We start from the raw sequence: 144,179 nt of genomic DNA on the forward strand, positions 1-144,179 counted from the left end.
TCTTTTCAAAAATCAAGTTTATGTTTTAAGACTTATTGGAGCTTCAAAAATAAACTTTTGAGATGTTTAAACTATTATAGAAACACATCTTCTATTACAAACTTTATTCATACGTCCAAAAAAATGTATATAAATGTCTGAACCTCTCCAAAATGATTTTTCTAATGTCTCAATAAAATCCATTAAACATGAGTTTAGGAATATTCTTAACTAAGCTCTGTTTAGAAGTTTGAATAAAGACAATTTTATTTACCATTTTCTAGGTTCCATAATCTTTAAAAATTTACAAAAAATAAGATATTGTTGGTTGTTTGTAACTAATATCTCTGATGAAAATAAAAATCTCTTCCAATTATTTTATGGCAAAACAAAATCAAGCAAAATTGTCTTTTTCAAATTGGATATATAGGTTTTTGTTACATATGTGTCCTTAATTTTATATTTTACCTATTACATTTTAACTTTGATCACTTTCTTATCTTTTTTTATCTCCATCTTACTTATAGTGTGTTTGATTACACATATTTTTTATGAAAAATATGTAATTATTATACATTTTTTATGAAAAACAATCAATCACTCTTAATTTTTTCATGAAAAATATGTATGGTACAATCATTTAAAGATTCTTTTCATAGAATTCATTTTCCAAGGAGGTGAGGTGGTTTTTGTTTTCTAGGCAATATTACATAAAATTAAATTTTAGATAATGCAATCAAACACACATTTAGAGATATTTCTTCCAAATTGTCGTCTTCTCTCTTAATCTTATTTTTGTAAATTTTCAATATTTCATTAATGAAAAAAAGGGTGATTCTAGTTGAGAGTTCACAAATTATATTTCTTCTTTTTATTTTCGCTCTAACAGCTATTTTTTTAAAGTGAGGACTATAAATGAAAGATTTCTATAGAGCATCAAAGTAACAAAAATCTGGAAACTCCTAGAGTACTCAATTGCTCAAGGCAAAGACAGTTTATTGTTGGAGTTGAAGCATTGAGGAAGATTCTTATTTGTACTTTTTTTTGTTTATGTTGTATTTAAAACTCTATAAGTTGTATTAAATTTTCTATTAAAGTGTGTTTGATTGCACACATTTTTCATGAAAAATATGTAATTATTACATATTTTTTATGGAAAACAATCAAACACTCTTAATTTTTTCATGAAAAAATATGTATGGTACAATTATTTAAAACTTATTTTCATGGAATTCATTTTCTAAGGGGGTGAGATGATTTTTGTTTTCTAGGTAATATTACTTAGAATTAAATTCTAGGTAATGCAATCAAACACACCTTTAGTGTAATTACTTAAATGAGAAAACTATTGTCTTAATATAAAATACTTGGTTTTGTCTACAATAAGGTCTTTTTCTTAAGCAAATCATAGGTGGAGGGTTTGTCTCACTACGCAGGACAAGAAATCGAACCAATGGTCTACTGATATGAATCCCAACTTATCATGACTCAACCACTTGATTTGTACCCTGAATGCTACAAGAAGGTCTTTTTGATTTGGCAAAGGTTTGTATTTGTTTTATTTTTTATCTCCATTAAAAGTTAAAATTATACTTAACAGAAATTTCAATGTTTTTCTCAAAAAGATAAGACATAATCTTAAAAGAGTCAAAGCTATATAAATTTCTCTTGTTCTTGACTATATTTGTGTTTATTTTCATATTTTGCAAACATCTCGATTCACCGTCTTCTTAGCTTAACATATAAAAACTATTCAAATTAAATATAAAAACTAAGTTAAAATAAAAAAAATAGTCAATTCACCATCATCTTAGCTTAACATCTAAGCAACAAATGATATCATAGTAGGTTCCTACGTGTTTTTGATCACTTGTTCCAACCCAAATTATTGCCACATTCATTGAAAATGACACAATTGAGAGGTAGGCAACAAACAAACATTTCTTGTTTAGTAGAACAAATTACACGTATTGAAAAGTTAGCATGAGAATACATACATGTTCAAACAAATAATTATGAAGCATGGAAAGTAATAACCAAAGGCATAGATCTTCCTATCAAAACTAAAGATGGTAGTAAGGTAGTTTCCAAGCCAGACAATAATATGATGAAAATGACATGAAAACAACATAGAGTAGTGCAAAAGTTTTGGATCTCTTGTATTGTATTTTGCCTCCTACAAAGTTTAATAGAATATTTGATTTTGGATCTCTTCACAAATCATATCATAACCATGAAATTATGAGAAAAATCTTCAAATGTTTGTCAAATGATTGGAAGCTAAAGGTAGAAGTCATTCAAGAGTCTAAGAACCTTCTTGCCTCAATGAGCTTATGGGGTCTCTCATGACATATGATATGGAACTCCAAGAAGATGAAGAAGACAACAAGAAGAAGAAAAGCAAAGTTTTCAAACCCATCAAAGAAGACACCTAACTAAATAATAGAAGTGGCGATGATAAGATTGAGCTTATTTTAATGGCCAAAGGTACAAGTGAAAAGAAAAAAATTGACAAAAAGAGATTGAGAAAGAAAATGAAAGAATTACAGTGAAAAGTGAAAAGAGCCTTTAATTATTATGAATACAAGAAACTTGGATACATCAAACTTAGGCGTCCAACTATAAAGAAAAATAAGAAAGAAAAGAAGAAAGGCATGGTGGTTACATAGAGCAATAGTGTAATACCCTAAAATTTTAGTAATTTTAGGACATTTAAAAAATTAACTTTTATGAAAATAAAAATTGGGGAAATTATGAGTTCCAAGAAGTTATTTGGAATTTTTGGAAATAATTTTTTTCAATGAAATATATATTTTTGAAAATGAATTAATACTTGTGTTAATATATATGTATGGGAATAAAAATAAAAAATCTAGAAATATCTATGCGTGGAAAAAAAATATAACATATTAAATATAAGGATAAGATTAGAATGATAAAACAAAGTCAGGTACTCATAATGTTCATACCTCACCTAAAGTTGTTTTGGGTATATTCTCATACTTTATCCTTAATTGGTAGTTAATCTTCGAAAATACCTTAAATCCTTATGGTTGATCAAACAACTCCTTAATCCCGGGGAAAAAATACTTTTTCATAACAATAACTCAATTTAGTTGTGATAATCAATACGTATCTGAAGGTTCATATCCTTTTCTTTTTCATGAAAATGACTAATTTTCCCTATATAGACATACTAGGCCTAGTAAAACCCTTTTTTAGCTAAAGCCATCCTATATGGTGGTATTGAAATAAGGCTTGCCCCTAACAAAATTCCAATAAAGATTATTCTACAAAAAAAATTATTGCAACAACACATTTTTACTTTGATTAAATTTCACACACCACTCATAAGGGTTGATTAAATTACATCGACCACTCTTATGTTTTCAATAATGGCATAAACATCCCTTGAAATTTATAAACATGGATCATGTAACTCCATGCCATTAATAAATACCTATTTTTTTTTCTAAATTCTCAAAATTCCCACGTAACTCCATGCTATTAATAAACACTTGTTAATTTTTTTCATAAATTCTCAAAATTCCTCTATCTCCACTATTATTATACCAAAAAAAAGAAAAATATAGGTTGTCAATGATGGCATTGCTGGCAATCATCGTCAACCACTTGCTTCGAACCCTTCAAACCTAAATTCAAACTCAATTTGATTATGGGTTCAAATGAACCTTACTAAACCTAGATTATTTGAAACTTAGAAATCTAGCTTTGACAACCATTTTTGGGTTTATTGAATCTAAATTAACCAAGTCAAAAATCTCCACTAGGAAAGCCTCATTTGAAAATCTTTAATAAACACATCACAAAGACTCAATCACTAGGGATGAAACTCCCCAAATCAAAGAAAGATGATGAAAAATCCCTATCTAGATTGCAATAAAGGTTTATACATAAACCCCTATCTCCATTGATCAAGGTGATCAAGGTTTTTGATTGGATTTTTTTCAAGATATGGATAGATGATCACCAATAACCAACAAAAGAAATGAAGAAGAGAGAGGAATAAAGCTACCAGATGGAGACTATTGTTGGCTTATGAGAAATGAGAGAAAAAAAGAGGCGAGAGCAAAGAGATAAGAGAGAAAAATAGTTTAAATATAGGGGAAATAGTTAATTTACTTGTTTTGTTAATAGGAATGGAAATTGGTGACATTTTCAAAAATATATGATTAGTCGATGTAATTTAGACAAACTTCAATGGTGGTTTGTGAAATTTACCCTAATTTAAATTTTTTCACATTTTACTTACATAATTAACTCATTTATAGCATTTAAAATTTTGAAGTTCGAAAAAAAAAATAATGTCTACACGTGAAATTAAAAAATATTTATAAAAGTATTAAAAAACAAGCAAGTCCGTTTAGCTTTGCTCAACTCATTAAGACTCATAGGTCACAAACCCAACTCAACTCTACTTGTAATCCCACCATCTAGGCCAATTTGGCTTGGCTAGTCTCAGACATGCTCATGAGCCAAGCTAATGTCTTTCTCAACAAGTGAGCTAGTCTTAGGCTAACTTATTTAGTAAATAGGTCGAGCCTAGTTAGGCTTGCACGGTGTGGCAAGCCTAACATGAGCTAAGCTAAGCTAGCTCAAACTAGCTCGTTGGCATCTTTAACTAGATTTCTACAAGAAATGCACACGTGTGTGCATATTCTAAACATGTATACATATGCATAGGCATACATCTACAAATTCATATAAATATTTATGAGCAAAGATGTTTAAAAAATTATGTAAAGCATGTACCTTAGGTCGTGTGTGTAGCTAATTTGGGTGTGTGAGAGTGAAAATGGAGAGACGTTTAAGGCATTCAGATGGCAAAGGTGATGAGAAAGAGAGAAGGATTAGGGTTTAGAAGTAGAAAGTCACTATCAAGCCAAAAAAAATAAGTAGATGGTCACTGCTAATGAGAAAATAATGTCATTCTTTTCAAAATTTACATTATTTCCATTGCAAAGGTATTGATGGGAATTTGGCTACTTGGTTCAACCAAGTCAAGCAATCTAACCGATCCAACTATCATTGTCATTCATTTTAATGAAAAACTATTGCTAATGTGGAATTAATGTTGTTTCTTTTTAATGGATAAGCATTGCATCAATTAGTGTTTTTATCAAATAATTGATGTGTTAAGTTCAAGGGTAAGTAAATATGATTTTGATGATAATAAAAATATTTTTATATAAATGTATTTAGCCTTATGTAATGTAAATTATATACTTTCATGTCTATGTATCTTAAGTCGACTGATGGTCTAGTCTAAGTCAACTGAAGTGAGATAGAATGTTTAAATCTCGTTGTACGCCATTTAAGTAGACTGAAGTTATTCTTTGGTAGACTGAGGTTGGCCAGAATGTTGGCCTCATGTCTTAGGTCCACCTAGCCTTCAACCGAAGTTATGTTTTTGGTTACTGGACAACTTCGGTCAATCAAAATTGTGCCTTCAGTAGACCGAAATTGATTCATCATTGATGATTATCCCAGTTTTCTATATCTTTTGTTGTTGCATGCTAAGGGTATATTTCTTTATATTTGTTTTATCATTGTTCTCAAAGTCATATTCTAATTTTCTCTTGAAATTTTGTTTTTAGAAAATGTTGTTCCCTTAGCATTCATTTTTTTTTACTTTTTATGCAAATAATTCTTTGTTGTGTTTAAGATTTCAACTGATGCTAGCTGGAGTTGGAAAAAAGTGAAGAATTTTTTGAATTTTAAAAAATTATTTATCTCTCTATTTGTAATAGCTAGTTCTCTGAAAGTGTGTATAAATATAAAGTAAGTATGAAAGTTAAAAAAAAAAATAACAAAACAAACTTGAGAAAACATTTAAACAAGAGTGAGATGATTCAAGCGCTGAAAGTATGTTGGATGGTGACATTCTCAACCATTGGTGACTCGTTTGAGATTGTCTCTGGTTGTAAATTTGTTATTTTTACTCACTTATTGTGTTAGGAGATTATATTTACTAGCAATATACTAGTGGTTCTTGCTTAAGTAAGGGATTGTAAATTGGTTATAGCTCCAATTAAAAACTAGTATTGATTCTCCCTAGTGAAATCTCAAACTAAATCTTGAAAGCCTCAAGTTCAGTCTTGAGAGAGAGGATCAGGCTCTTTAAAGAACTGAGCCTCTATAAAAATTCTCTTATTTTCTATGGTTGCTTGATTTTATTGTACTTATTCATATTACAATTACCATATATTAAAATCACAAATTCAAGAGTTTTCAACAAGAGATAAGATTTTTAATTTTCAAAAAACCCAATTCACCCCCCTTGGATATTTATCTGGGTAAAAATTGGTATCAAAATAGGTTTATAATCTAATCTAGTTATCTGTTACTCTTTCTTATGATATTTATCTTTTATATTTCACTATGACAGTCATTATTGGTAATGGTACAGTTGAAGGTCAGTCTACAAATAGACCTTCTTTGTTTAATGGTACAAGCTACACCTATTGGAAAGCTATGATGAAAATTTATATTTGAGTAAATGATTATGATGCATGGAAAGCCATAAATCAAGGTATAAAAATGCCTACCACTGAAGTAGATGGGGAAGTAGTTTTAAAATCTGAGAAAATTTTTGATGAAAAAGATACTGGAAGGCACAAAGCAATGCTAAAGCTATGAATCTTTTATATTGTGCACTTTCACCACTGAATTTAATAAAATCTCAGGATGTGACACAACTAAGGAAATATGGGATATGTTATAGGTAACACTTGAGGGGATTGATCAAGTTAAAGAAACTATGATTGGCATGATTTTCCATAGTTATGAACTTTTTAAGATGAAATTTGATGAGTTTATTTCTAAAATGTTTACTATATTTACTTTTATTATTAATAATCTTAAATATCTTTTCAAAACTTATCCTAACCATAAAATTGTTAGAAAGATTTTAAAGTGTTTACCAAAAAAATGAAAGCCCAAAGTCACTATCTTCCAAAAATAAAAAAATCTCAAGACTCTTGCCCTTGATAAGCTGATGGAATCTCTCATTACCTATGAGATGAAACTCAAAGAAGAAGAGGACAACAATAGTAAGAAGAAAAGAAACCATTGCGTTGAAGTCCATTAAAGAAGAAGATTAAAGGGATGACAGTGACGAGGATGATAAGTTTTCCCTTATAACAGGAAGATACAACATGTTGATGAAAATGAAGCTTCTTAAAAAGAAACCTCAAAACAAGGGCGTATCCAGGAATTTAGGTTGGGGGGGCTGAATTTTTAAAAAGTTAATGTAATAAAATTCTTATATAACCAAAAAGTCAATACAACAAATTTTCATTAAACTTGAGCTCGAAGAGGTTTTGAAACAAAAAATTCATCTACAACTGAATCTACATCTATTGTAAAAGCAATTTTTCTTTCAATGTAGAGTGTCATACAATCAGCAAGGAAGTCGTCATCCATTTTGTTACGAAGTGTTGTCTTCAAAAGTTTCATTGCTGAAAATGCCCGCTCAATAGTTGCAGTAGAAACGGGTAATGTCAATACAAGACGAATCAATCTAGTTATCATAATGTATGTATCTGACATTCCACTGTTGGTTAACTCCTGGCACAATTCAACAAGTGTAGATACTTGAAACCTTTGGTCAGCAATCACATCATGAACATAATACTTCAGCTCATATTCTAAAGCACAAATATCTTGACTGCTAAAATCTTCAGGATAGAACTTCTTTGCAAGTGTACAAATATCATCACTATTGAATGATTCAAATGAATTTCTGGGATCCAATAAAGCTACACTGAGAGAAAGGAGTTCTACTGATTTATCATTAAATCATGTACTTAACTCCATCAATACAAAATCAATTGTTTCATTGAAAACATCAAAATGATAATGGTGCTCAACTGTAGTCTCATCACTACAACGACCAATCATATATGAAGAATCTAGATCCGGTATGTGAATGTTGTGTCTTGAACAAAAATCTTTTACTTCTTGAAGAAACACTTCCCAACATTTTTCTCTCAATTCTTGAAGGATAAGTTTCGCAGTAGAAACAAATCTCATAGCAGCCAAAATTTCTAGTGATTTTTTTTTAAGGGCTTGACAAAGAACATCAGTTATTCTCATAATTTTGTGCATTAAAAGCAAATTAAACACAAATTCAAAGCATGCAAAGTGTCTATAAGCGCCACGGACTTCAGCTCGAGAACTTAGTTTTGAACAATGAACTTTAAGATATTCAAGCACCTTGCAAGTTGCAGAATACATGCCTATCATGCTTTTTACAGAATCATAATAAGAACTCCAACGTGTTGCTCCAGCACATTGCAAATTACCTATTTGATTGGTTCCACTTCCAGAATCACGCTCTCCAATACTCAACATATGCTCAACTTCTTTTCTTTGAGCATTTTGCAACTTATTAATGCGTTGAGAAGAAAAATTAATAATATTGATAACATTATCCAAATGAGAAAAGAATTCCCAAATAACACTGACATCCTTAGTTGCAGAAATCAATGCCAGTTGTAACATGTGTGCAAAGCAATGAACATAATATGCATATGGATAATCTCTAAAAAATAAAGCTTGAAGTCCATTCCAAGTACCACGCATATTATTAGCACCATCATATCCTTGACCTCTCATTTTGCTAAGTTGAAGGTCGTGTCGAGCAAGAATATTAGATATCTCATTTTTTAGGTTTAATGACATGGTGTTACTAACGCTTTGATTGCAAAAAAAAGTTCTGTCAAAATACCACAACTATTCACAAACCTCAAAATAATGGCCAATCACTCTCGGTTAGATTCATCTTTTGCTTCATCCACAAGAATACAAAAGCGTTCATCTCCAACATCCTCACGAATTATTTGTCGTACTCTGTTAGCCATAATATGCAAAATATCCTTCTGAATATTTGGAGCAATGTACTGAGCATTTTTCGGAGCATTATCTAATACAACTTTATCAACTTCCATACTCAATTGTGCAAAAGCCTTAAGCATTTGAATAAAATTCCCACGGTTCAATGAAGATGAAGATTCATCGTGACCTCTAAAGGTACAACGTTGAAGTGCTAGTAACCGAACAGCTATAACTGAAGCCCTTAGGCGCAAGCGATTTTTTTGAGATTCCTCTTTTGTTTGTGAATGAATTACCCTTTAAATATGTTGAGACGGATTCATTAAATCTTTAGCCATTCTCACACAATTCAAGTGGGGTAACGAAGGTGCAGAACCAACATGAGTAAGAAAAGTACATTTATTTCCTTGGTTAACCCTTTTTCAATTGTCAAATCCCACAGTAGCCAATGTTGAAATATTTGATGAATGACCATCATTCGGAAATAGAAAACAGTAGAAACAATATGCCTTGTCTTCTGAAGGTGAATATTCTAACCACCAAAATTGATTGAACCAATTTTTCTGAAAACTCCGACGTTGATTTCCAAAAGTGGTCTTCTTGTAATTCAAAAGTGATGGTTGATATGGCCCAACTAGTAGATATGCCCGTCTAATCTCATCCCGTGCATTAATAGGAAATTCACAAATTTGTTTTCTTTTCCCCGGATCCCGTTCAATACAAGAAGACCATTGACATTCAGGATTTGAAGATGGAGAAGCTTCAATTTCAGGAGATAAACTTGAAGCTTCAATTTCAGGAGATAAACTTGAAAGAATTGGTGTAAATTCACTAGATTGATTTTGCACATTATGAGTTGAAGTACTTTCACTAGTATGATGATCTCTCTTTCTGAAAAAAGATAAAAATGTTTTTCCTTTCTTCGCAGAAGGTTGTTGTTCCATTCTAAATTCTAAGATACACAAACAAAGAATAACACAATTCAATAATCAAACAATTAAAATATTTAACTCAAGATTTGAGGCAAATGCAAAGCCAATATAAGTTATATAACAATTGTATTCCTAATTGAATGCAGCAGTCAAACAGACAGCCAACTCTAAGCAGACACAAAATTAGCAAAAAAATCACTCATAACTTGCTCAAAAAAGACAGCAGTTTCAACCAATCAATCAACAACAAATCAACTAATCAAGCATAAATAAGTAAAAAAAATGACAAAATATAAAAAAAAATTACCTAGATGTCAATCGAATGAAGGCAGAGGCAACGAGGAGCGAGCAAGGGCGAGGCCGAGAGGCGAAGGCCGCAGAGTAGAGGGCGAGAGGCGAGAGCGGAGACCCGAGCCAAGAGGCAGCGTTGCACGACTCTCACACACGCAACAGCTAGAACCAGCGAGAGCGAGAGTGGAGAGGGGTCGAGCAAGAGCAAAGAGAAAATGGCGAGGGCAAGTGAGAGAAAAAGAGGTAGAGAGGGAGGGCGAGGGTGAGCGAGAGCAAGAAGGGTCGAGCGCGAGCAAGAACGAGGCAGAGAAAGAGAGCGAGGCAGAGAGCGAGGGCCAGGGCGAGCGAGATGTAGAGAGCGAGGGACCGAGAGCGAGCGCGAGCAAGAGAGAGGCAAAGAGCCAGGGCTTAGGGCTAGCGGGAACGGATGTTGGCGGATAAGAAAGAGAGAGCAGCGAGGGTGAGAGAGCGAGAGTGAGGTTGAGAGTCAAGAGAGGAAGAAGACTTGGGGAAGATAAGGGTTTCAGCAAGCAAGTGGGGTGGGCTGAGGCAGCGAGGGTGAGAGAGCGAGAGTGAGGTCGAGAGTCGAGAGAGGAAGAAGACTTGGGGAAGAGAAGGGTTTCAGCAGGCAAGTGGGCTGGGTGGGGTGGGGTGGGTCGAATTTGGGGTGGGCTGGGGCAAAAAAATTATAATTTTTAGCCTATTAATTTTTTTTTTCTTGTTCAGCCCAGGGCAGCTCACACTTAAATCTGCCCTTACCTAAAATAAGATAGAGGAATCTCAAAAGAAGAAGCTTGTTATCTATTATGAGTGTAAGAAACCTGGTCACATCAAGCCCAAATGGCCATTACTTAAGAAATCAAAGAATAAGACATTGATGGTGGCATGGCCTGACAATGAAGAAATTGAGTACGATGAAGGACCTCAAGATGAGACTGTAAGTGTAGTTCTCATGACTCTTGAGGATGAGGAAAAACCAAAGTCTTAATGGAGCTGAAAATGATTATTGGATAACGGATACTCAAGGCACATGACCAAAGATCCAAATAACTTCATTGAACTAGAATCAAAGGATGGAGGTTTTGTAACTTTCAGGGATAACGCTAAAGATAAAATAATTGGTATTGAAAAAATAGGTAATGCTCAGTCCACTATTATTGAAAATGTGCAACTTGTTGATGGATTGAAGCATAACTTATTTAGTATAAGTCAACTATGTGATAAGGGATATATTATAATATTTGAGTCATCTAAATGTGTAGTTAAACATAAGTCAAATATCATATTTGTTAGTTAAATTTATGAAAAAATATATATTGTTGACCTAGATGATTTATTAGCAAACAATGTAAAATGTCTATCTGTAACAAATGAAGAATGTTGGATTTGACATAAGAAACTAGGTCATGATAGTATGGACTTACTTTCAAAATTAGTAAAACTTGATCTAGTAAAAGGATTGCCTAATATAAACTTTGAAAAAGAAAAATTATGTGATGCATGTCAACAAGGCAAACAAGCAAATTTTTCATTCAAATCCAAGAATATAGTATCAACAATTAAACTTCTTGAATTACTTCACATGGATTTATTTGGTCAAATTGGAACTCTTAACTTGGGAGGACAAAGATATTGTCTTGTTATTGTTGATGATTTTTCTAAATATACATGAGTCGTGTTCTTAGTTTCAAAAGATGAAACATATGATTACTGTACAAAATTCTATAAAAAAATATAAAACAAAAATAATCTCAAAATAATTAGTATTAGAAGTGATAGAGGCAATGAACTTGATAATCAATATATAGAACTCTTTTGTAACATAAATGACATTGATCATAATTTCTCAACTCCTAAAACCCCCCAACAAAATGGAGTAATGACAAGGAAAAATAAAAGTCTAGAAGATATGGCTAGAATAATGTTATGTGATAATAACCTACTTCAATATTTTTGGGCAAAAGCTATAAATGCTATTTGTTATATTTTAAATAGAGCCCTTATAAAACAAATTTTTAAAAAAATGCCATATAGATTTCATAGGAATAGAAAATCTAAAATATGTCACTTTCATGTATTTGGATGTAAATGTTTTATGTTGAATAATAACAAAGATGCCATAGAAAAAGTTGATCATAAATTTGATGAAGTAATATTTGTAGGATATTTGTGGATTAATAAAATTTATAGAGTTTTTAATAAACGAACTCAAACAATAGAATAATCGGTGCATGTTGTCTTTGATGACTCTTCACCTTCTTTACCTAGAATGTATTTAGATGATAATGATGTTACTCAATATCATAATTCAATTTCACCTTAAAAATTGTCATTTAAATTCAATTATAAATAACTAAATACGTAGTCAATTAAAACTAACCCTATTGTGCAACATCAGTCATTCCGTACACACCACCAACCTTGTAGATCTTTCCACGCAAAGACATGGGTTAAACCAAAGCTCATTGCAATTGTTAATTATCTCAATCAACTTGTGGCATGGACAATTGTTGTTGCCAAAATACAACAATTAGAATTTTTAAGAGTGGGATGCACGTGGATGCCGTCAGCCTCGAGATTTGATCAAAGACTGGATGCAAGATTCAGGTGGGCTTTCGAAGAGCTCTTTCCGAAGGTTTCCTTCCAAAGGGCGCTTCAGAAAGGTTCTTTCGAAGGCTGGCTCGCAAGACTGGCTTCAGGACTAAGGTAGGCTTCCGAATGTCTAACGGTGATGTGACGGAGATGTTTCTTCCGAATGAGCGAGTAAGGCCTTCCTCGAGAACTTTGTCTCAATGGGGTCTTCCGAAAGGTTTTTATCCTTCCGAAAGATATTTGGTTCTTCCGAAGGCTGGCTTGCAAGACTGGCTTCAAGACTAAGGTGGGCTTCCGAAGGGCTAACGGTGATGTGACAGAGATGTTTCTTCCGAAGGAGCGAGCAAGGCCTTCCTAAGGAACTTTGTCTCTGTGGGGTCTTCCGAAGGGTTTTTGTCCTTCCGAAGGATATTTGGTCTTTCCGAAGGAACGTGTGCAGTACTTCCGAATGAACTATAGAGGACAAACAAGGGTTAGAAGGCTCACAGGATTTTCCTCCCGCGAAGACCCTCCGATGCTCAAGTCAGTTACGGAAGGAGAAGAATCATAAGGAAAGAAAAGAAGACTAAATTTCTGAAAGAAAGTGGGAGAGAAATACCGATGTCTGGATCCCCTTTTGAGAGTTGGATTTGGCCTTTTATAGAGATTGAGCAGGGAGTACACGTGGCCTTTCCGAAAAGTTTCTTTCTAAGAAAGCTTCTGAAGGGTCCTTCCCCAGCAGCTTTCAAAGGGGGCTTCCGAAGGAAACTTCCTCAGTAGTTTCCAAAGGGGTCCTTCCTCAGCAGCTTCCGAAGGGTCTTTTCCCAGCAGTTTTCGAAGAGGGCTTCCAAAGGGAGTTTCTGAAGAAAACCTCCCCAGCAGCTTCCAAAGGGTCCTTCTCCAACAGCTTTCGAAGGAAACATCCCCAGCAGCTTCCGAAGGGTTTTTTTGAAGGAAACTTCCCCAGTAGCTTTCGAAGGGGTCCTTCCCCAGCAGCTTCCGAAGGATCCTTCCCCAACAGCTTCCAAAGGGTCCTTCCCCAGCAGCTTTCAAAGGAAACATCCCTAGCAACTTCCGAATGGTCATTCCCCAGCAGTTTCCAAAGGGTCATTCCCCAGCAACTTTCGAAGGGGGCTTCTGAAAGGAGCTTCTAAAGAAAACATCCCCAACAGCTTCCGAATGGAGCTTTCGAGCAGTGCTGGAAGCCCTTTGATTTGAGAAGGTTTTGAGGCATTTTCAAGCGTTTTCTTGGTCTTGCCAAGGGCCGAAGAACCCTTACTCTCAGGGAAATCCAAGATAATCCCCTCGGAGATAGGAGAATAAGTTCCCTCGGAGATAGGAGAATAAGTTATCTCCCAAAGATTTTTAACTGTGAATGAAAGACAATGAAGATCAATACCTGATAGGAATGAGAAAATGAGGGAGAAAGTGAAAGGCTAGTACTTACAAGTCTCGCAATCTAGGCCCGCTTTAGTAAGCGTCGGGTTGGAAAGCCATCCTTCTTCCTAGGTCTGATTGATACCCATGATTCTAACGGCGGCTTCTTTGATATCCTCGATGTTCGGGCGTTTGCATTTGGTGTCCAGAGTCCACCCATTGCACACGAACCAAATCTCTTGCGAGGAACCGGATAGTCTAGGGCGGACGAAAACGAAGTGCTCATTCCAGTCATCTGAGTCTTTCGACCCCCAGATTGCATGAGTGTCGTGGCCTTGATTTCAAGTTCAGGGCACTCATTGGATGCGATGAGGCAGCCCTCCTTCACGATTTGGGGTGAGATAGAAATCCAACCTCTCAGATCGCGATTGGTGGTAAAAAAGTAGTCAAAAAGATCCCTCGAAGGCTTTATCTTACCAAAATGACAGATAATGATAAACCCCATTAGGTACCTCCACCCAAAAGGGGACAGTTGGGCTGGGACGATAGTGAGATGTTGCAGAAGTGACATGACCCTCCCGTGATGGGGTAGCTAAAAACCCCGGTCAAAAACGCACTTGTAGATGCATAGACGACCAATGACGAGGTGGCACGTTCGGAGATTGGTGTTGAACTCAACCTTTCACTCATCGGGAATCGTGTACTTCTCCTAGAACTGTTGGAACTCCATTTCGCTCATCCATTGGCAGGGAATGGAAGCGGTAGGATGGTTTTCCCACTTAACGAGCTCCACATCGGCCGAGGTAAGCCTTCTGAAGCCAGTAATCGCCATCACAGAAAGTCAAGGAAAAGATGAGAAAAGGCAGAGAGAAAGAGAATGCTCGATGGCACAACAATAGACTGAAGCGAAAAAAGAGTCAGAAGAATAAGAAACACTTATTTAAACCGTGGGGGTGGAAAATCAAAAGGCAGATAATGATAAGCATTAACTACCCAAAACTCGCGAGGCTCAAAAGATGAAAAGGTTTGGACAACGCCTTGGGAAGGGATATTGCCATTAGAGCAAATCGATAGTCGCACCCTCCAGACACGCGCAAGAAAATAGGGTACTTTAGCTCTTCGGGCCCCCTCGATATCGACCATCGGGATAAAATGGAGCACGAACCTTCGGAGATTTCAGCACTCCTAGAGCCATTTAAACTAAGAGGCTCGAGGAGTGGGGGGGCAAGTGATAAGAGAAAATACCCTCGGGTTCATAATTACTCTAATGCCGTGAAAATATAGCCATTGGAAGCAATGCCACATCCGCCAAAGAGATACTCCACTAACGTCATTTTGCTCGAGTCTAGAGGGGACACGTGGCACTGGCAGATGCGTATCACCACACTAGCTAGCTTGCTACTTGATGAAGACTCTTCGAATTCCTCGGGATCAATCATCCTGTCGAGAATCATGGAGATAGGAACCACCCCGAACTCCTTGGAAGCGGTTGCGATTATGGAATTCATATTAGTAGGATTTTGAGAAGAACGGGAGGACGATCTCGGTGATTTGAAAAGAATCCTCACCTCAACAAGAGGATAAAAGAGGAAAGGCTAGAATGAGGTAAGGGCGAACTCTTTCTTTCTCAAAAAAAAAAAAAAAAGTTATGAATTACATACCTGAAACTCATTTTTAATCTGGTAATCTGACTTAAGAGTCGGAGAAAAATCAGGAAAGCAAGTCCCGGCCTCCATTGCAGGTACTCTCTTTGAAACAAAAGGAGGTAATCGGCCACCGCATCATCAACATGTACAAATGCATGATTTCAAATTTTCATAAAGAAGATAAGTTAGTTTACTATCTATCTATCTATATATCTACATAGGTGCACACACACAAATCATGCTCACAAAGTTTTTTCTTAACCTATTACCTTTCTAAATTAACCATTAAAAGGTAATCAGGGATGGATCTGGGAGAGGACTGCTCCCAAATCCATCAGTGATTTTAACCCCTTCCCCTTTCAAATAGTCTAAATCCCAAAAAAGATTGGAGAAAGGGCTGAGGCTGGCATGAGCTGCAGCTCGTGCCTGCGCCCCCGAGGATAATTAGTACTGCTTAGTTGTGGTTATAGAATTTTAAACGAGTATTGAATACTTATTTAATATAATTTTAATATGTTTCTTAATAGACACATGTCATGAATTTCTTAAAGGATGTTGACGAGAACACCATCAATACTATAAACAAGAAAATGCAATTTTAGACTTAACATGATCTTGTGAAAAATAACTATAACTTGTCTTATCTTTCATAATCTCATCAAATTCTTAACCATGCTTACACAAGTGATGAATATTCCTCACCGAAATATTTTCATATTATTATCTTTGCTTTATTTCCTCGTTCCGCATAAATTAAATATTTTTTTATTTTTAAACATACAAAACGGTAATAATTATTGAATTATATTTGATGGATTAAAGGAGAAAAAATAATAAAAAGTGGTGCACGTGCACCGCGAGTGAGGGAGCTGAATTAATCTATTCTGGTGGCATGTGGTTATTGGGTTGGCATTAGAATTACTGGGCCTGAGCTGGTTAAAGTCAGCCGAGGGAAAGGATATAGATAGACGACGTCATATCGAGTGGCGAAGGGAGCTGGGTTTTCCTATTTAACTTTGTGGTGGCCGAGACCGGAGAGGGTTTCGAAGGGGGGGAAAAAAGAAAAATAAAAAAATAATAATAATAAAAGGAGAGAAAAAGGCAAACAAATCCAAGGCCAGATGTTGGTACGAAGGAAGGAAATCGAAGCTCCAGATAGAGAGATAGATAGAAAGCTCGGCAGTCTCTGAAGAAAAATTCTTCCTTTTCTGTACTCAGTAAACTCTCTCTCTCTCTTCCTCTTCCTCTCTCTGTGTTGCTGCGGCGCGTTTATCCGTTTCTTTATCTGTCTGTGCTTTTTATCTCCAAAAGCCGATGGATGCAATGGATTTGGTCTCTTCAACCGGGGAGCTTTGCAAAGGTATTGTTATAAGCCGCGTCATGACTTCTTCTTCGTCTTCTTCTTCTTCTTCTTCTTCTTCCTCCTCATCTCATCAATCTCTCACCGCCAGATCAGATCTTCTGCTTCCTTTTGATTTTTCTTCTTCTCTAATTTTCTTACTTTTTTTGCCTTTAATTAATCAATATTCTTCCTAATTGATTATAAATGCTATACCAGTTCGTGCTTGTGTTTCGAACGTGCTTGTTTTGCAGCCTCTCTTCATGCTTCGTGTATCTGATTTTTGCGGTCCGATTCTTTGTTGCTGTTAATTTCGATCTTCTAGTTAGGGTTTTTGTTTGATGTGATCCATTTGAACTTCTTATTGAAGTTTTTTTTTTTTTGTTGGTCTTGTGCAAGTCTTTAATTCTTGTTTGTGCTGTGCCTTAGGTTTTGAAACAGTGTTTTTATGTTTACTAGTTTTGATTTCCTACTCTTCTGCGTCTTCTTTAACTTTTTCTTTTCAGTCTGTTGTTGTTAGTAATGCATAATTGAGCTATTTAATGTGCGTTCTTTCACTTTTAAGCAACTCATTTATGGTCTCGAGGCTTAAGCTCGTTACCCCTCTCCAATTCTGTTGAGGTAAGAGGGAGAATCGAGCGAATGATCTGCGTATTATGTTTATTTAGTAGTTTGTTTTAATCCAGTTGTGCTTGTGGCATACTTTATATGTTTCAGCCGTATTTAGTTATATTTATTTGGGATGGTTTCTAGTTTCTTTTAATTGTTATTGGAGCAGACGTTGAATTCTAAGTTCGATGCCGCCAGTTCTCTCTCTCTCTCTGTCTCTCCTTCCTCCCCTCCAAGTTGACTTTAAGCCACACAATCGATGGTTTTTTGTCATTTTTGAGATGATGGATGTTGAGTCCAGCTGTGGCAAGTACCAGATTATCTACATATGGTGCATCATCAAATGGGAACTTTTCCCGGAATGACTAATTTGTACTCTTAGTATTTTTTTATTTTTCTTGGCAGGATTTGGATAATGCTCAATCCACCGTTGTGTATCTCTTGGTCAATGTAAATTCCTTTTTTCTTACACATTTGTAAACACAAAGGGAAAAAAACTGAAAATAGAAAGAAGAGGAGGAAAAGGAGAAGAGAATGAGCTTGTCCAACAAAGGGGTCCCTACCAATGACAAAAGGCTAAGTCCCACAGGAAAGGCAACAACTTTGAACCCTAATGCTGCTGAGTTCATTCCTTTTGCTCTCAGATCGCCTTCCGGAAGCATTAGTACTGCAGATGGATCAACAGGTTTTGGTGCCTCAGGGTCTGGGACATTAGGAAAGGCTGTTCTAGATTCTTCGGAGTCTTCAATTGTCAATAATTCTGATGAAGAGGCTCACCAGTACTGGCGCCACCAATTGCCTGATGATATCACTCCTGACTTTAAGGTTATGGGGGAAGATCAATCTCATGGAATCAACAACATTGCTTTTTCATCATTATCCTTAAATGATGGGAATGAAACCTCAAGGTTCTCTGCTTCGTCTGGCAGTAATTTTATGTTGAAGGAGATGCGTGAGTTGTCTTCTCATGGACTCAGTGGGAACAGTTTTGCTGAGAAGATGAGATATTCTGTTCCATCCTATGGCGAAGATGCATCATCAACCAACTTCCTTCATTTGTCAACTAGACCTTGGGAGAAGCCAATCCTGAACAACAATCAGCTTCTTTCCAGTGTTACAGAAGAGCCTCATTACAGTGCTAATTCTAGCCACGGTTTGCTAAATGAGCAAGCAATAGCAGAGAATGCAGAGATGAATCCGCTTGAATTTTTGGCTACTCAGTTTCCTGGTTTCGCTGCTGAGAGCCTTGCAGAGGTTTATTTTGCTAATGGAGGTGACTTGAACCTGACAATTGAAATGCTTACACAGCTTGAGGTATGGCCATATCCATTAACTTTTGCCAAGCTCAGCGGGCCTGTACCTTTCTTACGGGCTCAAGATCTAGTTCTGCCCCATATGTTAGCTGATAGTCTTTCTGTATAAGTTGTATAGATTGGTTTGCATTTTGTTGATTACATAGCACTTTGAATCTATAAAGTGTTCACCTAATAATTAAGGTTCACTGCAGGGTTTATGAAGTTCGCAAAACAACTACAGTCTGTTGAATATTCTGTCTGGAACTGCTAATCTTTCATTAACAAGAGAATCTTGAACCTAATAAAGTGGTTTTTCAATCCATGATCCTGAGTTCATAGAATCTAGCTAAAAGGAATATCATTCTTATGGGAAGAAATCTTTTAGAATGAAGTGTTTTTTATAGCATCTGAAAATGGGAAGATGTTAAATGGTCGTAGCAGCTATTAATGCTCTGGAAGATCGTGTGTGTTATCATATGAAGGATGAGAACGTTTAATTTTCTTTTTCTTTTTCCCCTTCCAGGTGGTGGTCTTATTCTCCTATCAGACAGTTCTTTTTCTTCCCCCTTTCACATATTGAGCAAATGTACATAAACATCCTTGTGTTTTTGTTCACATGTGAATGTACTGGAATATTTCAGTATACATAATGGCATATTGCCGTTTTACATCCTATAATTAGCATAAATGTGCTAAAATATTCAGAGACACTGATAATGGCATATTGTTGTTTAACACCCTATAGTTTGCGTCAATGTTCTTAGAGATTTGGTCCGCTACAGAATTTGCATAAATGTGCTAAAGGATTTGGATGCAAGCACTGTTTCTAACTTGAAGACCAATTTCTCTGATGCCTTCTTTTGGCAGGGAACAGTTCTCTCCCATAGAGGATTGTGGTGATTCAGTCCAATTGTAGTTCTTATGTTAGCGTCCAGCTTTTTAGGCAGGTGATCCAGATCAGGATATGTTATGGGAAACTCAAACAATAAAATCTCTTTGTTTAAAATATGAGCTACCTGCATTACTTTGGTGTGGCACAAGGGGGTTAGTGACATACACATTTATTTTCTCCTATATTCAGCATTTTTTGATCAATGTATCTTTCAAGTTTGAGATTTATGTAGTATCACATGGTTCACTAATTTGAAGTGTTATGACTGTTAGTTTTGGAATCTTAAGCTGTTTTTCTTTTGTGTATTACTAGTGCAATTTCCTTGAATGATTCTCAAGTCTTATTAGTTCTAAGCCTTGGACTACGTGAAATTCTTAAAGCCTTTTACAGTGCATTTATTTTTTATTGTAGCTGCAAGTTGATGGTGCTTTGAATCAGAATCTCAACTCAAAGGCTTTGTCAGCTCCAAATCTCAGTGCACTTGATTTTCCTGCACTTTCTGTGCATGATAATCGAAGTGGTATACCAAAATATGGTGAAGATGATATCCAACAAAATGTTAATCCATACCAGTCTTCCAGCAAGGAGAATATGCTTTTGTTTAAGTCTGGCTCTTCGATCCCTACAAGAGGTGCCACAGATTTTGCTGCAGCTGTCAGGAAAATGTCTGCTCAGGATTCTGGTTTGTGGAAATATGAGCGAAATGGTTCCTCTGATGCTATTGTGGGCTCAAGTAGAAGTGCACATGTGTTGGCCACCTCTAATAATGGTGGGCAGGGGAGGGGCATTTATGGTGATAGGTTACAAAGTCGTCGGACAGCTCCTGTATGGCTTGATACTGGAGAATCAGTGGGTAATACTTCTGTGTCAACAAATTAACTTTTTTTTTTTAATTAAAAAAAAAAAAACTTTGATTGCACAACAAATCCCTGGTATAATACTTTTGATATTGTTGAGATGGCAGCGAATATGTACTCTGAAATGCGAGATGAAGCTCGTGACCATGCACGTTTACGTAATGCATACTTTGAACAGGTATGTCCCACAGAACCCGAATCAATCAGTTACCAATCTTTGCAGTTGAGATTCCTCACCCATGCTCAGCAGACAACCACCACATTGAAATCATCATGGCAATGACCTGGTCATGATGTTTCTAATCAGTACATGTCATCCCTTAAGATTTGATTTTTTTTTTATCTAGGATTGACTAATAATGAAATGTTTTATGTAGTTCATTGTGCTCACAACTGCTTTACATGCAAAAGCAGACATTGAACTCTCAACTATGACAAATATCAGTCACACTTGTTGCGGATGGTTTTGATCTTTTTCTTGTAGCAATTCCAAGTGTTTCTCATGCAATGATTATTGGTTTGCTGTATTATCAATTATTGTTATTATTATTATTATTATTATATTTTTTTTTGGGGGGTGGGGTGTTGTTCCTAGTTGATAACTTCTCCAATGCAGTTTCATCCCTTGACTTGAGAGCAAATCTTAAAACGATGTTGCTTGGAAGATTTTTTTTTTTTTTTTTTTAAATTAGTACTTGAAGAGATTAAATTTGCTACAGAAAACTTGTTAGGCTTTTTGTGAATTCGAATGTCATGTTAGGTTATATAACAGTTCCATATATGAATTATTTTATTGCAGTTCTATTTTTTAATATCATTTAATGCCTTTGCTTTTCAATAGTGGATAATATGAAGAGATAAAGATATTCTCTTGTTTGTAATTAAAGAAAAAAGTACTTGCTGGAATTGCAATCACGAGAACACATTAGTTGTTGCTTACAATTTGAAGGCTGGCTGATATGTTGGTGCTGCTACTGAGTGTAATTTCTTGTTTGTAGATGATGGATTAAAATTTTCCATTGATGCTTGCACATACTAGCATATGTTTGTTTTTGAAAAAAACATAGATTTGCTCTGTCATGCATTCATTGCAATCAACTAGCATTTTGAGGCATGTTTTGATTGAAGAAGGGTGATGATCTTTGGATTATATTGGCAGGGATATTTCTTTGAACATGTTTTATGTTATTGAATTTGGTTTTTGTAGTTATTCAATTTGATTGTAGGACCAGGTATGGTTATTATGATGATTTTTCCCTTTTCTTCTCTTTTCCAAGCTGATAACAAGATGAGGCCATTTAGGAACAAATTGTAGTTGAACATTGCTAGCAAATAACTTTTTGATCGAGTGGCATTAGTCAGGCTTTCTTAGCTTCCTTAGAATGCTTTTGGCCATGTGATTAGGATATGCCATGCTCGCTGCTATTACAGTGGAAGCAATTATTTGGCCTTCATTCTGTGAATAATTTTGTTTTAAAAATGGTGGTAACTGGTAAGTGGTGGCCAAGTTAACCATTTGATTCTTCTTAACTAATGCCTTCCTGTTAGCAAAACTGCACTCTTGTTATCTTTAACCACAATTTGTATATCTTAAAAACAGGCAAGGCAGGCTTTTCTAATTGGAAATAAAGCTTTAGCGAAGGAATTGAGTGTGAAAGGACAGCTACACAATATGCACATGAAGGCAGCTCATGGAAAAGCTCAAGAATCCATTTTTCGTCAAAGGTTTGTTGTCCTGTGCCTGCTCTGAAATCATTTATCTGTCTTGAGTGGGATTTGCCAGTGGTTGGATCAAAATCACTTCTTTTTCTGGCATTATGTTAATTCTAATGTAGTTTCATACTGAATTATTGCAAAGAACTGTCAGCATGTAACAAAAAGCATTTTTTTGCTGGCGAAGTTATGGTGGCGGTGGTGCTTCTGCCGGGTGTGATGCTCTCTTAAACTGTGGCAGTTACAATGATAGGGTAGCCGTATTTTCTGTTTTGCATAATGACATACAAAGTCTATGTTGGCTTGGCTTGGCTTGTCCATTTGCAGGAACCCGGGTGGTCCCGAGATGCAGGGCAATGGGAGAGGACAAGATAGGATAATCGACTTGCATGGGCTGCACGTGAGCGAAGCCATTCATGTTCTGAAGCGTGAGCTGGCGCTGTTGAGGAGTGCAGCTAGGTCAGCAGAGCAGCGACTGCAGGTTTATATATGCGTAGGAACAGGTCACCACACGAAGGGTAGTCGCACTCCTTCACGGCTTCCACTTGCGGTGCAGCACTATTTGCTGGAGGAGGAGGGGCTAGAATACTCTGAACCGCAGCCAGGGCTGCTCCGGGTTATGATTTACTGAGGAGGGAGGAGGGAGGAGTCACACAGGGAGGTTTAGGAGGTTTTTGACACACAGCATAACCCAAGAAATCAGTAATCAGAAATTCTTGTATCTCGCTCTCTGTATATGGGGTAGTTCAGTTCAGATCAGATCTGGGAAAGGAAAAAGCTAAAAAAGAGAAGAAAAGAAAATCGCAAAAAAGGAAAACCAAAAGGCAGAAGAAATGTACCATTAAGAATCAGATGATAGTTGAATTTACATTTTGGTAGCAATCATCAGCCCGTCGTCGTCTGTGTTGCGGAAACGTTTTTTGTACCCCCCTTGTATTTTTATTCTTTTCTTTGTTGAGATGGTAACTGATAGAATTAATTTTACATTATAGTTCTCAAATTCTCATGCATTTTTTTTTTTTTTTTTTTTCTGTTTCTTTCGTTCCCTAGGATAGATGATAGGAAAGGATGATATTGGAAGTTGTGACTTGGATTCATGTTTCCAAGATCCTTTATTCATTGATGCTAACTCTACTGCATGCTGGTTGCCCATTGTCAATTTATATTAGATATTATTATTATTACTGTATTGAAATATTTTCTAATATTAAATATATTAGCATGATAATGTTAATTAAAATATTTTCTTTGAAATTGTTTGGCTGATAACAGAAAAAAAACTCTTGTATGAGTCTTCTTAAGGGAGAAACAAAACAAACATAATATATTATTAGTTAATTAAAATTGTACTTGCAAAAGTACAACAATACTACCTGGCTTAGGTTAAAAGTTATTCTTATATTTCTTGAAAAAAAAAAGATATTTTGAATAAAATTTTGTATGAGAAGTACCATCAGTAGTATTATTTTTGTATTCATAAGTTATTTGTAATTGTTATTTTTAAGTAATAATAAATTATATTATATCTTGCATAAGCTTGATAATAGGAATGGATTCCCCCTTTTCTTTTGTCCTGTACGTTAGGTTTGGGACACGGGAAGGGTTGAATGGCTGTTACCGTCGTTGGCGTAGTACACAAACTACATACAGTACTACATTAGTAAGTACTCTCGCTCGGGTAGGTTTGTACTGCAAAATAGGTACTGGGTGGGAGCTTGCTTTTTTTTCTTTTTTTTTCTTTCTTTCTTTCTTTTTTTTTGCTACTTCCACTCCTACAAATTTTGCTTGCTTTTAGTCAATTGCGGCTCCAGGAAGGGAAATTACGAAATTACCACTATTGTTTTCCTGGTGCTTAACTTAGATATTTTCAAGGGTAAATTAAAAAAGAAGAAGAAGATAAGTTTACCAAATTTTTAAAAAATGATAAATGTCTTTTTTATCCTTTTTGTTAGACCAAATTGATGAGAAGAATGAACGAAAAATCTCTTATATTTCTGTATTAACACACTCCAAAGAAAATATCTAAAGCAACTATAATATCCTATTATCTTCATCCAAATTATATTCTGTTATATATATATATATATACCATAAAAGTGATTATGAATAAATTTTTATCTTTATTTTTAAATTTATAAAAGATTTAAACCCACCCTGTACCCACGAGAGAATATAACTGCAATGTATATATATCCAATAAAAAGTTTATCACAATCGCTTAAAGTCTATTCTCTTTACTCTTTTTGGATTATTTTTAATTTTAAATTTTTTAAAATAATAAAAATATGTTTACTTTTATATTTTAAAAAATATTTTTTCAAAAATAATAAAAAATTTAAAACAATAAAAAATTATTTTACCTGTTTTCATCACAAACAAGTTTAAAATTTTTAAAATATAAAAAAATAAAAAGTACACATTTTTAATAATTTTAAAATAGATATTTAAAATATAAAATTAAAAATAAATTAAAAACTAAAACACGATACAGTCAGAGATGAGCTGATGTCAATTGTGTAATTAAGACAATCTATAGGGGCACTTGGTTGCAGTTTATCCAATAGATAAAATAAGAGGCTTTTTTTTTTTTTTTATATAAAATTTAAATTCTTGGAATCCCAATTTTCACCTGAGTCGAGTATGTATGATAGATAGCGGAGCAGGCAAAGCATCAAATGCGATGGTAAGTCAGCCCTTTATCTGAGAGCAACTGCTAATTGCCATTCACGATTCGATCGATCCATCGACTCGAGTTCTGATTCGATAATTCCAATCTGTTTTCGGATTTCTCTCGATCGATCGAGTCGTGTGCGCTGTGCTCGCCATCTCAATTCGAAGGCGAAATTCTACGAAAGTTTTTGAAAGCAGAGAAAGAAGGAAGATGATGCATATGACGTTTTACTGGGGGAGGAAGGTGACGCTGTTGTTCGATTTCTGGAAGACCAGCACATGGATGGAGTACGGCTTAACCCTAGCCGCCTGCCTCCTCTTCTCTGTCTTCTACCAGTACGTGGAAGACCGGAGGCTCCGCTTCAAGAAGTTATCAATCTCCTCCTCTTCCGTCGCCGCCGCTCCCGGTGCTCCGCCATCGTCCGTCGATGATACTCCTCTTCTGGTCTCCAGCAACCGCGACCAGAAGTCCAAGCTGTTCGGCGCCGGATTCGGCGGTCGGTGGACCTCGTTAGCCGGAGCCGTGATGTTCGGGATCAACTCGGCGATCGGTTACATGCTCATGCTGGCGATCATGTCCTTCAACGGCGGCGTTTTTGTGGCTGTCGTCGTCGGCCTCGCCCTTGGCTACCTTTTCTTCCGATCTTCCGACGATGACGTGCTCGTCCTCGACAACCCTTGCGCCTGTGCTTAGAGTCTTCAGTTGATCCGTCTCGTTGGATTTCGCTGTCGTGCCTGCTTGCTTGCTTCTCTTCTTCTGTTCTTTGTCTCGCGTTCCTCACTGTGGTTGTTACTGTAGTAGTAGTAGTAGTAGTTGTTGTTGTTGTTGTTGTTAATTAAATTAATTGAAAATAATCTGATCAAAACTTTGTAAAACTCGATGGTGATCTGATCTGAGGATTCCGCTACCTTCTGGCAGTAATCTGCACAATTCTATTTCTATTTTGTTTTCTCGTCTGGCAGCTTAAGAGAATATCAGTGCAAGGAAATTGTTTTCTTGCATGTTCTGATTGGTAAAACGAATTGAGAAAGAAATCACCCATTGTTATGGCTCTGGAAAATTGAGCTTGAATTCAAGAACCAACTTCTGTAGCTGCTTTTCATGATTCTTAACAATTCTCAGGCCAAATTGATTTGTAATGGCTGCATTTCATTTGCAAACCATGTTAAGAATTGGGCAATTAATTATTGAACTGCAATTGTTTACATGAGAAGAATAATAATTGGATGGGCTGTTAGGTTATAAATTTTCTATTTACAAATGGGTGACTCTGAATTTCAAAAGATGCTACTAACCCATCTTTTCAAATGAAATTGACAGCAATACCTTTTATCAATGATATTAATATTAGTTTTACCCATCCTTAAACTCAATATAACCAACCATGTTGGTGCTGGACAACTATTCAAGCCAAGAGTGCAAAACAAGCTTGCTCCTTGAACCAATGTAATGCCTTTGCTTTTATCTTCCCCCCATCAAGTGGTTGCTGCGATTAGTTGACGTTTGAGCCTTCCTGTTTTCTGAAGTGTGTGTGTGTGTGTGTGTGTGTGTGTGAACATCATCATCATCATCATCATCACAGAAGCACTGATGAAATGCAACAAAGAATCAGACTCAACCAATGATCCTTCACTACTTGGTCCTCGCTGTGTTTATGACCTTTTAGATATAAAAAAACAATTTCCCTGTTACCGCAAAGGCTTGATCCCACCAATTCACTACTTCTATAATCATATATGGCTTCTTTCAAGAAAAATTGACCTAGTGCTTGAAATACACCCATTAGCCTAAGGCTCCATTTAGCATCATTGTGAAATTTTGTTATTTATGTAAAAAAAAAAACCTTTTGAGAATCACTTTTAAGAAAAAACAGATTAACGTTTGGAATGATCATTTGTCAAAACACTTTTATTACTGTTACACATGTTTAGCCAATAATCATAACAAAAAAATGCTTCTTTTTAACCATAAAATTACCAAAAAAAAAATATATTAACAAAAACATTACTTACCCAAAAAGTAAACCAAAGTTATTTATGTAGTTAGTTAGTAGTGCTATTTAATAAGTGCAATGTTTGGAATTTAAGTGTTGATTAGGGCAACTTTTTAGATAACCTAGATTAGCGTAATTTTGTCTAAAAATAAATTCTTTTTTTCTACTCATAAAAAATTATTGCCAGCAAAAGAACATTTGCAATATTGATCAAACACTAGAAAAAGAATTCATATATAATATAAACGCTTTTTTGGCTTTTGTCACCCAGAGAAGCGGCCCTAAGCTGTTATTAGCTCTCAAATTATTCCCACCATTGTTCATACATAAACATAGCCTTCATAACTATTCCGGCACTTTTCATGCATTGCCTTCCTGGGACGCTATCCTAGTCCGCTACCTAACTGTCTCCACACTTCCAACCAAAAATCTTCTTATTAGCATCCAAATCTGCTATCTCAAATTCCTTGCTTAAAAGGGACTTCAACCATACTCTTTGGCAGCAACTTACGATTCAATGCACATAAATTAATATGAGAATCTAGCCCCATGCCAAACTAGTTTTAACGCTTTAGGACTACTCCAGTGGAAATATTCCACACAGTAAGAGACAAACGTACTTCTAAATCAAACCTTCCCACACTAGACATGCGGTGATTCCATGTATGAATCAAGTTCAAGCAGTTTGAAGACTTTCAGATTCAATGGTAACAGAGTTAAAATGGAAATCACAACTTGGATATTAATCCATTAAAGGCTATGAATAGAGTCATGAAAGCATACAGAATCAAGAGAACCGTAGAGCAAATTTAATTCAAAGTGCTAGACGAATAAGAGAAATACCTTCATCGTTCCTCATACAAGAAAATAATTCATTCTCACAGTGCCGTTGTGATCACCCTATCATCCTTCGCCATTTGGAAACCAAAAACCTTGAGAGCTTCTATCTGGAATAGTAGTCAATCATGTGAGATCTGTTGGGGAAGCCTTCCAAAGCAGTCTGGAGCATGGAGCCAGCTGTGTTTACGAAAAGGGAACCATATATGGCCAAACTCCAATGTAATCACGTAAATCATATTAGACTTGTTTCGACAAGGGGATTGGAATCACAATACTGGGCGTGAAATAGTCATAGCTGTACTAGATTTCACGTTGATCCCTCTTGCGATCAGACTTCAACAGATATCAAACATTTTAGGAGTGGATAGATTGCAGGTGGAAGTACACTAACATGTCCTACTTGCTATTGAGGATCTTGAATCTTCAACGACACGAGTTCACTGTCTTGCTGTTGGCTTCTTGACTTCAAGTTTTTCGGGAGATATCTACGAATCCCTTCTGGGAACCTGAATACACATGCATATCCATCTATCTCAGTAAATGTATGCCATTTATCTCAGTAAATGTACTGTGAAATTATAATATACAAATAAAAAAAAAAGTTGAATAAGAAGCAAGCCTGCATGTAAAATGTGTAAAAATTTTGTAGACCAAAAATGACCACTAGGTGAAAAGGATTTCAGAAACTGGGGTTCAAACTGTTGTGTAATGCTGTTAGAAAATGGCTGTTGCCAAAAAAAAAAAAAAAATAAAGGGCGTTGCAAATAATCAAATATGGGCCACTTTAGTGGTCTTAGTTAAAATCACGTGTACCAAAGCTAAAAAGGCCGTGGATCTCCAAAACTGACGTCTACTTTAGTTTCAGAATCTAGTAAAATTATACCAAAAGGTTAAATGATTAAGTTATTACAGAACAGTTGACCAAGTAGGTTCTTATATTAAGATATTGATTGTGGATATCAACAGACAACCCAGTATTCTAATTAAACAGTAACTATAATAACATTCATCACGTATGACTTACAGATCCAATCTTTCATAGATCACCCTCTTCACTGATGAGTTAAGGCCATAAGCTATTGAGTTGAACAGACCCTGAACAGTATTTGAGAATTCAGAAAGTTAGCCTCTAATATTAGCAAAACACATTTATAAGTATCATTCAGGGGATCACTTCAATCAGATGGAGAAAAACAATAAATTTGTTCGATGCCATTATCATCTTCAAGATCATGGTCTTACAGTCATGGACAGTGGATATAATTCAAAACAATCCATAACGATCCAATTTGGATACAACGACAACAATCACAAGACTTAATTCCCCAAGGTGGAAATCACATTGAATATAGTTTAAAATAACCCTTCATGATTCATATTGGATATAGTTCATAATAACTCATCATGATTCATTATTAACAGAAGTTCAGAAGAGAGTTTACAAAAGCGTGCTTTAAGCGCAAAGTGCACCCCAGCATGCTTGGGCCTTTTATTGTGAAAGCAACTTTAGCCGAGTGTGAATAAAAAGCACTTAAGTTGCACTTTTACCTGAGCTCTGAACCACAATAAAGCATGTTTCAGAATTACAGTTTTTTTTTTTTTATCAAACAATATGAACGGTTGTATTTGTTTACATTTTTGCAATAGTGTAGCTGCTTGTATGGAATCCTTACCTAGCAAAAGCTATTATCATATCTTAGAAAGATCTAAATAAAAGCATATATACATTTGCTTAAACAAAAAAAGACTCAGCTATATTTACCAAGAAAAAAATAATGAAAGAAACATGCAATTAGGTGTAAATTAGGGTGGTTAATTTATTCCTAATTGTTGTAAATTAGGAAGTGATGATTAGTTCCAGATTGCCCTAAATTAGGGATTGAAGAATGATTCCTGATTGTTGATTGATTATAAATTAGGAATTGATTGATTGGGAATTGCTATAATTTAGGGATTGATTAACTGAGAATTGTTGTGAATTAGGGATGATTTTTTTTCTTATTCTTCTATCCAGTACTGTATAAATTGTGTTAATGAAATAGAATGGGGTTTTTTGCCAAACTTTTACAAAAAAAAAAAGAAAAAAGAAAGGAGACTCAACAAAATAAAAAAAATAAAGAAAGAAGTCTTAGCATATTTAGATCATTTCAATCAAGAGTTCAGACCAGTTTGTCTTTCAAGTTCCATCAAAACCAGCACCTGACCAGCTGGTTGCATGAGTATGTAAACTGGTATAAAATATTTTTGATGCTCATAAAAGTTTATACTCTTTATTTTATTTATATGTGCTTCACTTTGCTTAAGCGTGCTTTGCGCTTAAACTCTGTAGGCTTTCTACGCTTAAGTGTGCTTAGTGCTTTTCAAAACCAATGGTTTAGAATTATATAATGATCCAGACAAAATCATCTTCCTAGACATGTATCGAGCACTATACTCCAAAACCGTTGCACATGCTCCATGTGTGTAGAAGTAATGAAATGAAGAGTATTTCTCTCAACAAATTCCTTGGCAAGTAACTAACAAGGGTAAGTTTACTACCCAAAACAAAGAGCAGCTGTATCAAACTCACACTAAGAAAAATACTGATCAAAACCTTGATAATAACCAAAACATAGAACACTATCAAAACATAACCACACGTAGAAAAAAACTACTAATGAAAACAATGACATCAAACTTCAAAGAGATATAACAGTTATTCATGATTGAAGAAGTAAAATATAGAACTTATTTGCAAATGGTTGGTAGAGTTTACCATGAGAGCAGCCATCCCAACATCAAGAAATGAAAGCCAAAAGATTTTATGGCCTGGTTCAATAAAATCATGAATTCGATTGATTGTGCCAAAAGTCCATGATCCTATCAAGATGAGAGGATAATAACCCCATCGATTTAATGCCTGTAAAATTTAAGCTCAAAAAGAAAAGTTAGAGGTGCTTCGCTTAGCTTTCTTATAGCGGTGCATTCAAAGACTTAGAGATGCATACCGGTAATAGATAATAGGTAAAGTAAATAAAAATCAAATGTCAAACTGCAAACAAATCCTAGGGCATCTACATACTGTGAGCACCATAATACAGCATTCTTTGCAGAAATACAATTTAACAAGGTTCTCTCATGCAAGGCAGTCAACAATCATCATGCAGGTAGAGAAAACCATACAGGTCTCCTGCATATGCTCTCTCTAATCACAGGAAGGTACTTGAGGCTATACCATATGAAGCCAAATACGAGTATCAGGCCTGATCCTATGGGTATGGTTTCATCATTGGGCCTCTTTCCAAATGTTATGGTGCTGGCATATGTATCCAAGAATTCAGAAACAAGTAGACAGACATGTCAATGTGAAAAAATATTTGGTATATTATTGTATGATTTTTTTTTTTTTTTGGGGGGGGAGATTTCTACCTCGTCCAGATGATAGAAACATTTCTTTCCTATCAAATACGAGTTTCTTTCTTCTAGTTGAAATATCGTTAAAAATTAGAGAATTAAAGTGTCTGGGTATAGGGATTGAACACAGTTTCAGTAGCCTTTGCCTTCTCAAATTCAGTGGATACAGGCACACGGAGGAATAAAAATTACATTGGAGCAATAAGCAAGGTAAAAGAGAAGTGTAAAAAGATTTTCAAAGAATTGATCTTATAATAATGCTGATCTCGTAAAACAGAAAATTCTGTGATCAAAAGCTAGCTTTAGCAGGGAGGGAAAGAAATCCTTGGATCAGAAATAGCAGAAGCACATGACAATTCAGTGACAAATCCAGACTGCTAATGCGCTATTCAGTGAGAAACATAAGTCCAAAAAGTTGAATGATATGGGGATGATGAGACATGCAAAAACAGTTAGTACAAGCTCAATTTTTATGAAGTACTTTTAAGAATAACAGCAGATCAGTAGTTCTAAATTATCAACAAAAACTATTTAACAGCATAGCACACCTTTGTATCTGCTCGTGCATCTTGTTGGTATGCACCATTTGACATGCCTACTGCCATCTGCAATTTCAAATTTTTTTCATTATGGCTTCAACAGATGTAGAAATGCATTTCAACAGCCAGTATAAGGGCAAAAACTAAAAAGGAAAATGAGTAATTGAGCACATACACGCCTTGCATTGTTTAGCATGCGTATCACTTGAAAGTACGTGATGCCATTGAAAGTAATTGCACCCCAGAGTGGCACATAAAATGTTATAAAGTCAACCACCTGTAGGACAAAGAGAATACTTTCACTCCATATGAACAAAGTTATGGCATTTCCTTACATGTTATATATACATCAAAGGATATTGAAATTTGAATATTACTTATTATTTTAATCCAAAATAATTAGGAACATGACATGCTAAGATGCAGCTGCCAAGATTTCGAGTCAGAATTCAATTTTTATTGCTCAAATACTGAGAAGAGCCTTTACAGTTTTTATTTACAAGGTGCTGGAAGGTCCTTCTGAGTATCAAAGGTCCGTCTCTGGGATACTATTAGTCACTAAAATGATGAAAGGCTACCACAGGAGGTAGACAGAGACTAAAGCAACCTAGATATAGTAGAGAGGGAATATTGGCCAAGCAAGGAATTGTTTGTGTGAGTTATTCCTAAGAATCCACAAATATCCTATTTATAGAGGATCATTATCCCATCTGCAGCAGGCACACATGCTCAAATGCTTTCAACCTTTGCAAGAAGGGTCACCTGAGCCCAAAATCTCTCCCTCAGGCTGGTTGGGGATGGAATCTCTCACGTGAAAGAAAGCAATTTCTAGAAGTGGAAACAGAGCAAGGTGGGCTGGTGCTGGGGTTTTGGTTTTTCTCACCTGGTGCCTGACTGCAATCTCCAATTAGGCCCCAAGCCCAGTTGAGGTAAAAAATTCAAATCACACCCCCACACAAAATGTGAACATGGATCTCCAAACCTGTTATTGTGGCCCTAAATTTGATTCAATCAAATATTATAAATAGAAAAATAAATACTTAACAAACAAGGCTCAACCTTTATTAGGGCAAGAATCACAAAGAAGAGAGATCAAATCTGAATGAAGTATACATATAAAGGGTATTATATGTATTACCTAGGGTGGGACAGATCAGGGTGCGTACATACCAACTTCACCTCGTCCCCAACTAGAACAATTCACAGAATGCCCAATCCTTGCCTCAAACACCCCCCCCCCCCCCCCCCCCCCCAAAAAAAAAAAAAAAAAAAAAAGGGAAAGAAAGGAAGGAAAAACGAGAAAGGGTAAAATATCCATCCCCAATTTCCTTGATGAACTATCAGCTTTGACCACCAAGCCACAAGACAGTAAATAGCCAGCCCCATAGGAGAAATCCCTCTGGAATATTCCTCTTGGAAACAAAGCAATGCTTCTTGTAAAAAGGCAAGCGCTCCCTTTATTTTGCAACTTTCAACAACACCTCATCTTCACACCAGCCATGAGGGAGGCGGTGTATGGTGCCTGGAGGATTGCTTTGAGTGTTACCAAGATGTCATGACATAACAGTCTTGTCAAAATTAGTGCAAAAGGAAGTCATTGCAAAGAGGTTCATGAAGAACTGGTGGTTGCTATAGCAACAGATCTTGAGTTGATGTATCATATCAGGTATCATGTCCCCAGGGCTCACCTGGGGCATTTGATCTTCGAATGTAGAGAGTGATCAAGACATTCTCTTCAGTCTTAGCAAAGCGCACTCATTCAACATGCCCCAGTAGCAATTAAGTACCCACGTTTTGTGTTTTGCGCACTTGCATGAGCAAGAGAAAGTGAGTAGTCGAATGTGTAACGTATGTAGAAGTACCTTTGTCTAAGCCAGCCTTCCCTCCAATAAATAAATAAGATAGTACCAAAGAGGCTCTGAATATACACTAGAAGTGATGAATTTTGTGGTATATTTAAATGGGATTAACTTGGATAAAATTTATCAGCTAGACTTTAACAGATTTACAAGTTTTGATAATTGTAACAGCAGGATAGGATATGCTTTTGCCTCCCTTCTCTGTGTAGCAAAGGCAAGAAATTTGAGCAATAAAGTAACTGATAACGTAAACAAGAAGTATATTGGAGTTTACTATATTGAACAGAGATTTTATATACTCAGTCAGTACAACAACAACAATCACAAGCCTTAATCCCACTGGTGGGGTTGGCTAGATGAGTTCTAGACCTCCAGTTTATATATTCAACCAGTTTGAAAAATAAATCGAGATAAGAAATTGAGTCAGAATGTGTAGAAGCAAATTCTATGCCTTACCTACCTTTCCTGTGCGCCCCATTTGTGTCCAACACCACGTACCTAAACCACTTAAATGCCCATGGTCATTACCAAAGGAGCGTATGACTGTCATGACTAGGGAAGTTCCTGTTGAAATAATTAAAATAGCTACAATAAAGCATTTTTGAAAGAAACTGAAGAAACATAAGTACAAGTGAAGCAATAATTAATTTCATAACAATTCTGAAAGAAGACTTTTTTTTTCTCTCTTTGAGGTAAAAGATAATAGCATACCCCAAACATATAAATGAAAAATGGGCTCCATATCTTCAACATCTGTTTTGTGTCTAACAACTGTACGATGAAGAGTAAAGGCAATACTGGTAGTCCACAGGAAAGAAGCCACACAGAAGAAATGGGTGCTATAGCCCTGAGCATAACAAAAGAATCCTTTAGATGGATCCCTGCAAAAAGGGAAAGAACCTATCAGCAACTGCCTCATTCTACTAGATAGATTCTGACAATGACAATAATTTCACTTGAAACTGAGATGCATACCCAACAATGCTAAAGAAGCTGTACAGCATATCCTGCAGGAAATGGAAACAAACAGATTAGTCATAGAATAATTTCTGAGCATCTAACAGAGGAAATGAATAGGGTAGACATACAGCATATCCAATGCTCAGATTTTCAAGATAAAAGGTATAAAGTAGCACGATAAATTTACCATGCATAATACACAAAACAATAGCATAAAGTGATGTTTCAAGCTCACAAGTTTTGTAGAACTGCCTTCTTCTATGTATATTAGATATTATTTTTATGAGGCCGAGAACTTCTTTTCAGTTAGTTATCCAGATTTGTTTAATACTAGCCTTTTTTTTCTGTAAATTTGTTTAATACTAGTTAAAAAAATAAAATTTCTACTCAGCAAAGAAAAAGGTAAAATTTCAGGGTACCATTAAAAAATTTTACATCGCATTTTCAATTATACATTAGATCGGCCCTTATTGATATATTTCCATTATTTCCCTTTTATGAATGAGAGATTCATTAACCAATTTCACATGATTGGATTCAAGGTCTCAAGTAGTCAAATTGCTTAACGACTTTCACAAAACACAACATACTAAAAGAAGGATGAAATGAGTTAAGGACCGACAGACAGTAGTCAATTAAAGTACTCTAGAGCAGAAATAAACTTAAAAACTGTAGTTTACAAAAAAGGTCAAAGCTACATGTTTGTTGTTATTTATATGCCCACTACAGTCATAATTAAAATGTTTCTAGTTCTTTTCTCTTTATGGATCAGAACAGAAGCATTAACCAATACCAAGTCCCAAGTGATTGCTAACCAAGAAGCAAATAGGTTTCTAAAAGGTGCCATGTTCTTTTTAGACACCTAAACAGACATGACACTCGTTTGGCACTTCCAAGTAAGAGTTAAACATGCGTCCAATCATGTACTATATATTTTACTTTTCTTTAGATGGGACAGTTGGGAAATATCTGTATCCATCCCTTGACACATAAAACATATTACAAGTTTCAAGAAAATAACATAAGATCAAATAATAAAATGGAAACAATATGGATTCAGCCTCTAATTCTAAACTCTGTTTGCCTTACAACTTTTTAAATTTAAGAAGATTAGAACATGAGTTATCCAATTTGTTCATGGACATAGCTTTCTATAAAAGATATGGTAACCTTTTGTTCATACTTATTTTCCAATCAGAAAAATATGGAATTTAATTTCCCACTGTTCCGATATAAAAAAAAAGTACAAAAAAAAATATCCTACTAATTGTGTGCTACCATAGTTCGTAATTTTATGGTACGCAATTTTTTTGTGACTATATGATAATTAATAAGTTACTGAAATGACTTTTTTTATTCAATTAGTGTTATTCTCCAATTCTTTACTATCTCTGAATCAAATATCATCAAGATACAAATATTTTTTTAAATCAAATATTAATGTAGGGCATCCCTAGTGCATGGGGCTCCCCACTTTGTGTGGGTTCAGAAGGGTTGCTTTAGTATGTTGTGTTACCCTTTTCTTTGCAAAGAGACTGTTTCCACAACTCAAACCATGGCCTCCTAATCACAAAATAGCAGCCTTACGGTTGCTATCCAAGCAGCAACCATACCCATAAATCAAATATTACAATAGATGAGATTTAAATATTTTGGCTTCCGTTTTCTTGTGTGTCCATATTATCATATCATATCCTAACCCTTCTTAGGTTGGAGAATAGTAGGAATTCTTTCAGAAATACACAACATACTAGAGAAGAAAGTGTAAATGTAAAACAGGAGATTGTTTGTTGTAGTAATATTTGATGACACAAGCCAAGAGCACCAAGTCTACAACAAAAACAACAACAATCACATTGTCACAAGCCTTAATCCCACTAGGTGGGGTTGGCTACATGAATTCCAAGCCAAGACTAATGTGGAAATATCCACAAGAGGAGAAGTAAAATAGGACAAAGCCATAGAAATTCCACTATATCAAAATGTGAAAGGATTACACATCAATGTCACACTCATAGGGTTTACCTAGGGTTGAGAATGGGATTTGGAGGGAACAGAAGTGAGAGAATAGAAAGGGAGGGAGAAATCAAAAGGAGGAGGGAGGATTTCAGAAGAATGGAGGGAGAATTAGAAGAATTAAGAGAGAGACATAATTCAAATTCATTCATAAACTGCATATTCTCTATTCTACAGCCTATTTATAGGTTATTACATTCATGAATCATGCTAGATGTACACCCATTTTATACATCTTGAGCTACATAAGGGGGTATTATGATCAAAATACCCTGCGCCTCACACGCGCCTCTATGTGCTCATGAGGGGTTTTTTTGTCATAATACCCTCTTATGTAGCCCAAAATGTACAAAATGGGTGTACCAATAGCATTTTCCTACATTCATACAGCTATTAACAAACTAAAGTACACACTACACAGCCTAAGGTACAATTAAGGGAAAATACAAGCAAAAGAACAATTACAATTGTGCCTTCTTCGTCATCCAATTCCTGCTGATTCTTCTTCTTCGTTTTCGTTCTCTACTCCTTCCATGTTCATTAATTGTCTTTGACATTAGTGGTCGGGACTAAATTTATCTCCACACTTATAACATAGTCCTAACTTCCTTCCCTTCTCCATAGAAGATGATTTGGTTGCATCAGGGTTTGGATAAACCTTAGAATTCACATTTACTTGATTCCCTTCAAATGGTTGATATAACAAAGGCTGAGTTTCCGTTGAGATCATGTACTTATTAAAAATCGCTTCCAATGTAAGCTCCTGTAGCTTTGCCTTCGTTGTGATCATGTGCTTATTAAAAATCGCTTCCAAAGTAAGCTCCTATAACTTTGCCTTCTCAGCAGCCTGCTTAACAGTACCAGGCTGCCTCATTTTTACAATTGGCCTTAGTTCATCCTTGAGGCCACTAATGAAACTGGAAACAAAGTAGTGCTCTATTAAAACTGGCTGGGAATTCAACATGATAGATCTTAGTTCTTCAAACCAAATCTGATACTCCGTCACAGATTCATCTTGTTGAAGTTTGTTAAATTCTTCAACCAAGTCAGTCATTGTCTTCTCTCCAAACCAGTCACATAGATCCTTCACAAACTCAGTCCAATTGGCCTCATGCCTCCTCATCTCCTTCCAGCCTTGATACCACGAATCAGCAGTATGGTTTAGATAAGCAGCTGCAAGGTTAACCCTCTGTCTTTCTGGTATATTGTAATGCTGAAAAAATCTCTCGCATCTGTGGATCCACCATCTCGGTTTGGATCCTTCAAAAACTAGTATCTTCAACCTTGGCATGGAAGTACTATGTGTGGTTTGAGAAGAACCTCTTACCTAGACTGCCAACTCTTCAATCAGTAATCCCTCAAAAGTAGTTCGAGGAGGAATCTTGTCTCCATGCAAGATTGGATCAAAAGCAGATCTCGGCAGAAATTCCAACCCAAAAACTCAAGGAAGAAGTTTGTCACCAGGCAGGATTGGATCGGAAACCGACCTTGGCGGAAAAACTGCTGCAGAACGCAATTGAGGCAGTAATGTCGACAGAATGTTGAACACGCTGTCTATTCTCTAACCATATTGATCCATCATCTCCTTGTGCCTCTTCAATTCCCTCTGCATACTCTCTCGAGATGCAGTAAGATCCTCTCACACGTTCTCCCGTATGGTCGAGATGTCCTCCCTGCAGCGGGTCACAGCCTCCTAAGTCCGTAACATCCCCATTTCCAGTGCCTCCATCCTCAACTCGAGCTATTTCATCCTTGTGCCTTCCACCGTTTTACTTCCTCCAAAGAATTGTTTCTGAAACTGCTTCCGCTGCGTTAACTCTTCCTCTTAAATTTGATCGACTTTGTTGCAGCTTCTTGAGAGTTGCCTACTATCCGATTTAATAACCTAGATCCAATTGCCACTATTTGCCTACTTTGCCTCAATCGCCATTCAAATTCTGTAAGCCTAATTGGCTGCACAACTTTGATACCTCCTAAACCTAATCAAGTTTCTTCGGCCTTCAAGTTCACCTACTATCAACTTCCAAATTCACTGGAATCCTTTGCCTTAGTTATGATGCAGTAGCTAAGGACCGTTGCCGTCTTAATTTCAACTTCTTGAGAGTTCGATTGGCTCTCGTTGCAACTTCCTGTGAATTGCCGACTCTCAATTTTGCGAAATCGCCTTTATCACTTCCAGCGACCTAGATCCAATCGCTCTGGAACAACAACTGAAATTGCTTGGGTTTGCTTCACCTTCACACACCTTCAAATATGAGCCAAGAATTAGCTAAATTCACAACCGCGAGACTACCTCTTGCTTCGCCTTTGAGATTTGAACCGAGAGTCACTTTACTCTGATTTGCCTTCGAATCTGAATAGGAAGTGCCAAAATTCACAGCCAAGAATCGTCAGAGGTTGCCTAGCTTTGCTTCGTGTCAGAAATCTCAAGGGTCAAGGAATCACCCAATACCACCTGAATTACAACTCTATGTTGCCTTCAACAGTCACCTGAATTCCACTTTGGTAACCACCTTCTTGAATCGTCCAGATCCAAAGTCAGTAGCTGAGGACAGCCTCGCTCTGATACCACAATGTCACACTCCTAGGGTTTACTTAGGGTTGAGAATGGGATTTGGAGGGAACGGAAGTGAGAGAATAGAAAGGGAGGGAGAAATCAAAAGGAGGGAGGATTTCAGAAGAATGGAGGGAGAATTAGAAGAATTAAGAGAGAGACATAATTCAAATTCATTCATAAGCTGCATATTCTCTATTCTACAGCCTATTTATAGGTTGTTACATCCATATAGTTAGTAACAAACTGAAGTACACACTACATAGCCTAAGGTACAATTAAGGGAAAATACAAGCAAAAGAACAATTACTACTAATGCCCTTGGGGTCATGACAATCAAGTAGTTCTGAATTATGTGATCCAACAAATAACCAAACTAATAAATAAAGGCAGATTGCAGAAGACTAATTATCATAATTGCATTTCCCGTAATCCTGTTTTGGATGGCTTGAGATGGCCACAACTGCCATACTAGAGGCAAACTGAAGTGTCCACCTCAAGCTCCATTCTTCATTGCACATCCCAAATGTTCTTCCAACATATTAGATCAGTATGATGAATATTTGAGACCAGGTTGTTGAAATAGATCTCGCCAAATTCACACACACACGATTTCCTCTCACAGCTGAACACAACCCTTCACTACTTAACCCAGAACCGAAACCAGAAAGATACAAGAACACAACATCAAACCACAAGCACTCACACAACAACAAAAGGATTTATCCTGGTTCGGAACTCTTGGAAGAGATCCTACATCCAGACTGTTATGACCTTGCTTTCACTATCTTGAACAAACCGGAATACAAGATTACATATGATGTTCGCACACCCTCAGCCCAATTACCAGACTAAGAACTAACCAGAGATTACAAAGAAATACCCTTTACTCTCACATTTGACAGCACATACTCTTCTCACAAGATAGACCGCAAAACCTTCTACACTAAGAGACACTCAAGCCCTTCTATTTATAGTACATAGAGGGCGAGAATACAAGATAGCAAAAATAACCGCCTACTGCTATTACAAGACTGCCCCTGATTTACATGCTTCTAGAAGTTTTATTGTAACAACTTCTAACTAACACTATACAATTGAGCCCTAGACTAATCCTTAAGCAAATATTTCAACAAATTCTCCACCATTTGCATAGGATTTGATTGCTTCAGGATAGCCACTTGCATGTAAACCATACCTGACTCGATCATCACCTTCACCAGCTTCTTCAGTCATCTGGAGCAACTTCAAACAATGCTTTAGCTTTGCCATAGGAATTGCCTTTGTAAAGATATCTACAGCATTATCAGTACCTGCAACTTTTATCAGAAAAATTTCCTTTTTATCTAATATCTCTCTAATAAAATGATGCTGCACATCTATATGTTTTGTCCTTTCATGATGAGCTTGGTTTTTAGACAAATGTATGGCACTTTGACTATATCACATCAAAGTGGCACACACTATAGATCCTAATAGCTCACTAGTTAAACCTTTCAACCATATTGCTTCTTTAATTGCTTCTGAAACTGCTATGTATTCAGCTTCAGTAGTTGATAAAGCTACTACATGTTGAAGGCTAGATTTCCAGCTGATAGTAGAATTCCACAACTTAAATACATAGCCAGTTGTGGACCTTCTTTTATCTAAATCAGCAGCATAATCAGCATCTGAATACCCTATAATGCTGGCTGATTCTTCTATATTTGCTCCACCATAAGACAATACCATGCTGCTAGACCCTTTAACATATCTAAATACCCACTTAACTGCATTCCAATGTGCCTTGCCTGAATTTGCCATGAATCTGCTTACCACACTCATTGCATGAGCCAAATCAGGCCTAGTGCACACCATGCTATACATTAGACTACCCACAGCACTAGCGAAAGGTATTTTAGACATTTCCTTCCTACTTTCTTCATCTATTGGAGACTGATCAGCAGATAATTTGAAGTGTTGAGCAAAGGGCATATTTACTACCTTTGCTTCTGTCATACCAAACCTTTTAATTATCTTGTCTAAATAGGATTTTTGGGATAGGTACAATTTTCTATACTGTTTATTTCGGGAAATTTCTATCCCTAGGATTTTCTTTGCCTCTCCTAGCTCCTTCATCTCAAACTCAGACTTCAATTTCAGCTTCAGCAGCTGAATTTCTTTCTCAGATTGACTTGCTATAAGCATGTCATCTACATAAAGGAGCAAGAAGATTGAAATACTAGGAGAAATATGTTTAAAATAAACACAGCTATCATAAGAACTTCTTTTATACCCTTGGTTGATCATCACCAAGTCAAATTTCCTATACCATTGCCTTGGTGATTGCTTAAGTCCATAAAGAGACTTCTTAAGCAAACACACCTTCTCAACCTTTCCTTTAGACTCAAAACCTTTTGGTTGATCCATTAATATCCTCTCCTCTAAATCTCCATGAAGAGAAGCTGTGGTAACATCCATTTGCTCTAATTTTAAGTTTAAGTGGGCAGTTATAGCAAGCAGAACTCTAATTGAGGTATGTCTCACAACTGGTGAGAAAACCTCATTAAAATCTATACCTGGGACTTGTGTGAACCCTCTAGCAACTAACCTAGCCTTATACCTAGGTTTTGAATTGCTTCCAGCACCCTCCTTGATTTTATAAAGCCATTTACAACTTACTACCCGCCGTCCTTGAGGCCTATCAACCAGTATCCATGTCTGGTTCTTCCTTAAGGATTCTATTTCAGCTTTCATGGCTCCTATCCATAATTTTGCATCTTTTGATGTCATTGCCTCATCAAATGAGAGAGGTTCTTCACCTGCAGCTTCTGATGCACTCGTCAGAGCATATGCCACAAGGTCTGCAAATCCATATCTACTAGGCGGCCTTCTGTTTCTAGGTTGTCTATCCCTAGCCACACTATACCTAGAGATATCTGGCTGATCACCTATACTGGAATCAGCATCACTCTCTTCCTCACTTTCTTCATATTGGGCAGAATCTTGCTCACAGGAGCCCTCCTAGATATTTTCAGGAGCTGCTTCTTGGACTTCGATGCCTATGGACTTAGGTTCTTCTCTCAAGACTGACTGGACTTTTATTTCTGATACATCCATGGTTGATTCTTCATCAAATGTCACATCTCTAGAGATAATAGTCTTAGGCCCTTCTTCATCAAGGTTCCATAGTTTATAGCCTTTAACTCCAGTGGGATATCCAATGAATAGACATTTCTTAGCCCTAGGATCCAGCTTACCTTGCTTTATATGAGCATAGGCAGGACACCCAAATACTCTTAGGTGGTCTAAGGATGGTTTGTGACCTGACCATCTTTCATAAGGAGTTTTAAACTCAATTGCAGCAGATGGTGATCTGTTTATCACATATGCTGCAGTTGTTACAGTCTCCCCCCAGAAAGATTTAGGTAATTTTGCATGAAATAACATGCATCTCACTCTTTTCAATAGAGTTCTATTCATCCTTTCAGCCAACCCATTTTGTTTTGGGTTTCCTGGGACTGTTAAGTGCCTAACTATTCCACTATCTTTGCACATTTGAGAAAATTCTTTATTGCAAAATTCTAACCCATTATCAGTCCTAATGGTTTTAATAGACTTCCCCATTTGGTGTTCTATCATCTTTTTCCATGCTTTAAAAGCTTCAAAGGTTTGATCCTTAGTCTTTAGGACATATACCCACACCATCCTAGAATAGTCATCAATGATAGATAAGAAATACCTAGAGCCTCCATGAGATTGGACTTGAGATGGCCCCCAAATATCTGAATGTATGTAATCTAATGGAGATTTGGGCGAATGGATTGCTTTCTTGCTAAACTTAACTTTGGCAGCCTTTCCATAAATGCAAGTCTCACATTTTTCGAGTCCTGCAACCTGCCTACTAACCAGAATGCCTTGATTTGCTAGCTCCTTAAGGCATTGTTCACTAATATGTCATGTGACATCCTTAAATACCACAATCTAGCCTGTGACCGGGCACTATTGTTAGCCATAGCGGCTTCCCCACATAGAGTGGTTGCTTGCAGAATGTAAATACCATTCTGAAGAACTGCTTTCATACATATCAGAGAACCCTTGGATATCTTCAAGACTCCACCATAACCCTTAAAACTAAGGCCATTTCTATCCAGTTCTCTGAGAGAAATTAAATTTCTCGAGTTCTGGAACATGTCTTACAGCTGTTAGGGTTCTGAATGATCCATCATTCATTTTAAGTCTTATATCCCCAATCCCTAATACTTTGCATTCATGATTATTTCCTAGCAAGACCTTCCCACCATTAGATTCTTGATAATTTTGAAACCAATATCTTTTAGAAGTCATATGGAATGAGCAACCGGAATCCATGATCCAGTCAGGGTTTTCTATGCTTTCGGAGGCAACCAGTGCATCAGCACTCTCATACCCGAATTCACAAACACTGCCTCCTTCAGCAGATTTTTCTTGATGATCTTTTCTTTTCTTAGGGCAATTTCTTTTAATGTGGCCCTCCTCGTGACAGTGATAACATTTAATAGGCCTTTTTCCAGATTTTGACCTAGACCTTGACCTACCTCTTCCCTTGTTATCTTTCTTATCATTTTTAGACTTGACAGTGAGGGCATCTCCTGGGGATAATTTTCCTTCTACCTTATTCTGCAATTCTTTCAAGTTTAGGGCCCCTATTACATCATCTAGAGATAATGTATCCCTCCCATGTTTTAAAATATCAACAAAAGTCTCATACGTCCTAGGAAGAGAATGAAGTAAGACTAATGCCTTATCTTCTTCTTCATATTTCACGTCTATGTTCTCAAGATCAAGGCAGAGTTTGTTAAACTCATCCATATGATCTTGTAACTTCTTACCATCTTGCATTTTAAAAGTAAAGAACCTGGCTTTAAGGTAGAGGCGACTGGATAATGATTTCGTCATGTATAAGCTCTCCAGCTTGAGCCATATCTCTGCAGCAGACTTCATCTTGGACACTTCTCTTAAAACTTTGTCGCCGAGGCTTAGGATTAAAGTGTTGTATGCCTTCTTGAGAATCTCTTTCTTTTGTTCTACCGAGTAGTTCTTAGGCATCTTGGCTTCACCTTCTAGTGCTTCCTCAAGGCCAAGATTGCCGAGGAGAGCACTCATCTTCATCTTCCAGAGGGCAAAGTCATTTTGCCCATCGAATTTCTCGATGTCGTGTCTGGACGAAGAGGGAATGGATGCCATGACTGCCTCTTTGGGTCGAACTTCCTTTCTTGATCGCTTCTTGGAATCTTGAGTGCGAAAAACAGCGGTGGCTCTGATACCAGGTTGTTGAAATAGATCTCGCCAAATTCACACACATGATTTCCTCTCACAGCTAAACACAACCGTTCACTACTTAACCCAGAACCGAAACCAGAAAGATACAAGAACACAACATCAAACCACAAGCACTCACATAACAACAAAAGGATTTATCCTGGTTCGGAACTCTTGGAAGAGATCCTACATCCAGATTGTTATGACCTTGCTTTCACTATCTTGAACAAACCGGAATACAAGATTACATATGCTGTTCGCACACCCTCAACCCAATTACCAGACTAAGAACTAACCAGAGATTACAAAGAAATACCCTTTACTCTCACCTTTGACAGCACATACTCTTCTCACAAGATAGACCGCAAAACCTTCTACACTAAGAGACACTCACGCCCTTCTATTTATAGAACATAGAGGGCGAGAATACAAGACAGCAAAAATAACTGCCTACTGCTATTACAAGACTGCCCTTGATTTACATGCTTCTAGAAGTTTTATTGTAACAACTTCTAACTAACACTATACAACTGAGCCTTAGACTAATCCTTAAGCAAATATTTCAACACAGGTTCTTCAAACAAACCTCAAATAAATAAATAAAGTGATAGGTTTTAGCTTGGTACGTGTTTTCCACAGGAATGCCTGTTGAGCTTCCTTTCGGTCTTTTTTTGAAAAAGAAAATGCTTCTGTGAGATCTCAAATAAAAGACAAATTTAGCAGCAGGACATGACTTGCACTAGTTCTGGAATGATGTCAATAGCAAATTGAAGTGTATTAACAGTGGTCAATGTATAAATTGCAGCATAGTGATGCAAATGGAAGTAACAGATACATATTATACATAAATAATGTATAGAAAGTTTTAGAGTCTCTTAACTATTGTAAAAACTTCTTTCTTTCTTTCTATTTTTTGATTAAATATGATTGGTAAGGAGCATCTGAGGCAACAAAACTAAGCATACAGGTTAGTAATAAAGAAAAAAAGGGGGGGGGGGGGAACTAAAGAAAGCAATATCACAATAAGGGCACTATTTCCTTAAAAAAATAGTAAGAAATCAAAGTTCCTCCACCTCAAACAAGAGCCCATTCAACACCTAGGACACAACATTGATGTCACGGTCTGCCCGTGATTGGTTTGCTCTCCTAATTCCGATGTGAATTAGGAAGGTGCAGGAACAGAACAAGAACAGAGATAAAGAGAGAAGGGAGAAATGAGAGAGAGTTGAGAGAATTTGGAAGAAAACTCAGAACTCAAATCATCGATAATCCTCCAAGAGAGCCTTGGAGAGAATATACAATCAATTGGGATGGTAGACACTGCCACAGCAGATTCTATTCTCCCCTTTCTGTTGTAACCAACCTTTTTGTCCTATTCCAGCCCTTATACGTGGACACCTATAGGTTTAACTAACTCTTAACGGTAAATGACAGCAGTAAAGAAATAGCAAAAAATTACAGCTGTAAAAGAAATTATAAGTTCTGTAATCTGGGCACTTCTCGTGATAATTTCCCCCGCTTAACAAATTTCTTGTCCTCAAGAAATCCTAAGGAGGCTGGCAGATCTTGGGAACTATTTGAGTAGATTAGGCAGGTACTCCCAGGTGTTGCTTCTTGTTGATCCCTCCTTCCACTTTACTAACACTTGTATGAGTGGGACTCCTTGACTGTAAACCACTCTCCTGTCTAGTATAGCATCTGGCTCTTCCACCCTACCCCCCTCCTTAGGAAGTGAGGGCAATGTTGGATGCACTTGCTCTATGCCCAATGACCTCTTCAAGAGGGAGACGTGAAAAATGGGGTATATCTAGGATTCTTCAGGGAGTTGCAATCAGCAGGCTACCTTCCCTACCTTAGCCACTATAGGAAAGGGCTCATAATACCTAGGACTAAGTTTAGATACCTGCCCTCGAGTGATTGATTTCAGATGGGAGTGTTTCAGCCTCAGATACTCCTTCTCCCCCACTACAAACTCCCTGTCACTCCTCTTCCGATTAGCAACCTGTTTCATTCAGTTCTAAGCTGATGCCAACTCCTACTTCAGCTATTGTAATACCCTTCTCCTCTGTTGCAAATACTCCTCAACTGAGGCTGCAGAGGTGTGCTCCCCTATAGCTGGTAAGAGAGGGGGTTTGTACCCAAAGAAAGCCTCAAATGGGGACATTTTCAAAGAAGAGTGGTGGTTAGAGTTATACCACCACTGAGCCAAAGAAAGCCACCTATGCTAGCCTTTAGGTTGCAGGAAACAAACACACCTCAAATATGTTTCTAGACTTTGATTCACCCTCTCAGTTTGCCCATCTGATTGAGGGTGATAACCTGTAGACATATTCAACTTAGTTCCCAGTGCCTTCATGAGTTCCTACACAAGAGGCTTGTGAAAATCTTATCACGATCCGATATTATCAACTTAGGAACCCCATGTAATGCCACCACCTGATCCATAAAAACCCTGACCACCTCTTAGGCTGTGTAGGGATAGGCAAGCCCTATAAAATGGGCAAACTTGGTTAATTTGTCAACGATTACCAAGATGTTGTCCTTCCCTTTCGACTTTGGCAACCCTTCAATAAAATCCATTGACACACTGGACCAAGCTTGGTCGGGTATTGGCAAAGGTTGCAAGAGCCTGGGGTAAGCCACATTTTCATACTTGCACCTCTTGCAAGTGTCACAAGCTAACACAAACTCCTTTACTTCTGTCTTAAGCCTTAGCCAATGGAATAGTTGTCTCACCTGAAGATATGTGTTTTGAATCCCAAAATGTCCCCTTACTGGAGATTCATGCAGGGCTTGCAAAATCTTTCTCTTGAGGCCTGCACTATTACCAATCACAATCCTGCCATCATACCTTAATAATCCATCCACCAATGTGTACCCCTCAATCTCCTTAGGTCCTACAACCAATTTTTCCAACACTTCCCTCACTTTTTAATCTCCCTCATAACTATGTATTACCTCCACGCACCATTCTGGAATTACAACAGTCATAGCTGCATTACCTCCCTCTTCATGGCACCTAGAAAGTGAATCCGCTGCCACATTTTCTTTACCCTTCTTATACTATATTGAGCAATCCAAACCCATCAGCTTGGCCATCCTCTTCCTTTGCAACTGAGTTTGAAGTTTCTATTGCAGCAGAAACTTTAAACTTTCATGGTCAATCTTGATTACAAATCTGCCTCCTTCCAAGTAATGTCTCCATCTATCAACCGCCATCAACACAACTATGAATGCCTTCTCATATATACTAAGCCCCTAATGTTTAGGGCTCAAGACCCGACTTAGGAACGCCAGTGGTCTCCTCTCTTGCACCAAGACTGCCCCAATACAAGACCCACTCGCATCTGTTTCCAGCACAAAGGGTTTCTTGAAATCTGGCAATTCTAATATTGGCACCCTACACATGGCTTCTTTCAGCCTCTCGAAGGTCTCTTCTACTTCAGGGCCAGCTGAACCCCCCTTTCTTTAGCAAATCGGTTAAGGGTTTGCTAATGGCTCCATACTTCTTTACAAACCGGCGGTAGTATCCGGTTAGTCCTAAGAATCCCCTTAGGGCCCTCACAGTGGTAGACCTTGGCCAAGTCACCATGGCCTCTACCTTTCTTGGGTTGGTACTAACTCCTTCCTTTGATATGATATGCCCCAAACATTCCACATGTCCTTGACCAAATGCACACTTAAATTTCTTAATAAAAAGCTGGTTAGATATGAGGATATCAATAGTGGTTCTAAGATGAATCAAGTGTTGGTCAAAGGTAGGGCTATAGATGAGTATGTCATCAAAGAATACAAGTATAAATTTTCAAAGATGGGATTCAAAAATTCTGTTCATGAGGGATTGAAAAGTGGTAGGGGCATTGGTGAGCCCAAATGGCATCACCAAGAATTCAAAGTGCCCATGATGAATCTTAAAAGCTGTTTTATGGATATCCTCAAGTTTCATCCTAATTTGGTGATAACCCGAACATAAATCAAGCTTAGAAAAGAATTGGGCACGATGAAGTTCATCCAAAAGATCTTCCACTAAAGGTATAGGAAATTTATCCTTGATGGTCATAGCATTAAGTTGGTAAAAATCCACACAAAATCACCATGATCCATCCTCTTTTTTTTTTACTAATAAGACAGGAGAAGCAAAAGGGTTTTGGCTAGGTCTGATGATGGATTGTTGGAGCATGTCCCTCGCCATCTTCTCAATCTCATTCTTTTGAATTGGGGGGTAATGATAGGATCAAATGTTATCAAGCTCTGTCTTTGATTTTAGAGGTCAAATAATCTGGTTGTGGGTAGGGATTTAGGATCAAGGAAAATATCCTCATACTTTACCAGCAATTTATTAATGAGTTCTAAGTGTTATACTTGATCTGGAATTCCTTGGGGTGTGCTAACTGTCGGGCAAATCTCACCCTGCATCATTTGATTGCCATGTCCTTCCTCCATGGCCACAATTGAAAAGAGGTGTGCCAACTGATTCCACTTTCCTTTGAATACTCTTTGCAACCGTTTCCAAGAGATCATTTTACATGTTCCAATCTCCTTTTCCCCAGATAAGGTCATCCTCCTTCCTTCTTTCTCAAAGGATACCTCCATTCGGTTAAAATCAAAGCTAATGGAGCTTACCCCATTCATTCAATCCACTTCGAGAACCACATCACAACCCCCTAACAGCAACAATCTCAACTCTGCCTCAAATTTCTCCCCTTACATCTCCCAGCAAAAGCTATTGCAGGCTAACTTACTCAACACCCTTTGGCCATTGACCATTGTCACACTCAAGAGAGGTGTCCCTGTGAGTGGACACTTCAACTTTTTGGTCGTGCTTTCATCAAAAAAGTGGTGGGTACTCCTACTGTCTATTAGAATCATGAGGTTGCAACCCTTGACTTCCCCCCCCCCCCCCCTTAATGATTTTGTTGTTAGCTACTCCTTTCAAAGCGTGAATGGATATCTCTCCATTATCTTCCACCTCTATATCCTCACAATCCACTTCCTCTGCCTCCTTTAATTCATTCTTTTCATCCCCTTCTAGCAATAAAATCTACCTTTTGCACTGATGACCGTGGTGGTATTTGTCCCCATAATGAAAACAAAGGCCAACTAGCCTCCTTTGTTCCCTCAATTGCTCCCCAAAAGGTACTAAACTCAAACCCACCACATTCTTACTCCCATTGTTTACCTTCACTAGTTCCCAACTATATCCCTTTCCCCCCAAGTTAGAGGCTCCAGCAACCATTCCCCTTGTTTGTTGCCTCTGTTTTTTTAATAGAGCCTCCACCACCAATTCATGTAGATGAGCACACTCTTTGTTGCTTGTTCTACGTTTGAAGTCTCAACACCTTCACCATAGGTCTCATCATTGAGTCCGCTCAAATAACTTGACACGAAATAGGTTTCTGATAGATGCGGGTTATGTTGGATCATGAAAGACTGCAGCTCCTCAAAACACATCTAATAGGACTCTACACTCCCGATTTGTTTGAGTTTATTGAACTCTGCCATAATATCCACCATGCTCCTCTCCCCAAATCTTTCAGACAATTTCTCCGAAAGCTCCACCCAAGTGCAATTTCTCCTCAGCCTTACACACACCTAATACCAGGCATCAACCACTTCATTGAAGTAGGCTGACACCAATGATACCCTCTACCCCTCGGGAATGTTATACCAATTGTTGTTGCCAAAAATACAACAATTAAATTTTATGGTGTGGAACCCACTTGAGCTTAGTGTCAGAGGAAATAAGGTTGTTGTAAGTAAAGTTGTCGTAAGGGAGTTGCCACAAGGCTGCTTGCCTCAAGGAAGTTCGCCACAAGGCTCTCGCTGCAAGGATGCTTGCCTCAAAGATTTCGCCGCAAGGATCTCGCCACAAGACTATCGTCGAAAGGATCTCGCCATAAGGATCTCTCTACAAGGACTTCGCCGCAAGGATCTCGTCGCAAGGACTTCGCTACAAGACTTTCACCACAAGGACTTCGCTGTAAGGATCTCCCCACAAGGACCTTGCCACAAGGCTCTCGCCAAAAGGATATTGCCTTGTTGATACTCCAGGATGGGTTAGAAGGCTTGCGGGAATCCTTGCCCACGACGACCCTCCGATGCCTAAGTCAGTACCAGATGAAGATAATTGTTCACAAAAGCAGTAAAAATGTAGTCAATGTGTCGAAATTTTACCGAATTCGAAAGCCCCCTTCAATGTCCTGTAACTAGGTATTTATAGGGCGCGCTTCTCAAGAATTCCTGGTGTTGACACATGTCGCTTGTTGAGTGGGGAGTTTTGGTTTGGACGAGAAGAGACTCTTGCCGCAAGCCTCCTTGCCGCGAGACCATATGCCTTGCTGCCGCAAGGCTTCCTTGACCGCGAGCCTCCCTTGGCCACGAGGCTCCCTTGGCTGTGAGCCCTTGCCGCGAGGCTCCCAAGGTCGCAAGCCTCCTTGCTGCGAGGCTCCCATGGCCATAAGCCTCCTTGCCGCGACGTTTCCATGGCCACAAGGCTTCGGCCTCAATTCTACATGCCACGAGCCTTTCTTTTCCGCCAGCCACTCGTCGTCACGAGACCAGGTTGCCACAAGGTCCTTCATGCCGTAAGCTATTACTGAGAGCCCTATCGTTGCCGCGAGCCTCCACTTTGCCATGTGCTCACTACCATGATGATCCGTCTTCAGGCACACTTCCGCAAAGTCTTGTTTAGGGATTATTTTGCTTCAAAAAATCCCATCTTCTCTAAGTAGTACAACACCAATCAAACATTCTTTCACATTTTCTCAGCCACCAGTGGGGATTAACTCTCTCGAATGTGGGAATCTCCATCTGAGGCATGGGAAAACCCCGGGTGGTGGGGATTAATTGGACCATCCCTTCCTTGGTCCAGTAATCCTTCCAACTCCTCTTCTGGTTCAACCTCAATCTTCGAGGTGCCCTGTCCCCTATACATCGTATTCCTCTATAAAATTGGCTTTCTTCTCTCTCTAGGAGGGAAATCGAGAGACAAACTTACTCTGTTCTGGCGAGCAAACATTACCATAAATTGTTGCATTTGGGCTCCCAGATCTTCTCTCACCCTCGCTATGGAGCCTTCCAATCTTCGCTCTAAACCCTCCATGGAACTCTCTACCTTGCGATCCAATGCCACGATTGCTTCATGACTCTGAGTAGCTCCTAACTCCAATTGCTCAATTCGATTATGGGTATCGGCCATAGTCGAGCTGAACTATTGTAGCTTCGACTCTAAGTTTTTCATGCGAGTTCCCTTCACCATCGCCTTTATCCACAGTGCACCAGCCAAGGATGGTGGCTCTGATACCAAATTTTTCACAGTTTGGCCACGATTGGTTTGCTCTCCTAATTCCGATCTGAATTAGGAAGGTGCAAGAATAGAACAAGAACAGAGAGAAGAGAGACAGAAGAGAGCAGGGAGAAATGAGAGAGAGTTGAGAGAATTTGGAAGAAAACTCATAATTCAATCCATCAATAATCCTCCAAGAGAGCCTTGGAGAGAATATACAATCAATTGGGATGGTAGACGCTGCCACAACAGACTCTATTCTCCCCTTTCTGTTGTAACCAACCTTTTTGTCCTATTCCAGCCCCTATAGGTTTAACTAACTCTAACAGTAAGTGACAGCAGTAAAGAAATAGCAAGTTACAGCAGTAAAGAAATAGCAAAAAATTACAGCCGTAAAAGAAATTAAAAGTTCTATAATCTGGGCACTTCTCGTGACAATTGAGGATAGCAAGGTGTAGTTCTCCGAGCAGGCTTAAACTTTTCCTTGTCCTTCCTACACCCTAGTTCACAGCAGCTTTTCTCATCATTAGCTAACAATAAGCCAGAACAAATTTTAAGGAATGATCACACTCTATGACCACTTCAGCCATTAGAGGAGCATCAAGCATGTGCCTTTACATATACAGTACAAAATGAAAGACATGTTTCCCACTTCATCAAGTTATCAACGGCAAAATCTTCAGATTTTCACTCAAGATCACCCTGCAAGCAATAACTGCCCTAGGTTGAAGGTAAGGTTGATGGTGTCAATAGCCTTCTAGAAATTACAGTTGGCAATGATAGCACAAAAACCACTGGAACTGCCACTGGAAAGAAGAAGAGCTAAGGATATTCAAAGAGAAGAAAGTGGAGGTTGAGAATCAGAGAAATTGGAAGATCTGAAAGTCCATTGCAATCATCCATTGATGAATGTATACGGGGCCGGATAGCATAGAGGTGTGGTCATGAATCATAGCCTGATACTCCACTAAGGGGGTGGCGCATCATCATGGAGGCCTAGGCCAGAAGTGGAGTGATGCCAATGTCATTGGATCAAGGGATCATGTAGAGATAGAAAAACAAGTTGTTGTGGCCAGTTACAATTATCAGTTTATGGAAGTCTAAACAACATATTTATAGTGAGAAGGATTAGAGGAAAAAGGAAAAGACAACATCAAGGGGCATGATCATGAGTCATGGCCTAACACTCCAATAGTTGGGTGACCACATCAATCATAGAGTGAGTGAGCCAATAGTGGAAGAGTGGCACCAATGTCTCTAGATTTTGTGGATCATACGCTATAATTCACTTTGTGTAGGTTATGGAAAAGATCGTGCATCTTTTGGATCTTCTTTCTGTGAACCTGTCAAGGTAAGAATTGTTTGCTAGAAGGATCCATGCTTGATGACCCTTAATTCTGAACTCCATTCCACAAGACCAAAAAGTGCCAAGTGAATGAGATCCTAAACCCAGACCCAATCCAGGATGTTGGAGCCATCCTTCAATGAGAGATCAGAATGGAGGCCAGCATACTAGGAACATGGCTCCAGGTGATAAATAGTGTGGTACCTTGGCAAGGAATTCCTAAGAGAAAGTATCTTTACCCTTATGGTGAGCAACTGGTACTTGAGTGAAAAATTCCTAAGGTCAAGCCAAGGCAATGTAAATAACCAAAATTTGGTCCAAGTTGAGGCAGAAAATATCATACATTTGGTCAAATTCATGGAGAGAAGATTATAATTGGAGATATCAAGGAGATCAGATCGTATCCCCAAATGGAGAGCACCTAGATCTATGCTTGATGCCTTGAAACGAGGCTCATGGGGCTCTGCACATGCTGTGCACAGAACAGTATAGTCATATGCATGGAACTGTCATGTCTTGAATTGGAGTGATACACAAACCCACAAAGGCTACATTGGCAGAGTACTTTCAAAACAAATACCATCTAGAAAAGGTAGTCTCCCTTTACTGATTTGCAAAGTGGAGTTGTAGACTGAACATTCTACAGAATGCCATTTTCATTAGTACAAGCGATCCCGGTGCATTTTTGTGACTGCGATCAGGAAAAGCTCAGGAGATAAACCTAATTTAAGGGAGAGTTACCACACCAAGTATCGTGTCAAAAGTTCATCCCATGCCCCCTCCCCATTTCCCATCGCAAAGCTCGTGATAAGATTTGAAAATATTAGCCCTTAAAGATCTATCTATTTGGAAAATCCCAACTCAAACGGAAATGAGCAATCACCGTTGCGAGACGGGAACTCGAAACAATTTAAGTTAACCAATGAAGAATTTAGGATCAATTAAGTCGAAGCTCCAGAAGTCCAGTAGCCCTTTAAAATCGATGGCAGCAACTTACTAATAGTAGACTATTTACACGCATACCTAGCAATAGATGTAAACCTTTTGAGTACACTACCATTCAACAAAAATGCGAACCTTCAATTTTCACAAGAAAACTGCTGGTTGGCTATTTAGGAAGCCAATAGACGAACCGGAGCAAACCAAACCCTAGAGAAGGTGCATATTATTGAGAAAAACAAAAGCGAGGAGGAAGAAAACGTACGGAGAGGGCGAGGAAGAAGACGAGCTTGAAGGAGAACTTGCGGAGCTCCTTGAAGCAGAGGTAGCAGAGAACTATGAATGCAGAGCCAAGCAAGGAGAGGGTCGAAGCTCCGGTGTTGACCGCCATCAGAATCTTACGATCGCTTACCGTCAAATTCCCCATCACCGCCTGCAAAGTCGCCATCTCTGTATCTTCTTCTTGACAAACACGAAAGTGATTACTTCTGTTGCTTGTTTTGGGTTTGCGTTTCAACGATGGCTGAGAGAATGATTGAACGAAATGGGGCTCCGGGAAGAACCCGAAAGGGCAAATACACGTCACTATTACACAACCGCCTTCTTAGTTCTAACCTTCAACCTACTTGAAGTATTTTTTTAAATATCTTTTATGTATTTTGTTTGAAAAGTAAAATTTAATTATGAATTCATAATTTTTAAATAATTTTATTACTACATTCAATATTATTTTGTTTAAAGTTCTCTACAAAAAATTAAAAATAAATTATAACTATCAAACACTCTCTAATAAATTTTTATTTAAATTTTTTTACATGTGCATAGTACATGTCACCCTTAATTCATATATATACATATATTTATAAAACAAATTAATTAAAAATATAAAATATTGTATATTTAAGGATAAATTACATCCAAATCTTCTATAATTTGAGTCATTAGTTAAAAAGAGTTTTTATACTTTAAAATTGGTTTTGCAGGTGGTTGAGGTTTAGTTGTTGAATCATGTTAGATGTACATCACTTTTGTACATCTTGGACTACATAAGAAGATATTATGACCAAAATATCCCTCTCCTCACATGCACATCACGCGCCTCTATGCACCTCATAAGAGATTTTTTTGTTATTAATATATCTTTATATAACCCAAGATGTACACAAAGGTGTACAAATAATATTTTCCTTACTTGTTTAGCCCACAGTGGAGGTGTTCAAATTCTGGATGTAAGGAACTTAGGACAAACCAAAATTTAATCCAAATTTGATTCAAATTTTAATTTCAACTAATTTTTTATCTCGTCTAGTTTGGGACCAGTCTAACATTAAAAAATAATTGAAAATAAATAATATTATTTAATAATAATATAATATATATAGTATATTATTAAAGTGTAAACTAATTTATTCTTGTTTAAATTTGTTTAATGAAAATTTTTGTTTGGATGATGTATATAAATATGTATTTAAAATTTTATATTAAAAGATAAGAAAAAAAAATAATTCATGACCTAACCAAGCTAGTGTAGTTTGATTTAAGGTCATTCTAGTTCAATCCAAATCAAATGAACGCCTCTACGGCTCCTCTTTTTATTGCTAACGTCATTAGTAAAATGTTAATTAATTCAAAATGAAACTAACTTTAACTAAAAGCAAAAGACTAAAAAATACAAAAATCAACAAAGCTAACCATTGACAATGGTTGTAATCGCAGGATAACTCATTGTCTCTTACAATAAGGGTAGGAGAGTGATGATTTTGATTTGAGTGAAATGACAATAAGAATGAAATTAAATTTTGACAAATATTAAGGGAATTTGAAAAAAATGAATCACTTAATTTACATTGTTATTTGGCTTGATCTTAAGCATAAATTAGAGTTTATGGAGTATTTCGAGTGAGAAAGGAGATGGTGCAATTTTGTTATTGAAAAATGTCATGTATGCTTTATATAATGACTATAAGCAAAAGTTAGCACCTCGAGGCGAAAGAGGAAAGTAATCTCAAGTTTCTATTTCAACTATTGTGGAGAATGTTGAGAAAAAAAAAAAATTATAAGAGCAAAGCTACTTATTTCTCGTTTCAAAAAACATATGTCTGCTAATAGTAGTGGTTTTACTTATGCGCATTTGGAATTGGATAAATATTTTAGTGAAGTATGCAAGGAGGATAATGATGACTTCAACATTTTGAAATAATGAAAAGTTAATTGTCATAGATTTTCTATTTTGTCATCTATGCCTCGTGATGTATTGGTTATTCTAATTTATATTGTTGTGTCCGAATCTACCTTCACCACTTGGAGTTGAGTACTTAATTCATTTAGGAGTTCTTTAACTGCTAAAGTTGTTGAAAGTTTGATTTGTACTCAATATTGGTTTCGGACATTTACCACCCCAATAAATGTTGAAAAAAATTTGGATAATGTTGAAAAACTTGAAAAAAGGTAAACTCAATTTTACGTTTTTTTTTAAATTCTAGTTAAATGATTGTTACTTTGAAATTAATTAATTAATTTCAAGTATTATTTTTAGAACTGTCAAATGTTATCATAAACAGCCCCACACATATGGAAAGTTAGAATTTTGAATATCTCATGCATTTGTTGCTAATGTTGTGTGCTCTAATGGTAGATTTGGAGGATGTCTCACGGTTTGTAATTAATGAATTCATCGTATCTTTGCATATATTAATAAAATGTAAGATTTTCTTCATTTATATTCTCTCAAATCAATTATATGAATGAGTCTCTAGATCTTATGTTTGAGAATCTTACTCTCAAGATGTTGAGACTGTGTGATAGGATTATTTGATAATATAAATTCTTAAACTATTCTTAGTCCTTAGATTTTTTGGATGGGGACTCAAATTAATTGAGTATGGATTAGTACAGGGGTTACTACCTCATTTAGTATGAAATACTGATGGGAGGATGGTGTCTCACGCGTCATATGGCATGAGATGTCGCTAGTAGACCTGTAGGCAATTGTTGGAGAACGATCAGCCGAATGTAATGCTGATGACTGACCACATGGTATGGTGAATAATGGTCAGATTGTCAAGTTACGATGGTGTTGCTAATCCTTAGAGTTGAACCAACATGGTTGTTTTTCGTATTGATGTGTGAGATTTGATGATGAACCGAACCGTCTAATTGGGAGGTAGAAATGTTTATCTATGTGGTTTTGTAATGCTAGCATATGAAGACAGGTATTGGGGATATAATCTGTTACCCTCGTCAATAATTGATGGGGTGAAAGTCCTATATAATCTACTATTAATATGACGGGATAGTCCTTGGTCATGACAGATTGAATGTTAGAAAATGAGTTTTCTGAAATGTTATCTAGTTACATTGATGAGGTCATATATATAGTTACTAAGTTTGTAAGTTTATCATTTCATGGCTCTCGCTCAATGGGGACATTAAGTGATGAAAAGATTATAGAACACGGTAATTATCAATTATAATAGGTTCACTTGAAGTAAGACTTCACTACTACATATACTGTCCTGAATTGCTGCTAGGCGTTATTCAGAAACTTTCGGATCATCATTGGGATATGGAGAAATCTAGGTGATGGGTCAAGGGGTTGACCGATACCGAAAGGGGTTTTGGTGATATTTGATTATTAGTGGGTAGTGAACATAGAAAATCATATACCATATAGTGTTGCGTTTGATATCAACATCGTGTGCCCAAAATAGGGGTGTGCAAATGGTTATAACCGAACCGGCCAAAAATCAATAACCGAACCGAACCGACCGACAGCACAATATAACCGAACTAACCGAAACCTAAAATAACCGACTCTAAAATACGCTACCCGAACCGGACCAATAACCGAAGTTTTGCCTATAATAATAACCGAACTGGTAACCGATCACTATATAACTGAACCGAACAGGCCGGTTCAGTCGGTTTGTTTGGTTTAACCGAACCTTTGAAAATCTACTGAACCGACATTCATGGATTCCTAATCGATCACTACCAAACATGAAAGCATGAAACAAAGTACAAGTGTCAAACAGGTCGGTTCAAATAAGAAAGCATGAATTGTACTCAAACTTCTATTCCAAAAAATTAAGCATGAATAACTATCTCTAATTTGTAAATTAAATTGTTCACATTGGCTATTTTGAATACTCTAATTGTAAGTAAACAAAGCATGGATAAGTATCAAATGAACAAAATACAATTTCAGAAAATAAAAGCATTTAAAGACCTAAGCCCATACCACTACACTGCTGCTGTAGTCCAAATTTTTGGAAAAATGATGCATTGACATTGAGGTTGCCAAGACCAAGAGCTGGTAAATTAATCACTCTATTTTCCACCACAATGGCACAACTTGCACAAATTATATCATAGTTTCAAAACCAAAAAAACTAATAAAAAATAGTGAGTTATGCTAACTAATGAATGCATTTTTGAAGCTCAATAAATAGTAGAGAAATTTTTGTACAGTCGTACAAGTTCATCCAAGTAATATACTAATGTAAATGGACTGGAGGTAGCAACTCTGGGTGTGCTAACTGTTTTTCAAAATAAGCAAAATAAATACACAATCCTAAGTGATGAGTGTGCTAATTATTGTCAAGTTAAAAGACAATGTGCTATGTTCTATCATCATCCAAAATAAATAAATAAACCCAATACAATATATGTATGGATGTATGCTATAGTATGTTGGTGGGGGAAGAAACCTAGACTAGAAGAGGACCACAATACATGCACACACATACACACAAGAATTGGAGTATAAAATTAACAAAATAAATAAAGTCATATAACTTAAATGTTGCTTTCTTAAAAATTTGATCTGTCTTAAATGTGGTAATTGATTGTCACGAGAAATATATAAAGTCATATATGGATAATTAATTTTAAAAATTTGATTATTATCATTTATATAATTAATTAATTATTTAAATTATTCTTATTTTTTATATTTTTAAATATTATAATTATATATATAATTTAAATATTATAATTTTACTTTTTAACTTTATTTTTTTTATTACTTTCTTAAAATTTGACCTATCTTAAATATGGTAATTGATTGTCATGAGAAACATGTAAAGTCATGGATAATCAATTTTAAAAATTTGATTATTATCATTTATAATTAATTGATTATTTAAATTATCTTTATTTTATATATAGTTTAATTAATTTAAATTTATTTTCTTATATTTTAAATATAACTTAAATGTTATAATTTTATTTTTTAACTTTTTTTTTTATTTTTTTAAAAATTTGACCTATCTTAAATGTGGTAATTAATTATTAGGAGAAATATATAAAATCATGTATGGATAATCAATTTTGAAAAATTGATTATTATTATTTCTATAATTAATTGATTATTTAAATTATATTTATTTTACATACAATTTAATTAATTTAAATTTATTTTTTATAATTTTAAATGTTATAATTTTATTTTTTAACTTAATTGATTATTGTCATTTATTTAATTCTCTTTTTTTCCATTGATCTACTTCGAAGATGTACTATATGTTGAACTTGGGGAAATTAAATACAAATTAAATTTGTATTTTGAAAATTATGTTAAGTAAGATTTGGATTGTGTGACAAAGCGTGGGACAAAAAGAGAAACTTAATGGTGACATGTGATTTGATAAATTGAGAGAAATAGGAGAATTTGAAGGAAGAAAAAATAATAAAAGAAAACAAATATCTCTCTCTCTTCTTCCTCTTCATTTCCGTTCAACACTTCCATTTCCTCTCTTCTCCTTTCTCAATTCTTCTTTACTTTTATTTAGTAAATTTTAACCGTATTTTCTTATCCAGTTTGGTCTTCTGGTGTAACATAGCACCACTATTCTGTCAAGTGAGTGATATGAATGCAACTAGGAAAAATTAGGCCTTGAGGATTCATGTGGTACGCACATATGAGACAAATACACGTGAAAATTAAAAAAAAATACATCTACCCTTGAATGCATATTTTAGAATAAAGGTGTTGATTATCGTTTATTCTTTTTTCCTGTTATCATGTAATTTTTGTATTTTTTTACGCATTACTTATTGTATTATATATTAATTTAGGTTTATTTTTTACATAATTTCGAGATAGAGTTATGTGCTTTTTATTGTTCGTCTACCCTTGAATGTATATAAGGAAATCTTTCAAAATTTGTAATCTTTTTGTTGTATTCTCATGATTGTAACACGATTATTTTGTTTATTTTTTACTTCTTTATTGTGATTTTCATTTATTGTAACTACTAAATTATACAACTTTCGCTTTAACGATTTTTTTTTTTTTTGCAATATCCATGCATCGCATGGGTGATCCACTAGTACATTAGTAAAAGACCAAATTCTAACTGAGCCGAAAACTGAAAACACACACCCCATGCATCAATCCCATCTTCTACAGTTCTACTAACATCAAATGGATAGCCCAGGCAAGTCTTACACAATCAACAAAGCCATCAACAATTGGATCATTTGCAGAAGCTATCACCTAAACAACATAATCATGAATTCCAAAAAATAAACAAATTTCTTTCAGTAATTAAAATAAAGAAACAACCACCATTTACAATACTTACAGTTTCCAAAAAATAAACAAATCTCTGGTGTTGCATTCAAAGCATTGGAAATTAAAACTGATAATTAGCAACATCAAAAGACTATAAGTAATCTGTGCAAAAAGTAGAACAGAAACAAATCAAAAATTATAAGGCAACATGGGACTGAACATTGGATATCCCTTCAACCAGTCATCAATAATTTTTCACCAAGTTACCTGACTTGTTGCACTTAGCCAGTGCTCAAGGCCAAAAACCAAAATCTAGACTTGCAACAAAGTTCGGGCTTGCTCCCTCAATCCAGAAAATAGTCATCTCACATAAACAATACAAAGAAAATGTGTAATGAGTCATGACTCCTAACTTTGTCTTGCTAGTCCAAAAAACCCTTAAACACAGTTAACCAAAGCAAACCAAATAACCAATAGATAACAATAAATGTCATATTGGAGAAGTCAACTGTCTAACCTTCTAAAAACACATAAGAAAATGGCTAGATACTTCTAAAAACACATATTAGAGAAGTCAAATGAACAAAAATGTTGTATATATGCTTCATTCTAAATCTGTAAAATAATGCAATAAACAAATATTAACTAATGCATTAAAAACATCAAAACAGATACTGAAATTGAAATATTGAGAGGCACAAATTCTCTTACTTACAAATGCATGAGTCTTTAAAATCTAAATTTTCATTGGTGCGGGGCTATCAATGGTAACTTTTGCCAATTCTAAAACAAACAATACACAAAATTAATTAAATAATTTAAAAGTAACAAGTATTGAACTAAAAGTAAAAAAAAAAAGGCGTAACAATTAGTTTACCTTCTTCAAGTTGTTCAACATGATCCAAATTTTTTTCACCACTCATTGGAATGGTAGATGATCGAATCCAATCTTGCGTACAAATCAAACTTTCAACCACTTTAGGAGAAAGAGAACTCCTAAATGGATCAAGTACTCGATCCCCTGTGCTGAAGGCAGACTCAGACGCAACAGTAGAAACTGGAATTGCCAACATATCCCGAGCCATAGAAGATAAAATAGGAAACCGATGAGAATTCACTTTCCACCAATTCAAAATGTCAAAGACATCAGTTTCCTCCTCACACGCTTCATTGAAATACTTATCCCATTCCGAAGGCACAGTTGTAGACCCACTACCACTGGCATACTTAAACTTTTTGAAACAAGAACTAAGTAAATTTGGTATGCTAGATTTTTCCTTCTCAACATTCTCCACAATAAATGAAGTAGACACTTGAGACTGCTCTCTTGCTTCACCTTGAGGTGTCAATTTTTTCTTATATTCTTCATACAAAACATATACGACATCTTTTAAGGACAAAACTACAGCAACCCCTTTCTCACCTGGATACATCTCCTGAAGTGCATATTCCATAAACTCTAACTTGTGCCTAAGATCAAGTACTACAACAATGTAAAGCAAGTGATTTATTTTTTTTGGATCCCCTCAATATTTATCAAACTTTTCTTTCATTTTTCCAGCCATCTCACTCAACTCAAGATCATCACTCTCCTGCCACTCATGTAAGAGACAGTGAACGGTACTAATCTCATGAAAAAAAGTGTTGGAAGTGACATATGAAGTACTCGAAACTCGCAAAGTAAACTCATAAAACTGTTGCAACACTCTAACAAACATTCTGACCCTTGTCCAATCCTCTGGCTTGGGTCTCCCATCAATAGTAATAACCTGTTGCAGGTCATTATTCCAACTACTTGTACCAAGATCAAGCATAAAACATGACTCTTCCTCATCAAACCTCTCAAAAGCTCTCTTAAACTTTTGAGCAGTCTCTAACATCAAGTATGTGGAGTTCCATCTAGTTGCAACATCCAACGACAATAAGCCCTTACATTCTATTTTTTCCATTTCCACACATTCTTTGAATTTTCTTAGTCTTGCTGGAGATTGCCTAATATATCTGATTGCATCCCTAACTTTTATTATTGATTCATCTAGCTCTTTCAACCCATGTTGCACAACCAGATTTATTATATGAGCCACACACCTAATATGCAAATAATGACCACTCATAATGCTAGCATCCCATTTTGACATTTTTTTCTTGAAGTTACCCATAACAACATCATTTAAACTAGCATTATCTACTGTCAAACTCAAAACTCTATCAAGTTTCCATCCCATTAAACACTTCTCAATTGCCATAGCAATGGCATCACCTTTAGGACTATATATTGGACAAAAATTTAAATTTTTTTTCTTCAATGTCCAATTGTTGTCAATATAGTGTGCCGTCAAGAACATATAATTAATCCTTTGAATGAAGCTCCATGTGTCAGTGGTTAAGCAAACTCTTTGACATGAATTTTTTACCTCATTCATCAATTTTAACCTCTCTTCATTGAATAATTCAAAACAATAACGAGAAATTGTCAAACGTGAAGGAATCCAAAATTTTGGACAAATCACATTAATGAAATGCCTAAACCCCTTATTTTTGACAAATTTGAAAGACATCTCATCCACTATCACCATGCGAGCTAAAACCTTTCTAATAAGCACTTGATCAAATCTCCAATTCACCAATCCCATACTTTCCCCCTTTCTCTCAACCCCTGTTGAAGTTGGTTGCAAGTTTAATTGCATTTGGTGGGTTTCCAAAGCATGAGGGTGTTTTTTTACATGTTCCCATATGATTCCTTAGAGCCGTAGTCTTATTTTTTTGGGGATCACAATGGAACTCCCTAGAACAATAGTTGCATCTCCCTTTAATCTAACCCTCTGAATTTGTAAACTTTGTAAAATGATTTCACACATCTAACCTAGCTCTTAATGCTTTTCTCTTTGCCTTTCCTAGTGATGTTGCACCTCCATCAGCTTGAGATTGGCCACCTTGACTTGATACTATTAGTATAGGTCTTAAACTATCATCCATACTAGGGATATTTATTGTGTGACTGGTGTCTTCTTCTCTTGCTATCTAAAATTAATACAATTGTAAATTTGTAATTAATAGGTATTATATTTAAAGAGTGAGTTTAAATATATTCTAGTTGTTGTCATTTGATTTGTGTCTTAGGAAATGAAAAGATCTCACATCATTTATAAGTAAAACAATTGAGGAATTATACAATTTGTTGAGTGTTGACAATCTGTTGGTAGATTGTTTTTTGCTTCTTTTTTTTTCCCCTTTCCTTTTGATTTCAGTTTCAGTTTCAGTGAATTCCTGGATTGAGGCATTATGTGGTTTAATTTGAGCTCGATAAAGGCATTTTCTTTAATTTGACAATCTGTTGACAGATTGTTTTTTCTTTTGTATACTGTATGTGGTTTAATTTGAGCCCAATGAAGGCATTTTCTTTATTTAGGAAAGCTTTGGTTGTTCTAATATGTGTGTTTATTTCATTATGTTATTGGTGTTTATTGTGCTATCTTTTGGTAAAACCTTCATATTAAAAATCAAACATGAAAAAATAATCATATCTTATATTCTAATTGTATAATTTGTATTGTGCCCTTACATACAACATACATTATTTTAATAAACACACACACTGCCAAAGAAGGTAATAAAAACTATACAGTTGATGCAAAAAGTATCAGTCAACTATATCATTTTTATAAATGCACACAATAAGAGACAGACAGTTTGAAAACTTATGGTGTTTATGAAAATGTAAAAGGGGAAAGAAATAACTAAATTATTATTAGATTTGTTGGATTACTACTTTATTCATATTTTGACTCTTTTTTTAAAGTTGTTAATACATGTGACATGACATTATAAGATAAGATTTCATTATTGTTTAACTGCAAAAATTTCAAGATCACAACATAAGAACAATGGATTGGTTGTGGTAATTATTTTTAAGAGTGACATCCAACCAACCACATACAATATAAAATTAGTTACACGAAAATTTTTCAGATTAGTGGACATCAACAGATTCAACACAACAGTGACATCCAACCACATACAGTATAAAATCATTTACACACTTATTGCTCAGATTAGTGGACATCAACAGATTCAACACAACAGTTACATGATGACATCCAACCACATATAGTATAAAATCATTTACACACTTATTGCTCAGATTAGTGGACATCAACAGATTCAACACAACAGTGACATCCAACCAAAAAGATACTTAAAAAATAATCGAATGTTCCATTGACTCATCAAAATAATTTCAAATTAGTGAACGGACAAAAGAGAATAGAACAACAGTCAACAAAGAACAAAATAAAAGCATTTACACGAAAATGTTAAACAGTCAACAAAGAACAAACTAGGGACTAAGGTAAGTTACCTTTAACCTTTAGGAGTGGACGGACTTACGGCTAAATCGCTTTAGGTGTGGACAGTGGACGGATGCCGGCGAAATCTACAAAACAAAAGAACAAAATAAATACAAAGAGATAGAGGCATAGAGCAACTAAGAAAGAAAGAGAGAGAGAGGGAGAAAGAGATCACTCGAGAGAGAAAGAGATCGCGCGATGAGTCGATAATAGAAGTAGAACTAACCTATTGGACGATGGTGGTGACGAAAGACGGCCGAAAGCAATTGACGACGATGGTAGATAGCGACGAAGACAATAGGGTTCTCGTAGAGGGTTAGGGTTTCAATTTCGAGCCTCTCTCTCTCTCTCTTTCTCTCGTCGATTAGAAATTTGGAGAAGGCTCGAGAATGCCTTCGAAGTCCCCTCACGCATGATTAACCGAAGCCATCACAAAACAACGTCGTTTATGATACACAAAAATGACGTCGTTTGATCATTGGTCAGCTTTGATTAATCGGTTAACTGACCACCAAACCGAGCTTATATTTAACTAACCGAACCGTATAACCGAACCGTTCCTTGCTAACCGAATACCTAACCTACCCGACCGGGGGTAACCAAACTGGTAACCGAGCCTTATTTAACTGAACCGAACCGACCGGTTCGGTCGATTCAATTAGTTCGGTCTAACCGAACCCCTGCACACCCCTAGCCCAAAGCTTCTCAGGAATTGATTAGTCAAAAGTTGACCAGAAGACCACAAGAGTCGACTCTTGCCTTTAGAAGAATTAACTTTTAGGGGGCTTGAGAGTCGATTTTTGCCTTCAAGAGAGTCGACTCACAAGGGCAGCGAGAGTTAACTTTTCTAGCCAAGAAATTAGACTCTCGGTCCCAATTGTGCGTTCCACATGGCGCAAAATTGGAGTGGCTGGTAGGAGTGGGAAGAGGAATTGAAAGAAGATTAAGTTGGAGGAGGATGAGATTAATTAATAAGGGAGAGGGGTCTTCTGAATTAATTGTGCCCGTCTATTTTCTTCTTCTTCCTTTGTAAAATTTACTACTAGAAATTTATATGTATGAAAGTTGTGCGTAAAATTTTGATACACGGGTGTTGGTGATATGGGGAACCTCTATGTCTAATATGGGAAGAGATGATTAGAATAGTATCGGATTGTATACTAGGTTTGGACGGACTAAGATTATCACAACTTGAGGTGGAATCAATCTCAGTACAAAAACAGTTTCTGTACTCCATCCTTACATCGGACGATAAGTACGTATTTATTTATATTCATGTGATGTTTATGTGTGTTGCTTAAATATCCAACTAGTGTATGGCGTGTATGTTTTATTCTGTCATATGTATCTAATATATGATAAAAAATTTGTTTTTTCCCGCACCGCTGTATACGTGATTTCTTTCATTTTTAGGTATATGTTTTCTATTATGTTGTTTATTTTTTAAATTTTGTTATTAAATTAATGGTTGTTGTATTGTTTTGTTCATATTATCTAGTTAAATTGCCATTCAACCATTTTCAAGTGTGGAATCATTTGACATTGATATGAAGGAATAGTTCGACAGACGATGTTCAAGATGGGGGAAGGAAAACAATATTCCCAAAACTGTTTTAAGAACTTGAAAATGTTAAAATTTTTTAGTTGTTGAGACTATTATTTTTACTTAATATTATGACTGTTGAATTTTTTTGTCTATTTTATGTAACTATGAACTTCAAATGTAAACTGATTGTAAGCTTGATTGCACTGTCATTTTTTAACATAAGGTAAGTAGTTTGGTGTAAACTACTTACCTTATGTTTTCTTGCAAATATTCAATAGATAATTAAGTGTTCAAACTAAATAAGAACTTCTTTGCCACTCTATTCTGCTTTTCTCCATTTTCAATGTCCAAGGTACATATGTATATATAAAAGATATATATACATATTTTCATGAAAATTTAAATTTGGTCACCATTCCCTATACATCTAGTTGGTATCATAATAATTTTATAGTGTTGATACCTGAAGAACCAAGACTAGAAAATGATGACTCTTCGTGAGACAAGTTTCGCTGAGCAGAGGGATGTTGAAGTAGAAACTCAACAATTATAGTTTCGTTTGTGTTAGAATTATGAACCTCCCAAATCTCTAGATCTCTACATTAGTATGATATTATTCACTTTGACTCTAAACTCTCATGGATTTCTTTCTAAATTTTATTAAAAAAATCTCATATCAATGGAAATATTGTCCAAATTTATATGTTCTTGATCCTTCTCATGCTTAGTCAATGTGAGATTTTAGTTTGCACACTCAACAGTTTATATGCTTTTTATGAAAAATACTATGAGTAGATGCTTTTTTTTGATCGATTTAGTGCTCTCAAATAAGAGAAGTTTGTAAAATAGGTATTCATCATTCATTTTGTGTATTCTATGTCAGTTTTTTTGATTTGGTGCGTTTTTGTTAGTTTTTTGGTTTTTGTTTTTTTTTTTTTGAGTTTCTTCGATTTAATTAGTTTCGTTCAATTTATATGGTTTGGATTTAATTTTTTCGATTATTAATTAATTCGACTTTTAGGTTAATTGATCGATTCAATTTAGTTTTGTTCCTTAGTTCGGTTTAATTGCTTAGTGAATTTCAATCGGTTTAATAATTGAACCGACTATTTGCACATTTCTATATATTCAGCAATGATGTTTCGCCTGATATAAAGAGTAATATTTTGTATGATACCCTTGTGTAATATATTTACTTAATAATATAGAAGTGTCACATAAAACATTATTTTTAAATATTTAAATAATATATATTTAAAATACCTTAATAATTTAGAGCACTCAAATCCCTAACATAAATTCAAGATCTTCAAAGTTAGAAGGGTTCTCAATAGATCATCTGATTCGATCATCTAACTCGAACTTAATACGAAATTAGTGATTTGAGTCGAGTCTTAACAAGTTTGATTAGTTATTGAATTGATCAAAAGCTTAAGAGGTTTGGTTTGATAACATCTTAACCTGAAAAAATTCAAAATCAATTTAATAACAAAGCAGGATCTTGATTATTTTTTAAGTTTGTATCATGAATGATGAATGTATTATTCTTAATTTGTCTTTAACTATTTTGAATTGTCCTGAATCAAAAACGAAACAAACCACTTAATTAGTAATTAATAGGTTAGTTTATTTTAATATTTAATTTTAAATAAATATTTAAACAGGTTAATATCTCAACCCAATTTATATATAACTTTACCAGGTTAATCTGTTCACCCGTGTAGTTAATACGAATTTAAGGTTAAAGATTTTGTAGTTAAAATTAAGTTTTAAAATCCATTAATGATCCGACCGAACCTAATGCGTTTTGATTTACCCAGTGATAGGGCACCTCTTGGGGGATTAATTCATCACCTCTCGGGGGATTAATTCTAGAAGGAATTGGAAGGGTTCCGTGTAAATAAAGCTTACCTAATTGGTCGGCGCGGTTTCCCGGCGCCCAAGAAATAATAGGTCGGAACTCGGTTGGAAGGCTATATAGCCAGGTTGTTGGAGAGAGGAACAAACAATTGACATCTGAAGGAGGAGGAAATGGAAATGGCATCCGAGGTTGAATTGAAGCAGAAATTGCAGGATTTGCAGAAACAGCTGGGGAAGAAACAATTGTTCGAGGAGGCCGTCTCCTCCATCCATTCCCTCCTGAGACAATGCTATGCTTCTGCTTCCCCATCGCTCCGCAAATTGGTCCGGATCTCTTCCCTCGTTTGTAATTTTCTTTTTCTTTTTTCGTCTGTTGTTGTTTATGTGTCTTCTCTTGCTTCTCAATCTTTCCCTAAACTGGTCCAGATCTGCGGCTTTGCTCCGATTTTGACTATGTATTGTCTATCCATGTAGATTGACTTAATTTTGTTTATGACTAGTTTACCGAACGGATTCACAAGTTTGTTGTACCGATTGATTGGAACAACTCTGATTATTAGTTTTTTTTTTTTTTTTTTTCAAATTCCATGTCTTTTCTGTTGCTTGAGTCCTTCTTCTTTTCGTTAGGGTTATCCACGGTAAGTAGATTTCTTCGTGGAACAATGATTGACAAGCATGTTATATCCGATTGATTGGATCAACTTTGATTATTTGAATATTTTTTTCGGTAATTACTATTAGTTTATTTTTTGAATTCCATGTTTTCGAGTCTTTTTCTTCTTTTGGTTGGGATTGTCCACAGTAAGTAGATATCTTTGTAAATAACAATGAAACATTGATTGAATAATTGCTTTCCCATTTTTCGTACATCTATATTGTATTGTTGTTTTGATGTTTCAAGAATTCTGCTATTGATTTTGTGAAGAACGGACTATTAGCAAAGGTTTCCCTGGTTTCGTTTAGCAAGTTTAAGCTTTGGCAGTGCGGGGACCGAATGAACTCTTAATTATGTGTTGATGAAACAACATTTCTGCAATTTGCAGTTTTACTCTGTTGTATGCCGGGTTGGAACTATTCTGAAGACAAGATATACTACTCGGGGATTCTGGATTGCTGGGTTAGGGCTCTTCACGGAGTTTGAAAAACTAGCATCTGAATCATCTGAAAGGGAACGCTTACAGAGTTTCATTGCTCAAGCCCGTGAACAGCTTGGTGAAGTTGAGAATATCTCCCAAGTTCAGGAATCTGCACAAAATCGTTCTGGTGGAGGTCGTCGACTCTTTTTCCTTTTTCTTGTTTTGTTTGTTTGTGTTTGTCCTTTTTGCAACAACTCTTAGAACTATGACTTTTATCAATGTCTACTGTCTTTATCAAAGCTTTAGGAGGTTGGTTTAAGATCATGTATTCACATATTTTTGTATCTGATATATCTATATCCAGGATTTCTCTTTGAGGGGCACTTAACTGTGGATCATGAGCCCCCACAGCCTGAATGGCTGATACAGTCAAATCTCTTATCAACTGTTGCGACGCTCCTTACGGCTGAATCATCTCAAGGGCATAGTGATAATCGTAACACATCAGAAGGTGCAGCCAACATGATTCAAGAGCTTATGGACAGATTGGATAATGCTGTGCCCATGGTAATCTTTACCTTCATCTTCCCCCACTCGACCCCCCAAAACAGAAAGAAATTTTTTTACCCTTATCTTTTTGGTTACGGTAAATTGTGTCCAATTTCCTGTTTTGTATATGCATAAATATACTTAAACATAATTATCCACTTAGATCAGTGATTCAAACTAATTGTCATGATTTAGAACATTGATTCCATGGATTAACTTTCTCCTTTCATGCACTGAAATAAAAGGAAAAGAAAACACAACTGGAGGAGGAGAAGACAAAAGAAAGAATAAGAGTTGGTTTCAATTCCATATGGAACTACAGAAAGGGAAAGAAAAAATGCTGCTTACTGAACGAAGATACACCAACTGTTTATAATAGTGTTTCTAGCTCATCATTCTCCTCTCAGGTGTTCAAACAAAAGGAAAAGAAAATACACGCACGCACACAAAGTAAAGGGCAAAAAAGGCCTGCAAATTAATATTTATCTTGGGGGGGGGGGGGGGGGGGGGGTGTTAAAAATTTGGTTTCTGTTATGGTCAGCTGCAACACATATCTCATCATTTTATATTTGCTTCAAGATTCTGGAAAATGATCCTGTTGCTCCAAGAGCACCGCCTGCCAGCAAAGAAGTGGTTGCGAAGCTTCCGGTTATCGACATTACAGAAGAAATCTTGGTCAAGCTAGGACTGGAGGCAGAGTGTTCCATTTGCAAGGAGAACTTGGTCATAGGTGACAGGATGCAGGAGCTGCCTTGCAAGCATAAATACCATCCCCCATGCCTTAAGCCCTGGCTGGTAGTTCATCATATCTTGTTTTATAATTTGCAATGCTTTCTTCTTTTGTTTCGATATTGTCAGATGATCAAATTGGTCAGAAGTACACTCCTTTTTTGTTTTAACACGCACAAATCTCTACTTCTGGCAGGATGAGCACAACTCGTGTCCTATTTGCCGGCATGAACTACAAACTGATGATCATAACTATGAAAGTTGGAAGGAGCGGGAGAAAGAGGCCGAAGAAGAGAGGAAAGGGGCTGCCAATGCCATTCGTGGGGGAGAATATATGTATGTTTAGTTACAGCAACTTGCTCATTTTCGTCTCGTGCCTCTCCCGTTACCTGAAATGCTGAACTTTGTAAATACCCGAAATTCATGTTCCTCCCAGTTTTACATTTGTCATTGGCTTTTGCTGAGTAAAGAGGTTGAAACTTACTGATCATATCATTATGAATTGACACTCATGTTGATGATTACAATGGTACTATTGGCAATTTTATTATATTTCATTTCATGGTGTCTTCTAGTTCTTCTGTTATGTTCTTATAAAAGTTATAAGTTCTTACTATACGAGGGATTTAATTTTCATAATGGCATTTAAAACAGTTTTCTTGTAATGTTAGAACATTGATTGTACTAATAAGGAGTGGATATACCATTTTGGTAAATGAGAAAATGGACACCAGTTCTGATCTTTATATTGAGCAGCTGATATATAAACGAATTATTGATTGGGTCAGGTAGAACATTGTCGGGGCATAATGGCATACCTGCAAGGGTAAGCTAGTTTTGAGACCCGGGGGCTCAGAGGTTAGTTTTAAATTTATTGATATAATTTTTTAGTTAATATTTTTTTTATGCAATTTATTTGTAGAATTAGTTACTAAAGAGTGACAGATACCACTCACGAAAATTATTCTGTGTATAATTAAAATATTCAAGACATTGTATATATGTTTTTTAAGAAAATAGAAATTGTTTACTAATTTTTTCTTTTTGTTTCTCTACATATAATTATTTGTTTACTAAAAACAAACATCTAATTCAAAGAAAATAAAAAAAAATGCATCTAAATTAATGAAACACTTTAAGATCTGCAGATTTTGGCATGATTTTTGGATTTTTAATGCTTTACAATAAATTTCCAAGACTCTTCTATTAGTATTTCCAAGACTCTTCTATTAGTATGTAGCAAAAGTCATTTATTTTTTACATTAGATTTTGACTATGTATAGCTCTCCAACCTTAGATTTTATCTTTAGAAAATTCTTAATAGATGAGACAGGAATAGATGATATTATGTGAACATTGGTCGAGAAAAGTGGTATTGCATATATGATATCATACAAGTTACTTAATGGATACATTCTATATTTATATGTTTTTAATGTAATGTTTGCTCTATTTCTTTTCACACATCAACTCTCTATATCTGGATATAAAAGAGAATTGAAGAAAACTCTACTAATATTGTTGCTTACTTGTACAAATGTCATGTTCCTTATGAGTCTAACATGGACACACACACCAATTATGTATTTTATTACACAACTCACTCAAGAAAATTTTCTCCATTAGGTTTTCTAAACCAATTATATGTTAATGTCAGAATAAAAATTATAAAAAAAAAAACTAATATACCATATCATAGAAAACAATGACACGATGGATATGATATGCTCATTAATGTTTTTGCAGCTCCAAAAAATGACTTCTTTTTGTTTTTAAAAAAAAATAAAATAATTTATAATTCTTTTAAAAAATGATTCAAATTGTGAACACAAAACTTTTAAAATAATATGCTAAATACCAAAGAATCTTCTTTTAAATCTTCAAGAACTTCTCGATAAATAATATTTTTAATAGTATTTTGATCATATTACTTCATCAGTCATTCTCTGATCCGTTCTTTAAGTCATTTTTTAGGTATAATAATTACTTAAAAAATTAAAAAAAATAAAATTTAATTTGCTGAGAAAAGAATAAATTTGATTTTAAAATATGAAAATTGAGTATAAATAAATTTCATTTTATACGATTTTTTTTCTTGAAACTTTTTATATGATTTTTATTTGAGATCACAAGTGTCATCCGTATCTAATTAATGCGGGTACGGTATTAGAATTTAATTTCAGAAAGTTAATTCATCATTGATCTCTGTAGCAATTTATTAGCATTTCCTTCTAAAAGTCAAAGCTCATTATTCAATGCTCACGTTGATTCAAATTTAATGACTATTTAAGTTCTTTGGAAGCAAAATGGCTAGCTATCTTATTCACACTTGCGGCGCTCGATAAAATAGTAAGATAAGGTGATATTAAAATAAGATTGAGATATTTTTTGGATCAAGATATGAAATAATCAAGATAAGATCGAAAAGTATTTCAAGATTTCTATCAGATTTTTTGTTAAATTTTTTAGAATCCACTAATAATTGTATTTTTTCTTTCCACGTATTTGTTAATACATATGATAAACACTAAGATAAGGGTTTTTTTTTTTTACCAAAATATCCCTATTATCAAATTTATAATTAAAATAGTATTTTATGATTAATATGAATTGTCAAAAAAATTAAGATTAAAATTAAAAATAATATTTTATTTTTTAAATTCATGTCCAAAAATAAATTTAAAAAGAGTTGAAAAGAGTTAAATAAAATATATAGAGAGAGATAAATTTAAATTTTAAAAATCAATGAAATGAATAATGTCATTTAAATTTTAAAAATTGTCAAAACATATAATAATTTAAAAATATATTAAAAATATTAATTATAAGAGTTAAATAAATAAGGCTTTTTAATAAATTTAAATCTTTAAAATGCACTAAATGGCATTAATTATCTTACAAGGGGCAGATAAGTAATTCAGCCTTATCTTGAAAGAGCAAGATAAATTTATTTGAGGGGGAAGGTCGGATAAATTTATCTTGAAAATGGGAGATAAGAGGTCACGTGAGGCCTTTTTCAGAAATGGTCAAATAAGGTTAACAAACACGTTGAAAATACCAAACATCTGAAATGCTTTCCATATCTAACATTTTCTTCCTCTTATCTTGATTAACAAACACCCCCTAAAAAGATAAAATATTAAATAAATTAATTATTAAGAATAGTAAATTATTAACAAAAACAAAGACAATGTTAATTCCTATATATATTTTCAAGTTAAATCATGCTTTACCAACTAATTGATTCTTATAAAAGACCTTGCTATAGGAACTTACAAAAAATTTTAAGATTCATTACGGCGAGATATATAATAATGATTAGTTTAAATCTCAAATATTAAATATTAAAATTTTTAAAACACTTCATAAACCATAAGTGGGTTGAAACCCAATTCTTTTTTCCCTTCGAATGTCCTCATAACTTGAACATTAAAAGGTGTTTAGGTGACACGAGTGTTATTTATTACTAAAATCAATACTCTTGTTTAATTAGGCAATGTTTATTAATCAAAATGTAAATTAAAAAAATGGAATATAAAAAAAATTCGAATAAAAATATTTTCTATTATATTTATTAAATTTTCTAAAAAAAAATCACATGTTCTTATCTTAAATTTTCAAGATAAATTTATTTTTTCTTCTCATTTAAATAACTTATCCTAAACTTTATAGATAAATTATTTTGATAAAAACTTATCTTACTAATTTTAACAAACACAACTTAAGAGTATTATTATTCAATCAATTGAAAAGAAGTCATATGTAAGTTTCATGATTAGTTCAATGCATATTCATTGGGTGAATCCTTTCGATCCCAATCTTTTTTCTTTACGATTTCATTCTAGGCCTTCCTTAGGATTTTTCTTTAGGTCTCTCGTTAGGTCTATTTAACTGAGTTTCAGTCTATATATACATTAATATATTTCAATTTTGATCTATTTAAGGAATTTATCGAGTTTTAATGCATATAAACATGATATCAAGACTTTTTCTTTTCTTTTGATAAATACCTAATATTAAGTTTTTCATTTAAAATTTTTTATTTCAAGAGCTGATATAAGCAACAATTGTGCAATTTTTTTTTATATTTTAAAGCCAACAACAATTATAAAAGTTATTTTATTAACAATCATATTGATAATATTATTTTAAAATTATATTATTAAGTTAGTATATATTTTTGTATAATAAAATTTATATTTTAATCAATTTATTACAACTAATATATTACCTCAGTTTTTCTTTCTCTTGGCTCAGTCTCTAAAACAAACCATTTTTTTTTACCAAAAACTAAAATAGACATCTTTTTTGTACCATTAATATATATCTAAACTGGTAAACTATCCAAAAAAATAAAGTTAAACTAACGATTATCTAGCAAAAATATATATTTTTTGTACTGTTCATATATATCTAAACTGAGTTATGAGTTTGGGTTCTTGTTTGTGGCTCTAAATTTTGGGTGCAAATTAAGGCCTATTCGGGAAATTGAGCTGGGGCTTCAAAGCTTCATCTTATTTGATGGATGCTAAAATAACTTTGGAAAGTATCAATAAAAGCTTCTAGAGGCCTAAGTGGCAATTTGTACATATTGCACTAAAATAACACAAATTTATGATAAGATCATAGACAAAAGAGAATACTAAGGGTAGCATGGTTCTCTCTCCCATCACATAGGACACTAGTGACATATTTCATTTAAATGAAAGTCATACAAACAAAGGCTGACGTAGGCAAATTATTTTATATTTTAAACACACCTCACTAGTTAGTCACTAAACCTCTGCCAGACGAAGTGAAAAACAAGAAGAAAATTTCCAATAATGACATTGAAAACAACAATTTGCATTTAATATTAAACATATTTGCATTTAATATTTCTATCAATTCAAAGTTCAAACAAATCTATACTACAGTAGCCCCACCATTGCATTGCCTTGTAGAGGGTATGCATGACGAGGGAAGCGAAGTTACTAGCATTTCCAATAATGACATTAAAAAATGCAAGACATTCGCAAGCTTAGCTTAAGCTTTTAATCATCTCATTAAACATTTTCTCTACGTTATGTTGGTCATAAAATCCCACAAAAATCCCTAGCTGCAAACCATCCTCAAAAGTTAGAGACCACATGAGCATTGACACTTGAATCGGGGATTTTTTACTTTCAAGCTCAGGCTTTCCACTTCCCTGGCAAGCGTTTCCGCCCAAGCAACAATCTAGACCTTAAACATCCGCCGCTTTCTTCCTCACTATCATCACTGTCCAAAACAATCACAGCTTCAGATAATGGTGACCCTGCCTCCTGTTCTTTGATCACTCCGGCAAATTTCTCATCATCATATCGCATAAGCTGCTGGTTTGCGTCAATTTTGCAGTCATTCAGTGCAGGCAGGGAATCAAGATTTGGATAAACAGTGCAGTTATTGCTCCCTAGCAAATAACCTGGAGAATAGGGTGGAAATTTGTCTGCAATCCCGCCATTGTTCTTACTAACCTTTGTGCTACAGTCATTTGCCACATAACCATAATGCTCCCCAACCTGCGGATTCAACAGTAACATGGTTGATTCTGAAGAAAGACTATTGGGGGTTGGAGCCACATTTTCTTTTTTATCATTTTCCTGACCTTGGGAAGCGCCTAGAAGCCCGCAAGACAGCTTCTTGCCTGTCAGACCTTGCTTCTTGCATTTTGCAGTATTGTTGAACTCAGCCCCTGTTCTGTGAGTCCAATCTCTTTTGGGTCGTTCTTGAGTGTGGCTAGTCGTAGGCTGTAGGAATGTCCCATTTGAGACGGTAGCATTGGACTGGGAAGTGAATAGTTGAGGCATGGAATGCAGTTTCACTTTAATATTATCACTTGTTTGGATGGACTTCCCAGATTTTAGTGAAAGATTCTGTCCATTCCAGCTTGAAGACGAACTACTATTCACAGTATCATTTATTGATTTACTATCACCATCATGACGAGGCTGTTTCTCATTGTGGTGACTATCTGGCGGGACTCTAGAGCACTCTGTAGACGTCATGACAATAACCGGGGAGTTAAACAAGGATGTGTGGTGGGTAGACACCAAATTCTCCTCAGCATCATATCTTGTCTCCGGAGGACCCAAGGATTCAAGTGATAATTTCCGTTTTGTCCACCTTCGGTTCTCATGATTCTGAAAGTACTCATCCAAGCTCGGTTTGGACTCTTCTTCTGGCCTTTTATCTTCTTTTCGGTTGTGCCCAAGATGATGAATAGGTGCTCCGCTGACTCTTTCCTCTGGTTCCTTCTCACGAAATAACCAAGAAGACTCCAAGGACAACTTTTGGTTCATCCCATATGGCTTTCTTTGACTTAGAGAGCACTCATCAAGTTCAGTCTTCATGGGATCCGACCCTTTAGTTTCCATCTGCAGTAAATTACTACCAATTTAAATTAAAAAGCATCATAAATTAAGTTGGATCCCAGCAAATAAGAGCTAATACGTACCATCCTTTCATCTGATTGAGCTTGAAAGCATTCACTGGTGGTATCATGCCCACTTACTCCAGACCTGGCATATTTCTCTGTCATTGATCGTGCCTTCTGATCAAAGGCCTGTCTGTTATATTTGTACTCCCTGCTCTGCACATTAATACAAACAAGCACAGAATCAGAGAGGTCTTTGATGGGACAGCTAATTGCTCCAACAATTTAATCCACACAGACTTACTGCTTCACACATTAGGCCATCTTCAGGGTTTGGTTCACTAAGTAACAACCCAATGCTCGTCAACACAGTTGAAATGTTCAAAGATGGTTGCCATGCACCCTGCTTGGATTGGAATTTGACCGTTGTCATAGATGACCAATGAAAAGGAACAAAAAAATAATATAGTTGCCCATGAAATATGTAAGAAAATAACTACCCTGCTGATTGGTTAAAACGTTTTTCCTCTCAAACTCTCATTGAGCAGTTTAAACCAAGGGAGGCTGCACAGCAATCACACGTGAAGGCTGGCCAGCAGCCACTTGTACCGAGAGTAAAAAAATAATAATATAAACAATAAAATTACTCTTTTTCTTAGGAATTTGCATTTTTCAGATGAACTGATGGTTAAAAATTTGCAATCTAACTCCCTGATCTCAAATTAGGCAACTTTGGCAATTTCTGGGCAGCAAAGTCAAATCAAAGTGTTCAAATTTATATCGGAGAGAAATGTAAAAAAGTTTTTGGTAGTTGACCGTGCTCACAGCTTGGTTCATCTTCAGCAAGGTGTATACTCCATGGCATAAGTTTTCATTGTCATTCTATGAATATTTCAATAATGATTTTGGTGATTCCTTGCTATTTCAGATAGCCCAGCTATGCCAACTTAACTTGCAAAATTTACTCAGGGGATCTCACTTACACAAAGCTTCATGAATGAAACTCTATTAATCCTCTCCAGCATTGCATGAAGCATTGATATGATATTTGTTAAATAAAATCTTCTAAGTGCAATTTCAAAAGGACATGCTAGGAATAAAGTTGTATGAATTTGAAGAGAATAAAAAATTGCCCACAATCCCACGGAAGGAAATGCATTCTAAAAGCTTCTGTAAGTACTGATGAAATCAAGAAGAAACTAATAATGGCTTGTAAAAATAAGAGAATAGCTTTGGACATCTCACTAATGGAAGGCTTCAGTGAACAAAATTCAGAGAATTCTCTTTAAGCCAGTACGTTGCCCACGCCCCCTGCCGGCCGCCCCCCACCCGGAGAGAGGGGGGGGGGGGGGGGGTGGCGGTGTTGGTTTGTAAGTACTAAAACATTTGTATTCATATATTATTATAAACAATCCCAAACAATTAATTCATCATGAATCTGAGAGAAAATCAAGAATATTGTGAAATCAGACAGAAGGGAACACGTTCCTAAAGCTACTGAAAGCTCTAATCTAATAAAAAAATACTAACAACAGTAATCAAAACCACAGCATCGAACCCAAAATTTCTCAAAAATTCACCTTAGGAGGAAGGTTGAGAATGTCAAGACAAATCCGGCCTCCAGTGTCGATATTCGGGTGATAGATTGGCGTTGCAAAGGTCACAATTGGAGGCTGAAAGGGGTACCTACAACAACCACCACCCCCAAAGTCCACTTAAATTGTTACCCAAATAAAGCGAAAATCGACAAAACATAAACGATTCTCGAATACAAAGCACTTCCAAACCACACCTTTCAGGTATCCGAATCTTAATCTTGAAAATCCCCTTCGCATAAACAGTTCCTTCGGGACCTTCAATCTCTGATTTCATGAAAACAGAACCAAAAAAAGAAACAAAAATAAGAAAACGTTGTAATTCCGAACATTGAATGAAAAGGGCAACTTACGGGCGTCGATGGCGGAGAAAGATACGGCGGAACAAAGATCGGAGTCGGCGGAGAGAAGCGGAAAGGAAGCGCCCGGAGGCGGGTCGGTGAGAAGGAGCTTGAGCTCCTTGTGCATTCTCAGGCTGAGCCTCGCCGCCTGAGCCATTTCTGGTCCGTCGAATCAACTGCCTTCGATCGCTAGGTTTTGGCGCCTTCAAACGAAATCATTTCGAGAAGAGAATAGATGAAGAAAGAAAGGCAGGGGATAATAGACTGATGACTTATTAACCGTCCGATGACCGTAAGTGAAACATTGGCCGTCAGATTGGTATATAAAGCAAAAAAATAAATACACAAAAGTAACTGTTGAGAGTGGGATTTGAACCCACGCCCTTTCGGACCAGAACCTTAATCTGGCGCCTTAGACCAACTCGGCCATCTCAACGTGTACAAGGACGTTTCGCATGTCAAACATTTATACATCAATTGAATATTTAAACTTATCGATTTCGAACTTGAAATAGTTACTTATTTTATTATTATTATTGGTATTTTGTTTGGGTTAAGCCCACTGACTTTCTATTCTTTAATTGAGTTTAATTCGGTGGGCTGGTGCAAGAAGAATTGGACCAAAGCATCCTTTTGCTTCAAATCAGAGGCCCCCACGCAGCTGTTACATTTAGTGTTATATATATTTAGTGTTATATATATATTACTAGGGACAATCCATGCCTAAAGTTACGGTACAACAAAAAAAAATTAAACATTAAATTTAAACACAAAATAATCAAGTACTGAATTTGGACATGTACTAAACTAAAAGCCTAAACTCATTTATATCATATATCTGAAGACAATGTATATAGTTCTTAAACACGAAATTATTAAAAAAATAAATATAAATATGACTAAAAACACGGTGTAAACAATATTATTACAACCGCCTCTTTCCCCCAGCATAAGGTGGATTGTTGCTGATGTGTTAATGCCGTCGTGACTTCTTTTCCCTATATAAGCCAATATTGTAAAGTAAGGGTTAGAACTTGATGTTAATTATGTGTGTAGCTACACACAATTTGGGTCACCCATTTTAATTGCAATTTAATAAATCTGTATCAATAGTGGGAGCTGTGTGGTTTGTCATTTTAAGCACATTGACTGAGTACTATCACAATAACAGTGCAAAACTTATATAGTCTTCATTAATCATGGAGCATAAACAAAATAACTTTAAACAAGAAGTAGATGGGTATTATTTAGCCCACTACCTTATTCTTCTATTGTACTCAATAATAATATGCCGCAAATGCAACACAAAAAAAATAGATTAAATAAACACTTTTGTTTAAACCTACTCAAAAATAAATTTCAACTAATTAAGATGCTATCATCCTATTTAATACAACTTTAGTTGTTGGCTCCTGCACTTGTAGATCCTTGCAATCTTCTAGCTAGTAAAAAATTCTCCTTGCCATCCCTTACAATTTTTATATCCTTGGCCTTGGCTTCTTGGTCATTCGAAAGAGCAAGTTTGGAAGCTTCATGATCAAAGTCATTCTTATCAACAATGGGATCAACAACTACACAAATGGGCCTTCAGTTCTTCATCAAGGCAATTCTTCCTTTCAACCTTCCAACCAGAAGTTGGCTTATATGAAATCAAGTTTATCGGAAGCCTCCACAACACATGAACTTAGGGATTGCTCACAGGGACGAATTTTTAGAAGACGAATTGTTTGAGGTCTTTCAAACTTTTATTTTCAATTTTCTTTTCTTTTTTTTTGTGATAACAATGGACTCTTCTTTCGAGAAAGCAATTAAACTTATCCTCTTTCAACAAAAACTATCAAATGCCACTAAATTTGGTTAAAAGGACAAAATCCATGAGGGGTTTGAATTGATGACCTCTAAAATTAGGGTTTTAGAGTTATACTACATGGTCAGACAATTTTATAGTGAGGTTTATAGAATAGGGTTGAAAAGACTAAAACACTATTCACTACACAGCCTAGCTCCTTTATTCTTTCTCCCTCCTCCCATGGCGAATCTGCGTGCAGAGCCCTCGCTTCCCTCCACTCTGTCTTCTTCGCGCGATCGTCTACCACCGCGCCTCACCGCCAGCATCGTCGCCTAGCTGATTGTCGCTTGATGCAGCAACGGTTAGCGAGGTGACGATCGAGGCGAGGCGCGGTAGTCAGCGGTCGCGCAGAGAAGACAGAGAGGAGAGAGGCGAAAGCTTTGTAAAATAGCCATGGAAAAAGGGAGAGAGGAGAAAGGGAAAGGTGGGCGAGGGCAATTGACTTATTTTGACCTCGTTCGATAAGCTCGTCTGTAAGGACGCCAAGCAATGTAGAATCATTTAGGGTTTTATTACAAATTACAAGTGTGTAAACTAGGGAGACACGAAAAGTAACGCATAATTGATTTCAGAACAAAGAAAAGATCCAAGTGAAGAAGACAGAGTAAACAATTTGTGGATTTTAGGAATTGAGTGAGAGGAATCAAGATTGCAAAGACAAAATATTCGGGAAATGAAATCTGCTAACTCTATTTTGAGCCCTCTAACTCGGGTCAACTCACTGATGCTTTTAATTAAATAAATGAGTTTTACATATTTATTTATTAAATTTGCATTCGAGTGTCTCTTTTATGGCTAGAAATTTTACGGCATGTTAAAAATATTTCCTAAATAATAAAGTTTAGTATCATTTTGTGTCCACCAATGATTTTTCATTAATTTAGAAAAAATAAATAAATATTTTTTAATAAAAATTTGGACAAACTTTATTTCTATATAAAATGGGTAAATAACATTATTGGTGCTCAACTTTATATTTTGTGACAAATTAGTTTTTGTACTTTAATTTATCAAATTACAACCATTAAATTTGTAATTTTCCTACAATTTAATTCCTCTTTTTATTTTAAAAAGAGAGTTTTCATGTAATGATTTTTTTACAAGAAACTGATTGATTTGCATGAACACACGCACACTTGGTTCTCTGCTTGTGCTTAAGAAGCTTTATATATATATATATATACACACACACAAATGCATTGGTTCTTTATGCATGCGTGAGAGGAATTTGTATATTTTTATGCAAATGATAATAATTGTCATGTAGTTGATTCATTTACAAACAAAACACAAGATTTGCTTTTAACATGGACAGATGTATTATGCTTGTTTATATAGAACTGCTTCTTACACGTAATTTTAGGTTGTTGTATAAAACCACCTGTGTGAGAGACGATTTTATTTTTAATAACACATGGCGATTCAGTCTTACCTAAATATTATTTTTATGTTAGTTGATGTTAATGAGTCAAATCGCTCATGACTCGGTATTTGACGCATTAAAAATCTGTTCAAATTCATTCATTAAATTAAGGGAATCAAGTTTGAGCTTAATTATAAAATTCAAACCGTAAATAAGTTAATTTTGAATTCAGTAAAACTCAACTTAATAACTCACAAGTTGTCTCGAATAGAGGTTCTAAATTGTCAACGTTTATATAGAAATGTGGATAGATCTTGAATATAAAGTATAATTAATTTATAAATTATCAGATTTTTATAAATATACTTATATTTGTTTTATTATATGCAATTATTTTATGTGTGTAGTTTGCTATGCAAAAGTTTTAAGTTGAATAATTAAATTTAAATTTTATTAATATTATTATATTAATTTAATATAACATATTTATATCTCTTGATAATAATAGTACAAGATTTTTTTTTATATTATAAAAACACTTTGAGATCAACAAAATCAATCCGTCAATCCTGTCTGCATGCATGATATTGCATGGCATGCATGCTATTACAAAGTTTAAAAAAATTTGTAATAGCTTGTTCTCTGTAAAGCATTTTAAGGTGAACCTTTGCCAACCCTGTCTGCATGCATGCTACTGCCGGCGCAGCCCCCTAAGTTAATGGTTAGTCCCCGGAAGCAGAATGATATTGCATGGCATCAACTGCTTTTGCAAGAGACATTGGTGCCTCGAGTCACTCTCTGAAACCGGATTAATCTGGCTCCTAGTTAGTGGTGCTCTCAAGTCCTTGTGTCTTTCCTTATCCAGGTTCTCACTTTTGGTCCTTCAGTACACTCATCTGGAAGTCTAGATGACATCAGAAATGCTTCCCCTCTACTTTTGGAAAAAGGTTAGCCCAACGTGATTGAACACATGCAGGCATGTTTTCAATCAAAGAAACGGCTTGTTCATACCACACATTTGAGGAGATGGACCTGTCTCAATAGGGTCACTGGAAAAAGAAGTCAACAGAATAATGTTCAGGATAGATGAGATAAAACACATTTGCGCAAAATCAAATGGGCATCACATGAACCTGATTAGTGACTTCACTCTGGTAAATCGTTGATCCAATTCTTAGATGACACCTGCAACGTACTCTTTCCATTTGACACTTTTATTGTTCAAAAATCTAAGAATCCCTTCATTCTCTTCCATTATAAACACAGTTCCCGCTTCAGAGGAGACCCTGAGAACAAATAGGCTTTTTTTCAAAGAGAAATGAAAAAATGAAGGGCAAACTAGTTCATGAGATTAAAGATTTACAGTAGCAGCAACAACTAGTTTCTTCCTTTCAATTAAGGCTTGGAAGGAAGGAATTGAAGATAGTTTAGAGCTTGGAATTGGAAAGAAGTAACCCAGACTCTATTAGTTGCAACAATATTTCTTGAGAATAAATCAAAACAATTAGATGAATTTATAGCTCAAAAATAGATCACTTGCATTTAATATCAATCATTTAGAAAGGAGTAGTTAACGTAATGGAAATATTGACAACATCAACATCTCACCTTTTCAAGAAAATAGTATTCTCCTTTAATATTTCAAATATCTTTTATCAGTTTTGAAAGAAATAAAATCCAATAGGAAAAAATTGACGGCCACCTTGGTTTTGACTCTAGAGTAGCAAATTAAAATAGCCAAAGAATAAAAAAAGAAAATAACAAATTAGGTACATTGGAAGAACCTAAAATCAAGATAACACTAACAAATAAGTAAATTCAAAATTTCTATGCGAAACCCAAATTCCCCAATTTATCATATACGGCGCAAATATACGAATATTCATGTGCCTATCTAATAATTAATCTAACTTTTGATTAACGCGAGTTCCAAAATAAACCTTCACTTAATTTTTAATTGAATATATTTAAACTAATTGATTTCTAACTAGAACTAGTTATTTATTTTATTATTACTGCTATTTTGTTTGGGTTAGGGTTAAGCCCACTGAAAAAGTTTCCGACTTCCTACGCTTTAATTGAGTTTAATTCAGCTGGTGCAAGAATTGGACCAAAGCCTAAAGAAGTCCAATACTTTTGCTTCAAATCAGATGCCCCCACGGAGCTCTTATATTTAGTGTTATATACATATATTATATATTATATCCTAGCCAGGAATTCATCTAATTTACCTCTTTTTTGAAAAATTGCAAAATACCATCTTAAGCAAAATGATTGTCGTAATACCATTTTTTCGTACACATCAGACACCACTTGTGGAAGGTTGGAAGTGCCAACATGGCTGGTCAGCAAAGACAAACTGCCTGCAGAAGAGGCAGTTCTATACAAGCATAATAGAAACCCCTCTCAGAAAGATGGTTCTTGTGTTTTGTTTGCATACAGATGAATGTGGGTTGTGTTTTTAGAAGGTGAAGCACATATATGAACATGAATCATTGGCATTCAAATTTGTGATTCTAATACTAAACAGAAAAGAGGTTTGTTATTAAAATAATCAATAGGTTAGAGTTTACGTTCTTCATGTTGCAACTCCTAATTAACGAACACCTGAGGCGGTAATGCATAATGCACAAAACAAAAGAAGAGGAAAAGGCCAGATCTGATTCATCATCACCGGATCTGGCAATCGAAGGCCATGCAAACCACTGCCACAAATCATTCTGTGAGCAACGGCCATGCCTCTGCTCTTTTTCTCTCTTCCACATTTTTTGCTCATAGAAGAAGAAGATCATCATTTCCAGAAGATACACAAATACACACACTTGGTTCTCTGCTTGAGCTTAAGAAGGTTTATATATATCTTTTATGTATATATATATATACACACAAACACATTTGTTCTTTATGCGTGAGAGGAATTTGTATATTTTTATGCAAATGATAATAATTGTCATGTAGTTCATTCATTTACAAACAAAACACAAGAATTGCTTTTAACATAGGCAGATCTATTATACTTGTATAGAACTGCTTCTTACACGGGCAGTTTTACGTTGTTGTATAGAACCGCCTGTGTAAGAGGCGATTCTGTATTTAATAACACATGGGCCTCTCTCCCAAGTCTGGAAAAGTGGTATTCAGGTAATTATTTTGCATATGAAGGTATTTTGCAAATTTGTTTTTAAAAAAGTTCTCCCTGCTATCTCTTATGTTCAGTCTTCTATGTATTAGACACTTGCCATTAGCCTGTTGGTTAGAGATGGTAACATAGAGTGGGGTGGGTCGACCCGACCAAAAAATGAATCCATTTAAAAAAATTAATCAGAAAAATAAATCCATTTAAAAAAATTAATCGGGTAAGGTGCATAAGACAGGTAAGTGGGGTATTACCCCATGAAATAGCAGGTCCGGGGGCAAAACTCACCGAGGATGCACTGATACCCACTTCCATTGAGTTACAAATTCAATTCCCCTTTATTCATCTTATTTACAAAATTGCACTTGAGATAAAATGAAGGCATTCTTGTGTTAAGATTTGAAGACCTCCTCCAGCGGTACCACAAAACTTGTTTTTGGAGTTATGGCATTGTATTCCTAGATCCAGTGTTGGACCCTTACGATCATTTTAATTTTTTTTTCCCATTTATCTTTTGTTTGAATGTTTTAAAAATTTCAAAAACAGAATTTTTCATTTTATTCAGAGGAAACAATTTTCAATTGTTTCTCAAATTAAGCTGATTTAGAGAACTCTTCGGAAACATGTTTTTGGGAAACATAATTAATTTTTATTTGCAGATTCATTCGGTTGACACACATTTCTTCGTTCAGAAACTCCAACCACAAATTAGCTTACAACAAATCAAGTTTGCAGGTAGGCTACACGTGTCATGACCCAAGATTCCATAGAAAGGCATTATAGTAATAGACTTAGCAAGTTGTTAGGAGATATTTCGTAACGCTGTTACAGCACATGGATGCTGTTATTTTTGTTAGATGAAGCCTATAAAAGGTTGTCGGTAGGAGAAGGAAAGGAAAGGTTGAATGAATGAAAATCTTATTTCTATTTCTCTCTCTTAATTCTCCTTCCCCTCTCCCATCTCTCCCTCTCGTTCTTCTTTCCCCTCTCCTGTTCTTCTGTTTCACCCCCCTTCTTCTTCTGACTTTCCCCCTCATTCTTCTCATTTCCTCCCCCAAACCAGGCAATTCTTGGTTCTAAACCTATGCGGATCCTTCCGATTTCCGATCTAATCCTAGATTAAACCCTAGGATCATGACAACATGATTAGATGATGAAGCATTTGCGGGCATTTCAACATTTATTATCTTGTTTCTGTAGCAACGGGGCTCCTATTTGAGAAAGCAATAATAATAATTGTCAAATTCTAATAAACTTGCAGTCAAAGGGTAAATTTGATAGTGCAAATCGAAGGAGAGGACTGACCGAACATACAAGTACTACTAAAGCCAAATCCAAAGCCAAAGCCAAAACCAGACACTGATAGCCAAAAAGAAAATACCGAGAAAGAGAGAGAGATCGCGAAACGTACCTCCGAGCTAGGGTTTAACACAGTCTCGCAAACCCCCTAACGCGTGAGAGATGATTTCAGTCGTAAAGTGGTTGAGGTTGATCCAGGGACCAAAGCAGCAAGGAAACCAGATCGAGTCGAAGAGAGTCGAAGAGTCTCGTAATTGAGGGGAATCGGCAATGGTGGAACATTCGGGAAGGAGGGAGGAAAGAAAGCGATTGAATTTGGGGAAAATGATCGACGGAGCATATGAAGTGAAGTGAAGTGAAGGCCAAGGGCTCACCTTTATTTGAGCCCTTATGGGCCGGCTAACTTTACTTGGGCCCACTTAACGGGGGAGCACTTGGGCTAACTTTACTTGGGCCCATTTTCCGTTTTGAGTCTTGCTACAGGACCCGCGAGCTTTATGAAAGACCTTGGGGATAAAAAGACAAAATTATCCTCTCAAATTTTGTAAATTTACAAAACATTGCCATTGCTCTCTGCTCGCTCTCCTCCCATGGCCATGCCTCCGTTACTTTTGTTTCTCTACAGCGCCTCACTGCCATGGGAGAGGAGCGAGCAAAGAGCAAAGAGCAAAGAGTAGGGGCAAGGGCAGGGCGATGCTTTGCAAATTTGTAAAGTTTGAGAGGGTAATTTTGTCTTTTTAACCATTTTCTGTAAGGCCCTCGTTAAATCTCTCGTACTTTCTAGTATTTTTCGTTCTGAAGTATGTACCATGTCAGACATTTTTAATTGTTAATATATGAATGTATGCTTATATAACAATTTACTAGATTCGCATGAAAACTCACTCATGTATATGAGTTGTATATTATTATTTAGACTTTTCAATTCAGGTGATAATTAAACTCCGTCATTTTAAAAGTCAGATTTAGAGTCTTTTGACGTAAATTCTTGCTTATGAAGGTAGGTGATTTTTTTTTTTCAAATCAAAAGAAACTCTAATATACAAGTTTTCATAAAAATCGTTACTTTCTCCCCTATAAGTTATGAACATAGACCCAAATTAGGCAATCAGATTAGGCCAAGTAAGACCCATCAAAGACATGTACGTATGGTCCATTATATAGTAAAGTAATATATATCACATTGTTCAAATTTTGAACATATAACTTTGAGATATCTACTATTTGAATCTCATGTAGTTGATCACTTGACCTATTTCGATAAATTAAGACAGGTAAATTGTTACTATTGTGTTACTGTGAATTAAAATTTTATCTTGTGTACATAATTAGGGTTTATATTTTTATAATTAAACATTCAAGTTTTTGTTTGAAGAGAGAAAATATAAACTTCTAAAATTAAATATATAAACTTTTAAAATTAAAATTTTATAAATTGTTATGTTTTGTGATTGTATTGGATGCTTAATCATTTCTTTAGCAAATCAAAACCATCAAAACAAAAGATTTTTGAAAAAAATATGTAAACTTAATTTTGAAAGAAATTTGCAAGTATGAATAAGAAAAAATAAAATCGTTCAAACTAATTAAACCAAATTGATTTAAATTGTCAAATCGTAAGGGAATCGATCAATTAGCCTTTGAGTTTGATAAATCGCCAAACTGGCCACCCACTCAAATTTCAAATAAAATTAAGTTTTTCACTTATTGAATTTTTATTTAATCATAAAAGTATGAATTTTAATTTATTATCAAGTAAACAATAAATTCACAATTTTTGATTTAATAATTAAAAATAAAACTTTTAAAATAATCAAAACGTCGTTAACTTTTGTAATTCACTCACAACCTTGTAATTTGGTAACTTTATAGGGTTAGTTTAATTCATAAGTCTTAATTTTTTTTTATAAAGTTTAAAGAGCTTAAACTTTATAGGGTGGTTTCAAACAAATGGTGTTCAAATCAACTATTGCATATTTTTAAGAATTTTAAAAATTATATATAAAGAATAAAATTCCAACAAAAGATATTATATATATATATATATTTATCTTTATTCTGAAAATAAAACTTAACTTAAGAAAGAGTTTCTAATAAAAATTATATAAATAAAATAAAAAATTGTAATAATCACGTATGAAATTTAACATAATAGCAAAACAACCCCTCACGCTTTAAAAAATAGTAATAATCTTCCCACTTGCAACATCACTTTAAACCCGAGCGTACTCGGGTTTTTTCAAATGTGAGAGGTAGTCCATACAATTATCTAAAATCTCAGGGGCATTATTTGTAATTTTTCCTAAATAAAATTTTAAGGAAAGGTATCACATTTATATTTTTTATGATAGAATTTATATTTATTTAAATGAAAAGGGTGATTTTGCATTAATAAATTGAGGTTATAAAACAGGTGGTAGGTTTTAATTAGAGTAATTTTGGAATTATCGCCCTTACGCAGTTCTCTGTTCTTGTGCCTTCGTTTTCGGGAGATAAGATAAATCGCATGTGGAGATTTTATCTCAATGCACAGGACAGAGAATCGAACCCACAGCCTACTGGTACGAATCCTAACTTATCATGAACCAACTACTAAACTTGTGGCCCTGGAGACTTAATTAGAGTAATCTTGCTTGGTACATAAAAAGTGAAGGTTGCGTTCTCTTTACTTTTCAATTTTTAGTTTTGAGTTTTGAATTCATTTTCAGTTTTCTATTTTGATAATCTATTTTTAAAAAATTAAAAACGCGTTCTCTTTGTCATTTTAAAAAACTATTTCTCAAAACAAAAAATTAGAAAACGTGTTCTCTTTGAAATTTTGAAAATAAGTTTTTAATAATATTTTATTCAATAAATTATAAATATTTAATGTTAATATATTATTAAAAATATATACATCTTAAAGTTTATGAATTTTGTAATATTTTTTTCATTATAATAATAAAATATGAATAAATAAATAAATAAATGTGTTTTGAGTTTAGAGTTTGTTTTAAATAAAAACACTTAAAATAATTTTTTTTTGTTTTAAGTTTTCTTTACAATTTTTTTTATTTTTAAAAACAAAAAAGAGAATGCGTTTTCATTATTTTAGAAAATTAAAAATAACTTGAAATCAGCAAAAAGAACGCAAGCTAAGAAATTTTGAGCTACTTGCTTCTTCTTATACATTAATACTATTGGATGAAAATCAAAGAGTTCATGTCAGTCTTGTAAGCACCCTCGCCCGGATGTCCCAACCGCTCGGTCTATCCGAACGGAAGCGCTTACATGGAGGGAAGAGAAAAAAACATAAGACAAAAAATACCCTGGCATGCATATATACGAAAAATATAACAGCGGAAGCAAAACAATATACATGCATGCTAGGGTATGGATACTCATGGCAGCACAATAGAGTGTAGGGTTGTCTGATGCCACTGAGATAGTAAGATCACTCATCTGCTCCAATAAGAACCACTCCTACACCATCATAGCTGCAACGGATGCTCCATGACGACTCAATGCATCTGCAACTACATTGGCTTTACCTGGGTGATAGAGGATCTCGCAATCATAATCTTTAAGCAGCTCTAACCAACGGCGTTGTCTCATATTGAGTTCCCTTTGTGAAAAGAGGTACTTAAGGCTCTTGTGATCAGTGTAAATCTGGACTTTCTCACCATAAAGATAATGCCTCCAAATCTTCAAGACAAACACTACGGCCGCTAACTCCAGATCATATGTAGGGTAGTTCTCTTCGTGCCTCTTCAATTGTCTGGATGCATAAGCATTCACTCAGCCGTCCTACATCAAAACACATCCCAACCCTGCATACAAGGCATCACTATATACAGTAAATAACTCACCACACATGGGTATCGTCAGTACTGGCGCCGAAGTCAAACGCCGCTTCAGCTCTTGGAAAGACCTCTCACAAGACTCGTCCCAAATAAATCTGACGCCCTTCCTTGTCAACTTCGTCATGGGTGATGCAAGTCGTGCAAAGCCTTCTATGAATCGTCGATAATATCTGGCAAGGCCAAGAAAACTCCGAATCTCCGTCCTTGTAACCGGTCTCGGCCAATCCATCATGGCTCTGATCTTTTCTGGGTCTACTGGGATACCCTCACCTGAGACCACGTGTCCCAAGAAAATAACTCGGGTCTGCCAAAACTCACATTTCGAAAACTTGGCATATAACTTCTCCTCTCTGAGCTTCTGCAAAATCATGCTCAGATGCGCCTCATGTATCTCAGGGTTCGGTGAGTAAATTAGGATGTCGTCAATGAAAACTATGACAAAAAATCCAAATATTCCTTAAACACCCTATTTATCAGATCCATAAATACTGCAGGTGCATTGGTCAGCCCAAATGGCATGACCACAAACTCGTAATGGCCGTAACGTGTACAAAATGCGGTTTTCGCAATATCCTCATCTCTAACCCGCACCTGATGATAACCTGACCGCAAATCTATCTTGGAAAACACTGATGCACCACGCAATTGATCCAGTAAATCATCCACAGGGGGTAGGGAGTACTTATTCTTAATTTTTACCTGATTAAGCTGTCGGTAATCTATACACAGTCGCATAGACCCGTCCTTCTTACGCACAAATAACACTGGAGCCCCCCATGGCGATGTGCTCGGTCGAATAAACCCTTTCTCCAAAAGATCTTGCAACTGCACCTTGAGTTCTTTCAATTCATTAACAGCCATGCGATAAGGAGTCTTGGAAATGGGCTGCATACCTGGCATTAGATCGACTGCAAAATCAATCTCCCGGTGCGGTGGTAGTCCCAGCAACTCATCTGGGAACACATCTGGAAAGTCTCGCACCACAGGATAGGCAGCCAACTCCTTCTTCTCCCTAGTTATCACGGTCACAAATGCAAAATAGGCTTCACATCCACATCGTATAAGCCTCTCGGCATGCATAACCGATATCATCGGCGTAGTCACCACAGGCTTTACACCCCGGTATGTAACAACTAGTCTCCCCGGGTGCTCAAATGAAATCACCTTCTGTCGACAATCAACTCGAGCATAGTGCCGTGAGAGCCAATCCATACCCAACAATAAGTCAAAATCCTGGATCGCCAAAACGATAAGATCCCCTAAAAATACCTAGTCGTGAATCCCTATCTCGCAATCCCTGACCATCTCACTCCCCAACAATACCGTCCCCCCGGTGCGAAACAGATAAATCATATGGTAAGGGGTTACACGGGATCGGGATCTTATGTAACAAATGGGGTGCTATGAAAGAGTGGGTAGAACTTGTATCAAATAAGGCACGTACATCGTGGCCATGAAGAGTAAGTATACCTTGCACCGTGTCACTGCCCTCAGTTGCCTCGTCGGCTGTCACCGCAAACGCCTTCCCCTGCATCTGTACCCTCTCTATGGGCCCTGGGCGCTGTGCTGCTGGTACGGGTAGTGGTGCTCCTAGACCTGGTGCTCTGGGTGTAAACTATCTCTGAGCTGGTCTGGGCCCTACACCTCCCGTCCGTGGCCCTCCAATCTGTGGTGGCTGGGTACATACGTTCGCTCGATGGCCCCTCTATCCACAGCGAAAGGAAATGACATCTTGCCCTGTGGCCGGTGTAGCTGGTGGGGCCGGTCTAGGCGCCTGTGGACAGTCCCTCTTCAAGTGTCCCGGCTGACCACAACGATAACACACGTCACAACGTACATCCTGGCACTGCCCCTAGTGTCTCTGCCCGCACTGCCGGCACTGTGGAAGCGCAAAACTCTTACTGCCGGCATCCCATTTCCTTTTCTTACTGCTGCTCCCTGCGCTCTTCATGACTAACTGGTCCGATCGAGCCTCCAATCGGTCCCTCTCCACTGCGTGGGCTCGCTGAATAGCTGTAGGAAAGTTGGGTGCCTCGATACCAGCTATGGCGTGACGAATCTCTGGTCGTAGCCCCCTTTGAAACTTGCTGACTCTGCGAGACTCAGGGGTCACTAACTCTGGAGCGTAACGAGATAACGCCACAAAATCAGTGTTGTACTGTGTGACTGTCTTACTCCCCTGCTGTACGTCGATAAACTCGAACACCTTCTGCTCTCTAACCCAAGCTGGAACATAGGTCTCATTGAACGCCGCGACAAACTGTGCCCATGTAGGGCCCCCATCGCCATATCGTTGTCTGGTGGTCTCCCACCATCGCTCGGCGTCTCCTCGCAACAGGAAGGTCCCCAGTCGAACTCTATGGGCCTCTGCACAGCCTATAGATTGCAAATGCTTCTCCACAGCCAATAGCCAATCTTAGGCCTCTGTCGTGTCGGCGCCTCTACTAAACTCTGGTGGACGTAGGGCCATAAAATCTTTAAGTAATGCGGCACCAGAACTGTCCCCAACTCTCGGAGTACCTGAATGTGACACCTGGGCCTTAGCGGTCCTACCATCATGACTGCGTTCCTGACGTAACTGAGATGCCGCCAGTACGTCTACGGCCTGTAGAAGACCTGCCAATGTCTCCTGCATGTCCGGAGGTCCTGACTGTCTCTCATCTCCTGTATCTGTCGCCTGTACCTCAGGAGTAGGAACAAGGTGCCCTCTACCTCGCATCGGTGGTCTACCACGACCTCGTCCACGGCGTGCGTCCATGAGTCCTACATAACCAAAATTAATTAGAACGCATTTCAAAATTAAGGACATGACCTAACACTCTAACTCTACCTAACAGCCTTGGTGTACAGTTACTTGTCCCCCAAATTGACTTAATGACGCTCTGATACCAACATTGTAGGCACCCCCGCCCGGATATCCCAACGGCCCGGTCTATCCGAACGGAAGCGCTTACATGGAGGGAAGAGAAAAAGACATAAGACAAAAAATACCATGTCATGCATACATACGAAAAATATAACAGCGGAAGCAAAACAATATACATGCACGCCCACAAGTACCCCGCTGGAACAACAGTCAAGGAGTATATAAAAATATACAGACACCTGTGCCAACAAATAAAAGATACAAGGAACAACCGGGCACAGTCAAAAATGAGAGTCAGAACACCTAACAAAACATCAGAGAAGACGGGGGCAGCAAATTGTACACCCTACCAACATGGCTGGCTGCTAGGTGGCGCGGTCCTCGCCCTTGACTTTTGCTTTACCCTTACCTGGAATGATGGAAAGTAAGGTGAGTCGCAAGACTCACCAAGTTTATATGAAAAGGAAGGCTGTAAATGAAATAGAAGAGGAGATCACCCCAAATATAAACCCACATGTACACACAAGCCATGTGACGCAACAACGCAACAGTGCCGCATAATAAAAACACATACCGGTCCTTGGGGCCCACATAAGATACCTGACACTCAAGTCCCATATCAACATGCCGCTGCCCTGAAAGGCAACATAGATCTCCAACAAACCTGTGCGCACTGTCCCGGGTCGGTACTCCCGTCACCCGTATCCCTGTCGGTACTCCTTACAGCTGAGCCATAGGCTCCCTCAAAACGGTACTCCCGTCCGAGAACTAAATACTACTAGTAACCATGCAATGCATATAAAATGCAATGGCGTAATGAGCATCAACGTGATACAAGGCGCCCATACATCCAAGCATCAGGCCACGCTCCGCTCATATAGTAAATCACACGCGATGCATATGCCCGTGCTAGATGCAACCTGACCAATCTAGAATGTCCGTGATCAAGCATAACCAAATCATGATAATCCCAACATGCAGCCCGTACCCATGTGCATACCAAACCATGCTACAAGAATAAAATGATACCAGATCATGCTATAATCACGTAACGGCAGAGCCAGTCAACAGTGCTTGGCACCGGTTAACGGTCAGTGACCAGGAGATACCATCTGACGGCCTAAGATAGACCGTACGACAGTCACTCCATCACCGAACAGCCGATCCTTGCTCCCACTGCACAACCCCTCTAGCCAATAAATAACCAAAAATTCAATAATAATACCCGACAGCTAAGAACCTAGCCCCAGGTGAGTACGACATCATTCCCATAGGCTTGGGGGTGGCACGAACCCCCGTAGGCAACCAACGAATATAACCCTCGAGACCGGTTTAATAAATTAAATCTTAAAACACACTATTTTAAATTCCATAATTTATTAACAGCCGAAATCAATGAAGGGAGGTCAAATAAATTGACATCAAACGAATCGACAATGAGGGTATAAAGAACTTGCCTTTTCGGATATATCCTTAGGCTCGCTTTGACCAAACGCGGTCAAAATTATACAAATTGCAATAACCCAATTATTCGTCAAAATTAATAAAATTGGACCCTAAACAAAATTTCGACCGCAGAGAATATTAATTACTAGCTTGGGTACATACCTGGATAATTAAATCAGGAATTAAATGGGATTTAATCCAAATTTTGGCTCCAAATATTTGAAATTTCCCCCGCGAACTGCTGCTTCCTTTCTGTAAAATTTGTACTGCTCGAACTATAAAAATTACGCCCGAAATCGGGCTTAAATGCGGCCAACAGACGAGCGGATAAGGGGGCACCACGTGGCAGTGCGCGGCCAGCCGCTGGAGGCCACTGCCTCTAACCCAAAATGACGTCGTTTTGGGACGCCTAAGGCCGATTAAATCAGCCAAAAATTGAACCCTCGCGCGCGTGCCTGCCGCGAATCGAACCCGAGACCGCCAGCCTCTCACGCGCGCCCACGACCACCTGCGCCCGCACACTCGCCTTAACCATATAGTGCGCGCATTTTATTTAAAGGGGTCTTCGGACCCTTTTTCGGAAATGCACCAGCCGTCCTTAACTTTCCTTAATCACACAATCACCCCCTATATTAATTACACTAACGCCCGAAACTTCTAAAAATCACATAACTTGATTTATTTTAATTTTTCTCTAATTCCAGAAATTCCTAAATAACAAAATTAATTATCTTAATTTCTTATTTCCTTAAAATCACCCGATTTAATTTTATTTAATCACAACAAATTATTTTAATATTTATTTTAAATCAAATAACCCCAAAATTAAATTAAATCACCATTAACGGAGCATTACAAGTCTAATCAGTTTTTAGTTAGTTTTTAAAATTTGAATTCAAAGTCTACAACAGTTCAATCTTTTAGTCTTACGATTATTGAAATAGAATTGTTAGTTTTCTATTTTTGCATATATTTGAATCTTGTAAATCTGTCTATATATGCATGCCAACAAAATGAAATACAACAAGTTCACAAAACAATTTATTATTTTTTTTTGTGCTCACCATTTTTCACAAATACTTTATGTAAATATCTGAAATTTCCTACACTGTAAATGGCTGTAACCATGAGGTGTCACAAAATAACTCTCTTATTAAACATTTCATTCATTCTCATGAAAGCAGTGTGCTTGTATCTAAATATTTTAAAGAATAATAATTTGCCATGTTACTAATCACGTGGTACACATGAACTCAATATACCATGAAAGTAAAGAAGCTCATTCTCTTTGCATTTGCCAGATTTTGCTGAATACAGGAGAAGAAATGTAAGGCATTTAAGCTAGGCAATACCCCTTTTTTTTTGTCTAAAGTTAATGTGATTTAGTTATATGCTTTGTCATTTTAAGCACATTGCATTAGTATTATCACAATAACAATAAAGAAATTAAGGTTACGTTCTCTTTACTTTTCAATTTTTAGTTTTGAATTTTGACTTCATTTTCAGTTTTTTGTTTTGGTAGTCTGTTTTTAAAAAATTAAAAATGAATTATCTTTATCATTTTGAAAAATTATTTCTCAAAACAGAAAATTAGAAAACGCATTCTCTTTGAAATTTTGAAAATAATTTTTAATAATATTTTATTCAATACATTTGATTATTCAGTAAATTAAATTAGAAATATTTAATATTAATATATTTTTAAAAAATATATACATTTTAAAGTTAATGAATTTTGTAATATTTTTTCCCATTACAATAATAAAATATGAATAAATAAATAAATGTATTTTGAGTTTAGAGTTTGTTTTGAATGAAAGCACTCAAAACAACTTTTTGTTGTTTTGAGTTTTCTTTACAATTTTTTATTTATTTTCAAAAATACATTTTTAAAAATAGCAAAGTGAACGCGTTTTCATTATTTTAAAAAATTAAAAATGACTTGAAAACAACAAAGAAAACGCAGCCTAAAGTGTTGGTATGTCATCATGTTAGTCACAATAAGCATGTCTTAATAAATATATTGTGACAAAATCAAGTTTTGTCACAATATTGTCAATTTTATCGTGACAAAAAGTACTTTATCATTTAAACGAACTTATTATGACAAATGATTTTGTTATAAAAAAATATTTTTTTTTCACAATAGGTACTATTTAATCACAATAAATTCAAATTTTAGATACAAATCATATGTTTTATTGTGACAAAGTGTATCTTGTGATAAAAAATATTTTGTTACAATTTAAATAGTGACAAAACTTATTTGACATAATTTTTAATGTGATAAAATTAATTTTGTCACTTATTAGCTAATTTAACAATAAATTTTTGTTGCACATTCTATAATGACTAATAATTTTGTTAATTATTTAATATTATGACAAATTTTTTTTTTATAAAATAGAAATAGTGACAAAATAAATTTCTCAAAATTATTCAATAGCGATAAAATATTTTTTTCAATTTCTTAATAGTGATAAAAATATTTGTGTCAGTAACTAGCATAAGTGACAACTTTTTTAGTAAAAAAATATTAATATTGATGAATTTTTTTCACAAAATTAAAAAATATTACAAAAATATTTTTGTCAATATTATCAAAGGGTGACAAATATTTTTTTCATATTCTCAATGTCTCAATAGTGGAAAAAATATTTTTATCAACAATTCACACAAGTGACAAATTTTTTTTAGTAAACAAATATTAATAATAATAAAATTATTTTTTCACAAAATTAAAAAATGTGAAAAAAATATTTTTGTTAGTATTATCAAAAGGTGACAAAATTATTTATATCAATAATTCTAAAAATTTATTTTTTTGGGTCAAAAAATGGTAAAATTGACGATTTTTTTTTTAAAAATGTGACAAATTTTTTTGCCAAAATTTGAAAATATAAAAATATTTCTTAATAATATAACAGTGAAAAAAATTATTTTTCCATTTGTCATAACTATAGACAAATTTTTTGTGTTTATTTAAAATATTTTTAGTGATAAAAGTCATGTTGTTGAAATTATTTTAAAGATAAATATTGTTCATCCTTGTGTCAATTTTTTTTTTTGTCTTTTTCTTTATATTCAAAATATTGCCATAACATACTATTACAATTCAAATGCAATTCAAAATTTAATATAAACTAAAAAATAAATAAAGGCTTGAAATATAATAAAGTCAATAATGTTAAATATAATAAATAAAAATAATTCAAAATACGGAAAGTTATCATTACTAAAATAAAAACAATGCTAAAAAAATACTATTTTCATTCCCGAAACATAAAATTTAATTAAAGTTACTTGGTACCAAACATCATTGATCTTCATCCACTTATTGCTCCATAATCCCACTTGTTATTCCATAATTTCAATCTACCAAAAAAAAAAATCATTAGAATACATAAAAATTAAATGGATTTGAATTGAATAAAGTAGTTAATTAATAATTACATTATATGTTTACCTTTATGGAAAGAAGTAGATGTATTCACTTCACCTCTTCGTTTATGGCTTAACTCATCAATCAAAAATTTAAATTGATCATAAGATTCTTGTGGGTTACTTATTTTGATTTGTTAGTTTTGTATTTACTTTCTTAATTCACTATTTCGTTTTTTAGATTTCAATTTTTTTAGTTTTTAAAAGAGTTTTTAGTTCTAATTCTCTAAATTTACTTAGTTTCGTCCCATAACCAAGTCCACGAATATATCCAAATTTTGACTTCAAAACCTTTTAAAAAATTTGGCGTCTAATTGTCTCAATACCATCCTTTCATTGCTTTAACTTAAAAACCATTCATTTTCTCCTATAAAATAAAAATAAAAGTTAATTCAAGCATAAAAATTTATAAAAATTGATCGTTAAAATAAGAATGGCAGAATTGCTTTGAACATCTCACTTATGGAAGGCTTCAGTGAACAAAATTCAAAAAATTCTCTATAAGCCAATACATTGCCCACACCCCCTCCGCTGGGGCTGGGAGGTGTTGATTTGTAACTCTAAAATATTTGTATTCATATATTATTAAAAACAATCCTAAACAATGAATTCATCAAGAATCTAAGAGAAAATCAAGAATATTGTGAAATCAAATAGAAGGGAATACGTTCTTAAAGTTGTTGTAAGCTTTAATCTAATAAAAAATACTAACAATAGTAATCAAAATCACAACATCAAACTCGAAATTTCTTAAAAATTCACCTTAGGAGAAAGGTTGAGAATGTTGAGACAAATCCGGCCTCCAGTGTCGATATTAGAGTGATAGATTGGCATTGCAAAGGTCACAATTGGAGGCCAAAAGGGGTATGTGTTGCAAAGATCACAATTGGAGGCTGAAAAGGGTACCTACAACCCCCATTCCCCCAAAGTCCACTTAAATTGTCACCCAAATAAAGCAAAAATCAACAAAACATAAGCGATTCTCAAATATAAAGCACTTCCAAACCACACCTTTTGGGTATCTAAGAGGCTGTTTGGCTTAGCGGTTTGACCACTTATAAGCCATTTTACAGTTGATAAGTTATACAGCTTCTGAAGGTTACGTGTTTGGCAAAGATTTTGAGCGTAAAAGCTGCCTCGCTTAAAAGTTATTATACCAGCGTTTTCTAAAAGTTGGTACCCCCCAGCTTTGCCCCAAAACGCTGCTAAGTTGATCAATTAAAATACCAAAATGCCCTCATATATTTTTCATATTTATCGGCGTAACCTTCATAACGGTTACATCTTCTCCCAAATCTCTTTCTTCCAAACCTTCTCCCTAAGCTTTGCTCTACCATAATTGCCGCCACAGCCATCACCCATCCTCCATACCGTCGTCAACATCACCATAGTTCAGTTGGGTCGCTGAAAGCAGCATTGTTCCAGATCTGGGTTGCGCCATCACCGATCCTTCTTCCAGATTCGTCACAGCAAGCAACCTTCGATTTTGGGTCACGCAAGAACCTGCTGTCTTCTTCTTCTCCAGATCCACCACTTCTGCTTTCTTTTTCTCCAGATTCGCTATTTTCACCTCCTTCTTTTTTAGATCTACCGCCGCAAGAGAGAGGCTTCTTCTCCAGATCCGGCGTCCCCGTTGTCGTCACTGGTGAGTCTCCTCGTGTCGTGCACCGCCTCTGCTTCCAGCCGTCCATCGCTATTATCCATCCCCTTCTCCCATTGTTTGCATATTCTCCTGCCACCTCTTCTTTCAGATCCGCCCCCTTCATTAGTATATCTCATTCTCCCATTATTTGCATCTTCTTGTTTGCATATCTACGTAGCTTGCCTGTTCTGTTGTGTTGTGATAATTTACTTGTAAATAATTTTTGTTATATGTTTATATTTCTGTAATATTATTTGCAAACAATAATATACTTGTGATAATTTACTTGTGTTGTGTTGTGATTAATGTGTTGTGTTGTAAAAATTGTGTTATTGATCTCTCTCATATGTTAATTTCTGTAATATTATATGCTTAATTTACTTGTTGCATTACGGTTATAATTACATATTTCAAGAAATGCAAGAGTGTAGGTAGTTGTTTGACATTTTGTCTTCCTTTTTGGGGAATTGTGGATTCGTATTTGGTAACTATTTTTTGAATTGTGATGGAAATGAATATGTCAAAGTCAGATTGTCACCAAGAAATAGAGTAAGGAATGCAAAATTATATGACTGGAAAATAGGATGTAACTTCTGCCAAGTTCTGTTGTCAAAAATGGTAGGAGTCATTTCCTATCAAGTGGATACAGTTATATCTTATCTAGAGCAATTTTCTATCCTCCCTGTTTTGCGTGTGACAGCTTGAGTTGTTTGTGAGTATTGACTAATTCAACTATTTTTGTTATGACTTCGATGGGAAAATTCATTGGTGGGTTGATGTACAGAGAAAATGATTAGTTGACTTCTTGTTCTCTTTTCTTTTGTATGATATGAATAACCAAACAATGAAGCATGTCCTCACTGAGGCAATCATCCAATCATGTTCTGGTCCAGGGTTGTTGAATTTAATTTCCATAATGTGTCTCGTATTTCATTAGAGATAGATAAAGATTGCAACTTGCAGTCGGCTAATTTACTTGTTGTAAATAATTTTTGTTATATGTTTATATTTTTGTAATATTATTTGCAATGTGTTGTGTTGTTATTAATTTAATTGTTGTAAATAATATGTTTCAGATAGCATTTTGTGATTTCTGTAATATTATGTTTTGTGATATAAATTTGTAATTTTGTGATTACTTTTTGGCCACTTTTGCTATAATTTTTATGTTTAATTTTTGAGAGAAACAAGTGCTAAACATTTCAATGTCTGCACATGGCTCCCATGTTAGTTAGGGATTTAGGTCTACTCTATTCAAGTTTATGCCTATATTCTAGTTTATGCATATGTTTACCAATACCTTCGATTTTTTATGTCTCCTACATTGTATATTGGTTATGATATAGATGGATAAAGGAAAAAAAAAGGATGAACAATGTTTCCAATAAGGGGCGATATTATGCTAAGTGGGATGACCAAGTACATCTACAATTTATAGAGCTGGTAGAACAAAAGATTCAGAAGGGAAATAGGCTAGGATCATTTATAAATAAATATGGATGAAAAAATTTGGTCAAGAGTTTTAATGAAGTAACAGGAAAATGTTATGACAACAAACAATTAAAAAATCATATGGATTCTATGAAGAAAGAATGGACACTTTTTAAGCAAATGATGCGAGGAGAGTCAGGTTTGGGGTGAGACGAAAGAAATAAGACTATTGCGGCAGATCACGATTGGTGGGAACAAAAAATAAAGGTATTTCCATTTGTCATCTATTTGATGATTTTTTTTTATCTCTTATATGCTAATTCATACAATAAATGACAATTAGTTTGCATTTGTGGGTTTACAGGAAAATGAAAATTTTCGAAAATTCAATAACAAAGACCTGTCCATCATATGGTTTCGTTATGATGGCTTGTTCTTTGATATTGCAGCAACTGGGGAAAGAGCACGAGCTCCATGTCAATACGAAGCTCCAACCCAACTTTCAAGTACTGATAAAGATGATGATGCAATTGACAACACTCAGGAAATACATGATTATGGAGAGCCATTCGCTAGGGAGAATACTCCCAATGATGTCAGAACTGGTGACGATTTGTTTCCAGAACCAAGCTGGCAACAAGAGACAGCACCGAGTGCTAAAAGGGTTAGAAAGGAAAAGATGTCAACTGCCGCTATGTTGAGAACAAATATTGAAGAATTGATGCAACTATATTCAAAGAGCACAAATACTTCACACTCAGTTGCAGGACCAGATGTAGAGAGTATTCCAAAATGCATGACTGTATTGAAGAGTCTCCACATCCTGGTTGGGAGTAGGTTGTGGAATTTTGTTTGCACTCTTTTTACAAAGCCAGCAAATCGAACTGTCTTCATCAATCAACCAGATGATGAGGCCAGAATGTCTTGGTTGGACTACCTCTATCAAAGAGATGAGGAACATCGACCTCTATTGTGAAGATTTTTTTTAATATGTTTGAACTAATTTGGGTTATGTTTGAACTAATTTGGCTTCCAAGTTTAGGATTATTTTGTTTAACTTGTTGCGAAGAATTGTTTTATGTTTGAATGCAATTTGGTTTGGTGATAATTTTATAGACTTGACTTGTTTAATGTAGTTGGAATGTTATTGCCTTCCTTAATTGAGTTGGTAATATTTGTATGTAGGCATGAGTTTATGTTTGTGAAATTGAGTTGAGTAGTTAACATCGCTAATTTTCATACATCTAATGTTTAATGCTTTACTTACAGATTAATGAATCATTCGGATAATGCATATGATGAAACAAATGATGAGCAAGGTAATACAGAAGCAGATACCCAATCAATATTCTTATTCAGGCAAGTTGCAGGGGTTATTCTAACTTATTACGTGAAGTATATGTTAAAGGAACCATGCTATACATCTCAAAGGACAAGTCATATGCTTGTTCAAGAAATATTACGTGGTAACGAAACTCGATGTTATCAAGATTTTCGCATGACGAAATCAATTTTCTTGGATTTTTGTCGTGATTTAACTAACAAATATGGTTTCACTCCCACACAAGGGATGTCTATGCCAGAATCAGTAGGAATATTTTTTATGATATGTGCACATAGGGCTGGGAATCGACTGATACAAGAAATATTCAATCATTCTGGTAAGACAATTAGTCGACAATTTCATAGGGTTTTGGTTGCTGTTAATAGGTTAGTTGCTGATATTATTAAACCCCATCCTAACTACAATGCTGGAGTAGGATACCACAAGCCAACTAATCCTAAGTATTTACCATTCTTTAAGGTATCTATTAACACCTTCTAATAATATGTGATTATTCTTAACTTAATTATGATTTAAATTCAAACATATGACATTATTTTACAGGATTGTATTGGAGCTATTGATGGTACTCATGTAAAGGCTAGGCTGCCACGAGGTCAAGAGATACCCTATATAGGACGCAAAGGATATCCGACCCAAAATATCCTTGCAATTGTGGACTTCAATATGTGTTTTACATTCGCATGGGCCGGGTGGGAGGGATCAGCTCATGATGTAAGGATATTCGATGAGGCAATTCGTAGGTCAGACTTGAATTTTCCCCACCCAATGGGAGGGAAATATTATCTAATTAATGCAGAGTACGCTCATATGACTGAATACATAGGGTCATACAAGGGTGAGAATATAAGATACCATCATGAAGATTTTCGACGTGCAAGAACATCGCGTTTACGTACACCAAGAGAACATAAAGAGTCATTTAATTACTTACATTTTTCTTGCAGAATACTTGTTGAGCGCACTTTTGGAGTGTGGAAGTTTAGATTTAGGATTTTTGGAGATATGTGTAATATCCCAAAAATAATATACGTGTAAATTAAATTTATCTAAATTAAATTTATTTAATTAATTAAATTGAATGTGGGGGTGTTTGTGAGAACTTATGAAAGTATGGAGGTTTAAATGTAATTTCTGGAACTGTTGTGGGATTACCTTAAAGTTAATTTAGTGTGTATATATGTTGAAGAATGCAGTTAGATCGTGCGGTCGTGCGCGCGCACGAGGGAGCAGCAGGTCGCGGGTTCGAGCGGGGGGAGGAATATGGGCTGATTTTAATCAGCCAATAAAGGACCGAAACGACGTCGTTTCGTCCCTGAGGCGGTGGCTTCCCAACGCAGCCCACAGGCTGCCTTCTGGCCACTCGTTTTGGGCCATTTTTAAGCCCGTTTCGGGCGTCTCCGAGCCAGCAGAATCGAAGGGAAAATGGGAGAAGAAGGAACAGACGCACAGCAAAGAAAAGAGGGAAATTTTGGGGAAAAATTTCAAGATTTAATGTGGTTGATCACGATTTAATTAGCCAGGTACGTAAATAAATATATATTAAACATTCTCTACGGTTAAAATTTTATTTTGGGCCTAATTTTATTAATTTTGAAAGTTTAATCTATTTACAGCGTGTATTAATTTGGTGATGTTTAAGCGTGAAAACGTTGTAAACGGCTAGATACAGGCAAGCTCTCATCTACCCTTGCGATTTCTTTCTATTTTATAAACCCCTTACCTTTCCTTAACTCATTTCGATATCGTGTATTAATTATATATATATATATGTATGTGTGTGTGTGTAAACAGAGTGTATGGCGTGAAGGTCACTGTGTGTGATGGGCAATGAAGTTAGATGAAGTTAGAATAAAAGAAAAGAAAAGGAATTTATGCCACTGTTTGTATATTAGGATGCGTTAAGTTAATTTTATTATATATTGATTAATTAAGTATATATATTGAGGATGTTATTGATGTAATATAATTTAAATCAAATATAAGACTTGTCGGGATTTTATTTACGGTGCACCTACGTGGGATTTTAGGCGGTTAAATTATTTATATTACACGGTTAGATTTAATTAAATGCGAGCCAGAGTTTTATTAATCGCTATTAAATGTTTTACTTCACAGCGGGTGTGCAAGAAATGCAAGAAATGGCTGTGTAAAGGCAAGCTCCTAACCCTTTCCTCGTACTTTTCAATTCCCGTGAAAGACCCCGTGATTTCTCGTATTTAGTCTTCTCCCTTACTTTGTTTTGGCACTTAGCCTTATCTATTGAATTATTATTCATTTGTTTTAATTAAATTAAATTCGAGACTTCTAGCGTTTTATTTGTTGTGAACCTATGGGGGTTTGTACCGCCCCCACTCCTTTTGGGAATGATGCCGGACCCAGCTTGGGAACTAGGTTCCTAGACGGACGAGTTTATTTATGATTTTATCGGGCTTATTTACAGTTTTTCTCGGATTTATTTATGGTTCGGTTAGAGCTATCGAGCAGTAGGGCAGGGGTCGGTTGTTGGTGACGCTGGGGTAGACTATTGTACGGCCCTGATGTGGACCGTCGGGTGGACACCCCTAGTCACTGGCCGTTGACCGGTGCCGGGCACTGCTGACTAGCTCTGCCGGTATGTGATTTACTGCATGATTAGATACATTGTATTACTGTTCATGATTTGATATGCACATGGGTACGGGATGCATATTGGGATATCCATTTATTGAGAATGCTTGGACACGGACATTCTAGTTTGGTTAGGTTGCATCCAGCGCGAGCATATGCATGGCGTGTGGTTTACTATGTGGGCGGAGCATGGCCTGATGCCTGGATGTATGGGCGCCTTGTATCACGTTGATGCTCACTACGCCATTGCATTTCTATGTGCATTGCATGGATACTGGTAGTATTTAGTTCTCGGACGGGAGTACCGTTCCGAGGGAGCCTATGGCTCGGTTGTCGGGAGTACCGACGGATACAGGTGACGGGAGTACCGGCCTGGGACAGCGCTCGCAGGTTTGTAGAGACATTTGTTGCCTTTCAGGGCAGCGACAGGTTGGTATGGGACTTGTGTGCCAAATGTCTTATGTGGGCCCCAAGGACCGGTATGTGCTTTTATTTTGTTATGCTATTGAGCTGTTGTGTTGTAACGTCTCATGGCTTGTGTGTACCTAGGGGTTTATTCTGGGGTGAGATTTCTGGTTTTGTGTAGCCTTCAGCCTTTTCTTCCTTATGCTTGCTGAGTCTCTCGACTCACCTTGCTTTCCATCATTCTAGGTAGTGGCGGCATGGGCCATGGCAAGGGAGTCAGCTTTAAAGGAAGAGTCGGTGTGGTGTACAGGCAGTCTCGTCAATCCCTATCCACTCTGATGTCTAAGCAGAATTTACTCTATTATTTCGTACTGTGCCAGGTGTTTTCTCGAGTCTTGTGTATGTCGGCATAGGAGTTTGTGTTTATTTATTTATCTTGTGACCGCTGTGTTAGCGGGGTACCCATAGTGCATGCATGTCTTGAGCTTTGCTTCCGCTGTTCTTATTTTCGTGTATGCATGCCGGGGTGGTTTTGGTCTTGTGTCTCATTATTTTTCCCCTTCCGTAAGTGCTCCCGTTCGGATAGTCCGGGCGGCTGGGATATCTGGGCGGGGGTGCTTACAATGTTGGTATCAGAGCGTAGTTTGAGTCAATTTTCGGGGATGAGTTCCTGTACACCAAGGTTGTCGGGTAGAATTAGGGAGGTTTAGGCTAATTAAATAGAGTCAGGCTGCGTTAAGTTGAGTTTTGCTTATTTGCGCCAGAGATCGTGTCCCAATTTATATTCGTGCAGGGGTGATAAATGCAAGTTAGAAAGGGACCGTGAAGTGGCATGAATGGGATTTCTTTAGGACTTGTGCCTATCCCTAGGTGTTTGGGTCAGATGGTGGTTTCGCCTTCATAAAGTTGTCGGATGTTTAGTGTTGTATGCAGATTTTGAGTATTCCCAATAAGACCCGAAGGCCTAGATTCCCAGTGTACCCTTACCCAACTCGGATGTGCTCTCAGTATTGGATTGTTTATGGTGTCAGTGGGAGTAGGAGTTTGCTTCAGGATGGGGAGGCGGGCAAGACGAAGAGGAGCACCTCGTGAGTTATATGTATCGGCTTGACAAGTTGATTCAAGAGTCGATCCACGAGATCTTTTAGGGATTGTCAAATAGACAAGTCATGTTTGCCCGTGAGCACATGAAGGACATATGGAGGTGGCTTTCTGTTGTAATTATGAATGATGTGAGGCTTCGTTCCCATTATGATATTTTTGCCGAAGCTGTGAGGTAACAAGCTGCCATTTGGGAGTCCTATTAGGGGCCGATACAGGACGTGCCCAAGGTTGGAGCACTACTTGACACCTGGTCAGTCTAAGCCACCGTGAGGGAACCGTCACAGCCACTAGAGGGACCTGTTGGACCCAGCTCCAGCGTAGCTAGCATTAAGGACTTAGCTTACCTGGTAGATGAAGTTACCTCGGTTGCCAGAGGTGATAAGAGGAGTTCTAGTTAGTATGGTTATTAAAGGGCTGTAATGCAAATGTGTGGTTGTAAATTACGAGTTTTGTAAGGATGGGAATGGTTTGAGAAACATCAGGTGTAATGTTTGAAGGTATTATGTGATGAGAGGTATTTAGTAAATTTATGTACCTTGGGATCCTTAGGAATCGAGTAGTCATTGCTATTAGCAAAGAGTGTCCTAGTGATCTGATATGATGAATAGTATGCACCTAGGAAGTCACCGGTCAAATCTACGATAGACATTTGGTTGTGAACTGTGTCGACTAAGGCCGAGTGGATCTGACACTTGTTTTGTGGTAGACTTGTTAGGTCCCTAATCATTGTCTATTGGTTAATGTGGTAGCTTGTGGTAGTTGATGGTTTAAACTGTCTGTACATATTCAGACTGGAGATATGTAACGTAAGGAGGTGTGAAGGTAAATTGAGGTTCTGAGAGGTTTGCATTTCCTTGGAGGTTTAGGGTAGCAACCCTAAGTTTTAATCGAATCTGGATGGATAACTCGGAACACTAATACAAAGTCCCAAGAGAGATTTGTGATGAGAATTCACTGAAAGACTATTATGGAATTGAGGACTTGGCTTTTACAGCGATTATGCTGTTTGGAGATTTGGCATTACTACTTGGCTAGGGTGTAGGTGTTTAGTTCCCACAGGTGGAGTGGAGTTCAGGTGACGCCGCGATTGGCATGGCAAATGACTAAGGCTGTGAGGTTCTGTAATAAATATGATTAAGCAAATGTGGTAATAGACGTTTTGCACTGCCGTAGAACATTGGTGATAAAGTGAATTAGGAATAAGAAAATTCCCTCTAAGATTATTGTTGTGGGAGATACCCAGGTGTATGGCCAAGGCCGAAATTGGATACAGGTCTAAGTAACTGTTGGGTTTTGCTGTAAGGGTAGTGGTTGCTATGAGTACGCGCGGTACTAAACACGGACCACATACCCTAGGGTTGGTTATTGACCAAGTGAGGAGATGAGACTCCTCTGGGTGCTGGTCAAGTGGTACATCGACGGAAGCATGAGATGGTCTATTATGCTAGCCAAAAGAATGCTTGACCCACTTCAGTTACTTTTCGTGGTTGATGAGACTTATGAGATGCCTTAGAGATTAGATAGTTACTGAGACGGTGAGGTGTTATCAGTCGAGTAGGCTACGGAGTTGATAACGCCAGTTCTAGAGCTCGTGTTCTAGCTAGCCTATTGAGTCTTTGAGGAGGTTAAGGTTAATAATTAATGATTAAGACGAGGTACGACCCAATTAGCTATTGGGAGTTAAGATCAGTAGTGGGGACAAGACTGAGAGTTGGTGGTCACCGAATAAGTCATCGTAGGTACGTCAATTCCTTTAAGGAGGGGAGATCTGTGGACATTTTAGATCTCGGGATGTATTAAATGAAGAATGTTTATTCCTTGATAGTCCTGATTGGCTACCCATATTTATTGACGAGACCCTGAGCATTCGCAGCAAATCGTGAGAGAAAGTACTGTCGAGAAAATGTTGTGTATCTGGTTAAGAATCAGTTGGCAAAAGTCAGACTAAAGGATATTGCTGTTGACTTCTTGATTGAGGATGTCGTATCGTTTCCATGTTCTCATGCGTCATAAGTACATGGCAAGTTTAGGTCACGTTACCGAGTATTACCTTCTCGACATGCAAGAGGATAGCCCCACTCCTATCGTTACCAAATGCACTTAAAGTTAGCTGCAGTTGCATTGAGGTTTGTGTTGCAAACTAGTTAATCATTGAGATTTAATATCTCTAACCTTTGAGTTTGCCTCAGGATGATATGTGAGATAGCTTTGAGGAACAGTTGGATTATGACATTGTAATAGGTAAACCTTGTGGTTGTAGGTAATTTGATTGATGAAGTTCCTTAAGCGGGTTAAGGTATTAATGGTCATATCGTGTTCCAATTGGGAAGATATGCTAGTATATTAAGTCAAACCGAATGTGTAATAGATTTTGACTTGGGAGAATTGAAAAATGATGTCATGAAATGTCCTGAAAGAGATATTGGGCAATATCATGAGAGTTGTGAGTGTATCTTGAGGTCATGGACTGAGTGCGAATTTCGAGGACGAAATTCTATTAGGGAGGGGAGATCTGTAATATCCCAAAAATAATATACGTGTAAATTAAATTTATCTAAATTAAATTTATTTAATTAATTAAATTGAATGTGGGGGTGTTTGTGAGAACTTATGAAAGTATGGAGGTTTAAATGTAATTTCTAGAACTGTTGTGGGATTACCTTAAAGTTAATTTAGTGTGTATATATGTTGAAGAATGCAGTTAGATCGTGCGGTCGTGCACGCGCACGAGGGAGCAGCAGGTCGCGGGTTCGAGCGGGGGGAGGAATATGGGCTGATTTTAATCAGCCAATAAAGGACCGAAACGACGTCGTTTCGTCCCTGAGGCGGTGGCTTCCCAGCGCAGCCCACAGGCTGCCTTCTGGCCACTCGTTTTGGGCCATTTTTAAGCCCGTTTCGGGCGTCTCCGAGCCAGCAGAATCGAAGGAAAAATGGGAGAAGAAGGAACAGACGCACAACAAAGAAAAGAGGGAAATTTTGGGGAAAAATTTCAAGATTTAATGTGGTTGATCACGATTTAATTAGCCAGGTACGTAAATAAATATATATTAAACATTCTCTACGGTTAAAATTTTATTTTGGGCCTAATTTTATTAATTTTGAAAGTTTAATCTATTTACAGCGTGTATTAATTTGGTGATGTTTAAGCGTGAAAACGTTGTAAACGGCTAGATACAGGCAAGCTCTCATCTACCCTTGCGATTTCTTTCTATTTTATAAACCCCTTACCTTTCCTTAACTCATTTCGATATCGTGTATTAATTATATATATATATATGTATGTGTGTGTGTGTAAACAGAGTGTATGGCGTGAAGGTCACTGTGTGTGATGGGCAATGAAGTTAGATGAAGTTAGAATAAAAGAAAAGAAAAGGAATTTATGCCACTGTTTGTATATTAGGATGCGTTAAGTTAATTTTATTATATATTAATTAATTAAGTATATATATATTGAGGATGTTATTGATGTAATATAATTTAAATCAAATATAAGACTTGTCGGGGTTTTATTTACGGTGCGCCTACGTGGGATTTTAGGCGGTTAAATTATTTATATTACACGGTTAGATTTAATTAAATGTGAGCCAGAGTTTTATTAATCGCTATTAAATGTTTTACTTCACAGCGGGTGTGCAAGAAATGCAAGAAATGGCTGTATAAAGGCAAGCTCCTAACCCTCTCCTCGTACTTTTTAATTCCCGTGAAAGACCCCGTGATTTCTCGTATTTAGTCTTCTCCCTTACTTTGTTTTGGCACTTAGCCTTATCTATTGAATTATTATTCATTTGTTTTAATTAAATTAAATTCGAGACTTCTAGCGTTTTATTTGTTGTGAGCCTATGGGGGTTTGTACCGCCCCCACTCCTTTTGGGAATGATGCCGGACCCAGCTTGGGAACTAGGTTCCTAGACGGGCGAGTTTATTTATGATTTTATCGAGCTTATTTACAGTTTTTCTCGGATTTATTTATGGTTCGGTTAGAGCTATCGAGCAGTAGGGCAGGGGTCGGTTGTTGGTGACGCTGGGGTAGACTATTGTACGGCCCTGATGTGGACCGTCGGGTGGACACCCCTAGTCACTGGCCGTTGACCGGTGCCGGGCACTGCTGACTAGCTCTGCCGGTATGTGATTTACTGCATGATTAGATACATTGTATTACTGTTCATGATTTGATATGCACATGGGTACGAGATGCATATTGGGATATCCATTTATTGAGAATGCTTGGACACGGACATTCTAGTTTGGTTAGGTTGCATCCAGCGCGAGCATATGCATGGCGTGTGGTTTACTATGTGGGCGGAGCATGGCCTGATGCCTGGATGTATGGGCGCCTTGTATCACGTTGATGCTCACTACGCCATTGCATTTCTATGTGCATTGCATGGATACTAGTAGTATTTAGTTCTCAGACGGGAGTACCGTTCCGAGGGAGCCTATGGCTCGGTTGTCGGGAGTACCGACGGATACAGGTGACGGGAGTACCGGCCTGGGACAGCGCGCGCAGGTTTGTGGAGACATTTGTTGCCTTTCAGGGCAGCGACAGGTTAGTATGGGACTTGGGTGCCAAATGTCTTATGTGGGCCCCAAGGACCGGTATGTGCTTTTATTTTGTTATGCTATTGAGTTGTTGTGTTGTAACGTCTCATGGCTTGTGTGTACCTAGGGGTTTATTCTGGGGTGAGATTTCTGGTTTTGTGTAGCCTTCAGCCTTTTCTTCCTTATGCTTGCTGAGTCTCTCGACTCACCTTGCTTTCCATCATTCCAGGTAGTGGCGGCGTGGGCCATGGTAAGGGAGTCAGCTTTAATGGAAGAGTCGGTGTGGTGTACAGGCAGTCTCGTCAATCCCTATCCACTCTGATGTCTAAGTAGAATTTACTCTATTATTTCGTACTGTGACAGGTGTTTTCTCGAGTCTTGTGTATGTCGGCATAGGAGTTTGTGTTTATTTATTTATCTTGTGACCGCTGTGTTAGCGAGGTACCCATAGTGCATGCATGTCTTGAGCTTTGCTTCCGCTGTTCTTATTTTCGTGTATGCATGCCGGGGTGGTTTTGGTCTTGTGTCTCATTATTTTTCCCCTTCCGTAAGTGCTCCCATTCGGATAGTCCGGGCGGCTGGGATATCCGGACGGGGGTGCTTACAATATGCCTACATACAGTTTTGATACCCAATGAGACATAATTTTAGGTACAATGGCTATCCATACCTATATTAGGAAGAAGAGGGTACAAGGTAATACATTCATAACAGCAGAAAATCAAAATTATATTCCTAGTGCACAATCCGTCTCCCCATCTGACAATCAATTTAACGAGGAAGTGGACCATAGTGATAATTATTGGATGGCATTGTGGGATACTATAACTCTAGATATTGTACAATCATAATAATTGTATGTAATTTTTTAAGTTTGTTCTACTAATACTTTTTGTATTTGTATGGAAAAATTGAATTTCAATTCAAATATTATATCTTATCTACATTTAGATTTTGTAATTATTAAGTTTATTTAATTATCAATTAAATAGTCTTATCTAATTTTATAATTTTGTAATATATATCAAATTTATGGATGAAAAACATCCCACATTTTAGAAATAATTTATTTAAATATTAATGCTTTAAATGTATTGATAAAATGTAAAAATAAATAATTTTTTATAATGTATCAACATATATATTTAATATTATTATGCACTAAACCTAAATTTATAAACACAGAGTATTGTATTAATATAAATTTTTAATAATTATGTATAATTTATCAACTTGTAATTATAAGTATTTTATTAATATTTTTTTAATAATTATGTATAATTTATTAATTTATAACTGTAAGTATTTTACATAAAGTATGGAAAAATTTCAATTCAATTCAAATATTGTGTCTTATCTACATTTAAAATTTGTAAATATTAAGTTTATTTAATTATCAATTAAATAGCCTTATCTAATTTTATAATTTTGTAATATATATCAAATTTATAGACGAAACAAATCTCACATTTTAGAAATAATTTATTTAAATATTAATGTTTTAAATGTATTGATAAAATATAAAAATAAATAATTTTTTATAATATATCAATATATATATTTAATATTTTTATGCACTAAACCTAAATTTATAAACCTAAAGTATTGTATTAATATTTTTTTGACAATTACATATAATTTATTAACTTGTAATTGTAAGTATTCTATTAATTAGAAATTAATTTATAATTTATTTGATCAAAAATAATATTTTAATGTTTTTAATTATATTATTCATCATCATATCTATTTTAGTCTTTTTGTCAAGTTCTGACAGCTTATTAGCTTTTACAAACCTAACACATAACTAATAATTGATAAATTAAAAGCACATCTATCCAAACACATTACCAACTTAAACACTATCTAACTTTTAAGTTAAACGCTAAATCACTTAAAAGCTATTGAAAAAAACTCTAAGCCAAACAGCCTTTAAATCTTAATCTTGAAAATCCCCTTTGCATAAACAATTCATTCGGGACGTTCAATATTTGACTCCAGGAAAATAGGACAAAAAGGAAACAAAATAAGAAAACGTTGTAATTCTGAACATTAAATGAAAATAGCAATTTACGAGCATCGATGGTAGAGAAAGATGCAGCAAAAGAAAGATCGGAGTCAGCGAAAAGAAGCAGAAATGAAACGCCCAGAGGCGGGTCAATGAGCTTGAGCCATTTCTTGTCAGTCAAATCAACTACTTCTGATCGCTAGGTTTTAGAGCTTTCAAACGAAATGAGAGGATAAATTAATAAGGGGAAGTTGCTTGCCTTTTAGGATGTAAATCGAGGGAATAAAAATTTAATAAAAGAGAGAATTTTAGGATGTAGGGGGGTTAAAAATTGGGTAATGCTATTCGGCCAGAAGCAGTGCCCGAAGAAGTGCCATCCCAAAACAAAATTACAATTTCACCCATAGTCCAATTGACACAAATACCCCTGTTCTAATTCCAATCATTCCCTCCCTCCGATGCTCAATCTCTCACTTTCTTCTCCCTTTCTCTCTTTGTGTTCTCTCTTGTTCGACCCTATCCATTGCAAAATATCTCACTCTTCTCACTATCTTCTCTCTCACTTACTCCCTCTTGTTCTCTCTAGTTCGACCTTCCCCATGGCTTAAAGACAAACCGGTCGTAGTGCGAGCCTTCTTCTCGGATCGAAGAAGGATCGTCGTCTTCCGACCGTGCGACTTCATCTCCGGCCCTCTCTCAATCTCTTTCACTCTGAGGCACTCTCACGTCTCCATTGGCTTAGATCTACAAGGAGGGAGGTAAGTCTTTTAGACATTTTAGTCATTAGCACATCTACGCGTTTTTTAGCTTTGGCCGAGACTTTAATGTTAGATCTAGGGAGATTGAGCCGTTGGATCTTGCTGATTTTTTGATATGTTGGTTGATGGGCTCTTGGCTATCAAGTGGTCACCTCTGATCGCCGAAAACCACTAGTTACGGTGGCCGGTGGTGGCTGTCAGTGTATTTTTAAATTTGACCAAAAATTAAAAATCAGATCTACTAAAATCTAACCGTTAAATATGTCTTATTTTTTTGTATGTTATCTCTCTTGACTTGGTGTTTGTGATGGTAGGCTCTAATTGTAGGAAGCTTCGGCCAACAGTGGTAGTCGGCAACGTTGGTAGCGACGGTTACATACATACATATTTTTACATATTCTGTTTTGTAATTATTTAAATTTATATTGTAAATATTGATATTTAATTATGAATTTGAATTGAAGATGATGAAGTTAATATTGAATTTGTGATATTTGAATGTTGTGAAGGTTAAAATTAAACTGAATTGGTTGAAATTTAAATATTAATAAATTAAATTGAATTATATTTGTTTTGTGAAATTTTAAATTAAAATTATCAAGTTTATTTAAGAATTGAATGATAAGTAGTTATTGTTAATTTTATTTGAATTAAGATATTTATGAAATTTAATTTATTTAATATAATTTTATTTAAATTTATATTAATGTGAAAGTTAACGGTGAAAATAGTTTTCTTTTAAATGATATAATAATTACATAGTAAACCAACACCTAAAGTGTATTGTACACTTTATTAAAAGGAAAATTAATTCTTTATTCATAAAAAGAAAAGTCACTTAACATGGCCTAATTTATATTTGCGTTCACTAGTTGGATTCATTTATATTTACAGTCACTTAACATGGCCTAATTTATCTGCAAGGAGGAAACCAATCTATTACTGTACCATCATGGTGGAAAATGAGTTGGTAGGTCCCTTATTTACAAAGAAGTGTCTTTCCTCTTTTATGATTTAATAATACTCACTATGTACATATATATAATTTATGAATCCTAATATTAAATAAAATTTTAAAAGAATAAAAATTTTAATCAAGATCATAATTTACTTGATAAATTAAAATAGAGCCAATCGCAAATGAACAAATTTTTGAACAAACAGTTGGTATCGCTCATGATCCTTCTCCATCTATCTTGTTAGAAAAATTCGAAAGAGTACAACTCAAATCTCTATTACCACATAGAATTATTTAATTATTTTTTAAATTTTATTTAATATAAATTTAAAATATATCTACGCATTAATAATTTCAAATAAAATTAACAAAAACTACTTCCCATTCAATTCTTTAATAAACTTAATTATTTTAATTCAAAAATTCACAAAACAAATACAAGTCAATTTAATTTTAACTTTCACAATATTCAAATATCACAAATTAAATACAAATTCAATATTAACTTCAACATCTTCAATACAAATTCATAATTAAATATCAATATTTACAATATAAATTCAAATAATTACAAAACAGAATATGTAAAAATATGTATGTATGTAACCGCCGCGACCAACGTCGCCGCCGACCACTGCCAGCAGAAGCTTCCCACGATCAGAGCCTACCATCACAAACACCAAGTCAAGAGAGATAACATACAAAAAAATAGGACATATTTAATAGTTAAATTTTAGTAGATCTGATTTTTAATTTTTGGCCAAATTTAAAAATGCATTGACAGCCACCACCGGCCACCGTAACCGGTGGTTTCCGACGATTAGAGGTAACCACCCGATAGCCAAGGGTCCATCAACCAACATACCCAAAAATTAGCAAGATCTAACGGCCCAATCTCCCTAAATCTAACATTAAAGTCTCGGCCAAACCCAAAAAATGCGTAGATGTGCTGATGACTAAAATGTCTAAAAGACTTACCTCCCTCCTTGTAGATCTAAGCCAATGGAGACGTGAGAGTGCCTCGGAATGAAAGAGACCGAGAGAGGACCGGAGATGAAGTCGCACGGGCGGAAGACGACGACCTTTCTTCGATCCGAGAAGAAGGCTCGCACTACGGCTAGTTTGTCTTTGAGCGATGGGTAAGGTCGAACTAGAGAGAACAAGAGGAAGCAAGTGAGAGAGAAGATAGTGAGAAGAGTAAGAGATTTTGCAATGGATAGGGTCGAACAAGAGAGAACACAGAGAGAGAAAAGGGAGAAGAGACTGAGAGATTGAGCGTCGGAGGGAGGGAAGGACTGAAATTAGAATATGGGTATTTCTGTCAATTAGACTATGGGCGAAATTGTAATTTCGTTATGGGGTGGCACTTCTTCAGGCACTGCTTTTGGCTGAATAGCATTATCCGCCAGGAATTTATCTACTTTTTGATATAATTGCAAAATACCATCTTAAGCAAAATAATTGTCGTAATACTCTTTTTTTCATACACATAAGCCGCCACTTGTGGAGGGCCAACAGGGCTGGGTAGCAAAGGCAAACTGCCTCCAGAGTCGGTCTTGGATTTTTTAAGGCCTAGGGTAAATTTTCTCTCAAGTGTGTCTCTTTATACAAATTAAATAAAAAATAAAAATTATAAATTAATTAATTTTATTAAAATTATAAGAATTTACAAAAGATAAAGAAGAATATTTTGAGGTCTCATTAATTTTTTTTTTCAAATATGTAATTTGTTTGTTCTAAAATAATAGAGTAAAATATTGTTTCAAATGAAGATTGAGCAAATAATTTAATTTATTAAGTTACAAAAATTTAATATCACTAATAGAGAATATGTATTATAAATATATTATTATTTAATTTTATAATTTAAATATTTAATTAATTTAATGTGTTTAATTAATAAGATAAAGAGATGAGAGTTAATTAGATTTGTTTAATTAATGAAAAATTAATTAGATGTGTTTAATTAATGAGATAGATAGGGGGTGTTCGTGAGAAAAAGAAAGAGGGGGAGAGAGTAATGTGTGTATGTGTGTGAGAGAGAGAGAGGGGGGGGAACAATGGGATGAGGAAGAGCTGAGTAGGGGAAGGGGAAATATTAAAATGTAATACCCCGAGAGCCCAGAGAAGTTAGTATATATCGAGGATAGTATAAGAAAGGAAACAACACTAGCTGGATACCTTTTGGGCTGAATGTTGGCAAAGAACTCCCAAGTTAAGCGTGCTTGACCTGGGATAATCCAAGGATGGGTGACCCCCTGGGAAGTTCGCGTAGGCCTATTAGGGTAAGTTGTTCCGGTTCTTCCTATCGCTCGAACGGGATGTTACAAATGGTATCAGAGTCGACCCCCGAGCCTCTGAGTGCGGTGGTGGGGCAAACCTCAGCGATGAGGCTGAGTCCCGGGGGGGGTGTGTAGGCCCCTATGGGGGGTGCGTGTAGGCACCTTAGGCGAATCCCACATCGGCCATGCAAGGGGGGAGATTTGGGACCGGTTGTAAGGTCGCATGACGAAGATGTCATGTGCTTAAGGGGGGGAGAATGTAATACCCCGAGAGCCCAGAGAAATTAGTATATATCGAGGATAGTGTAAGAAAGGAAACAACACCAGCTGGATACCTTTTGGGCTGAATGTTGGCAAAGAACTCCCAAGTTAAGCGTGCTTGACCTGGGGTAATCCAAGGATGGGTGACCCCCCTGGGAAGTTCGCATAGGCCCATTAGGGTAAGTTGTTCCGGTTCTTCCTATCGCTCGAACGAGATGTTACATAAAAAATTAGAAGGTAGCCCAAGATAAAGTTTGTGAGAGAGAGTGAGTGGGGGAAGGGGAAATATTAAAAAATTAGAAGGTAGGGAATGTAACTACTCTAAAAAAAAAAAAGCTTTGTGCCCCCGTCAGCCGTGGGCCCCGGGCTGTAACCCTGGGCCAGGACCGGCTCTGACTGCCTTTGTACTGCATATTATCGCCCACACAAGAGGCGGTTCCATACAAGTCTCACAAAGGTCATTCTTGCGTTTTTTCTTGTCTCTCATTTTGTTCGCGTCGGGTAATAAAATATAATCAAACAAAAAAAAATACCGAGAAAAAGAAAGAGAGATTGTGAAACGTACCTCAGAGCTAGGGTTTATCAGAGTCTTGCAAGCCCCCCAACGCGTGAGAGATGATTTCGGGTGTAAAATGGTTGAGGTTGATCCAGGAACCGAAGCAGCAAGCATGTGATGTGAAGGCCAAGGGCTCATCGCTCACTTTTATTTGAGCCCTTATGGGCCGGCTAACTTTACTTGGGCCCAACGTAGTGGATACTTACATGGATTCTTGCATTTAATTATTATAAGGTGATTTTTTTTTTTTTAATGACCCAATTCCAGACCTGCACCTGACTAGTTTAGGGATAACAACCTTGGCCCCTTAGTGTTGTTACCAGATAAATTGCAGGTATCTAGTTGATCAAGGTTTGAGATTGGATCCATTGATATCACCATCAAGATCCTCCCTTAGAAGAAAATAAATATCCTCCCTTAAAAATCGAATGCACGTTGATGGCTTCCAGCATAACAACAACCTCTCTTTGCCACCCAACTATGTCGGGAGGCATAAGGTGGATTGTTGCTGATGTGTTACTGCCGCTGTGACTTCTTTTCCCTAAGCCAATGTAAAGTAAGGGTTAGAACTCGATGTTAATTGTGTGTCAACGCATTTTGGGTCACCTACTCAAAAATAAATTTCAACTAATTAAGATGTTATCATCCTATTTAACTGCACTTGTAGATCCTTGCCATCTAGCTAGTAAAAATTTCTCGTTGCCATCCCTTACAATTTTTATATCCTTGCCCTGGCTGGCTTCTTGGTCATTCAAAAGAGCAATTTTGGAAGCTTCTTGATCAAAGTCATTCTATCAACAATAGGGTTAACAACTACACAAATGGGCCTTCAATTCTTCATCAAGTCAATTCTTCCTTTCAACCTTCCAACTCGAAGTTGGCTTATATGAAATCAAGTTTATCGGAAGCCTCCATAACACATGAACTTAGGGATTGCTCACAGGGACGAATTTTTAGAAGACGAAGTGTTTGAGGTCTTTCAAACTTTTATTTTCAATTTTTTTTTTTTTTGGATAACAATGGACTCATCTTTCGAGAAAGCAATTAAACTTATCCTCTTTCAACGAAAACTATCAAATGCCACTAAATTTGGTTAAAAGGACAAAATTCATGAGGCACAACGAGATACCTTGGGGTTTGAATTGGTGACCTCTAAAGTTAGGGTTTTAGAGTTATACTACAGGGCCAGACAACCTTATAGAGAGGCTTACAGAATAAGGTTGAAAAGACCAAAACACCCTCCACTGCACAGCCCAGCTCCTTTCTCCCTTCTCCTATGGCAGATTTGAGCGCAAAGCCCTCGCCTCCCTCCTCTCTATCTTCTCTGCGCCTCGTCGCCAGCATCGTCGCCTCACCGACCGTCGCTGGATGCAGCGACGGTCGGCGAGGCGACGATGTAACACCCCGTTTTCTCGGGCGCATTATAACTTGGGACAATTTCGGGACAATAAAATTTTTCTCTTTCAAACTAATTCTAAACCACATCATTCCTTGAATCCGTCCCATAATTCTCATTCATTTTTCTCAAAATAGAATCATTATACACATTAAATGCGGAAGCAGAGATCGAACCTGATATATTAACATTAATCATATCTTACATCACCATTCCTCAAAACATTCAGATTTCAAACTAGCAGAACTTAATTACATGGGCTATATAACGTACATTTCATTCCTCATGCACTCTGCTAAGTGTCATTTCATGCCTCATTCGTCCTCGTATCTGCTACAATTTTCATCTGGAACGTTTGAATATTCTAGAAACAAAGCCCAAGTTAGATGATGAATCATCTAAGTAAGGTTACAGAAAACATATTTCGTGTATGAATACAATATCTTACTCATCGTAAGGGTCAACTGCACCCTTTATGCTACTTACCATTTTTGCAACCACTTCTTTCGAAGGAGGGGTGTATGGGTGCACCCTTGGTAAAGTAGCGGTGCCAGTTCGTACTCTTTACGGCCACAATGAGCGTGATCAATGATATCAACGTATACATATACATTTCATAGCATGTCATGTATACAGTCTACGTGATAGATACATATCAGAGCATGTCAATGTGATTAAAGCATTCCCGAGGATCGGGGTGTGAAACATAAATCATCTACAACCAACCATTTTTTATAAAACTAAATCTAGTTGGGAAGTATCATTTATCTCGATATTCGCGCCATGCATCATCTCAATTTGCGTGCTAACCTCAGAATTCACACAAGTCACTTTGACTTAAGTCTCAAAACATCCTAATAACCATAATTATTTAAATAAGTATTAAAACCTATTTTTCATAATTTCTTACATTTTCTTTATTTTTCTCTCTATTTCTTCTTATTTTTTCTTAATAAATCCAAATTAAATATTTCTAAAATATTTTATCAAATATTTCACTACAAAAATTCATAAAATAATATTCTTGAATTTTTGAAATTTTTTAAGAAATTTTACTCTCCTTGATTTAACCCCTCAGGCTTTCTCGATATACGTGTCATATCCTCAAAAGCGTGCCTAAACAATTTTCTTTCCCAAAATCTCTAAAATATTAATAAATATTCATTTCCTATTTTTCTAGGATTTTCTATAATTTTTCAACATTTTTTTTCATTTTTTTTCTTTTCTTTTTCTTTTTCTTTCTCCTTCTCCTTCTCCTTTAAACAGAACTCCTATTTTTTCCATTTCTTCTTCTTTTCTTTTCTTTCTTCCTTTCTTTTCTTTTCTTTTTCTCCTTCCTTCCTTCCTTCCTCCTTCTTCTTCTTCTTCTTTTTTCTTCCTCCCATGCTTCTTCTGCAATGCGAACCAGCGCACCAGCCATACGGCCGCCGCCACTTGGCCCTCCACCGGCCTCCACTCAGCCCTCCGCCAGCCGCCTCAGCCTCGCCGGACCCCGCAGCCACTGCCCACACAGCCTTCTCCACTCGTGGCTAGCCTTTCTGCGTCGCGTCGACTTGCTGGAACTCGCAGCCATGGCTGCCATGGCCGCGGCTTCGCTGCTTCTGGCCGCTTCTCGAGCCTTCACCGAGCCCTTCGGTCACCGGTAGCTTGCTTCCATCACTTCGACGTTGTTGGCCACCCTTCACCCGCTTGAGCTCGTTGCCCAGCCATTGGAGCTCGCAACTGCTCTCTCTCTCTGCTACTCTCTGTTGCTTGCTCTGCTCAAATCTCTCAAGCTCTCATCTATTTATAGGTAACCCTTCACCCTCAACTGATCTAGCCATCCCTCATTGCGTAAAGAGCTCTCCAAATCTTGCAAGTATGATGTGAAGTTGCAAGGCATGGTTTTTGAAGATGCAGAGGCGTGGAGTTGCAGACCATTGCGTGCCTAAGCACGCATTGATATAAATAGACATATATATAATTATATAAAAAATTAAAAAATTATACATTTAAACCTCACATTTCATCTTAAATTCATTAGGACAATTCCTTAATTACAATTACATCCTCAAACACTGAATTAAATTATATTTAATTAAATAAATGAGTTTTACATATTTATTTATTAAATTTGCATCCGAGTGTCTCTTTTATGGCTAGAAATTTTACGACATGTTAAAAATATTTCCTAAATAATAAAGTTTAGTATCATTTTGTGTCCACCAATGATTTTTCATTAATTTAGAAAAAATAAATAAATATTTTTTAATAAAAATTTTGACAAACTATATTTCTATCTAAAATGGGTAAATAACAATATTGGTCCTCAACTTTATATTTTGTGACAAATTAGTTTTTGTACTTTAATTTATCAAATAACAACCATTAAATTTGTAATTTTCCTACAATTTAATTCCTTTTTTTATTTTAAAACAGAGTTTTCATGTAATGATTTTTTACAAGAAACTGATTGATTTGCATGAACACACGCACACTTGGTTCTCTGCTTGTGCTACACAAATGCATTGGTTCTTTATGCGTGAGAGGAATTTGTATATTTTTATGCAAATGATAATAATTGTCATGTAGTTGATTCATTTACAAACAAAACACAAGATTTGCTTTTAACATGGACAGATGTATTATGCTTGTTTATATAGAACTGCTTCTTACACACGTAATTTTAGGTTGTTGTATAAAACCACCTGTGTGAGAGACGATTTTATTTTTAATAACACATGGCGATTCAGTCTTACCTAAATATTATTTTTATGTTAGTTGATGTTAATGAGTCAAATCGCTCATGACTCGGTATTTGACGCATTAAAAATCTGTTCAAATTCATTCATTAAATTAAGGGAATCAAGTTTGAGCTTAATTATAAAATTCAAACCGTAAATAAGTTAATTTTGAATTCAGTAAAACTCAACTTAATAACTCACAAGTTGTCTCGAATAGAGGTTCTAAATTGTCAACGTTTATATAGAAATGTGGATAGATCTTGAATATAAAGTATAATTAATTTATATACCATCATATTTTTATAAATATACTTATATTTATTTTGTTATATGCAATTATTTTATGTGTAATTTGCTATGCAAAAGTTTTAAGTTGAATAATTAAATTTAAAATTTATTTAATACTATTATATTAATTTAATATAACATATTTATATCTCTTGATAATAATAGTACAAGATTTTTTTTTTATAATATAAAAACACTTTGAGATCAACAAAATCAATCCATCAAAGTTGACGTACAATCATGTAGTTGGTTTAAAAAAAATTGTAAGAGCTTGTTCTCTGTAAAGCATTTTAATGTGTTATTTTTTATTTTATAATTATATATGAATATTATATTTTATTTATATATTAATATATGCAAATATGATAGGCCGAGAAAATAAATAATACCATGGAACCTAATAGAATTGAATTTTATAAACACAACCACAACACTGAAGGAAAGATATGTTCAACAATGAATGTAAAAACCAATTATGTAAGAGTATTTATATCTTATTAATAGTAATTTTATTTTTTAAAAATAATTTATTTATCAAATATATACATTCTTCTATTTAAAAGATAAAATGAAAAAAATATAGTTTAAAATTGTTTTAAAATGTGAAAAACAATTAACAATTGATAATTGATGAGATCGTAGATAGGCATTTGAAAAAAAAAAATTAGTTATGTCAAAGGCTTAGGTTATGATTCAAAACCTATTGCAGAAACTTCAAGGTCTTCAAAGGACGTGCAAGGCGGCAACTAATTCTTAGCATAAGCTTCTGGATCAACTAAATACTACTAAAACATTAGTAGATACTCAACAAGTACAAATAAGAGATTTAAATTCTCAATTAGCATATGATATAGCTACACAACAACAATTGATCAAAAATTTGATATAAATCTTAAAATATATTAAACTTTCAATCAATTGTCGAGTAACTACATCATATGTCAATTGAGAATTTATTATGTGAGTAATTAAGCAAATAATTACTCTTTAAGCTACATCTCAACGGATTTACATAAACTCGGTCGGTCAGTCGACTCAGCCCTTTATAGCATGGCATGAGTCTCTGCTCGTCTCACCAACTATTGCTAGTCTAGTGCATTCTGCACGGACAAATTTGCCAACTCCACTGCACCTATCTGCTGGCATAGACAAGAGATGAGAAGCTCAAAGCAGCTAAGCAAATTCCTCCTCCTGAAATGGTTGTAACCGAATATCACACGGTAGAGGAATATTTCTTCATCAGCAAGGTGAACCTTTGCCAACCCTGTCTGCATGCATGCTACTGCCGGCGCAGCCCCCTAAGTTAATGGTTAGTCCCCGGAAGCAGAATGATATTGCATGGCATCAACTGCTTTTGCAAGAGACAATGGTGCCTCGAGTCACACTCTGAAACCGGATTAATCTGGCTCCTAGTTAGTGGTGCTCTCAAGTCCATGTGTCTTTCCTTATCCAGGTTCTCACTTTTGGTCCTTCAGTACACTCACCTGGAAGTCTAGATGACATCAGAAGTGCTTCCCCTCTACTTTTGGAAAAAGGTTAGCCCAACGTGATTGAACACATGCAGGCATGCTTTCAATCAAAGAAACGGCTTGTTCATACCACACATTTGAGGAGATGCACCTGTCTCAATAGGGTCACTGGAAAAAGAAGTCAACAGAATAATGTTCAGGATAGATGAGATAAAACACATTTGCGCAAAATCAAATGGGCATCACATGAACCTGATTAGTGACTTCACTCTGGTAAATCGTTGATCCAATTCTTAGATGACACCTGCAACGTACTCTTTCCATTTGACACTTTTATTGTTCAAAAATCTAAGAATCCCTTCATTCTCTTCCATTATAAACACAGTTCCCGCTTCAGAGGAGACCCTGAGAACAAATAGCTTTTTTTCCTAGAGAAATGAAAAAATGAAGGGCAAACCAGTTCATGAGATTAAAGATTTACAATAGCAGCAACAACTAGTTTCTTCCTTTCAATTAAGCTTGGAAGGAAGGAATTGAAGATAGTTTAGAGTTTCGAATTGGAAAGAAGTAACCCAGACTCTATTAGTTGCAACAATATTTCTTGAGAATAAATCAAAACAATTAGATGAATTTATAGCTCAAAAATAGATCACTTGCATTTAATCTCAATCATTTAGAAAGGAGTAGTTAACGTAATGGAAATATTGACAACATCAACATCTCACCTTTTCAAGAAAATAGTATTCTCCTTTAATATTTCAAATATCTTTTATCAGTTTTGAAAGAAATAAAATCCAATAGGAAAAAATTGACGGCCACCTTGGTTTTGACTCTAGAGTAGCAAATTAAAATAGCCAAAGAATAAAAAAAGAAAATAACAAATTAGGTACATTAGAAGAACCTAAAATCAAGATAACACTAACAAATAAGTAAAATCAAAATTTCTATGCGAAACCCAAATTCCCCAATTTATCATATACGGTGCAGATATACGAATATTCATGCGCCTATCTAATAATTAATCTAACTTTTGATTAACGTGAGTTCCAAAATAAACCTTCACTTAATTTTTAATTGAATATATTTAAACTAATTGATTTCTAACTAGAACTAGTTATTTATTTTATTATTACTGCTATTTTGTTTGGGTTAGGGTTAAGCCCACTGAAAAAGTTTCAAACTTTCTACGCTTTAATTGAGTTTAATTCAGCTGGTGCAAGAATTGGACCAAAGCCTAAAGAAGTCCAATCCTTTTGCTTCAAATCAGATGCCCCCACGGAGCTCTTATATTTAGTGTTATATACATATATTATATATTATATCCTAGCCAGGAATTCATCTAATTTACCACTTTTTTGAAAAATTGCAAAATACCATCTTAAGCAAAATAATTGTCGTAATACCATTTTTTCGTACACATCAGACACCACTTGTGGAAGGCTGGAAGTGCCAACAAGGCTGGTCAGCAAAGACAAACTGCCTGCAGAAGAGGCAGGTCTATACAAGCATAATAGAAACCCCTCTCAGAAAGATGGTTCTTGTGTTTTGTTTGCATACAGATGAATGTGGGTTGTGTTTTTAGAAGGTGAAGCACATATATGTACATGAATCATTGGCATTCAAATTTGTGATTCTAATACTAAACAGAAAAGTGGTTTGTTATTAAAATAATCAATAGGTTAGAGTTTACGTTCTTCATGTTGCAACTCCTAATTAACGAACACCTGAGGCTGTAATGCATAATGCACAAAACAAAAGAAGAGGAAAAGGCCAGATCTGATTCATCATCACCAGATCTGGCAATCGAAGGCCTTGCAAACCACTGCCACAAATCATTCTGTGAACAACGGCCATGCCTCTGCTCTTTTTCTCTCTTCCACATTTTTTGCTCATAGAAGAAGAAGATCATCATTTCCAGAAGATACACAAATACACACACTTGGTTCTCTGCTTGTGCTTAAGAAGGTTTATATATATCTTTTATGTATATATATATATACACACAAACACATTTGTTCTTTATGCGTGAGAGGAATTTGTATATTTTTATGCAAATGATAATAATTGTCATGTAGTTCATTCATTTACAAACAAAACACAAGAATTGCTTTTAACATAGGCAGATCTATTATACTTGTATAGAACTGCTTCTTACACGGGCAGTTTTAGGTTGTTGTATAGAACCGCCTGTGTAAGAGGCGATTCTGTATTTAATAACACATGGGCCTCTCTCCCAAGTCTGGAAAAGTGGTATTCAGGTAATTATTTTGCATATGAAGGTATTTTGCAAATTTCTTTTTAAAAAACTAGTAAATTAGTAAAAAAGTTCTCCCTGCTATCTCTTATGTTCAGTATTCTATGTATTAGACACTTGCCATTAGCCTGTTGGTTAGAGATGGTAATATAGAGTGGGGTGGGTCGACCCGACCAAAAAATAAATCCATTTAAAAAAATTAATTGGAAAAATAAATCCATTTAAAAAATTAATCGGGTAAGGTGCATAAGACAGGTAAGTGGGGTATTACCCCATGAAATAGCAGGTCGGGGGGCAAAACTCACCGAGGATGCACTGATACCCACTTCCATTGAGTTACAAATTCAATTCTCCTTTATTCATCTTATTTACAAAATTGCACTTGAGATAAAATGAAGGCATTCTTGTGTTAAGATTTGAAGACCTCCTCCAGCGGTACCTCAAAACTTGTTTTTGGAGTTATGGCATTGTACTCCTAGATCCAGTGTTGGGCCCTTATGATCATTTTAAATTTTTTTTCCCATTCATCTTTTGTTTGAATGTTTTAAAAATTTCAAAAGCAGAATTGTTTCATTTTATTCAGAGGAAACAATTTTCAATTGTTTCTCAAATTAAGCTGATTTAGAGAACTCTTCGGAAACATGTTTTTGGGAAACATAATTAATTTTTATTTGCAGATTCATTTGGTTTACACGCATTTCTTCGTTCAGAAACTCCAACCACAAATTAGCTTACAACAAATCAAGTTTGCAGGTAGCCTACACATGCGTCATGACCGAAGATTCCATAGAAGGGCATTATAGTAATAGACTTAGCAAGTTGTTAGGAGATATTTCGTAATGCTGTTACAGCACATGGATGCTGTTATTTTTGTTAGATAAAGCCTATAAAAGGTTGTTGGTAGGAGAAGGAAAGGAAAGGTTGAATGAATGAAAATCTTATTTCTATCTCTCTCTCTTAATTCTCCTTCCCCTCTCCCGTCTCTCCCTCTCGTTCTTCTTTCCCCTCTCTTCTGTTCTTCTGTTTCACCCCCCTTCTTCTTCTGACTTTCCCCCTCATTGTTCTCATTTCCTCCCCCAAACCAGGCAATTCTTGGTTCTAAACCTATGCGGATCCTTTCGATTTCCGATCTAATCCTAGATTAAACCCTAGGATCATGACAACATGATTAGATGATGAAGCATTTGCGGGCATTTCAACATTTATTATCTTGTTTCTGTAGCAACGGGGCTCCTATTTGAGAAAGCAATAATAATAATTGTCAAATTCTAATAAACTTGCAGTCAAAGGGTAAATTTGATGGTGCAAATCGAAGGAGAGGACTGACCGAACATACAAGTACTACTAAAGCCAAATCCAAAACCAGACACTGATAGCCAAAAGAAAATACCGAGAAAGTGAGAGAGATCGCGAAACGTACCTCCGAGCTAGGGTTTAACACAGTCTCGCAAACCCCCTAACGCGTGAGAGATGATTTCAGTCGTAAAACGGTTGAGGTTGATCCAGGGACAAAAGCAGCAAGGAAACCAGATCGAGTCGAAGAGAGTCGAAGAGTCTCGTAATTGAGGGGAATCGGCAATGGTGGAACATTCGGGAAGGATGGAGAAAAGAAAGCGATTGAATTTGGGGAAAATGATCGACGGAGCATGTGAAGTGAAGCGAAGTGAAGGCCAAGGGCTCACCTTTATTTGAGCCCTTATGGGCCGGCTAACTTTACTTGGGCCCACTTAGCGGGGGAGCAGCTCTGATGTATGTACCATGTCAGACATTTTTATTTGTTAATATATGAATGTATGCTTATATAACAATTTACTACATTCGCATGAAAACAATTTACTAGATTCGCATACATTCATATATTTTGAAAAAATATATATATATATATTTTGTGATTGTGTTTGATCTACTTGCTTAATCATTTCTTTAGCAAATCAAACTCATCAAAACAAAAGATTTTTGAAAAAAAAAAAAATATATGTGAACTTAATTTTGAAATAAATTTGTAAGTATGAATAAGAAAAAATAAAATCATTCAAACTAATTCAAACAATAAATTCACAATTTTTGATTTAATAATTAAAAATAAAACTTTTAAGATAATCAAAATGTCGTTAACTTTTGTAATTCACTCACAACCATATAATTCGGTAACTTTATAGGGTTAGTTTAATTCATAAGTCTTAATTTTTTTTTTTATAAAGTTTAAAGAGTTTAAATTATTAATTAGTTTAGGCTTGGGTGGTTTCAAACAAATATTGTTGTAGCTATGGTTTAATATTATTTTTTTAGAAAAATGTCTGTTTCTACGTTTCTGTTTCCTATCGAAAACATTTTCCGTTTCCGTTTCCATACAACATAGGTTTAAATGATAGGTAAGCCATCGATCATGATTTGAAAAACACATTTTAAACTGTCCAAATCGACTATTGCATATTTTTAAGAATTTTAAAAATTGTATATAAAGAATAAAATTCCAACAAAAGATACTATATCTATATTTATCTTTATTCTGAAAGTAAAACTTAAAAAAGTGTTTCTAATAAAAACTATATAAATAAAATAGAAAATTGTAATAATCACATACGAGGTTAACATAACAGCAAAAACAACCCCTCACATTTTAAAAAAATAGTAATGATCTTCCCTATTGCAACATCACTTTAAACCTGAGCGTACTCGTATTTTCTCAAATATCAGATGTAGTGCATACAATTATCTAAAATCTTAGGGGCATTATCTGTAATTTTTCCTAAATAAAATTTTAAGACAAGGTATCATATTTATATTTTTTATGATATAATTTATATTTATTTAAATGAAAAGGGCAATTTTGCATTAATAAATTGAGGTTACAAAACAGGTGGTAGGTTTTAATTAGAGTAATATTTGAATTATCGCCTTTGCGCGGTTCTCTGCCCTTGTGTCTTCGATTTCGGGAGATAAAATAAATAGTATGTGAAGGTTTTATCTCATTGTGTAAGACAGAGAATTGAACCCACAATCTACTACTATGAATCCTAACTTATCATGAACTAACTAGTGAACTTGTGGCCCTAAAAGCTTAATTAGACTAATCTTACTTGGACATGAAAAATGAAGATTGCTTTCTCTTTACTTTTCAATTTTCAATTTTGAGTTTTGAATTCATTTTTAGTTTTCTGTTTTGGTAATCTGTTTTTAAAAAATTGAAAACACATTCTCTTTGTCTTTTTAAAAAACTATTTCTCAAACAAAAAATTAAAAAACGTGTTCTCTTTGAAATTTTGAAAATAAATTTTTAATAATATTTTATTCAATAAATTTGATTATTCAATAAATTATAAATATTTAATGTTAATATATTATTAAAAATATATATATTTTAAAGTTAATGAAATTTGTAATATTTTTTCCCATTACAATAATAAAATATGAATAAATAAATATATTTTGAATTTAAAGTTTATTTTGGATGAAAACACTCAAAATTACTTTTTGTTATTTTGAGTTTTCTTTACAATTTGTTTTTTGTTTTCAAAAATACATTTTTAAAAACAATAAAAAGAACGCGTTTTCATTATTTTAGAAAATCGAAAACTAAAAATAATTTAAAAACAACAAAGTAAACGCAACCTAAAAAATTTTGAGTTGCTTGCTTCTTCTTATGCATTAATACTATTGCATGAAAATCAAGGAGTTCATGTCAGTCTAATCAGTTTTTAGTTAGTTTTTAAAATTTGAATTTAAAGTCTACAACAGTTCAATCTTTTAGTCTTATGATTATTGAAACAGAATTGTTAGTTTTCTATTTTTATATATATTTGAATATTGTAAATCTGTCTATATATGCATGCCAATAGAATGAAATACAACAAGTTCACAAAACAATTTATTATATTTTTTCGTGCTCACCATTTTTCACAAATACTTTATGTAAATATCTGAAATTTCCTACACTATAACTGGCTATAACCATGAGGTGTCACAAAATAACTCTCGTGACAAAAAGTATTTTATCACTTAAACGAACTTATTATGACAAATAATTTTGTAATAAAAAAAAAAATTTGCCACAATAAGTACTATTTACTCACAATAAATTCAAATTTTAGATACAAATCATATTTTTATTGTGACAAAGTATATCTTGTGACAAAAAATATTTTGTCACAATTTAAATAGTGACAAAACTTATTTGACATAATTTTTAATGTGATAAAATTAATTTTGTCACTTATTAGCTAATTTGACAATAAATTTTTGTTGCATATTCTATAATGACTAATAATTTTGTTAATTATATTATATTATGTCAAATATTTTTTTGATAAAATAGAAATAGTGACAAAATAAATTTCTCAAACTTATTAAATAGTGATAAAATATTTTTGTCAATTTCTTAATAGTGATAAAAATATTTGTGTCAGTAATTAGTACAAGTGACAATGTTTTTAGTAAAAAAATATTAATATTGATAAATTTTTTCACTTAATTAAAAAATATTTTTGTCAAAATTATAAAAGGGTGACAAATATTTTTTTCATATTCTCAATGTCCCAATAGTGGAAAAAAATATTTTTATCAACAATTCACACAAGTGACAAATTTTTTTTAGTAAAAAAATATTAATAATAATAAAATTATTTTTTCACAAACTCAAAAAATGTGACAAAAATGTTTTTGTTAGTATTATCAAAAGGTGACAAAATTATTTATATCAATAATTCTAAAAATTGATTTTTTGGGGTCAAAAAATGGTAAAATTGACGATTTTTTTTTGAAAAATGTGACAATTTTTTTTGCCAAACTTTGAAAATATAAAAATATTTCTTAATAATCTAATAGTGACAATAATTATTTTTCCATTTGTCATTACTATAGACAAATTTTTTGTGTTTATTTAAAATATTTTTAGTGATAAAAGTCATGTTGTTGAAATTATTTTAAAGATAAATATTGTTCATCCTTGTGTCAATTTTTTTTTTTGTATTTTTCTTTATATTCAAAATATTGCCATAACATACTATTACAATTCAAATGCAATTCAAAATTTAATATAAACTAAAAACTAAATAAAGGCTTGAAATATAATAAAGTCAACAATGTTAAATATAATAAATAAAAATAATTCAAAATACGGAAAGTTATCATTACTAAAATAAAAATAATGCTAAAAAAAATACTATTTTCATTCCCGAAACATAAAATTTAATTTAAGTTACTGGGTACCAAACATCATTGATCTTCATCCACTTATTGCTCCATAATCCCACTTGTTATTCCATAATTTCAATCTACCAAAAAAAAAATCATTAGAATACATGAAAATTAAATAGATTTGAATTGAATAAAGTAGTTAATTAATAATTACATTATATGTTTACCTTTATGGAAAGAAGTAGATGTATTCACTTCACCTCTTCGTTTATGCCTTAACTCATCAATCAAAAATTTAAATTGATCATAAGTTTCTTGTGGGTTACTTATTTTGATTTGTTAGTTTTGTATTTACTTTCTTAATTCACTATTTCATTTTTTAGATTTCAATTTTTTTACTTTTTAAAAGAGTTTTTAGTTCTAATTCTCTAAATTTACTTAGTTTCGTCCCATAACCAAGTCCACGAATATATCCAAATTTTGACTTCAAAACCTTTTAAAAAAATTGGTATCTAATTGTCTCAATACCATCCTTTCATTGCTTTAACTTAAAAACCATTCATTTGCTCCTATAAAAATAAAAATAAAAGTTAATTCAAGCATAAAAATTTATAAAAATTGATAGTTACAATAAGAATGGCAGAATTGCTTTGAACATCTCACTTATGGAAGGCTTCAGTGAACAAAATTCAAAAAATTCTCTATAAGCCAATACATTGCCCACACCCTCTCCGGCTGGGGCTGGGGGTGTTGATTTGTAACTCTAAAATATTTGTATTAATATATTATTAAAAACAATCCTAAACAATGAATTCATCAAGAATCTAAGAGAAAATCAAGAATATTGTGAAATCAAACAGAAGGGAATACGTTCTTAAAGTTGTTGTAAGCTTTAATCTAATAAAAAATACTAACAATAGTAATGATCAAAATCACAACATCGAACTCGAAATTTCTTAAAAATTCACCTTAGGAGGAAGGTTGAGAATGTTGAGACAAATCTGGCCTCTAGTGTCGATATTCGAGTGATAGATTGGCATTGCAAAGGTCACAATTGGAGGCCAAAAGGGGTATGTGTTGCAAAGATCACAATTGGAGGCTAAAAGGGGTACCTACAACCCCCATTCCCCCAAAGTCCACTTAAATTGTCACCCAAATAAAGCAAAAATCAACAAAACATAAGCGATTCTCAAATATAAAGCACTTCCAAACCACACTTTTTGGGTATCTAAGAGGCTGTTTGGCTTAGTGGTTTGACCGCTTATAAGCCATTTTACAGTTGATAAGTTATACAGCTTCTGAAGGTTACGTGTTTGGCAAAGATTTTGAGCGTAAAAGCTGCCTTGCTTAAAAGCTATTATACCAGCGTTTTCTAAAAGTTGGTACCCCCCAGCTTTGCCCCAAAACGCTGCTAAGTTGATCAATTAAAATACCAAAATGCCCTCGTATATTTTTCATATTTACAGGCGTAACCTTCATAACGGTTACATCTTCTCCCAAATCTCTTTCTTCCATCACCTTCTCCCCAAGCTTTGCTCTACCATAATCGCCGTCGCAGCCATCGCCCATCCTCCATACCGCCGTCAACATCGCCGTAGTTCAGCTGGGCCGCCGAAAGCAGCGTTGTTCCAGATCTGGGTTGCGCCATCACCGATCCTTCTTCCAGATTCGTCACAGCAAGCAACCTTCAATTTTAGGTCGCGCAAGAACCTGCTGCCTCATTCTTCTCCAGATCCACCATTTATGCCTTCTTCATCTCCAGATTCGCTATTTCCGCCTCCTTCTTCTTTAGATCTACCCACGCAAGAAAGAGGCTTCTTCTCCAGATCCAGCGTCCCCGTTGTTGTCATTGGTGAGTCTCCTCGTTGTCGTGCACCGCCTCTGCTTCCAGCCATCCATCGCTGTTATCCGTCCCCTTCTCTCATTGTTTGCATCTTTTCCTGCCACCTCTTCTTTCAGATCCGCCCCCTTCATTGGTATATCTCCTTCTCCCATTGTTTGCATCTTCTTGTTTACATATCTACGTAGCTTGCCTGTTCTATTGTGTTGTGATAATTTACTTGTAAATAATTTTTGTATATGTTTATATTTCTGTAATATTATTTGCAAACAATAATATACTTGTGATAATTTACTTGTGTTGTGTTGTGATTAATGTGTTGTGTTGTAAAAATTGTGTTATTGATCTCTCTCATATGTTTAATTTCTGTAATATTATATGTTTAATTTACTTGTTGCATTACGGTTATAATTACATATTTCAAGAAATGCAAGAGTGTAGGCAGTTGTTTGACATTTTGTCTTCCTTTTTGGGGAATTGTGGATTCGTATTTGGTAACTGTTTTTTGAATTGTGATGGAAATGAATATGTCAAAGTCAAATTTTCACCAAGAAATAGAGTAAGGAATGCAAAATTATATGATTGGAAAATAGGATGTAACTTCTGCCAAGTTCTGTTGTCAAAAATGGTAGGAGCCATTTCCTATCAAGTGGATACAATTATATCTTATCTAGTGCAATTTTCTATCGTCCCTGTTTTGCGTGTGACAGCTTGAGTTGTTTGTAAGTATTGACTAATTCAACTATTTCTGTTATGACTTCGATGGGAAAATTCATTGGTGGGTTGATGTACAGAGAAAATGATTAGTTGACTTCTTGTTCTCTTTGCTTTTGTATGATATGAATAACCAAACAATGAAGCATGTCCTCACTGAGGCAATCATCCAATCATGATCTGGTCTAGGGTTGTTGAATTTAATTTCCATAATGTGTCCCGTTTTTCATTAGAGATAGATAAAGATTGCAACTTACAGTCGGTTAATTTACTTGTTGTAAATAATTTTTGTTATATGTTTATATTTCTATAATATTATTTGCAACGTGTTGTGTTGCTATTAATTTAATTGTTGTAAATAATATGTTTCTGATAGCATTTTGTGATTTCTGTAATACTATGTTTTGTGATATAAATTTGTAATTTTGTGATTACTTTCTGGCCACTTTTGCTATAATTTTTATGTTTAATTTTTGAGAGAAACAAATGCTAAACATTTCAGTGTCTGCGCATGGCTCCCATGTTAGCTAGGGATTTAGGTCTACTATATTCAAGTTTATGCCTATGTTATAGTTTATGCATATGTTTACCAATACCTTCGATTTTTTATGTCTCCTACATTGTATATTGGTTATGATATAGATGGATAAAGGAAAAAAAAGGATGAACAATGTTTCCAATAAGGGGCGATATTCTGCTAAGTGGGATGACCAAGTACATTTACAATTTATAGAGCTGGTAGAACAAGAGATTCAGAAGGGAAATAGGCCAGGATCATTTATAAATAAAGATGGATGAAAAAATTTGGTTAAGAGATTTAATGAAGTAACAGGAAAATGTTATGACAACAAACAATTAAAAAACCATTGGGATTCTATGAAGAAAGAATGGACACTTTTTAAGCAAATGATGCGAGGAGAGTCAGGTTTGGGGTGGGACAAAAGAAATAAGACTATTGCGGCAAATCACGATTGGTGGGAACAAAAAATAAAGGTATTTCCGTTTGTCATCTATTTGATGATTTTTTTTTATATCTTATATGCTAATTCATACAATAAATGACAATTAGTTTGCATTTGTGGGTTTACAGGAAAATGAAAATTTTCGAAAATTCAAGAACAAAGACCTGTCCATCATATGGTTTCACTATGATGGCTTATTCTTTGATATTGCAGCAACTGGGGAAAGAGCACGAACTCCATGTCAATACGAAGCTCCAACCCAACTTTCAAGTACTGATAAAGAGGATGATGCAATTGACAACACTCAGGAAATACATGTTTATGGAGAGCCATTCGCTAGGGAGAATACTCCCAATGATGTTAGAACTGGTGATGATTTGTTTCCAGAACCAAGCTGGCAACAAGAGACAACACCAAGTGCTAAAAGGGTTAGAAAGGAAAAGATGTCAACTGCCACTATGTTGAGAACAAATATTGAAGAATTGATGCAACTATATTCAAAGAGCACAAATACTTCACACTCAGTTGCAGGACCAGATGCAGAGAGTATTCCAAAATGCATGACTGTATTGAAGAGTCTCCACATCCTGGTTGGGACTAGGTTGTGGAATTTTGTTTGCACTCTTTTTACAAAGCCAGCAAATCGAACTATCTTCATCAATCAACCAGATGATGAGGCCAGAATGTCTTGGTTGGACTACCTCTATCAGAGAGATGAGGAACATCGACCTCTATTGTGAAGATTTTTTTTAATATGTTTGAACTAATTTGGGTTATGTTTGAACTAATTTGGCTTCCAAGTTTAGGATTATTTTGTTTAACTTGTTGTGAAGAATTGTTTTATGTTTGAATGCAATTTGGTTTGGTGATAATTTTATAGACTTGACTTGTTTAATGTAGTTGGCATGTTATTGCCTTCCTTAATTGAGTTGGTAATATTTGTATGTAGGCATGAGTTTATGTTTGTGAAATTGAGTTGAGTAGTTAACATCGCTAGTTTTCATACATCTAATGGTTAATACTTTACTTACAGATTAATGAATCATTCGGATAATGCATATGATGAAACAAATGATGAGCAAGGTAATACAGAAGCAGATACCCAATCAATGTTCTTATTCAGGCAAGTTGCAAGGGTTATTCTAACTTATTACGTGAAGTATATGTTAAAGGAACCATCCTATACATCTCAAAGGACAAATCATATGCTTGTTCAAGAAATATTACGTGGTAACGAAACTCGATGTTATCAAGATTTTCGCATAACGAAATCAATTTTCTTGAATTTTTGTCATGATTTAACTAACAAATATGGTTTCACTCCCACACGAGGGGTGTCTATGCCAGAATCAATAGGAATATTTTTTATGATATGTGCGCATGGGGCTGAGAATCGACTGATACAAGAAATGTTCAATCATTCTGGTGAGACAATTAGTCGACAATTTCACAGGGTTTTGGTTGCTGTTAATAGGTTAGTTGCTGATATTATTAAACACCATCCTAACTACAATGCTGGAGTAGGATACCACAAGCCAACTAATCCTAAGTATTTACCATTCTTTAAGGCATCTATTAACACCTTCTAATAATATGTGATTATTCTTAACTTAATTATGATTTAAATTCAAACATATGACATTATATTGCAGGATTGTATTGGAGCTATTGATGGTACTCATGTAAATGCTAAGCTGCCACGAGGTCAAGAGATACCCTATATAGGACGCAAATGATATCCGACCCAAAATATCCTTGCAATTGTGGACTTCAATATGTGTTTTACATTCGCATGGGCCGGGTGGGAGGGATCAACTCATGATGCGAGGATATTTGATGAGGCAATTCGTAGGTCAGACTTGAATTTTCCCTACCCAATGGGAGGGAAATATTATCTAATTGATGTAGGGTACGCTCATATGACTAGATACATGGGGTCATACAAGGGTGAGAATATAGGATACCATCTTGAAGATTTTCTACGTGCAAGAACATCGCGTTTACGTGCACCAAGAGAACATAAAGAGTCATTTAATTACTTACATTCTTCTTGCAGAATGCTTGTTGAGTTCACTTTTGGAGTGTGGAAGTTTAGATTTAGGATTTTAGGAGATATGCCTACATACAGTTTTGATACCCAATGAGACATAATTTTAGGTACAATGGCTATCCATAGCTATATTAGGAAGAATGAGGTACAAGATAATGCATTCATAACAGCAGAAAATCAAAATTATATTCCTGGTGCACAATCCGTCTCCCCATCTGACAATCAATTTAATGAGGAAGTGGACCGTAGTGATAATTATTGGATGGTATTGTGGGATGCTATAGCTCTAGATATTGTACAATCATAATAACTATATGTAATTTTTTAAGTTTGTTCTACTAATACTTTTTGTATTTGTATGGAAAAATTGAACTTCAATTCAAATATTGTATCTTATCTACATTTAGATTTTGTAATTATTAAGTTTATTTAATTATCAATTAAATAGTCTTATCTAATTTTATAATTTTGTAATATATATCAAATTTATGGATGAAAAAAATCCCACATTTTAGAAATAATTTATTTAAATATTAATGCTTTAAATGTATTGATAAAATGTAAAAATAAATAATTTTTTATAATGTATCAACATATATATTTAATATTATTATGCACTAAACCTAAATTTATAAACACAAAGTATTGTATTAATATGAATTTTTAATAATTATGTATAATTTATCAACTTGTAATTATAAGTATTTTATTAATATTTTTTTAATAATTATGTATAATTTATCAATTTATAATTGTAAGTATTTTACATAAAGTATGGAAAAATTTCAATTCAATTCAAATATTGTGTCTTATCTACATTTAAAATTTGTAAATATTAAGTTTATTTAATTATCAATTAAATAGTCTTATCTAATTTCATAATTTTGTAATATATATCAAATTTATAGATGAAACAAATCTCACATTTTAGAAATAATTTATTTAAATATTAATATTTTAAATATATTGATAAAATATAAAAATAATTAATTTTTTATAATGTATCAATATATATATTTAATATTTTTATGCACTAAACCTAAATTTATAAACCTAAAGTATTGTATTAATACTTTTTTGACAATTACATATAATTTATTAACTTGTAATTGTAAGTATTCTATTAATTAGAAATTAATTTATAATTTATTTGATCAAAAATAGTATTTTAATGTTTTTAATTATATTATTCATCATCATGTCTATTTTAGTCTTTTTGTCAAGTTCTGACAGCTTATCAGCTTTTACAAACCAAACACATAACTAATAATTGATAAATTAAAAGCACATCTATCCAAACACATTACCAACTTAAACACTATCTAAATTTTAAGTTAAACGCTAAATCACTTAAAAACTATTGAAAAAAACTCTAAGCCAAACAGCTTTTAAATCTTAATCTTGAAAATCCCCTTTGCATAAACAGTTCCTTCGGGACGTTCAATATTTGACTTTAGGAAAATAGGACAAAAAGGAAACAAAATAAGAAAATGTTGTAATTCTGAACATTAAATGAAAATAGCAACTTACGAGAAAGATGCAGTAAAAGAAAGATCGGAGTCGGCGAAAAGAAGCAGAAAGGAAACGCCCAGAGACAGGTCAATGAGCTTGAGCCATTTCTTGTCCATCAAATCAACTGCTTCTGATCACTAGGTTTTGGAGCTTTCAAACGAAATGAGAGGATAAATTAATAAGGGAAAGTTGCTTGCCTTTTAGGATGTAAACGGAGGGAATAAAAATTTAATAAAAGAGAAAATTTTAGGATGTAAGGGGGTTAAAAATTGGGTAATGCTATTCGGCCAGAAGCAGTGCCCGAAGAAGTGCCATCCCAAAACGAAATTACAATTTCACCCATAGTCCAATTGACACAAATACCCTTGTTCTAATTTCAGTCATTCCCTCCCTCCGATGCTCAATCTCTCACTCTCTTCTCTTTTCTCTCTCTGTGTTCTCTCTTGTTTGACCCTATCCATTGCAAAATATCTCACTCTTCTCACTATTTTCTCTCTCACTTACTCCCTCTTGTTCTCTCTAGTTCGACCTTCCCCATGGCTTAAAGACAAACCGGTCGTAGTGCGAGCCTTCTTCTCGGATCGAAGAAGGATCGTCGTCTTCCGACTGTGCGACTTCATCTCCGGCCCTCTCTCAGTCTCTTTCACTCTGAGGCACTCTCACGTCTCCATTGGCTCAGATCTACAAGGAGGGAGGTAAGTCTTTTAGTCATTTTAGTCATTAGCACATCTACGCGTTTTTTAGCTTTGGCCGAGATTTTAATGTTAGATCTAAGGAGATTGGGCCGTTGGATCTTGTTGATTTTTGGATATGTTGGTTGATGGGCCCTTGGCTATCAGGTGGTCACCTCTGATCACCGAAAACCACCGGTTACGGTGGTCGGTGGTGGCTGTCAGTGTATTTTTAAATTTGACCAAAAATTAAAAATCAGATCTACTAAAATCTAACCGTTAAATATGTCCTATTTTTTTGTATGTTATCTCTCTTGACTTGGTGTTTGTGATGGTAGGCTTTGATTGTAGGAAGCTTCGGCCAACAGTGGCCGTCGGCAGCGTTGGTAGCGACGGTTACATACATACATATTTTTACATATTCTGTTTTGTAATTATTTTAATTTATATTGTAAATATTGATATTTAATTATGAATTTGAATTGAAGATGTTGAAGTTAATATTGAATTTGTGATATTTGAATGTTGTGAAGGTTAAAATTAAACTGAATTGGTTGAAATTTAAATATTAATAAATTAAATTGAATTATATTTGTTTTGTGAAATTTTAAATTAAAATTATCAAGTTTATTTAAGAATTGAATGATAAGTAGTTATTGTTAATTTTATTTGAATTAAGATATTTATTAAATTAAATTTATTTAATATAATTTTATTTAAATTTATATTAATGTGAAAGTTAACGGTGAAAATAGTTTTCTTGTAAATGATATAATAATTACATAGTAAACCAACACCTAAAGTGTTTTGTACACTTTATTAAAAGGAAAATTAATTCTTTATTCATAAAAAGAAAAGTCACTTAACATGGCCTAATTTATATTTGCGTTCACTCGTTGGATTCATTTATATTTACAATCATTTAACATGGCCTAATTTATCTGCAAGGAGGAAACCAATCTATTACTATACCATCACGGTGGAAAATGAGTTGGTAGGTCCCTTATTTACAAAGAAGTGTCTTTCCTCTTTTATGATTTAATAATACTCACTATGTACATATATATAATTTATGAATCCTAATATTAAATAAAATTTTAAAAGAATAAAAATTTTAATCAAGATCATAATTTACTTGATAAATTAAAATAGAGCTGATGATACTGGACCGATCACCGAGGTCTGCCTCGAACCAAGTACCTGCAGGGGCGGGGCTGTAATCCTCCGGGAGAACTCCGACGCTCAAGTCAGTAGAAGAAATATGCCCAAAATGGAAATTGAACTAGGAGTCAGATGATCTGTACCTGTAGAAGTCGACCTCTATTTAAAGATGAGGTAAAGCACACTCTGAAGAGATAAGATAACTTCTGAACCGGACGTTGGAGAGAATCTCGGTTGATTGAGTCAATCTCGTTCAAAATCAAATATGAGATGAATGATGAAGATATAGGTGACACGTGACACTTTCTTGAGGCAGGCACGTGGCGGCACCATATTGGGGATCTTCAAGGGTAGTTTAGTATTTTTGCCTTAGTAAAATATTCCCTCATCACTTGCCCCCCCACTCCTTGAGCTGCGAGGGAGAGGAGCTCGGGCAGCTGAAGGAGTAGTCCTCTCAGCTTTCCTGAAAAAAGAGGTTTTACAAAAAAAATAAATGAATAAGATTAAAGAGCTCTATTATTGGCTATTGTTGGCTCGCTTCCCAACTAAAAATCCCATCACCACTCCCCATGGCCCTCCAAGAATTCTATAAAAAGGGGGTAGGGATGGTCCCCTCCTCACAAACACTATTGGAGTGGAAACATACTTGGAGGTGTAGTGAGAAGGTAAGAGATCTTTCATCTTTCATCTTCCTCTTCTCTTTTTTTTTTTTTTTTATTTATCTGCTTTTTCATTTCAGTTTTTTTTTTTTTTTTTAAAACTTTTTTTTTTGCGTGGCCGAGACCAGAGGTCTCGGCCACGTTTGGAGCAAGCCGGCCGCGCCGGCCGAGTCCTCGAGCCTCGGCCGCGCGAGGGACTCCCTGTCCCTTTTTTTTTTTTTTTTGTGCAGGATTCTCACAGGGTTCGAGAGATTCTAAGTGGTGCCTTCAAGTTCATCAAGGGACGGACCGGCTTCCTCTTAAGGGTTCTCTCGTGCGTTTTTCTTCCATCCTTGGAATTCTTCTCATCAGCCGGTATTCCTTTAGCTCCCTTATCTTATTTTTTGTGGCTTTTTCTTGTCTCTCTTCCCATGTCACGTTGCTTTGGTAAGTCAATCTCCATGGCCTCTTCTAGCAACTCAGATGGGAATAGCTCGGACTCTTCCAGCTCCTCTAGCTCCTCTTCCCAGTCTGGTAGGCAATAGGAGACACTGGGACCTCTCGTCCTCGTCCTCATGCCCTATCTTTTGATAATGATACCGACACAGAGTTAGAGCTCCACCATAACGGTCTCCCTGATGACCTAACCCCTGCCTATTCTTCCTTGTCCGAGGATGAGGTCTCCGGACTCGCCCGAAAATATCATCTCCCCATTACGGGCTATTGGTATTCTACACCCTCCAACCTTAGAGCCCATCAATCCCCTCCGGGGGCTTTAACCATCTATGAACCTTTCTTGAAGCAGGGTGTCGGTTCCCTTTCGAAAGCACCCTTGCCGAGATCTTTCGACTCGTAGGGTTATCTCCCTCTCAACTAGTGCCCAACGGGTGGAGGAACTTAGTATCTTTCGCTATATGTTGTCGGGGGAGAGGTATTGTCCCCAAAGCTAAACTCTTTTTAAAATTATTTCGCCTCGTATGTGTTGATAAGTCCGAGTTTCGCTATTCTTTCATGGCATACCTTGGCTGTAAGTTTCTCGTAGACACCCCGTCCTCCTTAAAAGGTTGGAAAAATCGGTATTTTTTTATGGGATCCGGCTCTGCTACTATGGGTGTGCTCACTGCCTGGCGTCGGCCTTCCCGTAAGAATTTCCCTCGTGAAATGACCCCTTTAGAGAGGAGGGACGCCGAGCTTTTGATGGGTTTGGAGCACGTCAGTACCGCCAGGTTGATTAACGAACAAACCCTATTTCTCGGGGGTCTATGTCGATACCTCTGCCTAGCAGCCGACACTCCCTTAGGTTGATTTTTTCCGTTCTCTCGCTCCGCTTCTTGTTTCTAATTTCTGCTTGCTTCCTTATTCTGACATATGATCTTATTTTGCTTTGCAGCCAAGATGATCAATGATGCGGAGCTGTGGGGGACTGACAAACAGGCTGCTGAAGAGGCCAAACGGGCCCGGAATAATGCCAAGAGGCATACTCGAGACTCCAGGCTCCCACCTCGGCACAAGAAATCAAAAGCGTCCGGGTCTCGCTCTTCTCTGCCCCACACCGAGACAGGAGGCTCTCAGGGCACCAAGCCCCTCTCTGACATGCTTGAAGAAGAGGCGCCTATTCCTGCCAGGGCTCTTCACCGACCCAACTGGAATGTCCAAGAAACAGACCACAGCAGCGAGGCTTGGGTGGTAACTCAGCTTATTCAGGGCCTTCCCACTCGGGCAGACATGGAAGGGGCCGCCGACCTGACTTCGGAGACCTTGGAGTCTTGCTACGGCCAGGGCTTGGTTCAGGTTAGCCCTTCGGACTTTTAATATAGAGAACTCTCGTCCCCTATATTCTAACTTTGTGCTATTTGAACAGAGTATTGTCGCTCATAACGAGCTCCAAAGGCGAATGGCGAGAAATTCACAAAGGATGTTGGAGATGGATAATGCCCTTACCGACTGCCATAGAACCATCGAGCAGCGGGACGAGGATCTGAGGGCTCAACATCAACGAAACGAGGAGCTTGAGGGACGCCTTCAGGGGCTCGAGATTAGCCACCATGCCCTGGAGGAAGAGTTAGGACAGACTCGGGAGCCCAACCGGGAGCTTGAAGAGAAGTATGCAGACCCCACCCAACCCCCTGAGGTGAGAGGATTTATTAGACATGAGCTGCAAGGGGTATGGAAGAGAGGTTTCACTCGCTGCATGGAGGAGGTGCAAAGAGCCTATCCTGACCTCAGTTTTGCTCCCGTCAGGTCCATGGAAGATGTGATCGCCGAGCTTAGCCGAGCATCATCATCCCAAGCCCCAGCAAACGAATCCGAGGAGTCCAAAGAAGAAGAAACCTAGTTGTTAGTTGCATGTATCTTCTTTCCCCAAGTTTGGGTTATATTGGACTTTTGATCTTTCATTGCATAAAAATGCTTCGTAGTTATGCCTTTTTTTGTAATGGTTTGAGCTAAGTGATCTCTGTTACCTGATTTCTCGCCCCTCCGTTTTGCTTTTATTTTAGGGGTGGTCCCCTTGGGGCCATATCTGACCCTTGACTCTTCCTTTGTATTAGGGGTGGTCCCCTTAGGGCCATATCTGACCCTTGACTCTTCCTTTTTATTAGGGGTGGTCCCCCGAGGCCATATTTGACCCGTGACTGTTCCTTTTTACTAGGGGTGGTCCCCTGAGGCCATATTTGACCCGTGATTCTTCCTTTTTATTAGGGGTGGTTCCCTGAGGCCATATTTGACCCTTTGTTCTTGCTAACTCCAGTGGGGATGAAAGGACTCAAAAAATTCCATTTGGAGGCCACTGAGTTCAGGGAAGGGAGAACATTTCCTTCCTTTTTGCCTCTTGCCCCCTCTTCTTATTATTTTTTATATTCCGTATGACAGTCTGCACATATAAAAAGAACAATAATGAGGTTTTATTGAGAAACATACATAGCTTCAAGATCCTTGGGGGTAACCCATTATTGATAAAATTTCCTCAAGTGCTGAATATTCCACGCATTCTTTATTGGAGTGCCGTCCATAGTTCCAAGCCGGTATGCCCTAGGGCTGAGGGTCTCGGTAACCCGATAGGGGCCTTCCCAAGTCGGCGACAACTTGTTAGAGTCTCGGGGGTTGCTCACACTCGCTCGTCGAAGGACTAGATCGCCAGGTAGAAAACTCCGAGCTTTCACCCTTCGATTATAGTACCTCTCAATTTGCTGATTATAAACCGCTTGGCGGACCCTTGCTTCGTCCCGAAGCTCCTTCACT

The 144,179-nt window shown here is 35.8% G+C and overlaps 5 protein-coding genes, 2 long non-coding RNA genes and 1 other non-coding gene across 11 annotated transcripts; 3 read left to right on the forward strand and 5 right to left on the reverse strand.

Moving 5' to 3' along the window:
* Positions 1–16,688: 16,688 nt before the first annotated feature.
* Positions 16,689–23,357, forward strand: LOC127813078 (polyadenylate-binding protein-interacting protein 7). 4 transcript variants are annotated; one of them, XR_008026062.1, is made up of 7 exons: positions 16,689–17,012; positions 18,006–18,914; positions 20,199–20,640; positions 20,752–20,822; positions 22,245–22,369; positions 22,503–22,571; positions 22,685–22,833. XR_008026062.1 is itself a non-coding variant. In XM_052353812.1 (6 exons), exons 2-6 carry the CDS (start codon positions 18,135–18,137, stop codon positions 22,516–22,518), a joined length of 1,434 nt encoding a protein of 477 aa, XP_052209772.1. In that variant the 5' UTR covers positions 16,689–17,012; positions 18,006–18,134; the 3' UTR covers positions 22,519–22,828. The 4 variants fall into 4 exon arrangements, 3 of the variants coding, with proteins under 3 accessions (XP_052209772.1, XP_052209770.1, XP_052209771.1); XM_052353812.1 differs by having other exon boundaries at positions 22,503–22,828; XM_052353810.1 differs by lacking the exon at positions 22,503–22,571 and having other exon boundaries at positions 16,693–17,012; positions 22,685–23,357.
* Positions 23,358–24,843: 1,486 nt separating this feature from the next.
* On the reverse strand, positions 24,844–54,621 carry LOC127812958 (G-protein coupled receptor 1). Its single transcript, XM_052353580.1, has 9 exons — positions 54,297–54,621; positions 34,628–34,659; positions 34,364–34,533; positions 34,113–34,216; positions 31,969–32,070; positions 31,803–31,859; positions 30,617–30,760; positions 28,886–28,956; positions 24,844–28,367 (listed from the first exon to the last, which is right to left on the reverse strand). The coding sequence occupies exons 1-9, from the start codon at positions 54,477–54,479 to the stop codon at positions 28,265–28,267; spliced, it is 966 nt and encodes a 321-aa protein (XP_052209540.1). The 5' UTR covers positions 54,480–54,621; the 3' UTR covers positions 24,844–28,264.
* Positions 25,239–25,981, forward strand: LOC127812959 (copper transporter 5.1). Its single transcript, XM_052353581.1, has one exon. The coding sequence runs from the start codon at positions 25,239–25,241 to the stop codon at positions 25,719–25,721; it is 483 nt and encodes a 160-aa protein (XP_052209541.1). The 3' UTR covers positions 25,722–25,981.
* A 13,670-nt stretch (positions 54,622–68,291) lies between the features above and the next one.
* LOC127812960 (E3 ubiquitin-protein ligase AIP2) lies at positions 68,292–71,216 on the forward strand. Its single transcript, XM_052353582.1, has 5 exons — positions 68,292–68,624; positions 69,344–69,569; positions 69,741–69,943; positions 70,505–70,720; positions 70,851–71,216. Exons 1-5 carry the CDS (start codon positions 68,472–68,474, stop codon positions 70,998–71,000), a joined length of 948 nt encoding a protein of 315 aa, XP_052209542.1. The 5' UTR covers positions 68,292–68,471; the 3' UTR covers positions 71,001–71,216.
* Positions 71,217–75,496: 4,280 nt separating this feature from the next.
* On the reverse strand, positions 75,497–79,258 carry LOC127813555 (uncharacterized). The gene is made up of 6 exons (XM_052354578.1): positions 78,997–79,258; positions 78,841–78,910; positions 78,629–78,734; positions 77,353–77,451; positions 77,130–77,264; positions 75,497–77,049 (listed from the first exon to the last, which is right to left on the reverse strand). Exons 1-6 carry the CDS (start codon positions 79,139–79,141, stop codon positions 75,826–75,828), a joined length of 1,779 nt encoding a protein of 592 aa, XP_052210538.1. The 5' UTR covers positions 79,142–79,258; the 3' UTR covers positions 75,497–75,825.
* An 81-nt stretch (positions 79,259–79,339) lies between these two features.
* Positions 79,340–79,420, reverse strand: TRNAL-AAG (transfer RNA leucine (anticodon AAG)). The gene has a single exon. It is a non-coding gene; the product is annotated as a tRNA-Leu (tRNA).
* Positions 79,421–83,045: 3,625 nt separating this feature from the next.
* Positions 83,046–86,976, reverse strand: LOC127813558 (uncharacterized). The gene is made up of 3 exons (XR_008026129.1): positions 86,744–86,976; positions 83,330–83,482; positions 83,046–83,245 (listed from the first exon to the last, which is right to left on the reverse strand). It is a non-coding gene; the product is annotated as an uncharacterized LOC127813558 (long non-coding RNA).
* Positions 86,977–123,565: 36,589 nt separating this feature from the next.
* Positions 123,566–127,916, reverse strand: LOC127813556 (uncharacterized). Its single transcript, XR_008026121.1, has 3 exons — positions 127,676–127,916; positions 124,254–124,429; positions 123,566–124,169 (listed from the first exon to the last, which is right to left on the reverse strand). It is a non-coding gene; the product is annotated as an uncharacterized LOC127813556 (long non-coding RNA).
* Between the last annotated feature and the right edge of the window lie 16,263 nt (positions 127,917–144,179).

This window comes from Diospyros lotus, chromosome 11 (assembly GCF_014633365.1).
Source record: "Diospyros lotus cultivar Yz01 chromosome 11, ASM1463336v1, whole genome shotgun sequence".
In the NCBI taxonomy this organism is placed as follows: Eukaryota; Viridiplantae; Streptophyta; class Magnoliopsida; order Ericales; family Ebenaceae; genus Diospyros; species Diospyros lotus.

Coding starts and splice junctions, on each gene's coding strand:
- LOC127812958 (XM_052353580.1), bottom strand. CDS start 54,479: ATGGCGACTTTGCAGGCGGTGATGGGGAATTTGACGGTAAGCGATCGT. Junction 34,660..54,296: donor TCTTCTTCCTCGCCCTCTCC/GTACGTTTTCTT, acceptor CATTTCCTGCAG/GATATGCTGTACAGCTTCTT. Junction 30,761..31,802: donor ATGCACGAGCAGATACAAAG/GTGTGCTATGCT, acceptor TAAATTTTACAG/GCATTAAATCGATGGGGTTA.
- LOC127813555 (XM_052354578.1), bottom strand. CDS start 79,141: ATGGCTCAGGCGGCGAGGCTCAGCCTGAGAATGCACAAGGAGCTCAAG. Junction 78,911..78,996: donor TTTCTCCGCCATCGACGCCC/GTAAGTTGCCCT, acceptor TCATGAAATCAG/AGATTGAAGGTCCCGAAGGA. Junction 77,050..77,129: donor CTCAATCAGATGAAAGGATG/GTACGTATTAGC, acceptor AATTTACTGCAG/ATGGAAACTAAAGGGTCGGA.
- LOC127812959 (XM_052353581.1), top strand. CDS start 25,239: ATGATGCATATGACGTTTTACTGGGGGAGGAAGGTGACGCTGTTGTTC.
- LOC127812960 (XM_052353582.1), top strand. CDS start 68,472: ATGGAAATGGCATCCGAGGTTGAATTGAAGCAGAAATTGCAGGATTTG. Junction 69,944..70,504: donor TGGATAATGCTGTGCCCATG/GTAATCTTTACC, acceptor ATTTGCTTCAAG/ATTCTGGAAAATGATCCTGT. Junction 70,721..70,850: donor CATGCCTTAAGCCCTGGCTG/GTAGTTCATCAT, acceptor TACTTCTGGCAG/GATGAGCACAACTCGTGTCC.
- LOC127813078 (XM_052353810.1), top strand. CDS start 18,135: ATGAGCTTGTCCAACAAAGGGGTCCCTACCAATGACAAAAGGCTAAGT. Junction 18,915..20,198: donor AAATGCTTACACAGCTTGAG/GTATGGCCATAT, acceptor TTTTTATTGTAG/CTGCAAGTTGATGGTGCTTT. Junction 20,823..22,244: donor GTAATGCATACTTTGAACAG/GTATGTCCCACA, acceptor TCTTAAAAACAG/GCAAGGCAGGCTTTTCTAAT.